The sequence below is a fragment of the Doryrhamphus excisus genome, linkage group LG5 (genome assembly GCF_037039965.1).
Source record: "Doryrhamphus excisus strain RoL-2023G ecotype Guam linkage group LG5, RoL_Dexc_Guam_v1.1, whole genome shotgun sequence".
Classification (NCBI taxonomy): domain Eukaryota; kingdom Metazoa; phylum Chordata; class Actinopteri; order Syngnathiformes; family Syngnathidae; genus Doryrhamphus; species Doryrhamphus excisus.
Genome location: NC_136361.1, coordinates 12,039,615 through 12,183,793, shown reverse-complemented (window position 1 = coordinate 12,183,793; position 144,179 = coordinate 12,039,615). Strand labels below are relative to the sequence as shown.

Sequence of the window (144,179 nt, the reverse complement as noted above, 5' to 3'; positions counted from 1 at the left end):
ATTTATAAATGGTGGTTTATAGCTCGGATTAACACAACAGATGGACTGAAGTTTGGAACAGCTGCAGGAAGTGAGAAGTGAAGTGTTCCGTTGAAGCTGGAACATGTCCAAATTGTCTTCTCAAGAGGAACAATCAAGATTCAATCTCATCCAACCTTTTATCTTTTCTATGAATTGTCTTCCTCACAAGGTCCTGCTGCCCTCGTCCTCACAATAACAAACTATTTTATCGATGATCAAAGCGACCTCTGTCCCACTGAGGCTTGTGGGCTAACCAGGTTACTGGACCTGTAATTTGTAAGTAATACAGTAGATGCTGTCCTGTCCTGCATGGGGGGGGGGGGGGGGGGTCATCACTGGAGGACAGGACGGTACATTTAAGGAGGCCTCCACTTCAATCCTGGTAAACTGGGGGTGCGCTTTTCACATCTCTGAGAGGAAGGTTCAAAACATTCAATTGATTTGACTGCAGTGTACAGCTTCTGGATGTTGATGTCATTGGTCATATTAGTATTTCTGCTGATAATGATGTGCTCCACACAGCAACGCACTGATTGTGCAGCTTTTTAAATTGAGGTATTGCCAGCATTATTTAATTGGATTCTTGTTTGTGAATTAAGACTAACCTGTCTTACTTGTGGATATAGGATCATGTTATTTTATTGCACATGTTTTTTTTTAAACGAATTGTTGAGACAAAATGTTTACAATATTTACGGTACTTTTTCTTTAGCTTAAATTGCATATTGCAGTATTTGTCTTATTTTGCATAATCAGTTTTTATTTGAGAAATGCATCACAGTAAAAGATGCATCACACAACATTCGTTTGACAGAAGAGCTGCTGTCTATGTTGGAATCTGTTGATAGTGCTGGATACGGTTGGATAATAATTTTAAAATTCTGTATAAATTCTTCCAATGATAAGAAAATCACTACACCAGTATAAACAAGCCGAGTTGATGACAGCGCTGTGGTGGACTGTATTGATGTGAATGAAATGCTGTCATCATGAGGAGAAGGAACGTTCATGTGGGGAAGTATTTACTCGGCGGACTGCACTAAATCATTCTAAACACAAGGCCGCCTACCACCAATCTAAGCAGGTTGAAATGCTAATAAACACTAGTGAAGTTTGGCATGAGTAGAAGGTCGCGGTGTTACCTTCACTTAGCATGCTAGGGTAGTTGTTGGTCGAGCACTTGGGCTGGATGAGTTTCACCATGTTGTGTTTTTTTGTAATGCCTGATGACGACGTGCAGGTTCTGAATGAAAAAAAGACGGCAAGCATCTTGTTGTACGGAACAAAATGTATCCATCCATTCATTTTCTATGCGGATATGCTGGAGCCTATCCCAGCTGTCTAGCGAAAGACGGGGTATTATCATACGTCACATCCTGATACATACCAAAAATATTATGACATATGCTGAGGTGCATATTGTCCAACTCTAGTGCTGGACAATAATCAGTATATTGGATATTCTAAGAAGGCCAATATCTACTAGCATCTCTACCTGCTATGACTTGCTGTGATGTATTAACACAGTTATAGTTGCAGTTTTATTTGGCCCTACTGGTAATCTCTGAGCATTTACATTCCAGGTGTACGTGATAAAGTGGTGTGTTGTATCGATCGCCACTGCATCTTGGCGATCAGAAACCGATGTTGCTGTCCTCTTGATTCCTCGGTTCTGCCAACACAAACATGTCTCCCGTCCCATATGCGGTTCGGTTATAGCAACATTTCTCTGCGGGGGCTTGTAATTCAATAACACCCTCCCTCCCCCATAAAAGCAATTGTACCGCTATTATCTTCTTAGGGCCCCATTTGTGGGGGGAGGCACTTAGAGCGAGATAGTCACCAGGACTAATCTCATATTTGGATTTCTTAGTCATCAGATTCACCGGCCATGCTCCAATGTCACAGCCGGCTGCTTCCGCTCGCTCCAGAGCCGCACGATGATGCCGACGCTGAGGTCGCGGCAACCTCCTGACTTGGTGGCTGTTTGTGCATCTCAGCGTAGGCGAGTGTCGGCGTGTGAGGTCATTTAGCACATTGGCGGCCATGCTTTGGGGGTTTGTGGAGATGTTTGATGGTGGAAGTAAATATGGATGATTGGTGGACTGTTTGGAGGAAGGCAATGGCTAATCAATATCAATGTCAACCACTTAAAAGCTTTGATGCGATTAAGCCAATCTGCCTGGATGTGACTCCATGTTAGAAATGTAAACAGTCCTCAAAACATGATGACTCAGCATAAAATGTGTTCTTGTTCCACATACAGCAACGTGTTATTGACCTTATGTTGGAAAGCCAAGCATTTCCATACTGTAACATAATAATACATGCATTTATAGATTAACTTTTATGAGAAAACAGAAGATTTGGAGGGCAAAAAAGATGTTAGTTGGGCAATCATTTTTGTATGCAATGTTGCCCAGTTTATCATGGGGGAGAGGTTCCTGAAAAGCAGGAAAGTGGAAAAGCATGGAGGAGTGTAGTGTGCAGAAGTTAGCGAGAGCAGTGCCTACCGGAGTTAGTGTGAGTGAAACATTGTGGCAAACCGGACTGGATCAGGACTGGAGCTACACCAGTGAACAACAACCCGTGAAATTACCAGGGGTGCCCAAACTTGTCACACCACTGTAGCCCTAGAAAACAAGATTCTGTGTGCCTTGAAAGATCTGTTAAAATTGTGCAATATGACTAGTACTGAAAGGACAGTTTAAGTACATAAATACTTTTCATGAGAAGATCAGGTGTATCATTGTATGGTAGCCAACAGAGGGTGAGGTGGGTGTGAAATATTGCTGCGCACACTCCTTGCCTCCAATAGTAAGCAGCAGACACACACACATTCCACATGTAAAAAGTCTGGGGCATTCAGGCCGATGCAGGATGGAGAAATCTTCTCCGTGTTCCAGCCAGTATTGATCGTCAAACATGGGATTATACAGTCTGGCTCTATAGGCTGAGCGGCCTTTCATTCCCCGGCTGAATAGATAGACTGACTTTGGCTCTATACGTATCTGGATCAATGCAAATCTGCTTCTAGCCCAGCCGTTCAATTGTAAGTGAATTTCATTTACCATAAGTAAAACTTTTTGCTGGCTAATGTGATTACAGAGGGAGCTCCTCACCGACCCACAGAACCTCCCTTTTACTTCTTTCCTGCTTTCCTCTCCTCTCGCCTCCATGCTCCCTCTTCTCCTGCACTGTGGAGGAAGTCACGGAAATAAGCACAAACATGAGATTCTGCTAATGCAGTGGCAGTGATTTTAGTTGAACTTTATTCTTCTATTTAACTATTTTACACTCACTGTATTTTTTAAGGGCGGCACGGCGGTCTAGTGGTTAGCGCTCAGACCTCACAGCTAGGAGACCAGGGTTCAATTCCACCCACGGCCATCTCTGTGTGGAGTTTGCATGTTCTCCCCGTGCATGCGTGGGTTTTCTCCGGGTACTCCGGTTTCCTCCCACATTCCAAAAACATGCTAGGTTAATTGGCGACTCCAAATTGTCCATAGGTATGAATGTGAGTGTGAATGGTTGTTTGTCTATATGTGCCCTGTGATTGGCTGGCAACCAGTCCAGGGTGTACCCCGCCTCTCGCCCGAAGACAGCTGGGATAGGCTCCAGCACCCCCCGCGACCCTCGTGAGGAAAAGCGGTAGAAAATGAATGAATGAATAAATGTATTTTTTGATTCATCTTGTCCCACAAATCCATAAAAGTCCTCATTTTCTGTATCGGAAGAGCTGGGCATTTTCACCAACAAACATGCGGGGTCCCCTCTCATCATTGTTGGAGTCAGTCTCGTTGCCAGGAGGCTGTTCAGCAATGATGCCGGCTTTCGCTAAAGCTCGGACAACAGTTGAAGCAGATACCTAACCCACGCATCCACAATCCATTCACAAGTGGTGAAAGTTGACTGTGTATAGTTAAAGACATAGCATTGTGTTGTCAGCAGTATCAACAATTAAGCTTATTCTCTTCGCATTGTGTTTTTCTGCTCTATTTTTAATTTTCAATTGTTTCATTGTAAATGTTTACAATGTGTCTACATCTTCAGCAATTAATGTCAATGTTTATGTTTTTCATCTTGAATTGTTGTCAACACCTTGTAGGTTTTACGCCAACAAGTAAGGTCGGCGTCATTCTCGAAGTAAACCTCCAAACAAAATCTATTGTGGCAGTCAAAAACAAAAGTTCGTTTTTGTGTTCACGTCTCCAAAAGCGATTTTTCAAGAAGCAGATGGGGACAGTAACGTGACAAGACATGTCGTCTGATTGGACGAGAGGCATCCTGAGAAATAGACTGACATGCGCACGAATGGATGCTGCGTTCAAATCTAATCTTACCACAAAGCTCCGCTGGCAGCTGTAGTTGCAAACAATAGGGCGGCTAATATTAGAACAAGAAGCTAACTCGATTTATGCCTTTTTTTTCCCCTTACAGTGATGCGTTGGCGTGTGCACGCAGAGAGGCCAGCTGCCTCTTGATGCACGGCGAGCGTCTTTGTGGGCGATGGAGGGCAGGAAGCAGAGGTCAGCGCCTGTCAATCAAACATTTGTTTGCGGTCTTTGATACGTCAGCTGATTGTTGACTTTGGTGCTGTTGTTGAAAGGGTATCCTTTCACGTGTCTGTATGGTCTCCAGACAGTCTGGACTTGCATCGAAACCATCCTGAAAGTTCAACTTTCGGATTTCTTTCATGTAATTTGACTTTTGCCTTTTCAGTGTGGTGCTAACCGCTGCTTTGCAGGAAAGGAACCATACATATTCCAGAACCGAACTTACAGTTCAAATTTGAACGTTTCATAATGCTCCGCCTCTATGCCAGTCCTCCATCGTTCAGCGTCCATCCCTTGCCTCTTTGTCACGCTGAAAAGTCATCTAACAAGCTGCTGACAGGCGACTGAATCAGGACAGAAGCAAAGAAAAATGGTGGAGATGGATTATAAGCATGCCGGCCATCATTAGCCTCAACCTAATCAAATCATTTTACTCATTGGGAAGTTCTCAGGGGCGGCCGGGATGACGAACGCTGTCGTGAAGGTTTCATTCTCTGCTGATGCTGCTGCCAAACAAGATCACTTAGCAGCTTTTAATTTGTTCTGTGTGCAAACGTGCGGACACAAGCCTCGAAACTGGGGAAAAACAGACGTAAAATGCATTACTTATCTTGTGCAATCACACATTTTTATACCGGTAAAGCAGTTTTTTGCTGGTGTGACTACATAATATGGCTTCTACCAGCACCCCCAGAGGTCGATGAAGTCCTGTCTGTTCATTTCAGAAAAAAAAGTGCAGTGGGTCCTGGGGGCCATTTATAGCAATTATGGAAATATAGAAAATAATGATAGATACAACAATGTATACAAAATGGAATGAAACAGCACAATGTAAAGAGAAAAGGCTGAAATATCACCATTTTGAGACCAGTTGAAACCTTGCAAGAATTTAAAATGCCAAAAGAAGAAATGGGAGTGAGATTTATTGTATTAAAGTGAAATACTTTGTTCATCAGCTGATTTGATCTCTTGATAGCAAGCACAACTGTTGGGATTGTTGAGCAGCATACGCAACGCCCCTCGCAGGGTGCTATTGCTGAGGTTGGACACAGAACTACAGTCATTTTAAACTCCTGAGGGTTATTATAGAAGAACGCCAGGTGGTATAGATCCAAAAAACAATCCTCAGCCCAAATTGTTACTATGTTGTTGTTACCGGCGCCGAGTGCAGTCCAATAACCTTCAGACGGCATCTGCGAGAGGCTTTTAAGAAAAAAAAAGTCTTCCAGTCCTCGGTTCCTTCAAAGTCACAAAACTGCCCAAGACAGGGGTCTCAAACACGCGGCCCGCGAGCCAAATGTGGCCCACAGGACACTAGTTTGAGGCCCCCGCCTTGATATGAAAGTTTAATGTTAGTGTGGCCCGTGCAAGTTTGATATGGATGCTGTATGGTATCATGTACCCAGAAAAAATTATTACGTTTGATTAATGTTCATGTTAAAGGTTAAATAACTGTTAATAGTTATCCTCCCTATCCGTAGCTCTCTAGTTTATACAATTATACAACAATAGTTTTAACAATTAAATAAATTGTTAAAAAATCATGCATTGTGATTTCTGGATTTTTCTTTTTAGTTTATCTCTCTCACAGTGGACATGCACCTACGATGAAAATTTCAGACCCCTCCATGATTTCTAAGTGGGAGAAATAGCAAAATAGCAGGGTGTTCAAATACTTATTTTCTTCACTGTATATGTGGTTTCTTAATTTTTAATTATTTGCCCTTTTATTATTATTATTATATTTATTTATTATTACTGATTGATTGATTTTCTTTATTCTTGATTTGTTTATTTATTTTTCATCTTATTTTGTGTAGAAAAATACAAAGTAAGATATTTGAGAACAGTGGAATGTTGAGCTTTTCTTGTAGAAAATTGGAACCAAAGCGAAGTTTAAAAAAAAAAATTGTTGCTTTTTTGTTTTTGTTTTTTGGGAAAACCTGATGCGGCCCAGTCTCACCCAGACCCGAGCTCCAGTGGCCCCCAAGTAAATTGAATTTGAGACCCCTGGCCTAAGAGCACCAAACAGGGAACACTGGAAGGTGGAAGAAAGATGTAAAAATGTAACGTTGACGGTCCTGATGGCTTCCAACGTTACTGGCATTACGAGCAGATCCACACGGGGCGCCATCAGGGGGTGCTCTTTCCTTTAATGGAACAATGGAGCTTCAGGTTGTGCAGGGGCATCAAATGGCAGGTGGATATGTGGAGATGTTGCAGGACGCATCCCTCATGACTGAAGACCCTTGTTTGTGTGGTAATGGATGATCATTGACCGCCTAAACATACAACTACAATGTTGTGACAATTTCAAGCTGCCAACACCCCGTCAACATGTTTTCATCATTTCCAAACGGAAAATGATTTAGTTTTTAGAGCGCGTACGTATGCATGGTGTGTATTTGCTCAGGCCAGGCTGCTCACTGACAGATGCTTTTGCTCTCTGACAGATTTAAATCTCTCTGGAACTTTGGGTTCTTCTTTCTTTAGCAACGCAGTCAGCCACCCGCTGCACATGTGCCGTGTGTGTGTTTATTTTCTCACAGTAACTTGTGTTTTCATCACGTTAAATGTGCTTACCATGCAGTGTGAAAACAAAGCTTGACATTGACAGCCTTTACAGTGCCCGCAAGATCACCGTGAGGTTAAGCAGACAAATAGAACTTAGCGTTTGTGTCAAAATGTTCTTAAAAGAGAGCGAGGATGCCCAATTGCGATGAATCACTGACAGCACTTTGGAGCAATTTTAGCCCAATCATCTTTACAGAATTGACTGCACGAGGGACGAATGGTTAGCGTGCAGACCACACAGCTAGGAGACCCGGGTTCCCGCTCGGGCATCTCAGTGTGGAGTTTGCATGTTCTCCTCATGCATGCGGGTTTTCTCCGGGTACTCCGGTTTCCGCCCACATTCCAAAAACATGCTAGGTTAATTGGTGACTCCAAATTGTCCATAGGTATGAATGTGAATATGAATAGTTGTTTGTCTATATGTGCCCTGTGATTGGCTGGCGACCAGTCCAGGGTGTACCCAGCCTAGGATAGGCTCCAGCATACCCGCGACCCTCGTGCGGATAAGTGGTACAAAAAAAATGGATGGATCTTTGCAGAATTGTTGTAATTCAGCCACATTGGAGGGTTTTGTAGCAAGAACTGCCTTTTTAAGGTCATGCCACAGCATCTCAATAGGATTCAGGTCAGGACTTTGACTAGGCCACTCCAAGGTCTTCATTTTGTCTTCACCCATTCAGAAGTGGACTTGCTGGTGTGTTTTAGATCATTGTCCTGCTGCAGAATCCAAGTTGGTTTCAGTTTGAGGTCACCAACAGATGGCTGGATACTGTGCTTCAAGATTTTCTGATCTACAGCGGAATTCACGGTTTCATTTATCACAGCAAGTCTTCCAGGTCCTGAAGCAACAAAACAGTCCCAGACCATCACACTACCACCACCATATTTTATTGTTCTTTTTCTGGTAGATGTAATGGGAGACACACCATCCAATAAGTTCCACTTTTGTCTTGTCAGACCACAGAGTATTTTCCCATAGGTCTTGGGCTTCATCAAGATGTTTTCTGGCAAAATTAGCCTTAATGTTCTTTTTATTCTGCAGTGGTTTTGGTCTTGGAACTCTACCATGTAGGCCATTTTTGGGGGGTAGGGGAATCACTTTCAAAAGGTTTTGTTTCAGTAGTAGAAACAGAAAAAGCTTATAAATAAGATGGATGTGGTTGGTCATTAAGTCACTGTTAAGGTTAATGAAGCCTTGGTGTTGCAGTACTAATTTCTTAAATGGACAGTTCTTTATTTACTGTTAATAGATAATATATTTAATAGATAATAGATTCGACCATCTTAAAGTTATACAACCATTTTCCATTTTAGGTCAAATCATGGCAGGTTTTTATTGACTATGTTGTTTTGCCACTTACAAATACAGTACAAGTCGAACGTTTGGAGACTATTCTATGTCTAAAATTTGGATTTGAACACATATACACATATCTTTCTATATTGTGTTTTTAAAAAGTTTAAAAAATAATGCTTTGCCCGTTTTATATTCACATGTATTGGATTTAATTTGTTAGCATTATTTGTCAATTTGCTGCTCATTTAATAAGGCTCTATGTATATGTCTAAATATTTTATTTGATTTATTGTCATCGTCATTTTGTTGCCAGAAATAACTTTGTAAAGAATTCCGGACATCTCTCTCCTGCCAGGCACATTTCTATAATGATATATTCATTATAAGAAGGCGTCTCTTCCAGGAAGTTTGTCTATGCCTGTAGTCCAGTCAAGGCTCAACATGGCCGCCTTCCTGGACACCCATCTTCCCCCACCCCACCGCACACCGGGGCTCAGCTGCTCGTCAGGGCCGCTCATAGTATCGGCAGCCGAGAGTGGATAAAGATGTTTACTGACAGGCTAATGAACGGACGGGCCCTGCTGAGTTAACCTTGATGAATGGGTGGCCCAGGTGTTTTCAATAAGCACAATAAGCACGGCCCGCCGCAGCCTCGCTGATACCGCTCTAATGCATTATTGGCCCATTAGGGCCCGGCCCGCAGAGACCACTTATGCGCCGGCCTATCAATAACGCCCGCGTCCCGGCCCGCGTTCGGGCCCAGGGAATTAGTCATCCTGATATTCTATTTAATCAGAAGGCATAAAGAATCTCATTAGATTTTAACAGGGTTACAGTAACCCAGCAGCAGAGAGGCTTTCATTTCCATAAGAGCATCCATTGCTTAGTGATGTCACACATGCCAAATACAATGATAACAATATCAGTGTGTGCGTTCAAAAAAAAGCAAAAGGAAGTCCAGTATTCCTGCAGACTGTTTTAACTCTTCCTGATCTAGAAGAATGAGGATAAAAACAGCATGTACTGATATGAAAAGAAAATAAGTAGATTGTATATGGCCTTTAATTTTTAAGATAACATATCACCCAATATACCTGCTTAACAGATACAAATAAATCTGAAATCTAATATGAATACAAAAAGCTAAATAAAATATTTACACACATACAGTACAAAGAATGCACAAAAATGAGACGCACCCTCGAGGCCACAGCACTCTTTGTATCTCCCAACCGGTATATTGCCTGATGGGCCAGCTGGCTCTGGACCACAGCATCACCTTAGATTGAATATCCTTAGGATGAGTTCATGTTTCAGTTTTTTCCAAAACCAATAGGGTTATTGCTTGATACAGATAGAAATCTTTGTTGTTGTTGTTGACATGCAGACCCCTAAAAAGTCTAAAAAGTGCTGCTGAAAGGCGTCTCTCTGCACTTGTACGCTACACACACACACACACACACACACACCATGGCCGTATTGGCATGCAGCTATCAACGCCTTGGTGTGTGCGGCCGAGGGCCCCTGCAATAATAAACTGCTAATTGAAGGAGTGCAGTGAGCAGGGAGGTGTTAGCGGGGCGTCCGGCCGCTGAAAGATCAGCACACCTCTCCAGCTGACCCGGGTGCCGTAAGAGGCCGTTACAGCTCGCTCCTGTGTGTAAACACACACGTAGCCAAGTGTGTCACATGACTCACGACTTGTTCCACATAGTGTCTTAAATTCAGTCAAGGCTGTGTCAACATGTCCAAACAGGCAATAATGCATAATAGCCTGGAACTAAAGTTGGCCCTCGTTGCTACATCCTGCTAGCAGAATCAACAACAATCATTCAATGCAATGGCTCACATTTGTATCTATCCCTCAAGGTTCGAGCCGTTGTCTGCTGTCCATCCCCTACACACTACATGAACCACTACGCTACCAACTCAGGTATGTAACATTTTCTCCCTGGAAATCATGTAAATAGACTAAATTGTTGCCATCAAGTGTACAGGCAATGTTGTAATGTTGTAAAACGAAGTGAAGCAGTGTTAATAGTATAAAATGTTACATATGGAGCGCCGTGGCCATCTTGTTTACAGAAGAAGATGCACGCGACTTCATCACATACACAAGAAAGGAGAGGCGACAGCGCATCGGGATACTGTGGGAGACAAATATAAATCTGAGCGATTTTTGAGGTCTGATTTTTTTATTATGCAAATGTATTACTCTTTTGAATGCATATTGTTTTGAGAAGCCAAACTCTTTACCTAAATGACACAGCAACTAAGCGGAACTACATTCCTTGTCACGGATATCTGACCAGAACTGGACTCGTGGGACCAAGTGGGGGGGGGGGGATAAGTCACTCCTGATGTATTACACTTGTGGAATGTCATACAACTTCATGTCAAAGAATCCAAACTATCCCATAAAGCACATTTTAACATTCTTAACTCATTTACTACCAAAGATGAATTTATAAGTTTTTGTTGACCTGACCGCTCACTCCCAAAGACATATTTATACATCTTTTATGTTGTTTTTGGCGCAAGCGACACAAAATGGTGATGATGTAACTCTACAATAGAAGAGATCATGATCATGTTTAATTTAATTTAAAGTGCATTTTGTAAGAAGCGTCCAGAAAGTCAAAAGGCATCTGGAAGGACACATTGAAGGGAAATTTTAACACACACACACGCGCAAACACATACACACACACAGTCCAGTTGTGTTGTTTATTTTGTGGCATCATTGTTTTGGCTAAATATATATGACTAAATTTGTGTCAAAGTGAAAAGTGAAAGTGAATGCATGAAATCTATCTTTTCACAAAGACTTTTTTTGCCCCTTTTTTTGGACTGATATTTTGCTGAAATTTACCTGTGTTCTACTGATGATTACTAAAGAAGGGAAAAAGGTAGAAACAAACTTTTTTGTCTGATGAAAGATGAGAGTCTGATCTGTGTTTTGGTATATACCATGTCTATATAGCCCAGGAACACAATATTCTGTTTGCCTTGGAAAATCAGTCAAAATCATCAGAAATGGCCGCTACAGGGACAGCTTTTGAAAAATAGCTGGGATTGAATAAGTTAAGTACCACACAAGTGTAAAAAGAAGTGAAGCGTTAGCATAGACGAGTGTGTTAACTTTGTGTATGTCACATTTAAACATGGACATACAAGTGTAAAAGAAGTAACGTGTGTTTCAGGGATTAAGGTGACGCCTCGTGAGTTCTTTGTTTGCTCTTGTCATAACTGGTGTAGCCACCAGGGGGTCATAGTTGGAACAACTTGTTGGATTTCATGGGAGGATAACATTACCTCCTCTCTCCCTACAAGGGCCTCCGTCTGCCCCCCCCCCCCCTTCCTACCACGGATGAACTGAGGGCCCTTGCCAGCCGAAAACAGCCCCTTATGCGGCATGCAGGAAGCCATGCAGAATGCTCATAATCTTTTAATACGTGCGCAGGCAGGAAAGATTAAACCGTCAGGGTGTTGACAAGTGACACAGGAACCCACGTACAGCCCCCAAGCCCCCCAGAAGCCTCCCGCCATTATCCGAGCCTTGGGCTGCTCAGTGACTGTTCACCTTCATTAAAGCAATTGGCTTTCCAGATTGTTCCCCAATACTCCATCATTTACGTCTGGGTAGTAAGAGGCTTAGGCCCAAGTGTCTGTGGTAATGGGGGTGTGGGGGGGTCAGAGAAATAAACACAGAGCGGCAGTCGATGAGATTAGCGCGAGAGAAAGTGGTTTGAGATGAAAGAAAAGTCATGTTTGTAAAAGTTGTCCTCATTTGTGTGCAGAAATGGACATTAGACACGCCTACCTAGGCCTTTCCATACACTACATGACTGCTAAACAACATTACCCTTTACCTCAGATAGTCATGTGACCAAAGCCTCATTTTCACTCACGTATTTGTTTGCGTAAGCTAACTCTTCTGGTACCGAATGGCTGCATACAAAAAGGGAGAAAAAAGCTCAACTGAGGCCCTAAGCAGATGACATTTGGAACTTTAGTTTGTACGTAAAACATACACACGGTACGGTATACACACAGTAAAACAAACTGCTTGGGATTGGACCCTCTGCATTAAAAGGCAGCAGCTGTACCATTACACCACCACTGACTGACAGGAGAGCTGGTGAATTGTGTCATTTTATTCTCTTATTCTGCTGTCAATCATTATGGCAATGAGTCCAGTGTCAGATTACACACATTTTTTTCCCTCTGGCCTCCCCGTGGATCATGGGATCCTACGCGCAGTGCGTATATTTTTACTTTAGTTTTAGTTTTTTACTTGAAATTTCTCACACTTCCTCCTGTAACTTGAGGGTGGCCGAATCACCACTAAAGTGGTGAAATTGCCAATGAAGTACTTGGCAATTTGATTATAACTTTGACTTCCACAACATAATAATATTTCTTCATATTAAATTTGTGACCACTTCTCTCAATTGCATCATGGAAATGGCCCAAATATCTAAATACCTGTGTATTTTACAGGAATTGTAGTTGTTTGATGTTTTATTTTACATGGCTGATGTTCCCCATCAGTTTAACAGTCCACATCGCTTGCCTCATGAGTCCATTAGCTACAAAGTCCCAGCTGGGTGCCACCCTGCGGGGGTGGGGTGGGGCTGGGTGGGGGTTCTCTGTGGCATTGTGTGAGCTCTGAAAGGGAGGTCACCGATTTTGGCTTATTATATTACAAGAACCTTCCTCAGCTGGCTGTTTAGCTCTGCATTTAATGGGCGCATGTCAGCTAGATGCTTCGCCTCCCGCTGTGCACACATACCACCCTCAAATTGCCATAACACAAATCGTTGGTGAAGACATTTTGTAATAGAAAATATAACTTATGATGTACCGTTTTACTACAAACCTGAAGACACGTGGTGGGACTACAGCTGTCCTATTTAACTTTGAGCATGACCTGATGAAGTTTGATGTGAAACATCTTCTAAAACTGTAAAACATTAGTAGCTGCCATCGATTTCATGCCCTGAGAATTAGACGTCAGAACACAAAAAGGACCAACTCAAACCATCACTCTGGGCACAGAATAGGTTTAGTTTGGTTAATTCTGTGTAATGTAAAAAACATGTCAGCTGCTAGCTCGTCAGCCTGATTGGAGATTAGACGGGCGCTTTGGACGCTCAGTTCTGTTTGAAAGTTGAGCACCATCACCTGGCTTTCACTTCTGGCTTTTTTAATTTTGTGTTTGAGTGTCTGAAAGTGGCTTTGCAAATATTTACGTAGTCATTTTCTGTATATACACTTTTACATTTCCATACTCCCGTGTATGCTGTTTAATTTAATTGCACCATGGAGGGGGAAAAACTTAAATTCCTATGTTCTGTATGTTCTTGATATATGGCAAACAGACTACACGCCTGTTTCACACTGACCACACTGTGGCGCAAACACAGGACCTTTGAAATGAGAGATGAGAGCACTGACCGTTGGCCCAAAAGTCCGGACCGTCAACCCGATGTTCAGCGCAGTTCGTAAGGCCGAGAGAGCGTACGCTTGGGCAGCTGCACCGACTGGCATCTGTCACGCCCATACCTTTCAGAACCAAAAGACACATTTTTACAATCATTCATTCATTTTTGAATTCAAGAAACAATACAAGCAGTTGATGTTTGCTAAATACAAGGATGAAGAGTCTTGAACCAGTCATGATGTGCTACATATATCACTATATTGACACTTACTATGGTACACATAATGTCATTGTATGGTCATACAATGTATGGTCATACAATGTACTGAAGTACGAGGTGCATTATAAAAAAAAAACAACAAAAAAAAACCTTAAACTGTATTATGGAAAGCAGGAAGTGAACAAATGTAACAGTTACTGATTGTAAAAGTACCAGATGGAGGGGTAGGATTTAATAAGCTTTGCTTCTTCCTACTCCTTTTGGACATGTGGAACTGTGAACTGATTATGTGATGCATTCAACTGTAATCTGATGCATGAAATAAAACCAACACCATTACCATTTTCTACGCGCTTATCCTCACGCGGTTCGCATGGGGGTGCTGGAGCCTATCCCAGCTGTCTTCCGGCGAGAGGCAGGGTACACCAGCCAATCACAGAGCACATATAGACAAACAACCATTCACACTCACATTCATACCTATGGACAATTTGGAGTCACCAATTAACCTAGCATGTTTTTGGAATGTGGGAGGAAACCGGAGTACCCGGAGAAAACCCACGCATGCACGGGGAGAACATGCAAACTCCACACAGAGATGGCAGAGGTTGGAATTGAACTCGGTTCTCTTAGCTGTGAGGCCTGCGTGCTAACCACTCTTTTGCCGTGCAGCCTTTTTCACGATCAGTCAGGTGAAAACACTGTGAGCCAGTCTTGAATGCTGCCAACGGTTGCTGCCGGTTTATTCATTCATTCATGCACAGCGGCGTCATATGACTGCATGCTCTGCACATTGGCCTAATCATGGGGAAGAGATGATCATAGGCCAGGAAATCGCAACACAAGGCCAAAGGAAACAATCTTTCTGCACCGTCTTAAGCCAATTACGCTCTCAACTCTGCCACTTGGCCCCCGCTTTCTGCAGCTTTTCTTTCTGCATGTGAACAAGACGTTTGGTTGGTAAATGTATTCTGTTTTGCAACGTTTTATGGACTGTCCACAATACGCTCCCAGTGTTTGGAAATACAAATACTTGGATGTGTCACTTGCAGTTTTGTGCATGTTAGAAATATTTTTATTATCATATCAGTCTGAATAATGTTTGATAGAATAATATTTATCCACCCTCGGCCATCTCTGTGTGGAGTTTGCATGTTCTCCCCGTGCATGCATGGGTTTCCGGTACTCCGGTTTCCTCCCACATTCCAAAAACATGCTAGGTTAATTGGTGACTCCAAATTGTCCACAGGTATGAATGTGAGTGTGAATGGTTGTTTGTCTATATGTGCCCTGTGATTGGCTGGCCACCAGTCCAGGGTGTACCCCGCCTCTTGCCCGAAGACAGCTGGGATAGGCTCCAGCACCCCCGCGACCCTCGTGAGGAAAAAGCGGTAGAAAATGAATGAATGAATGAATGAATAGAATAATATTTAATTCATCTTAACAGATTCAAACACAGCTTGTTCAAAGGCTGATCATTTTGTTTGTATATTTGCTTGTTCTACGACAAGGTCACAACATGCACGGAAAAAAATTGGTACATCATCGACTTTGCTTGTCTAGCCTGGATTGCCATAAATTCTTCAAAACGTTTGTAAAAAAAAAAACCCAAAAGAAACCCTGTTTGATTATAAACACTTTCATTGAGCAACACGAGACAGACGCAGCTTTAGTGTAATGAGACCAGACAACTGTTCTGATTCCTATCAGAGTGAGATGTCCCCTCCCCGTGTAGCTGTTATTTTATTTATCGTTTTATCTCCCCATCAGAGCGGCAGGTGAGGGCGGCCAACAAGCTTTGTCCCAGCAAAAGCAGGGATTCAAATGCTGGAGGTCAAGGTACGTCAGTAATCCCAGCAGCTGTGTTGGCAGGATTAAGACGTTCAGGGCATTTGCATGGCGCTGACCCAGGAATTAAACAACTAAAGGTGTTACAAATGGTAGACTGAAAGACTTTTTTTGGATGATTATTTTTATTAATAGTAGTCGCGTGAAATGTAAAATTAACGTAATGTTCAAATCAAGGGCTCCACCGGCCAATACAGATAAGAACGTCACACGATCCCAATCCCAACCTAGGATGTGATAGCCACTATAGCCTCCCCTTTGGTCTGACTGATGTGGTGTTGGGGGGGCGAGGGTGGGGTCCCTGGAGAGTGCTAATTGAATTGGTTTCCAGAGAATACTGATGAGCCTTAATGTCGAGATAAGTGATACTTAAGCAAGGAGTGATCATTGACAGCATGTGTTGCTGCTCCCTAATAAACATGTCACTGCCACACAGGGGGCCGGTTGGCCTGGAAATTAATTCCTCCCCCCTCGTTCTACCCCATACATGCACACCGTGGGGATGTTATGCTACACTTGTCTGCTTTAAAATACCTAACAAAGACAAATACAGTACTTGTCATTGGGAGTCACACTCATGGATCATTACATGACAATAGTCCAATGAATTGAGATGAAATTTTCACCAATTTTAAAATGTGTTGCTGAGGTCCCATAATTGTATATTGGTAGCGTATTCTACAAAAGCTGGAATTTAGACTATATTATGTCTAGGGCTGTCAATAGATTAAAATATTTAATTGCGATTAATCACATTTTGTCCATAGTTAACTCAGAATTAACATACTCACAGATAGAAATACGTTTTTATGTACGTATAATAAGTAGAGGAAATCTCTTTGTGGTAATTGATTCCATGTGCAACTACAACGATAATTACATAAAATTTTGGGCCATTATTTAAAACAATTAGAAAGCATATTTTTGTATGACTATTTTTATTATTAGCATATTAGCTCTTCAACTCGCCCACAAATGTTCAGCAAATACAAAATATGAGTGGGTGAGACCTCTCACACTGACACAAACATGTTTTTTTTTAATTACAGTGCCAGCTCGGGCTGCATGGTGCTTGAGTGGTTAGCACATAGGCCACACAGCTAGGAGACCTGGGTTCGATTCCAAAACCATGCTAGGTTAATTGGTGACTCCAAATTGTCCATAGGTATGAATGTGAATGTGAATGGTTGTTTGTCTATATGTGCCCTGTGATTGGCTGGCAACCAGTCCTCTCGCCCGAAAACAGCTGGGATAGGCTCCAGCACACCCGGAGAACATGCAAACTCCAGAGATGCCTGAGGGGGGAATTGAAACCCCGCAACCCTTGTGAGGATAAGCGGTAGAAAATGAAGTGTCAGCTCAAAATAAGATTTGTTTATTTATGATACTGGTTTGCAATTCTAAATGTTTGTAAGAAAGCTTATTTAGGAACATTCAAGAACGATTATTAAAGATTTGCCTCAATGCACCAAATACCTAAAACACAGGGTAATCGTCATTAAACATTTCATGTATATTGCAAACTCAATTTCATTTCATTTCTCTTTTAGAACACATAAAAATGCATAGAAATGAATTATATTACAATAAATATTATTTTATTACAATACTATAAGTATTAATTAGAAATCCCAGTTTTTGAATGTTTAATGCAAGCTGCAATTCCTCTTTGACGACTAAGCCTGCTGTTCTTTCGTGAAGGGTATGCATCAGGCATTGGGCAGGCTCCTCCAGCTAAGACCAAATCGGAGTTGGTATCCAAGGTCCCAAATGGCAGTCATGTCAACAACCAAAGAACTTGCCAGTGCCAAGCAGTGTTTGCTTTAAAAACACACTTTTCAATAAGTTGTCCATCATTATCATCACAAGCCCCGCCCGCCACTGACAGCCTCGACGACAACTCCACCTCACTTGTTGTGTTTTGGCCGGGTCGGGTCGGACTCGGGAGTCAATGAGGAGTAGCAGAGGGCTCTATGGCCTAAATCTTTGGGCCATGTTGAGCGATGTGTCATGCAGAGATGCAATGTCAGCATTTGGCCAAATAGTTAAGACTGCTTGTTAGCAAGCCTTGAGTTTCCATTCCATTTTTGCTTTGTCCAGATGTCTGCCACCGATGTCTGCCGCCACGCACATAAAACCACATCATCCACCTAGAATCTTTATTCTGTGTCTGGACCCAAAGTCCTGTTGTAAATTGATCAGTCTCCTCATTTAAAGACAATTAAGTTTGTCACAGCCTGATAAGGAGCACATGACAGTTGTAAGTGCTATGTACTTACAAATACTTTACAAACTTTACACACATTGAATATGAAATCAATAATTCAGCCTCAGCAGAGCACAATGGATTTAGTGAATGTTAGTGAGGATGGATTTTTGTGGTCCTTTGTTGGCATCTGCTGGAACTTGATGGTACTACGTGGTAAAGTCTCTCTGGTCACTTTCCACATTCCTTGACGAAGTTGACTTTGTTGGGAAGTCCTGAAGAGGTGATTGAGCCGGCGGTACATGGACTTACTTATTCACCCCATCCTGTCTCATCTTCCTTTTTTCCTTTGGTGGCATCACCGTCTGTCTATGGAAAACACCACATTCGCCAAAATGTAAACTATAGCCCATTAAGGTAAAGCCAACATGGGGTGTAGACCCCCGTCTAAGACCTACACACCAGTATCTGTCGTTTCCAAGTGGATTTTGTCTTATTCTTTGTAGGTCGGTCTTTCTGGAGTTTGCCTTTTGATGATGAAGTAGCTTTCCCTGGGTGACTTGTTTCTCCTCTTTGAGGCGCCAGAAGTGGACCCTGTTTTCCAGAGAAATCAAGACGTACCAAAGTTAGTATTACACAGAATAATGAAGAATTTAACTTCATTATGTACTTAAATGGGGCTGCACACGAGTGGTTAGCGCGGAGACCTGATTGACCCGAGTTCAATCCCACCCTCTGCCATCTCTGTGTGGAGTTTGCATGTTCTCCCCGTGCATTCATGTTCTCCGGGTACTCCGGTTTCCTCCCACATTCCAAAAACATGCTAGGTTAATTGGCGACTCCAAATTGTCCATAGGTATGAATGTGAGTGTGAATGGTTGTTTGTCTATACTATGTGCCCTGTGATTGGCTGGCGACCAGTCCAGGGTGTACCCCGCCTCTCGACCAAAGTCAGCTAAGATTGGCTCCAGCACCCCCCGCGAACCTCGTGAGGATAAGTGGTTGAAAATGAATGAATGTACTCAAATGTTACTCCAGACTTACGGCTTTGCGTTGGGACACCATCAGAGCTCATTTTCCCTTTCTTGAGATTTGGTAGGCCATGATCAGGACTTCTGTAAAGAGTGGAATAATCATAATAAAAGAAAAATAATGCTTTGTGTATGACACATTTAAATCAGCATGTGTAACTCATAGACACTGGGACCTCCAGCTTCAGAAGTGGACCAGGTCCTTTTCCTCATCTGTGATGTAGTAGGCTTCCTTCTTCTTGGTCTCTGGACATCATGTAGGGTTCATTTTTCTTTTCTTTTTCGTTGGCGATTCTCTATCAGGATCAAATATTGTAGGTTTTAGTACTTGTGTGGTCATTCAAAATAGTTTACAGTCTAAAGGTAATTTACAGGTAGTACTGACTGGGAATTGAATACGGGTCTAAAAATGGGCCTTCGCCATTTCCTTTTGTGGTGACGTGGGCCTACCGGACAAAGCAGTGATTAGTGATGATGACTCTCAACGTTTCCATAAAATGTCCTTACCTTTAAGTGTCTTGGCTTTTTCCATGGCTCTTTTGTTGTTGCTACAACTGAAATGACATTCAAGTGAGATACAAATTTGGATAAAGACTACAAAGTCTTACTTTCTGCTCCTTTGCGCCGAAGACTCAGCTGTGTCCGCGTTGGTTGTCGTTTTAGAGTCCTCGACCTTAACTGAAGCGTTAAGAGAGGAGAAAACATTTTGTTCAAGACCTCCGCTGGTTTCAAATCCAACACCAAAACTGGAGAAACTAGTAAATATGACCACAAAGGTACCCATCTCATCAAACATGATTTCAGATTAGGTTAGAATGGATCAACGATTCACAAACATTTCCTCTGGTAAGTTCTTGCATGATCCTTACCATTTAGTGTCCGGTCACCACTGGGCATCATCTTCCCTGCTTTTCTGTCTTCTAAGTCTCTCTTAGGGTTTCTGCAACAAACAAGTAGGAATATAGCTTACAGATTAAAACCTATATGTACGTTTACAAACCTTGACTGGTTGTTGTTTGGCCGTGCTGATTCGGCTTTGGACATCCCGTCAGTCATCTCTGAGGAGACATCTTGGAAAGCAAAATAACTTTGTCAGTGGGCATTGATGCTTCCAGTGTACCGCTAAGTTTCAAATGTACCTCTTTGTCTCTGGACAGGATCTTTGTTCTTTTGCCGTTTTCTGCAAACCAGAGAGTCATTGAAAAATATCCAACAACAAACCAGCGTGTGTTAGTTTGTTAGCTGTTTCAGGCATACCGTGGTACGGGCCACATGTTTTTATGGGGCGGAGACTTGTGAAGGCTGATAGAAGCGAGCTGATGCGAGATAGCCATATGTGCATCTGAGGAAAGATCCTGGAGATTGAGGCCCCCCTTGATGCGTGACGAGATCCTCAAGATGTCAGGATGCTCTCGTTGGTGTTGCCAAGCGGGGTTTGTGCTGGTTGTCGCCTCCTGCTCTGAGGCTAATGACGAGCTTGGCTGAATTTCAGAGCTGATGCTTTGATTCTGACAGACTTCCATCATCTCGCAGCTCAGTTTCACACTGGAAGAGAAGATATTGGGAATTCAGCCACATTACCTGAAATGACTTACGGCTTCATTTACTGTCAACCTACTAGAAACTGTTGCCGTGACTGACTGCGATGTCAGCCATGGTGACAAAGGGGTGCTGGAGAATCTGACTTGGGATTAGTCGCTGGCTGGCATCGGGCCTCAGGAGCTTTTTCAACAAATCCACAAAGCTCTCCTGGTCTCTGACTTCTGCTGTGGTATCCTCATTTGACAGATGAACAACCTGTCGAACCTGGACCAAAACAAATCCCAACTTTTATTATTAAGACTGAAGCATACTTTTTTTTCTTCCTGAAAAAAATACCTCAGCCATTGTCTTGTTGTTTCAGACTCAAAATATCTGGCTTCTTTCTAAAATATGTTGAACTATTTCTCCAGGAATATAACAGGGAAGTTCATAGACAGAAAACAACAGCATCGTTGCATCGCTGGAATTCATAGCATGTACCCCAGGGGGACACTCTGCCTCCATCTCAGCATGAACTTGCATAATAGCACTCAATTGGTATTTCAGCTTGGCAATAACATTTCTCAGCATTCATGTGTGGAATTCTGAGGGAACTGACATTTCTGGTTCTTTCTATTGTTCTCCGCAGTCATGGTGGTAAAATGGATGAAAGCTTGATACCTCACAAAGGTCATCCACAGAGTTGATAAAACTGTCAGTGCAGGCGACGTATCCATATTCGTTTGGAGTCTGGGGAGAAATTTGGGAATAAAAAATATTCCATCAAGGGCTATTCTACTGAGGTGCGCTGGTCATAATATGGAATGTTTCAAAACAGGATGCTCCTATTTTTGAGGCATTCACCCAAGTAGGTTTCCAATGGCTTGTAGTGGATGAGAAGTTTATTCCCTTCAACTGCAGTTACTGATAATTACTTTCAACATTTTCCTTACCTTTAGTCTCCAATGAAAGGAATGAAACCCCCTCTCTTTCTTGTAAAAGTAAATGGTGTTCAGTCCGATGTTTAGAAGTCCTTGCGGCAGTTGACCAAGGATGTGCTCTATTTTTCTCAGCTGTAGAAACAAGGTTAAACAAACTTTGAATCAGTTGTGTTTCAAGGTGCAGACATAGGAGTTGTAGTAGAAAGTGATTTTAGGACTTGCCATGTCATATTCACAGGTGCTATAGAAAAGCGGTGACCCCAAAAACAGCTCTGCAATAATGCAACCTAGAGACCACACATCAATGGCCTCTGCGTAGGGCAACCCGAGGATGATCTCTGGGGCCCTAATAATAAAGAGTAAGAAATCCCAAAGTATGCAGTAAATATCACAGATTTTAACTCTCCTATTAGCTATTTCTGTCCGTAATGACCAACCGGGCCAAACTATGCTTTGTAAGGTCTTTTTATTGCTGACCTATAGCGACGGTTCTGAAAGTGTCTTCCCTGGTTTGTCTCTGAGACATGCTGAGCCAAGCCAAAGTCGATGATTTTAACTTTGTATGGCTGGTTGACGTGGTCTACCATCATGATGTTGTTGGGCTTCAGGTCTGCGTGGATAAGTCCAATACTGTTCAGAAAATGCAGGCCGATGGCCAGCTGAAGACATGAGTACATATAAATGGGGTTTACCTATTTATATGTTTTATTTTTTCAACAAACACATATAGTAGGTGACTATGGTAGGTTCGTAATGAGATCATTGATGCTACACAATCATTTCTGATGAATACGTTCTTCTACCATAATATAACCAATCACCAAACTAAAAACAATTGCAGTATTTCTAACTTTGACATTATTGGTCCAAATGTACCTGATGCAGGATAGGACGGATCTCCTTGACAAGGAGGCATTTAGTGGGTCTGGTATTCATGAAATCCCAAAGATTTATGTCCATCATCTCAAATTCCAGACACATGTAGACTCTGTCCACAAAGATGCTTTTGCACTGGATCAAGTTGACCTTGTCCGTGTTGAACGCCATCAACGTTCGCAACGTGCTGACCTGGTCCCACGTGTTGACATTTGAACATGTTCAAAGAACAGTCATCAATTTGCTTCTGTTACCTCTTTCTCAAACTTGTCCGGGGCGTCGATGTGCTTGAATATCTTCACGGCTACTTCCTCTCGGGTGGCCGTCTTCAAACACTTGACAACGTCTCCAAAGGTGCCCTCTCCCAAGAAGTCCAGAATCTGATAGTCTGACTTTGGAGAGTGGAGGACGTCCAAGTATCTGTAGGCCTCAAACGGTGAGCAGGACTGAGTGATGGTCTTGTCTTCAGAGGACGTAAGGTTTTTTGCTGGTACCCTGTAGTCTGGGTTCTGGGGGACAGTAAACATGTAGTTGTACTTGATGGTTTGGTGATGCGTTGAGGCCATAATGTAATTTTGTCCTCCATCATGATGTTATTTGCTACCAACCTGTTCTGAAGCCATTGTCTTGTCATGGTAGACACAAATGAATAAAACATCCGCAAGTTTTCTGCAGGTGAAAAAATGTAAAAGGTAGTTCCTTTACTTTAAAGGAAAGAGAAAAGGGTGATTGATACTTAACTTGAACTTTTAGTTTTTATTAATTTTTTTTACATTATCTAAATTTCCTTAATTGTGAAATGAAATTCAACAGGTCAGGTCCTGGAAGGTTTCTGATGTTGTCATACAGCTCTAATATGAGGTGACATCTCTGTATGGTAAATATCTATATTTTGACATCACATTGTGATGACATCACACTTATCAGTGACAGCGTGACCTCGTGAGTACTCTGCATGAGATATCTGGTGCACTCATCATGGTAGCACCATGGTCAGGGGAGGCAGTGCATGAGCTGCAAGGTGCTTGTTGCTGCTGTCTTTCCATTGGGAGGAAAAAAAATGTGGCTTTTTTTTTTTTTTTACCAGCTAAAGCTAGATTTAGCTGTCAAAAACATATTTTTATATCCTGCTGAATGAAGGATACTGTAAGGAAGGATTTTACTGCCATGATGGATAATTATATATCCAATCTCAACAGGAGGAAATTAGATTTTTACAACAAAGTATTTGGATTTGAAAACATAGTTTTTAATGATAGTGAATTATTCTCTTTTAAACTTTGAAAAGGAGTCAGTGCACCTCACCATGAGCCTATGTTGTAGTAGAAGTAGTGGTAGACAGGCCAACCAACGCCATCTTTGTATAGCATCTTAAGGCCCCAACTAAAAAGTCACTTGGGCTAAACAGAAGTGCTAATAGGTAAGCATAAGGCACCAGGACATAAGAGTGTCTCAAGGTATATCTAGTTTATACATATTTAAATTGTTATTTATATAATATTTCCTTTCTTAAAATCTTTTTCATTAAAAAAAACTTGAAAATGTTATTTTGTAATATGACACAAATGAAGTACCAATTGAGAAAAAGTAGCCTTTAGATGGTGTTACACCACCGTTGGCCACAAGAGGCCAGTGTTGTATCGAGAGATTCCTCAGTTGCAGTTTTGCCAGAAGAGACTTTTACCATTTATTAAAAAGCATTTTTAAGACTCATACATTTTTAGTTTAAAAGATGCTGTCGCCAGCAAGCTGTTGCAGGGAATTCGAGAAGAATGTCATTTTTCATAGAATTGAGTGGGTCATTCATAATTAACATCCATATATGGGTGTGATGGACTACCCCAATCTGCTTCAATTACCGATCAATCAATCAATGAAGTGAAGAGAGTGGTTCACAGCGTTTGTGGTTTTGTTTGAAGCCAAAGCTCCTCTTAATGATCTTTTGCTCCCCGGGGGCTCTGAGCTCATGCTTTATGGATTAGAGCGGCTTTAAATGAACTTCATAACAACACTGCACGCTTTATTATCTCGGGAATATTGACCTGAGAAGGCCGTACTGTGGTATTATTTTCAAGTCAATACAAAATGAATGGGAGTATTTCTGTGCACTTGTAAAGATGATGTATGCTGGTGGCTTCATTCGTCCACTTTGCTGCATCTAAATGTCCTTTTACAAGCCACATTTGTGTGTTTACCCTCTGTATGTGCGTGGAACGTGGCCCTCGGGAGTCGTGCTGTAGCGGGTGAAAACGACGACGATGGCAGTTTGCAGCCGACAAATATCTTCACTCTGACAGTCCCATCAGTGTATGATGCAGGCTCTAACCTTTCAACTCTGCAGGTGTACACATGTTACAAAATAAGGTACTGTAATACAAAATGAAGATATGTACTACTGAAAGAAGTAATGCGTCACTTGTCAACGGCATTAATAATTCATTCTATTTTTACTACTCTGTGTGCATAATGCACGCATGCCCAATCCTTTTCCACCGGGGGCCACATATGGAAAAATCAAAGGCTGCTAAAACCAAACTAAGTACAAGTGCTAAGAAGGAAAGGAAAAAAAAACAGAGTGCATGTTATTATAGTTGGTATTAACACTGCAACATTTTCTCATTACTTAGCTGACTTTTACTTTCTTAAAGGGGACCTATTTGGCTCATTTTTCGACCCTTTGTATTGAGTTGTGGACTCCTATAGAGCAGCTACACACAATAACCCACACAGAAAACTTTGTAGATCTTCCAGAATCTGCACCTATTCCAGCTGTAGTCATTCATTCATTCATTCATTTTCTACCGCTTTTTCCTCACGAGGGTCGCGGGGGGTACTGGAGCCTATCCCAGCTGTCTTTGGGTGAGAGGCAGGGTACACCCTGGACTGGTCGCCAGCCAATCACAGGGCACATATAGACAAACAACCATTCACACTCACATTCATACCTATGGACAATTTGGAGTCACCAATTAACCTAGCATGTTTTTGGAATGTGGGAGGAAACCGGAGTACCCAGAGATGCACAGGGAGAACATGCAAACTCAGAGATGGCCGAGGGTGGAATTGAACCCTGGTCTCCTAGCTGTGAGGTCTGCACGCTAACCACTCGACCACCGTGCCGCCCCATTCCAGCTGTATTTCCTTGGGTTTGTGCTTGCCGCCGAAACGGTTTGTTTTAAATTATTCCACCCATGGCCCGCCTCCAGGCACACCCGCACTGCTGTGATTGGTCACAAGGCTAAAGTGCATCCGAACCCCACTTTCCAATATAGTGGTTATTGGAATTGATAATAAATGAATAAAGTATTTGAAGAACTAATTGAAAAGTGTTTAAGAGCTACTAGCAGCTCATGAGACCCCTGAATTACCGTGTATGAACTCAGAGTGATAACGTAGCGGTGGAGCTCAAGAGAAGCCGCCCGTGTGGCAACCTTGCCTGCCTGACAAAGAGCACCTATTGTCAGGTACGCTTTGTCAGGGGCCGTTGGTGTGGCTCCAGCAACAGTTTGGCGGATATTACCAAATACAATAACTTATGTCTGAGCTTGTTTCATAAACACAGTAGCAGAGCTTGGGGGAAGGCAGAGAGTTTAGCTGGCTCACAGCCATGTCCATATAAGGAAGTCCGCTCCTTGTGACATCACAAAGAGGCAGTTTTACCACACTTTCTGAAACAGAGTGTTTTGAGCCATCCCAAACTTCTTTCAGGGCTCACTTTCAAATGTGCAAACCTCATTATCTGAAACTTTGGCATCGTTTAACACGAGAATACAACATTCTAACTACATTTATAGGTCAGAAAAGTGGAAAAAGCAAAATAGGTCCCCTTTAAATATTCAGCTTTGAACTTTAACATTTTGGACTGAATTTTTGATGATGAATGATTAATTTCTGTATTTCTGTATGCGGATCATTGGAGACAAAAAAACATTTGAATGCTGAATGTACCATCAGAATAAAGAAGCACACATGTGGACATTAAATATAAATACTTTTATAATATACAAATTGTACAGATGTGGTGAACAATAAGAACATGGACGCCAGCATAGCAAAGGTAAAGAATACTTTCGCTTCCTCGATTTAGCAAAGTGACGACACTGAAGACGCTCACAGTCTAGGTCAGCGTCAGTAACCAAACAATAGCTCACATGACATCACAGGAGAAAAGATGGCAGCTGATTGGACCGCGTCCTGCCTGTCATCACGTATCACACAAATTACATCATCAGCGACATCTCCATGTTAGCTTCTTGCACACAATAGGCAGCTGGAATTAGAAATATTCATATCAAAAGCTACGTTAGACCCAATGTCCTCCTTTTTAATTGTCTTCACTGCAACCAATCAGCTCTAATCAGACAAAGATGTCCCAGTAGGGGGTGGGGAACATGGGAACGTTTATCCAGGTTATGAGCATCCCAGTGTGTGTACATGTCCGACTGGAATGGTAAAACAAAACATGTCATGTAGCCTTGATGATGTCACTGGAATGTGGAAAACACAAAACAAAAACTGTTTGTATTCGTCCCACGGTTGATTGGATGGTTAAAGGATGAGCCATAGAAATACATCATGGACAACCTCTTGTAAGTTTCAGTCAAAGTCATTTTTACCTTTCCAGTGCATACAAGCTCGCCAACTAAAATGTTGACCAAGATTTGGTGAGTTTTCTGGTATTCCATCCATCCGTCCATCCATTCATCCATCTTTTTCTGTTTATCTGAGGTCGGGTTCCGGGGTCAGCAACCAAAGCAGGGAAGCCCAGATTCCCTTTTCTACGACCCAGAGATGACACTCGACCCTTTTCTGGGCGAGAACAATGGACTCCCACTTGGAGGTTACTAATGTATTGTTTCCTCAATTCAAATATTTAACCACAGCAGCTTTAATAAGACCCCTTGCTGCCATGGCAATAAAATAGTTAGAAATACAGTGGAACCTTGTTAATTTGACAGAGGTAATTTCCCCCCCTAGGAAATAATGTAAATCTAGACGCCCTAAAATAAACAGAAAAAAACTTTATAGAGAATAGCATAGTTTTATATGCAGCAAAATAATGTGAAATATAAATGAGGATTGGATGGAACTTGGTGATGCCGACTTCCCGTACATCCTATTTGTCACTTTGTTGATGAAATTGCTGGCACTCGCAACTTTCTTTGGCCCCATGGTGTGTTATTTAGCAAACGTAGATGGTGAGTCAGCAACGCGTAGGGTGCTTCGTTTGGGCAAACGGACTCAGTTGTTATGTGCAATGTTGTAGGAAAACGAAGGTGAACATTTTTGATGGAAACCCGAGGTTGGGCTAAATGTGGACAAAAGTATTGGGTCACCGACAGGAATTGAAAAACTTCCGTTCTTATGGTGCACTCACACAAGGCCATTCGTACCGGGCCGTACTTTGGTGCGTACTTAGCCGAGCGCCAGCCCATTAGTCTTATTACTTCTATGCTGCTGCTTTACTGCAGTTTTGCATGATTTAGTGGGTTATTTTCAGTCTTATTTGGCGTTATTGTATTTCATGAGCAAGCATGGTGAGAGTTCGACTTTTGGATAATTTTGAGTCTTTGTATTCCATTAATATAATGACAAAAGCCTATGATTTTGAAATGGCCTACAATTTTTAATCCTGCCAAACGGGGAAGTATGCCATGCTGAGGCACACATCAATGCTCTCACACTTGTTAAATGTTTCGGAGTATAGGTACAGTACAATTGGCCTGTGCAAGTACACCCTTAAAGGAAGGCTGTTTTACATGGTTTTTGACTGTCCATTTGGGCGGTCAGATGTTTCTGAGCTGAGAGGGCCAGGATGTCTTGCCAAGATGACAAAACAACATTAAGTGGAATTTAAGTGGAATCGATTAATTTGAATTTTTGGATTTTTGTCCATTCAGTTGAGCAAAGATGATGACTTTGTACCATTTCTGCTCTTTCATTCTTCTTCCAAGCACCTTCCAGCACAGGGGTGTCCAAACATTTGCCACTGAGGGCCAGATACTGAAACATTAAAAGACGCAAGGTCCACAAAATAGGTTTGCTAAGGAGTTATATTCATTTTATGAAAAAAAATGCATCTTGTTGTCCTGTATTATTAATACAGATCAACTTCGGTTTTAAATAATCATTGTGCATTTTCTTCTTCTAATATTATGACTATATTCCCAGAATATTTTGTCTTTATTCTCTATTTTCCCCAACCAAATCATCAAAAAAATTGAACTTTTCTTCTCATATTTTGGCTGTAAAAACATTGTAAAATTTAATTTTATAAAATATATTTCAATATTAATATTTCATATTATATTATATTTATATTTATATTTAATATTTCAACACAATGCTACTAAAATGACCTCATTCTCATAAAATTTCAGCTGGTTTTTTTCATTTCTGTTGTTTTTCTTAGGTTTTCAACTATTTAAACTTTTTCTTGTAAATGTTCTTCTTGTGATTATGACTTTATTCCCATAATATGTTGACTTTATTCTTGCAACATCACATTACAACATAACAAAAACCTTCCTTTATTTTCCATAATATTACAACTTAAAAAAAAATATTTTTTAATATTTCCCCTTTATGCTTCTAAAATGTCATTGTTTTTCCTCTTAGTATTCCATTATTCTGACTTTTTCTCAATGTTCTTATTACTGTAAAATGAGTTTTCACATTTTGATGTTTTCTTCTTTAGATTTCTTATTAAATTGCATTTTTAGAACAAATGTGCTGCAGACCATGAAAAAATGGCCGCAAATGGCCCCCAGGTCACACTTTGGACACCCTTGTCACTCTAAAACAACACAAGAAGGTGAGAAAGTAAACACATGTCACATCTTGAATCACAATACCGAGTGGTTCTCCTTGGGGAGTCGATCCATGAGCAAACATGACCCATGACCTTGCCTGCCATTAAGGGTGACCTCACGCTTGCGGGCTCCGTCATAGAGGACAAGGAGGGAGGATGAAGAGCAGATGTTTTAGGGCGAGGACACGTGGTGACCCCCTGTTTAGAACCAGGAGCCCCAAGGAGGTAGCTTACAGGATCAGTCAGTCGTTGGTCACTCACCATCTTAATACAAACACATCATCTATATATTTTTTTTTAATATAAATTCATTTTTAAAACACTTTAAAAAATGCTTTTACTCCTCACTCGCTGTAGTACTGCAGCAACACGGACAAACATAACACGAGCGTATCACTACTGTGCCTCAATTATACGTTTCTAATAAGCAGACTGACGTTTAACAATAATAATACAAACAGTAAGGCTAAGCTGGTCTTCTCGGCGCTACGCAAAAACATCAGCAGACAATTGTGTGCAACAGGTGCCTCATTTTGGCACCCAAAAGAGTAGAAAATGTTATCTGTTGTTGGCACCAGATTGATGCTATGACATATTTCGGCCAGTAGGGGCGCAAGTGAGTCCATAAGCCAATTCTCAACATTCAGAAAAACAAGCATTTTTTGCTGTCAAATCTGAAGGCAATTTGCTGAGGTACCTGGGGGGTTTAGATGTCAATATCGGCCTCACTTAGCGTCACCCCCCCGCCCCCCTCCGCTCCACCCCTAACCCACACCCTCTAATAAATGCATGATTCCTGACAGACACCCTACTGACAAAATCCATTAGCGAGCTAATGACAGCCATGTTGCCTCCGCCCACCTTTAGTGACCCCCCCCCCAGCCCCGTTTTTTACTAATACAGTGCAGCACAATGCCATGAAAATAAGCTACTGTTGCAAGTGATGTTTGCAAAGGGGTACTTAAGAGAGGTAAAACTGATTTACTTCAATAGAAGCCCATTTATGGTGTTAATTGTGCTGTGTGCTCACAGCCGCTTTCTTTGTTTCCATTTCACTGCACTTCGAAAAAGTGATTTTTTTTTTGTTGGAGTGTGGCTGGTAAATACAGCTCTACAAACTCAACAGAGGTCCAGAATAATGGATCCGGAGAGATTGCCCTTCAATCGCAAACAACGCAACTCCTGCTTTTGCTAACGTTCAGCTTACAGCTAGCATTGGCATGCCGACAAATGATTTTGCTGAGAGTGTGAAGACATCCGTTTTTTTTTGTAAAAGCTACATTGCATTCAGATGATTTTCACATCCTCATGTTTTGGAACATTCTGTATGCAAGGTGAGCGTAGCGTGTCACACATCGGAGCATCGTCTCGCTCTGAAAAACACCTCAGGGAGGCTCGGAGCTCGGCATAAACAAAGATCTCTTCACACTACTTTGGATTGCCTGTCGCGAACAAACACCTCCACCGGCGTTGTTGTCGCCCCCCCCCAACCAAGTTGTCAGTACTGCATGAAGGAACACTTTCACGATGCAGAAGAAAACTAAAGATCAATCTTTTCTGTCTTTAGACAGCCGGTGGAATGTCATTGTCTTTCCTCTTCTGGCTGACCTTTCTCTAAAAACATCAACGCTGCATGTTGAAGTCAGTTTCTGTCAGTCGTAAAGATCTCGCATTCAGCCTGGCCTTGCTAAGCGCTAACAGAATGCTAGCCAGCTTGATCATCAACGCCGAGCCTTGGCGCTTAAATGTAATTCTTTTTGTAAAAGCACTCTTGTGGATCCTGATCCAGTTCCTTCATAATGACTAGAAGATGTAATACATTCACAATGTGGTTATACAGCAGAACCAGGAAAGATGGCAGTTTTAGAGACTGCTGCAGCTTGTGGAGATCCTCAGAGAACCCAATCTGGACTTGAAGAACTGAAGAGGTAGGGGTCTACTCCTGTGGGATCTGATTCATCATTGGGGTTGGAGAGTCCTTCACGCTTGCCTTAGTGGTGACCTCTATGGTTTGTGATTCTTCAGCCTGGCATTTCTCCTGGTCTTCATCTTTTTCGTTGCCTTGGTCTGTTTCTACGCCATTTTCAACCACAGCTTCATCTTCTGCTTCCTTGTCGTCAGCGGTCTTCGGCTCGGTTTGGACGGTTGCAGTGGTTTCTGTCACTTCCAGGACTTCTGTCTCCTTCGATTTCTCTGTGTGGAGTTCAGACTTTACTTTGTCCTTCTCTGTGTCTTTTTCTGCTCCTCTGTCGTCTGTCTCGGCCGTGTCCTCTCTCCTGTGGACAGGCTCTACGTGGACATCACTAGCGTCTTCAATCTGCTCATCCTGATGTTTTGGTTTCTCACTCTCTCTGGTTATACTTCCTGTCTTCTCATTGTCTTCCTTGTCTCTGCGGTCGGGAATCTTGGGACTGTCTATGTTTTTGTCCATACTTTTGATCTTTTTGTTCTTGGCTGTGTCTTTGATGCAGTTCTTGTTGGACTTGCCTCGGGGTTTGAAGATCAGCTTCTGTAACATTGGAAGTTGACATTAGTGTGACAGCATTTGACACACTCACACGCTTGTAGGCGCCGCTCGACATAAAATTGAGCAGATTGAGAAGAGTCTGCCTGGTGTGGACAATCGAGAGGACCTGCTTGTTGCCTGCAGGCCAGCAGTCTGAACAAACATAAGGCTAAACTAATTGAACTCGCTACTGAATCATTGAAAAATGTCAGCGGGGTCCACACCCTGCAGGACATCTTTTGCTATCTGCTCTATCTTTGACCTATTAAACTTAAAATGATGGTAGCCCACATTCAGGTCAACATGGATTCAATTCCATATGTCCAAAAATGTTAGCTTTATGGGTTATCTGTCCAACTCAGGGTCATCTATTTGCCACTTTGCTTCTGTAAACACATTTCGTCCACTGCTGAGGGAAATTTTTTATCTCACACAGAGATGATTGTTTCGTGTGGAAGGGAAAACATCTGTGAAACACAGCCATGGCTAAAGGGCGGTAATGGCCGTGGATATACGATCAGCGGCTGTCGCGGTGACAAGGAAGCGACCTCGCATTAACCAAGAAAACAAGGAGAGGTTGTGTACCTTGGATTCCTTCCGCTTTCGACCCAAGACGGGTCGCTGCAGGAACACAATCTGTTTCGTCGCCAGACTGCCGTCACTACAGGGGACAGAATAAGATATGATCATTCATTAATAAAGCAGCTATAGAATGGATTGTATTTCAAAGTAGGAACAAATGTATCAACATCAGGCATTGGTGGTACCTTGATATTCCTCTTCAACTTTTCAATGTTGCAATGATTTTTACCTTCTGGGTTTTCATTTTTAACACACAACTTAGTCCAGTGATTTTCAACTACTGTGCCGCGGCACACTAGTGTACCTTGAGAAACCGTCAGGTGTGCCGTGAGGAATTATCCAATATCACTTTTTATAATTAACATTTATTAATCATCATTTGCAAATATTATGTCAATAGCCATTATGTCAATAGTATACATGGACCCAAATATTCCAATTGCATTTGGTTTATTTGCTCAAACAGAAAGAATTGAACAGGGATGGAATATTCCTTTAACCAATCCGATTGAGGTATCTTGTACCCGCTCAAACGGAAAGTTGTCAGGGTGCCTTCTTCTTCGTGGTGTTTTTCTTCTTCTGTTGTTTATTGGCGGTTGGCAAGCAGCTTTCGTGTGCATTAGCGCCATCTGTGAAACAGAATCTAAACCCTTCTATACTTTATTCACAAGTGCAGTTTTATTAAAAAAGAAAATATATATCTATATAAAACATGTCCTGAGTTTAATTATAAAATATTAGCAAGATTGAATTTGATCTTTTCCTGTTTAAATTTATCCCGGGTGCGTTCTTTCAGCGCATGCTCAGATATGACGTAACACGCAGATCCAGACGTTCTTCACTTTTAAAAATGGAGGCCAGCAATCGGCACTGGACTAAGCAAAGTTTGTTTTTGATTCAAACTAAATTCCAAGACTGGACAGACGAAAAACTGGCAATACGGAGTTATTCCAACAAGTGAAAGAATAACTCGGGGAAGCCGGTATCACGTGATGTTGATGTTTACGTTGTACTGGGCATGCCCTATTGACTATTCTGTTTGATTTTCATGGCGCATGTCGACAAGAGATTGGAATATTCCTTTCCATGGATACCATTGTTTCCCGAAAGGTCATTCGGAAAGAGAAAAAGTGGTGATGTAAAAACGTGGCTACTGTGGAGTGTCTGTGGTGTAAAGACTGGCAGAGCAATGTAATATTGGTCCGTGTGGCAACACCTACCTTGTTCCTCCGATAGACTTATTGATGCACGTGTGAGGTCGTGGTGACATTTTGGAACATTTTTGGTTAGTGGTGCGCCATAAGATTTTTCCAATGTAAAAAACGTGCCGTGGCTCAAAAAAGGTTGAAAAACACTGACTTAGTCCAATCTTAACCTTCTGGTATTCAATGCAAAGACACCTAAATGCGACTAATCCGACTTGTTTGGAGGAAACCGGCTCACATTTGTGGTCCGACCTCTTAACTGCCATCATCTGTCAGTGTCACTTTCACGCTAAAGCTTGCAGGAGACGCACTTTGTAGATTTGTCTTTGAACGTCTCTTCCGCCGTCCAAACAAAAGCTTCTATCACTTCCACATGCCCGGTGTCATGCTTTTGGTTGGCGCCCCTCTGTGATCCACAGCCTTTTTATTCTTTATTTATTCCGCTCTCATTAACCAGACGTCTGCGTGGTTTTATCATCCGACACAGCCTGATTGTGACAACTTTATTGTTTGTTTCTGCTTTATCGCTTTCATGTTTCGTCCTGCTGCTTTGGGCTAAAACAGATACATGCGTATGTTTCCTCACGGTGATGTCTGACTCCACTTTAAATAACACATGGGCACAAATGTTGAGCGTGTCCCACACAAAGCTTCCACACGGCTCGATGATGACTAGGAGCCTTAAAAGGCTGCTACAAATCTTGCCATTCTCAACATGAAATAGATGTTCCAGTCCTCCAGCAGAAGGCTTACTTATAAACCACCCAAAAGCCTAATAGAACTTCTCTTTTTTCCATTACCTCTTCCTTTCCACCATCTCTCCACGAGCTATTTTCTGGGCTGTCAAGAATGCTGGACGGCTTCCTGGAGAATCAAAGCCGAGCAGTAAGCGTGCACTTCCCAGCGAAAGATTCAGTCCATTACAAGAGAAGATGGGCTTGTTCAGAAAATTACAGGTCTTTGTTCAAGCTACTCTGCTGTGCTATTAGGACTTCAAGCCCCGGGCTGGATCTACTTGCTGTTAAATGTACCTGGAAGGTCATAAAAAAAAACCTGAACAATACAAAGTGCCTTAAAATGAATACATTCTGCACCACATTGGTGCCATTGTTCCCTCTGAGCAACTGGATGTGGTGTCCTTTCGTCTGCCATATTTCTTGTCAGATAAAGTTCAAACTAAATGAAATATTTTGTCCATATTCAAGCAAGAAGTTGATTGATTTTGAAGAAAGTTTTGGGTAAAAAGGGAAATCAGACACAACTCACAATTGAATCCGTGTCACACTTTCAAGAGTTATTGGTCTACAGCAAGAAGTCTCAGGACATTGTATCTATGGCACCTAGACTGGTCAGGTTGTTTGAGAAGACGTAGTCCTGAAAAGAAACGCTTGTTTTTCTGTGTTTTCCCCCATGTTTTTCTTTTCTCTTTTTGTCCTATATAGTCACACTAGCCTAGATAGGACAGCACTGTCCTGTCAGACTAGCACATAGGACATACTAGCACATAGGGCAGACTAGCACATAGGGCAGACTAGCACATAGGACATACTAGCACACAGGGCAGACTAGCACATCGGACATACTAGCACATAGGGCAGACTAGCACATAGGACATACTAGCACATAAGGCAGACTAGCACATAGGACAGACTAGCACATAGGACAGACTAGCACATAGGACAGACTAGCACACAGGGCAGACTAGCACATAGGAGAGACTAGCACATAGGACAGAGCTGTCCTATCTAGTCTAATGTCACAGTGTGCATCACCACAACTTTGAACCGATCTTTCTCACATACTTGTCATTAGCCGGCGTGTCTACGATCCGTGCACACATTAACGTAACAAAGCCTTTCACATCTCGGTGGCGTGTTGTTTTCTTGCTGAACGATGACAAATTAACACCCGCTGTACCTAATGATTCCAAAATGTAATCACCATCTCCGTTAATTGAATGCAGCCAACATGAAACAAAGCCGTGGTTAATGTCGTGTGGAAGACGGCACCGAGTATCCGCCAGAATCCACATCAGACCGCAAACGCTTTGTCCGATGACACAAAGCGCGAGCACGCCGATCTGTTGTCTTTCAATGTGCGAAGAGTGGAGGGGCGCCGGAGCGAGCGTAATGACTATGGCACCGGTGAAATGTATCATCAGCCGTCACGTCTGAACCCAATTTGTTTGGAGGCTGAGGGAGAAATAAGCTTCTTGTTTTACTGTATCTAGGCTAGGCTGATTAATTAGCCCTGTTGTGTTACTGCACTGTGTAAAGGGGTGGGGGTGTGGGTGGGGGGGGTTGGGGGGTGTAAACGAACGAGATAATGAATCATTTGTGAAAGAGCAAAAGAAAACACTCGGTCAGTGTGCTGATGGGAATATCACACCCTTCTCCATCATTGCTTCTTGTTGATGAACTGAAGTGATGCCTGCTGATGGACTTCAAGAAGCGTCCTTAGAGCATGTCTTAAATGTTTTCTTTCCTTCCTGATGTCAAAAAGTATATTTCTGAGGGTCAGGGTGATATTTTTTAGATTATAGTCTTCCAATGATAAGAAAATAACTTATACCGGTATAAATTCATTCATTTTGTTATGTTCTTATCCTTACAAGGGTTGCAGGTGTGCTTAACCATATCCGATAAACGTAAACAAGCCGACTTTGATACATAGGATGAATGAAATGCTATCATCATGAGGAGGAAGAACGTTCGTGTGGGGAAGTATTTTCTTGGCGGACCGTTCTCACTATAAACACTAAACCGCCTCCTACCGAACTAAACAGGCTGAAATGGTGATAAATGTTGGCAAATGTTGGCGGAACCGGAGTGAATGGAAGCTAGCGGGGTTAGCTTAGTTTAGCATGCTGGTGTGGTTGCGTGGGCGACTTAGGCTGGATGAGTATATCTTCAAGACGGGAAGCACGTTTATTCTTGTACCCAACTCGAAATGCAGACATGCCCAACAAACAAAAGCGCTGTTTGCTGTCGGTGCAAACACGAGTGTCATAAAAAATATCTTCCATATGCAGTTGGAATTGCATGAGTGACTACATCTTCCTTCATCACAGGCACAGGTATTACAGTTTGAAGATTTAGTAGCTAAGCGTGCAGAGACATCCCATTAGAAAAGTTAACCAGTCTGTTAACAATAAATAAATGTGCTTTGCAATTGCAATAGTGTATTTTGTTATATGGTTTAAGATTTGTATCGTTTTATGCCGTTATATTGTGATACATCCCAAAAATATTGTGATATATGCAAAGGTCCATATCGCCCAACCCTGATATTTTTATACTGGTGTGATCCGCATGCAAATCATTTCATTTAGTTTCATTTCATGCAGTGGATTAACAAATAAGAGAAAACAAATGCATTAAAATAAGCGGTTCGCCAAAATGCACATGTCGCCTGGTGAGTGTGTTTACCCGTATGACTCCCTATTTACCTTTATTAGAAAATGCAGTGTTTACATAATACAGTCAACCTTCATCTTACGTTTTGTATGATTTGGTTTTCCACCACAATCTTTGATGAAATTTCATCCCAGTTTTTGTACACGCTTGCATTTTTTTTCTACGGCCAAACATTGCGTTTATCATTTTACCACCTTATTGTACATGGTCTTGATTTTTGGTGAAACATTGGGTGTTTCATTTTATGAAATTTTATGATTGGTTTTCAACCACACTTCAACCACACAACATTGACACAACATTTTGTTGAAGTTTTTCTAATTTTGGTTTCATGTGTGTTGTGTGTGTGTGGACAGGGCTTTAAAGGAGCGGTGTGTGAAGAGCTTTTTAATTTGGACATAGAAGCTTTCAAATCTCATGAGAGCTGTCACTGAGCTCCTTCTTTAAAACCAAAAGCGGATGTCGGCCACCACCAATGATGCGTCAGCGAGGGCTTAGAAAAGAAAACGAGAAAACCGTTACGGTTTCTTCGAGGAGCTTTTCCTGTGACAGACGCAGCTGCTCTGCTTTAAAAAATAGAAAAAGAAAACATAAAAACAACTTCCACCACGACTTGGTGTGAAGCAGATTTAGGTCAGCGTCTTCTACAGGAAGTTTGTTTTCACCGCAACCTAGACAAGGTGTGCACACTTGCTATGTTCCATTTTACACAATGTAGGCCAAACTAGCCCAACGCTCACTGGCCACTTCATTATGTACTCAGTGTAAACATTCAGTAGGACAGGCAAACATTCTCATTGTAATGCCAAAGGGATAGAGCTTGTAAATGTGCCTTGACACCTCGTTTTTCACATCGGACTACAGCAAAACAAAGTACCAGAACAGCATCAAACAGACTCCATTTATGTAAATTTGGGTGATTACCTGTTGGTCTTGATGACAGGTGTCGGTAGGACACAGGTGAGTCTCCATCCAAACATTGCCAAGGATTGCAGCAAGGGGATATAATCAGCCTTCACCTGCAAACCCTGCACAGACAAACAAAACAAAGCATTTACTCCAAGTGTTTTACAGTTAGAGCGGTGTTGTCCAAAGTGTGGCCCAGGGGACATTTTTTGCCCGCGGCCTTTTCTTTTATTGGCATGCGACACATACAATAAAACAATAAAAAAAACAACAGCAAAAATTGAAAAATCAGAGGTAATTTTACAAGAATAAAGTCCAAATTGTCAAGTCCTGTATGTGCTGCTTTGCTGCCCCCTATCTCTCCCTCATTGCAGCACACTGAGCCGCTTTTGGGGCCTGCTTCACACACCTGTTGCCAATCACTGATTGATTGGCATTTAAGCTCCTCCCTCCCACACACCTGCCCCAGATTGTACTGCCTTGTACCCACAGCCACCCTGCCACAGCTTATGGCTTTGCTAGTTTCTGATCACTTTCTGCTACCTTGAGTTGTGTTAGCCTTTGTCGTCTGTTTGGCGTGTCTGCCAGCGGAGATACATTTGTCTATCTTCGTTCCTGCCTGGTTGTTGGCAGTGAGCGCTCTGTCTAATGCTACAGCTATCGTTCCTGGCAGGTTTTCGGCAGTGAGTTCAGCAGTGCGTTTTATTCTGTATTTTCTGCAACCTTTTTTGCAGCTCCTTGTGTTACATGTTCATAAACAAAATTTATGAAAATTATTCAAGAAGAAAGTTTAAATATTTTTGGAAAAAATACAGTAGGAGGGTTGTAATTCTACCTTGTGCATTTATTGTTGACTTTGTGCTGAGTTGCCATGCTGTCACGGCTCATTGCACACATGTAAAGGCCCAAAGTCCAGTGAACGGCATCATGCCACGTTTATCACATGGACAACGTCTCCAGGCACGTATTTATAGGTTATCACATGGTTTGTCTGGTATCAGGCCAGACAAACCTTCGGTCTTGGGATGATACTGGCACGCGTCTGATCTTATTATCACATACTATTTAGTCATGAGCTTATTATCACGTACTATTTAATCAAAAGACAATTTTGTTTACAGAAAATTTTCTGTTCTCTGATTGGTTGTTTCACGGGCACGATACCAGAGCAGTGCGCTCTGAGTGGACAGCTACGGGGGCTGATACTGGACATGGTTAAACTCTATATTTCATCAGTATCACTGCCCTGGGCTTTGACACAGTATCATTTCAGCCTTTTCCCGTATCATTCATGGGCGCTTTCTAGGGTACACGGACAATTAATACTGTAGTATGTGATAAGGGCTGTTCCCAACCCACAATCAGAAACCGGTTTCACCTGCTGATGGATGAATCAGTCCACTGAGAGCTTGGACGAGACTCCTTACTTGTCCCTTCATCTTAGCAGGACATTTTCCTAACAGTGTCGGATTTTTCCTTCAGCAAAGCATCTGCCAAATGAAACTGTTCACTTTGAGGCAAATGCGTCTCTTGCTGATGTTTGTGCTTTTTTTGTGTTTGTTTTCATTCTCTTCCAAGTGAGTCATTGCCGCTTTGTGTCAGTGACATCTTTAAATCAAGCGTGGATAAAGATGGCAAGGATATACTTGAGGGAAAAGATCATGTTTATCGTAAACAGGAGAAAAATACTCAGAGGACGTCTCAGACGCTCACAGAATGCAACAAAACACAACCTTGACAAAGATATATATTTTTTAAAAACGTACTTTTACGCTCTCTGATGTAAAAAAAGTAATCCACCCACATGAAGACCTGTAGCTAAAAAGTGCAAAAGGTGGAGCTATTAATCCTAACTGTGAAGTAATTTTAACAAACCAGTAGCATGGAAAAGTAATTTCTGGATTTTTGGAAATTCACAAGACAAACAAAACATGTTGGGGGGGGGGAAGTGTTTTCTTATTTAGGCCCCAAAAATCAAAGTTTCAGTCACAACGCCAAATGTGATCAATATGCAGTAGAAGAAACAAGTCTATCCATTTGTCTTTCCCTCCTTCTCAGGGCATGGAATTGATGACAACTAGACTGCCAGCTTGTCCGAAGATATTTCATGCTCAAAGACTTGATAGGACAGCTCTAGTCTGATGAGACAAAATCCCGCCAAAAATCTGTCCCATTTCAGTTGGGGTGTGCCTCCACCTTAAAAAATAAATACTTCCACCATCCTCTCCGACGAGAGCTGTCCTATCTAGTATTTTTTAGCAGGAACTGATAAAGACCACAAAACGCCTTCAGTCCAGCTGCCATCGAATCAATGCCCCTGATGGTACAATGACCTGGACGGATGAGAATATTCAGACCTCATTCCATCCTTCCAACTAATTTCAACTAAATCATCAAACTGGCCCTAGAGAAGAAGAAATGACCTCATTTTCGACAAAATCACAGCGCCCCGAGACAGTTAGCATTAGCATACAGCCCTCATTTGCCTAACGACCCTCGCGCTGGCTTGATGATGCGATGCGAGCAATGATGAAGGCGTCAAGGCCTAACAAATTATCCCACAGAGCGCCACAGACCCCAACCATATATATTCCCCAATGACTGGACATAAGCGAGCTAGCATTATTGGCAAGGCTTGGCTTGGTGATGATTCTTTGAAAAAGCACATCATTTATCAGTAAAGAAATGTAGAGTTTCACAATAAAATATCTCAATGTTAGCGGCCACTTATGTCAGCATTAACCATCCGGTTGCTACTTCAGACCCGTGTACTACCTCCACCACAATGCTCAGAAAGCACCACTTGTTGTTGGTTTTCAACCATTTTTAGTGATGCTAGCTCTTCTTCACTCACTCTGCTCGCTAAATGGGAAGTTAGGCTTTTTAAGAGAAACTGGAATCAAAAGCTTCTCAGAGTTGGAGGACTATAAGCAAAAGTGTCACACAAAAATGTTGACGCCCCACGTTGACATTTAAATACTATTTAAGCCAGGGGTGTCCTTTACACCCATCGCGATCGAAGGTAATGTGGCTGAATGTATGTATCACCCACGTCCTAAACGTCACTTCGTAGATGTTGCATGACTTTAAGCTCCAGTCATGATTTGCTGTTGCGCCTCCACGGCAACGATTAAGTGGATGCCGTCTCAAGCAACACATAGAAATGCAACTTTCACCTGTATTATTCCTCTTCCAGATAACTCTATTCACTTGTAGAGGTCATTTATGTAGAACAAAGTGCATGGTGTCCCTCATTACTGAGGGAACGAGATCTTTTTCTTTGGCAAGAGCCAATCACAAGCTATCAGTGAAGTCACAACAAGCTTGTCAACCCATCATTACTCAACATAACAGTCTAACTCACGGTGTCATCTTACGAAGAACTAAACTCATCACACAGCGACTTAACACTCAAAAGGTAGCAAGGAAATAAAATACCAAAAAAACTTAAAATAATAAAAACAACTATTTTAATGTTTTCCCATAATGTATTGGTTACAAGCAAAGCATTCATTGTTGCATGCTGGGGTGCTGCAATGATGTCAGCCTCCCTCTGGGCTTCTCTGCTGTCTCTCTGGTTGGCTGACTTCTGGTTGCTCTGCTCTTGCAAGACATATTCTTTTTAATGAAGCATCTTCCCAATTTAATCTTGACAACCCCCCCCCCCCCCCCCCAATGGTTATACTCATTAGATAGTTACATGGCTTGGTTTGGTGTTCCAAGCAAAGTACGGTGGAACACCCCCGTTTTGATTTCCGAAAATGTACGCAAACATTCTGCCTCAGTTTGTTTCCCATTTAGCATACAATATGGCACGTATCTTGATGTGTTATTAACACATAGCGTGAGTCCAACTGTGTTAGCATTCTGTTAGCATGTTTTCAACTAGAAACCACAACTGGAAGTCATTGTGCCCGAGCTGCATCCTCCATCTGATGTATTCAACATTGGCATCTATAGTTATTTTTGGTTGTCACAGGTCTCTACTTTGCTTATCTTACTGATCATGGCTGCAAAATAACACACAATTCAGCCAAACAAAGTAGCAAGTGATAGCAAAGGGAATATAACCCACAGTAAAACATCACACAAGAATGTGTTGCATCATGGTGTCATTTGCATTATTGTTTGTGTGAAAAATGTGGTTAGAGTCGGTTTCGGCATCTACAACGGATTAATGACACTAAGTTTGGCTCTATAGTACTTCCAAGCCATTCCCAATGTAGTCCAGCAAAGCTTGCCGGGCAGGACAATGAACAAACCAAACAAAGCACAAATCAACACGCAGCTCCCTCTTTTCTCATTTGCTTGAGGCAGAGGTGTATCTCCATCTTTCAGAGGTTTATGTTGGCTTTGTTCCCGGAATAAGGCTCGTCTCCGCAGCCTGTCCACAAAATAAATGGAGAAATCATTTTCCCTGGAATGACTTTGTGCTCTTTGTAGTAGTGGAGAGTTAATCACAGTCCCGCCAGTGCAGCCCTGACTTATTATGCAGAACATCAGCGACCAGCAAGCCCCAAAAACAAAGTCATCACGCTGCCTTTTTCCATCAGTGCTGTTGGAGATTGGAATAAAGGAGAGCACGGGAAGAGGAGGGACCAGTTGTCCTGAAATCACCACGGTCAGAGCTACTTCAAATAAAAGTATGGGCCACTTTATCGCAATTGAACCTCTGGAGTGCTGTCTTTTATATGTGAGGAGATTTCACAAAAGCTGAAATTACTTTTTACCAGAATATTTTTGCAGATGTTCAACAAAATAATATGATAACCTTGCAATACAGCTTCCCTTATACCGATCATATATTCATACTCATATATTAATATTAGGGCTGTCAATCGATTAAAATATTTGATTGTGATTAATCACATTTTGTCCATAGTTAATTCACAATTAATCGCAGATAGAAATACATTTTATCTATAATAAATAGGGGGAATTTCTGTGGTAAACGATTCCATGTGCAACTACAACAATAATTACGTCTAATTTTATGAAAAGGGATATATATTTCGGAACTATGGGCCATTATTTAAAACAATACTGTCGGCAAGCATATTTTTGTATTACTATTTTTCTTTATTATTAGCACAGTAGCATAGCATGAGTGAGACCTCTCATACTGTCACAAACATGTTCACAAGCATGTTTTTTTTTTTATTACAGTGTCAGCTCAAAATAAGATTTGTTTATTTATGGTACTGGTTTAAATTCTAAATATTTGTGAGTAGAAAAGCTTATATAGGAACATTCAGAAACGATGATTATTACAAATTTGCCTCAATGCACATTTCCTTCATGAAATGTACAAATGAAAATACCTAAAACATAGGGCAATCATCATAAAACATTTAATCAAAATTGCAAACTCAATGTAATTTATTTCTCTTTTAAAACACATTATAAAATACATACAAATTAATAATTACATTACAGTAAATATTATTGTATTACATCATGTAATTTCTATTAATTAGAAACATTTTTTGATTGTTTAATGAGAGCTGCGATTTGTTTTACTTTTTTGACGGCCATTGAACGCACCATCAACCGTTGTCCGATGCACAGAGGGATGTATGAAAGTATTTGGATGTATTTTGTCCCTTTTTCTTTCACCTCATATTTGCTCCCAAATGCTCATACTATGTGGGAATGCATAAAGGTAAGATTGGATGACATTTAGTGTTAATGTGCAAGGTTGGGTAACGCTGTTTTAAATGGAGAATCACTGGAAATGTTTCGGCAGCAAACCATACTTCTGGTTTTTAGTATGTCCAGCTTTAAGACCTGATCCAATCAGAATGAGGGCAGACTGCTTTGAAAAAAAACTAGCAAAACAAGTCCTGGTCGGAACACTAGTGTTATGATGAACCTTCATCATATGCTTTACCTCTCAGCTCTTATGAGGCTTCCTACACTTTGCTGCAATTCATCTTTTCAGAACCAGGCTTTGAAAATGAACTCCATTGATTTTTGAACATTATGAGACTCTCTGGCTAGCTGGAGGTCAGAGCCGTTGCTTCTTTTATCGACCTCTCCTTCTCTCAACGACGCTGCAAAAGAGCCTCTAGCTGTCTGTCTAACCTCCGCCACAGAAGACGGAGATACCACACACCGGACACATGTGAGACATGCAAAGCTGGACACCGCCAGTCTGTCCTCAGAAGGGTAGGGTGCGCTGATGAATGTTTGGAATTAGCAGCCATCAGCTGAGTCCACATGTGCCCTGGTATTGTAAAACACATTTTCCCCACTGCAGGGTTAAAAGCATGTTTACAAGCAGTCAAGTTTATGCCAAAGCAGCAGCGGGATCTTCTAAAAAAGAATGTGAACTAGAGTGTTTGACTAACTAAGCAGATGTACCTTTAAACAAAAGCCAGTGAAAGTCCAAACAACGTAAAGTTGAAGACTTAACGACTTGCTCAGCTTCTGCAATCAAAGCGAGGACGTCTGTCCTAAATGTGTTTTGCTATGACATTTGAAGTATTTTTACTTGCCGAACACGTCCGCTTTTGTCGTTTATTTCCTCTGCCTGACATTTCTATGTTTTTCGATTTTTTTTGTTGTTGCTTCCACTTGTGGCTTGTGTTTTTTTTGTATTATTTAGCTGAAAGACTTTTAAATATTTGTTGGTTTGACATTTGTTATTTGTCTGGCATATGACAAAATCTATTTGTTGGACCCCCATTTACCCTTTTTCCATTTATTTGTTTCTTATCATTAAATTAGACTTTATTTCTTTTTCAAACAACTTTTATTGCGTTTTGCTTTGTGCATCCTCTTCACACAACAAATGTTATTTATTACATTTCACTCATTCTGAACGTGTGTGATAGTCATCGTCCGCACAGCTGAACTTCACGTTTAAACGCAGCGGTGAACATTCCTGATGACCTGAATGCTTCTTTCCGGATAGCGTCACAGCACCCATTCATCTTAGACACATTTATACATGCTGTATAAACATTCACTCTAGTTTTATATTACAACTTTTCAAAGTCGGCCACAAATGGAAAACTGCAGTGTTGTCAAACTAAGAACTAATGAATGTTTCTTTTTCAACTTTAATATTCTGATAAACTTTGGGAAAATTAGGTTGGGGAAAATGTTATAATATGGGAATAATGTCAAAATATTACAAGAGCTGAAAAAGTTAAAGTTTAAAATAAGAGCGGGCTGCACGACATCTGAGTGGTAAGCACAGCGCCATCTCTGTGTGGAGTTTGCATGTTCTCCCCGTGCATACGTGGGTTTTCTCCGGGTACTCCAGTTTCCTCCCACATTCCAAAAACATGTCTATATCTATTAGTTTATTTAGCCATGTTTATGCTTGCAAAAAACACTAAACTCATCACACAGTAACTTAACACTCCAAAAGTGTACCTAAAATATACAAAGAAGTACCAATATGAGTTTTGAAGTTTCCCATTCTTCATTGTGTCTGAGCAAAGCAGTTCATTGGAAGACATGCGGCATAGAAAGTGGTTAGTGCGCAGGTCACACAGCTAGGAGACCCGAGTTCAATTCCACCCTCGGCCATCTCTGTGTGGGGTTTGCATGTTCTCCCCGTGCATGCGTGGGTTTTCTCCGGGTACTTCGGTTTCCTCCCACATTCCAAAAACATGCTAGATTAATTGGTGACTCCAAATTGTCCATAGGTAATAATGTGAGTGTGAATGGTTGTTTGTCTATATGTGCCCTGTGATTGGCTAGCCACCAGTCCAGGGTGTGCCCCGCTCTCGCCCAAAGACAGCTGGGATAGGCTCCAGCACCCCCCGCGACCGTTGTGAGGATAAGCGGTAGAAAATGAATGAATGAATGAAATAAGAGCATAAATGTGGGAAAAAGAAAAGACTAAAGCTCATACTAATAATGGGCTTTTCCACCTATTTCTACATTTACAAAATATCCTCGCAAAACACACTCACCTGCCTCCATTTGGGCCATCACCCACCAATATACACAACACAAACACAAATTTACGACCATGGATCGTAACACCCTGGCACTTCACCACCCCCCCCCCCAGTAGGGCCTGCCCCACCATTTGGGAAGCACTAAGTAAGAAAGTGACTGGACACCTTTTGTGACATATTATTTAACACAAATATCATAACAAAATGCCTTTGGGGATATATTTACCAGCTTAGATTTCATGAAAAGCTTCTAAAATATGCTTTTAAACAGTGACAGTGTCTCATACACACACACACACACACACACGGAGAGGGCACTTCCAACCAGGTATGGGTCGTACCACTGTATGAAAATGTAAGTTTCCTAACCACTGAAATAGTCTATCATGCCGTGTCACACCAGCGAACCGTACTATCACAATACATGCACCAGAGTTCCTTTCAACCAAACAGGACATGTGGGATCAGGGGCTTTTAAAATGATATTAGATCCCAGTGGGTGGGGCACTGTAGTATCTTTTAATAAAAAACTTCATAAATCCAACCAGTCCAGGGTGTACTCCGCCTCTCACCCGAAGACAGCTGGGATAGGCTCCAGCACCCCCACGACCCTCGTGAGGATAAGCGGTAGAAAATTAATGAATTAATTAATTACTTCATAAATCCATCTTTTCCTCCTGCTAAAAAGAGGCAACTCATTAATGCATGTAAAGGGACACACCTATTCCACATGCAAAGCCCGCTATTAAATCACCTCCAAAAAGCACAAAGGTTTTATGGTTTAAATACATGCTGTGCAGGTACATTAATTATATCATGTAATACAGCTGGGATAGGCTCCAGCATACCCTAGCTTCCCCTTAGGATAAACGGTATAGAAAATGGATGGATAATTTTACCCTTCTTTTCTGAGTTACCTTGTGTATGGATTGTGCTCTACAAATAAACTCAACTTGCCTTTTTGGAGTCTTTTTTTCCAAAGGCTTTTTAGGCAGAATAGTGCATTCTTAGCTGCCTCTTTTTAGCTCTTTTTATATCTTTAGGATGCACACAAAAGAGAGTGCTCTAAACTTGCATTCCGCTTTTTATAAAAGTCACGCACAGAGGAAATGCTCGGTACACTTAGGGAATAAAACCACTGAAAATGTTAAAGTAAAAGAATATTATGTGCTGGTAAAAGCTGACCTTGGAATGTAAACAAACGTCACAGTTCACCCTCACTAGCAAAATGGCCAGCTGATTGGACCGAGCCCTACATTAGCTTGTTAAGTCGGTCAGTGCAAAATCCGACCATCATACGGCCAAGAAAATGTCCTTTCACACTTGGAAAAGTCTAAATTCAATTACCCAGATAGCATCTGTACACATACACATGCACACTTACATATATACTTCAGCACAACCAAGACAAGCAACACACCTTTAAACGACATTGGACACAAATCCATTTTAACAGCAAACCTTTGCTGGGGACAGATGTAATCTGGAACAGATAAGCACTTGTTTACAGCTGACGACACACACACACACACACACACACACACAAGGTGTCCTCCATGTCGATAAAATGTACTGTAGCATTTTAACAGCAATTAACAAATGCCACCTTAAAACCAATAAAAAGGCAGCAAAAGCTGCAAGCGGCAGGATGATGGCAAAAAAGTGCAAGTGGATGATTTCTAACCCCATAAACCTGAAAAATATGACAGAGGAAAAACTCCACACAGGTCTTGATAACTACTCACATCAATGATGGTCCACTGCTCCACCACGATGGCGTCATATGTGGTGTTGACCTCGCTGTCACTCGCCTCCTGGAACACGAAGACGCTCTCCACTGACTTGGGGAGCACATCTGCACACAGGAAGACAACATATTTTACCAACCCCACACATTCACAGTTTTTGATCTTTTTTTTTCCTGCAAAAATAGACCGTCATCTACTGTAAGTCAGTACTGACTTATAAATACATCATATTAATGCATAAAATGCAAAAAACTTGCAGCAACGTGACCACAAGTTCATATATTATGATCAGTGGAATTATAACGGGCGAGCAGTGTGGATTATGTCGACGTGGCTTAGCCTGCTAGCCTCTATGGCCTCCTATATATAAGTATATTTTAGATTAGAGCCCTCTAGCCCATTTAAGACATACAGTAATTAAGACTCATGCTTGTGTGTGTTTATGGATTTTTGTGCCTGTTGTGATATCATTCAAAATTGAAATCCCGTCTAGTGCTTCTGTGGTTCACCCAACATTACAGTAAAATTACTGACCCTAGCGACCAGTGTAGAATAGTACATAACAAAACGTATTTGAATGCGTCGCCTGTCTGCCCTTTATTGGTATTTTAGTTCATTTCTTGAAAAGGCTTCATTTAGGTATAATACATAAATTTGGCCTAAATATGCATTTTTTTTTACTAATAATAGGAGATATTTAGCCATGAAACAGCTTGATTTCTTTATGTGAAGCCCAAAAATAAGTAGTAGTAGTGAGGGATTACTGTCTTCTTTGTCTTTGGGCTTTTCCCTTCAGGGGTCGCCACAGCAAATCAATCTCCTCCATCTGCATCTGTCTCTCTCACACCAACTACCCTCATGTCCTCCTGCACTACATCCATAGCTACTCTAAATGCAGCATTCTTCTACCAATATATTCACTATCTCTCCTTTGGACATGTCCAAACCATCTCAGTCTGGCCTCTCTGACTTTATCTCCAAGGCCTCTAACATGTAATGTTCCTCTGATGTACTCCTTCCTGATCCTATCCATCCTGGTCACTCCCAATGAGAACCTCAGCATCCTCAACTCTGTTACCGCCAGTTCTGCTTCCTGTCTTTTCCTCAGTGGCACTGTCTCTAGACCAAACAACATGGCTGGTCTCACCACAGTTTTTAGCTGAAACTCCTCTATCACACATCACCCCTGACACTTTTCCACCCGTTCCATCCTGCCTGCACACGCTTCTTCACCTCCTTTTCACAATCTCTCCATTGTTCCGAACTGTTGACCCCAAGTACTTAAAATTCTCCACCTTCAACTGCAGACTATAAAATTGTACAACAACATGAGTATCGCGACACTGCCAGGAAGTGAAGCACATGTGGAGTCTTTGCAGCTGGAACAGCTTCCACTCTCCTGGGATGACTTTTGGGAGTGTGTCACTAAAGTCGGACCTGTCTTCCATTCCTCCAAGCAAGCCTTTATAGAGCTTGCTTTTGTGCATTGGGAACAGAAAAGTCTCAAAACAAAGTTGGAAGCATACAAATGTCCAAAACGTACTTTAAAAATGACGGTCATCAAGATCAGATTCATTAAGAGCTTTAAGAGTCTTTTTACTACACAAAAGGATGAGGTATTCCTTTACTGGGATTTTAGAGAAGACGTGTCTGGTGTCAAAACAATCAAGCTCCCAGCTTCAGGAGACGATGGATGAACGCTGGCGATGCTTCAATACGGTTAAACTACAGAGTGTAGCGATACTTGAACCCGTCTGTGAGTCTCATCCGCACAAAGACACTTTTATTCTCCACATCGCTTATGGTTGTGTGACTGGCGTCCTGTACAGAAAACCACTGCTGGCCTCATGACCTCACACACACACACACACACACACACACACAGTTTTCCAGGCTGAGTGCTTTCTCATTAATGCCATGCCATTTACACACTAATACAGTTTGCCGGAGCCCAGACGCAACACAAGACACTCCACATTTCATTACTAGACCACAATAATAGTGTTGGGAGGGGCGAGGCCTGTGTCTGCAGCAACAGGAAGGAGCATAGACGGATGGCAGAAGGCGGGGGGACTGATAGATGTACCTCCCTCCCCCTCCTCACCCCAAAACCCAATTAAGGCCCAATGCACTCTCAGTTTGAAAACATCTCAGACATCTGCTGGTTCGCTCCAATGCGGACATTGTTGGTGCTAACTCCGCCCCCTCCTCCTTCAAACCTTCTAGACTGAGGGACTGTATGGTAGCGACAGTGTGCGCAGTACACAGCAGGACATCACCGTTTAAGGCGACAGTCAGCTTGTCCTTCTCGTTCGCTTACATCTTTAAGAGACACGGCTAAATCCATGCATGTCTTAACTGGATGAAAGCTGATGTTCAGGTTCAGCATTTTCAAGCATAAAAATGCTGAATGAACAAAGTAAAATATACGACATTAAGAAAACGCATTCTACTTTGGCCACTAGGTGTCAGTAATTGCTCGGTGAGACAAGCACCAGCCAAAAAAACAGGCTTTTATGATTTAAATGATCTTGGGCCTATATGTGCCCTGTGATTGGCTGGCTACCAGTCCAGGGTATACCCCGCCTCTGGCCCGAAGACAGCTGGAATAGGCTCCAGCACCCCCGCGACCCTCGTGAGGAAAAGCGGTAGAAAATGAATGAATGAATGATCTCGGGCCAAATATGAACACACTAATCATAATACTAACACGGGCTCCTGTAGCAGCCATAACACATGACTAGAGATGGGCTTTGAATTTCTACCACCCTGGTTTGATTCCTCTTTTCCATTTCGGTTCCAAACGATTCTCGATTCCTTTGTGTTTAAGAGGGAGGGTCCTAAAAGTTGCATAGTTTAAATGAGGGTGTTAACCAGAGTTGTTTCTGCACCATCCTCTATTTGTACCAAACTTCCACATTGGATAACCGGTTATATTGGCATAAGACAGACGTTCTTTATTGTTTGACTTCCGTGATTTGGGGTTGCTTAGTGCAAGTGTCTTCAATTAAAATTGAGAAAGGCTCATTAATTCAATTTTTCACAGCAAAGGTCTGAACCTCATTTTCTACCGCTTATCCTCACAAGGCTATCCCAGCTGTCTTCCCAGCTGTCTTCCCAGCCAATCACAGGGCACATATAGACAAACAACCATTCACACTCACATTCATACCTATGGACAATTTGGAGTCGCCAATTAACATAGCATGTTTTTGGAATGTGGGAGGAAACCGGAGTACCCGGAGAAAACCCACGCATGCACAGGGATGCAAACTCCACACAGAGATGGCCAAGGGTGGAACTTGGGTCTCGTAGCTGTGTGGCCTGCATGCTAACCACTCGGCCGCGAACCCTACACATCTCCCTGTTGTTTCAATACAACACAATTAAGTTGACACCTACATGGTTATGGTTAAAATGAAAACGGGACCAAATTTCACATAAATAATAAAAAGTGTCACAGTACAAATAATGAAATGAACACAAAGGGTTAAAACAACACTATTTCTCTGAAATACTAATAATAAATGTTTCTTTAAATAAAAAGCTGCAACAGTCCATCCATCTGTTAAAGCTTCAGATGATCTTGTTTTTGTTGTAGCTGACATTAGGATTTGGTTGATTTTTGTCAAACAATTGTTCTTTTTGTTTATCTTTGAGTAAGGTCTCTGCAGCATAGCGCAGAGAAGGAATTGAAGGAATTTTTATTTTGCTACAATATCCGTACAATCCTTAGTGAACACTCACTGCACGCTGCTATGCTATGCTGTACTGTTATGCTATGTTATTTCCTGTGTGCTCACATCAGACTTTGGTGAATATTTCCACTTGTACGATTTGTGTTTTGTCATGCGGTGGCACGTCACATTTCGGAATTACGCTCGCCATCTGGGTATGTATCAGGATCAAGGTCCACCATTTTGTGATGGCTGTCTTATAGAAAGTCTGCAGTAACGTCTCAAAGATGAGGTTATTTCTACACCATGAATGCCTGAACATGAATCACGTTGGTCGTTTCCCCTCCTTTGCAGGATATCATTGTGTTGCAATTGAAACTTGATGCCCAGTCCTATCTACGACAAGCTAAAAATCAACTATGAACCCCCGACGTCCAACGAGCATCGTGCAACGAGCATGAGCATGAGCATGGGTCTTCTTCATGTCTTATACTGTATGTCTTATTTTCTCTAATTATGTCTACTATATTTGGTAAGAGTCTAAATGTGACTCTAGGGGTGTTGTTTCATGTCTAAGGGCTCTATGACATAACTACATAAATATTCAATTTCCTTGTGGAAATTCACTTATCACGGTCGCGCCTGGATCCATCTAACCGCAATGAATGAGGGTTTACTGTACTTTCAATGTATATAGTGAGATCCTACTTAAAATATGAAATATGCATGCATTTTGCTTTCATTAGGCTTTCCTGCACATGTAGTTTGGAGTGAGCATGTGAACCCAAAACAGGTTACAGCTGTTGATTTCTCAACGACCTGACAGCTTATCTATATTTCAGACAGGCCGACAAGACGACCGGCACCTGTGATGGTGTGTGATAGGCGCTCTGGTTTGGCAGTCAGTGTTGCCGGGCAGACTGTGTCTGGCACTTGCAATCTCTTTCATGCCATTTTGGACATTTGCAGTTTTTCTACTCCTCACCGCCTACAGTAGCAGTTAGTAGTCGCCTTCCTAGATTATCATGTAAGTATACATTAAGTTGTTTAGTTTAAGTTGTTTTTACAGTAAGTTGTAACTGTAACTCCACTGCTTCAGTCGTTCCCATGTTCTGCCTGGGCTCGAACCAGGATCTGCAGAATGAAGAGACAGGAGCGCCAGCCATCGAGTCAAAAGCCTGAGCTGTCAACTCAATGTCCAGCGTGACTATTAAGGAGTCTGGGAGTGATGTTTACCAACACACTTTTGTACCGTTACATGAATTATGCCTAAATTAACTCCTAAGTCCATTCAGCTTTTTATGATGGTCATTCATTCACTTCCATGGTAATGACTTTCCTTTTCTTTGGCGCACTTTTTGCTTGGAAGATGAACTCATAGGTGATGTTTTCGAGTCTTGACTTTACGGACCTACTCCGGTTTCCTCCCACATTCCAAAAACATGCTAGGTTAATTGGTGACTCCAAATTGTCCATGGGTATGAATGTGAGTGTGAATGGTTGTTTGTCTATATGTGCCCTGTGATTGGCTGGCGACCAGTCCAGGGTGCACCCCGCCTCTCAACAACAGCTGGGATAGGCTCCAGCACCCCCTGTGAGGAAAAAGCAGTAGAAAATGAATGAATGAATGAATGACTTTACAGACCAAAATTCAATTTTTTATTCATTTATGGCTAAATGAATTAAAATACAACTATAAGGCATGATGTGATGATATGTAGTCTGTAGATACCAGTAATTTTTACTATAATATAACAAAACACAAGACGCATCACATAAATCAACTACTACTACTACTACTACTACTACTACTACTACGTGTGATGAACAACAATTAAGCGCTACACATAAGACACAACTTAAAGCTGTTGTTTCAAATGCCCACAAGGCATGCTGGGTAGTCCAGCTGCAGCAACAATATGAACTATGAGCAATTAAACATTGGATATGGAGAGTATGTTAACTCCTCCTTCTTTACTTCTCTGATGACCTCATCATATTTTGCAATCAAGCAAAAATGCCACAAACACCGAAAAATATACTACAAGCTATATGCTACTCAGCATGCCTTGCGGCAAGAATATGAGGGTGTTTTTTTGGGAGCCATGGGTATTGTGCCCACATGGTTGGTAGTGATGTTACTTTGTGTTCCATGTGTTGTTGATCACTTTTTTGTACAAGCTACAGATTTCATTTGACCCTTCTGGTGACTCAAGTGTGCCATAATAGCACCGCAAGTCATGTTGCCGGCTACAGTTTCAATGTTAAAGGTTTAAAAAAAGGAATTTTGTGGGCCTTCTGTGGCCCATGAGCCGCAGTTTGCCCACCTCTGCTCGAACATTACATCATCCACTTCATTAGGTACACTTCCACACACTCATCCAAGAGACCAACATTCTGCCTTTGCAAAATAATAATAGTAATTTATTTACAATGTTTATTGTGGTTTGCAGAGGTAGCATATTTTGAGGCTGCGGTGTAGCAGAATACGCTAACACGATTATCGATGCTTCTTTCCTACACTAGACAATGTAAAACAAAGAAAACAAGCAGCGTCAGTAACGTTTGTGGATCACGGCTAATGCTGAGCAAATCCTTTGTTAGTCCTGCACAGTCTGATGTGTAACAAAAGGATTATCTCACTGCATAAATGTCAGCTTTTTAATTGATTTTATAATCAGCCTCCACGGTGGACGATCGGGCCAGCTGATGTGCATTCTTCCTGCGTTTGTGAGACGTCAAAAAGCTGGGGGAAAAACATAACCGGTTGCTGACTGTGCAGAGAGAAACACATCCACGCACAAGTCGCCATGACTTCAGTCCTGTTGAGTCTCACGTAGGCTGCATCAATTTGTCTGCTGTTGTCTTTGGCCAAATTTAGAAGTTGTGGAGCGGCGACTGTGGTGCGTATGAATAGCCGAGCGTGTCACAAGAAAGGCTGTAAATCCTCATTGCGGATCTGGAGAGAGCTTAAGCTGTTCAAGTGACAAAGGCAAACTCCCGCTTTCCACTTGTGCTGTTGCTTCCTAACTCTGGGGAGGCAGTGGAAACAACGTGTGTGTGTGTATGTGTGTGTGTGTGTGTGTGTGCAAAAATATGAATGTATGAATGAACACGCAGCTTAAGCTCAGGGAATTCGATACCTTTCTAATACCTGTAGCCACAGCAACACACACACACACACACACACATGCTCGTGTGTATGCAAACATGGACCCTAATGTGCTCTGATGCCACGTCACCATGACAACACATGTTTACAAGGACGGGAACATGGAGTGCTCCTCTGGAACAACCTGCATTTGACGCAACATGGAGAGCATTTTGTATAAAGGTGCTGTACGCCAAATCTTCAGGTGATCTTTAACTAAAATCCCATCATGTTGTCATAGTCTGTCATCTAATGTGGAGATATAAAAATGTTATTTATTTTTTTCATTTCCATGAAGTTATGACAGAGGTTTTGACAAAAATGATAAACAATAAAGTTCAAAGTATATATTCAAGCAAAATGTACATACAGTATATTTTTACATATATCTTCTTAAAAGGGACCTATTGTGCTCAAATTTTGGCCCTTTGTATTGAGTTGTGGACTCCTATAGAGCGGCTACACACAATAACCAGCACAGAAAGCTTTCTAGATTTTCCACAATCTGCACCTATTCCAGCTGTATTTCGGTCTGTTTTAATTTATTCCACCCACGGCCCGCCCCCGGGAATGTCTACTCTGCTCCGATTGGTCCCACTCAGCATGTACCCGAGCACACCCATAAAAGGAAGTCACAGGCTGGATGGAGCTGGTGAAACCGAGCATTCATATGCCTTCTTTCAGGGCTCACTTCCAACTATGCAAACCACATTGGTGTGGGCTGTAACCCACACCAAACTAACCCCCCCCCACTTAGCTCCCCTCGAACCAAAACATATGCGTACAAATCTTATTTATGTCATAAATGTCTTATTTTGTCTCAATATGTCTACTTTATTGGGTAAAATGACTGTAAAGGTGACTATAGGGGTGCTATTTTATATCTAGAGGACTCTAATAATGTTAAAACAACACATGTAGAAGGTCATTAAAGGTTTTCTATGCTCTAACTACGAAAATATTTTATTTATTAATAAGGAATCCTAATTCACAGAAATTCACTTGTCATGGCTGGTCAGGATTAGATTTTGGGAGTTTTTCTGCAAAATGATACAGCTCACAGCCACTTGTATTTGTCAAAGATGCCCAAAAAAATGTTAATCTGACTGAGATTTGCAGAGGCATTACCCGTGCCAACCAATTACCAGAGTTCCCAGTCAGGCCGCTTTGCACGACAGGAAACTGTAGCGCTGTATGTTTGCAGATTTGGAGACAGTCAGCGCTTGCGCCTTCATTTCATTTCTGACTCATTTCTTCCATCTTTAGGGAGATCACATCTACAAATGTGTGTTGCTACAAAAAAGCCCCCAAACTGCTGATTTATCACGGACAACCACAAGAAATGTTGCAGTTGGATGATAAAGAAGAGCTTTTTTAGTCTCAAGTTAGGACAAATGTAAGACATGAATTGACACGGAGACAACGGGGATGCAGCCTCGAGCAGAGCTGCTGTTTGAAACCATTAGCTGCTAGCAACACATCGACAAAAGTTGAGATGTTTGTTGTGTAAAAGTTTCAACTATTTATTCCCGGACAACGTGAAGTATTCTACTAATACATTTCATTGTGAGGCGCATGTGTTAGCTTCATTATTTCAGTTACAGGCTTTTGCTTTGACAAATTAGTCATTAATGATGTTGTTTACTTTCAAAGAAACCTACTAATCCGCCTCCCGACACACCCTTGGGTGGGAAGAACCCAAACAGGAAATAGCTTGGATGCCAAAACAACTCTCATAAACTCGGAGGAATCTCCAAGCCAGACAACACACACACACACATATTACCGTTAAGGCCCCCCAGGTGGAAGTGTCCATCGACCAGCGAGGCTCCGTTATTAAAGTGCTGGGTCATGTGGTCCAGCCAGTTGGCCTCCACCTCTTTCATGCCTTCGTCGCAACTCTGGACCCTCAGAGGGACCTTGACCGTGTAGTATTTGGCGGGACCTTCCCGGACAGCAGGATGGTTGTACAACGCCAGTAGCTCCGCCCCTGTGGAGACACCACACCAAACCTATATGAAGCATTTCATGTGGTTTCATGTGGCCAGTTAGCATCTGGAGTCATGCTCCAACTTTTGGGACTGTTGGTATTTGCAAACATAGCAAAAAAAGCTGACTACAAACCAAATATGAAATAATCAAAATATAGTAAAGTCTCGTTATATCGATATCGGTTATAATGAATTACTACTTATTACGATACTATTTTCATTTCCCGGCAAATTTCTAGTCTTTTATGATATAATTAGTTCCGTTAGTACGATACCCGGTTATTATGATAATTCGGTTACTACGATGCCCTTTTCATCTCCCGCCAGCCAATTTGGTCTGCTTATATCGATACAAAAGCAGCTTAAATCAATCTTTGCTTAAGGATTTCAATACCAAAAAAGAACACGGCAAACGGCTGCTTCCAGTCAACTTTATTTTTCACACTTCCACCACCAGAGCACAGCACACACACCGATTATGCTCTGTTCTACATTGTTCTATACTATAGAACAATGTTGAGTGCATTATTGCCCACTTTTAATGCAGTTCGGTGCAGGATCGGATATATGGATAGTCCGGTTATATTGGTATTTTTTCCGACTCCCGAGAATATTGATATAACGAGACTTTACTGTATGCATCATGTTACTGGACTTAATAGAAAGGGACTAAACTACTTTTTAACAATGTAGGTGCTTTCAAAACATGCATAAAAATGACTAAATACATTGCTTTACTTTTTAATGAAGAAATCCTGCATGGAAGTATGAAGTGAAGTAGGACCTTAAAATGCTGTATAGTAGTCTTAGATAATGGTGGACATGTGAATTAACAGTTGCGACCAGGCATAAGGACTGTTAGACAGGTTAGATGTTTTTCTAAGTGAGTGACATGAAAATGAACAAATGGAGGCTCATTTGTTTTCTGATTAGCGAGACTCAGGACGTCCTCCCGTCTAACGGTAACAATGATGAGTGTGCTTTCATGTGTTTTGCTTTGCCAAAAGCTGCAGAAATCCAAAAGTTCGAATCCCATCTCAGGGCTCTGTGCATTGCATCTATTAGCATCCGCTGTACCCTGTGTGACTGGATGGCGTGATAAGTGCTGAAATGCAAAATCCGCCCCGTGGCTTACTTTTACTACAACAAAACGTGCGGCGAATCAAAATGGTTTTACAAGCTGCTAACGCTGCAAGTCCTCAAATATTACCGCTATTGTTTCCCGGTAAGTTAAAAGGGGAGCGTTTATGCTGTAAGCAAGTTAATGTGCAGTCGAACGGTGAATAATGCATTAAAGACTCTCCCATCAATGTTTACATCAAGAGGAAGTATACATAACGCAGCCAGCTTCTTTTCTTTGTTTTTTTGTCACACTGGGAAACATTTCCTCCGCTTGCACTTGGAAAGACACAAAAGCTCTCCGTGAAGTCGTCTGCTGAGTGCGCGTGAACTCCAGTCAAGCAGATGGAGGAGCAGAATGTGTGACATCGCCACCGACTGGCCTGCCCACATACACACACACACACACACACACACACAGTGAGGTAGCGGTGGCACCTCCGTCACTCCGGTTGTGGTGTCATCGCAGCAAAGAATGAATCATTCATTAGCACTTCCTGTCAGGCTGCTCTGACGGACACAAAGGCCGGACGCCAAATACCCCCAAATGTTGACATTTTGTGGAGTCACAGTGGAATATTCACGAGGCACCAGCACCAGCACAACATAGGAAATGAAAGTTTCCAAACGATCACCCGTCCAAACACATCCATCTTCACAGCGAAGGACCGTTGGGCCCCTGGTGTCATGTTCATCATGATACCAAACAGTAATATCATCCAATCATTGCTGGATTTCACCGATGCTTGCACTGACGTCAACATTTCAACATTCTGTATTGTCATACAAGTGGAAGAGTCTTCTTCTTCTTTCTCTTTGGGCTTTTCCCTTCAGGGGTCGCCACAGCAAATCAATCTCCTCCATCTGCATCTGTCTCTCTCACACCAGCTCCCCTCATGTCCTCCTTCATTACATCCATAGCTGCTCTAAACGCAGCATCCTTCTACCAATACATTCACTGTCTCTCCTCTGGACATGTCCCAACCATCTCAGTCTGACTTTATCTCCAAGGCCTCGAACATGTAATGTGCCTTCCTGATCCTATCCATCCTGGTCACTCCCAATGAGAACCTCAGTCTCCATTGTTCTGAATTGTTGACCCCAAGTACTTGAAATTCCCCACCTTTTGTATCTTTTCTCCCTGTAACCAAGTGTAAGAGTCTATGGACTTTGAATCCGAGTCCACAGTTCTGGCCTGGAAAAGGGTGGAGTGACAGGTTGTGGATGCAATCCTGGAGGAGTTGGGGTGTTGTTCATGAGCGAGGGAAGGATGGAACACGAGATTAACAGGTGGATTGAGAGAGCTGAGCCAGAAGGTCTCAATTACCAGTCCATATACGTATCTTCCTCGCCTCACCTATGGTCATGAGCTTTGGGTAGGGACTGAAAAGACAAGATTGCGGGTACAAGTCTGGAGTCTCCCTTAAGAGATAGCGTGAGGAGTTCTGTCATCTAAGAGAAACTCGAAGAGCGATAGGTGGCTCAGGCTGCCTCCCGGAGGCCTACGTGGGTCTGTGTTTAGGGCACATCCGACCACCTAGGAACACCTCTGCGGGGAGGAACCGGATGAAACAGTTGGGGAAAGAGAAGCCTGCGCTTCTTGTCTCAGGTTGTTGACACCGCGACCTCAGATATGTGGAAGATGGATGGCTGCATAGCAATAACAATTTTTTAGTTAAATTATGTTAAAGTTGATTTGATTTATTGGCACCCTCTGTAGGCCACAGCGCCCTTAGCAATTGAATATACTATTTCCCAATGGGCCAACCTCTGTTTCAGGGTACCACCCAAGTGATTTCCAACAATTCTGTACTGTTTTTCAGAGCATAAAAGGAAGAAAATGAAGGTGACAGATTGTGATCTTTAGTGTGTTTAGCGTCTTTAGAGTGGGGATGATATTGAAAATCTAGAAGAACCTTCAAATCCCGGCCTAACGCAAGCAAAAATGATATCAGATTATGCTCAACCTCCTTCGAGTGTCTGTGAGTGCAAACTGCAGATGAACAGATACTTTACTATGAGATAGTACACAAGGTTGGCCATTTTTTTTTATCTGCTGGTAAGCGACATGAGAAAATAACATCAATCTTTTACCAAGGCCTCCCGGTTCAGAGATAATAAAGACAAATAAGTTGTCTTTGTCCAGCTGGGATGTGGCGAGTAGGTGACCTTCCTCGGTGGAATAGTATCACCAATAGTGTTTTGTCGCTTTAAGACCAAGAAACGAGATGAGTTTTGTTTTTGTTTCTGCATATGAGGCGTCAACACCTGGCAATCTGTTGTTGTTGTTGGAGCGTCGTTAGCATGTTGCTACGAAGGCTTATCAGATAGGAGGGCAAGTGTCCAGATTGTGGGGCCGACTGTGACCACATTACATCATGTTGACGTGTGTTTGACTAATCTACGATCCATCAGAGCTGAGCTAACGGAGCTGCAAAGACGTTGATGTTGCATGTTTGTTGGCGGGGAGCCTCAGTCCGCCTGAGTATTTTATCTTGTCTGATTTGTCATGAGATGGCAGCCTGGATTAGAGTCTCTTTTTATCTTATCCAGAATATCTGTCATCATTCCAGCATGGACTGGATTGTAGACCTTGCAGGGTTTGGACCTTGAACCTGATAAGGACTGAAGGTTTCAAGGTATTACCTTGAGAGTGACATTTGTCTTATCCCTTTGTCTCATCTGAGAACAAGCATAAAAGTACCAGCCCAGACAAGAACTTCTGTGCCAAATCAATCCTAAGGTGACAAGCTTCAAGCCCAGTCACTGTCCTCCTCTCTCGGCTGCGAGTGTGAGTGCCAAAGCTGGCCGGGTGTCCACCTCGAGATGCGCGGATTAACGCCGACAAGCCAGCAGAACCTCGGGCATTAGCGGGGGAAGGAACATGGAAGCTTGGCACGGCCTCCCTCACACGCCGTCTGGCTGCTACGCCCGCGCTGCTGGCAGCCTCAGCGAAACGGACCAGGATGGAGGCTGGAGGAGGTGCGGGATAACGGACCCAGGAATGATCTTAAAATGCACAGTGGGGAGCCCCAGATGGATGAGTGTACATGCAAATCACACATACATTTATTATGTAGCGTAGATATTAATAGAGTCGTAGCACACAGTATAGAGCGTTGCTTGCCGACGCTCCCACTGGGGGGTACATCTTGAGCATGGAGCACTCACACGTTATCAGGAATAGACGCGAGTAAGGAGGTGGGTGTCTCCATCTGTTAATCCAAAAGCCTCCAACAAAGCCAGGACTTAAAATGTCTCCACCAGTGTCATCTGCCGTCCCTCTTGGGAGGGGACAGTCACGGAGATGCGGTCACGCACGCCTCTTTTTCTGGATAGATGGGGAACCGAGCCACGTAACGGCGTGAAGCCTGCCACAACCCTGTGAAACCATTGCGAAGAATTTCACAGCCTGCGTCGGCTAATTAGGATTTCTTTTGGGTTTTTTTTTTTTTTAAAGCACCGCGGCAACGAGAAAAATGATTTAGTGAAAGCCGTGCAAGAGGATTACATCCCAAGGCAGTGTGTTGTTGTGTAACATTGAGGCAACAGCAGGAAACAACACCTCCGCAGTCGCCAAGTTTTTTTTTAAAACATTTACTTCAACAGCCAAAAGTCTGCTGAAGAGAACTTTATCTGGAAAAGAGAGCTAGTCCACAAAGGAGGACATGTAGGTTGTAGGTTGTAGTTCACCACAGCGCTACATAGCTCAGTGGAAAGATGCCAAACTATTTAGCTACTCAATAACTTTTTTTTTTTTACCCAAACCTTGGTCTAAAAATCCCCATCATAATAAAAAAGTAGTCTTCCAGCAAATGACTTGAGCAGCTGTGTCCTTTCCCGGGTCGAAATCGAAGTGACCTTTCATTATCTTAATTATGGCTCATTTGCTCTTTGTGTGACATCGTCATCAGGATGTTTGGATTTGTTAGGCGGAAAGACGCCCGGTGTCACCCGCAGTCTGAAAAGTTGACCTTTAATGACCCACACTGGGCCAATTAGTGTATATTTCACTGTTGGTTGAAAGCAGCGGATTATTCACACAGCACAAATGCTTCCACTTTGTTTTAGGCAGCCTGACATTCGTGCATTTGTGCAGGACAGGCCTTTTAATAGATGTTGGGAGACAAGCATTCTCACAAATGTGTTTACTGCTCTTCTCAAAAGATTCAGTGAATAAAAGAAGCAAATATGAAAAGATGTTTTCATATTTATCTTTTGGAGAAAAAAATATGATATGTTGACACGCGCTCAGCTCCTATATCTTCTGATCTAGTATTGCTAATTTGGCCAAGTTGCGTATATATATCTATGGTGAACCACCACAGGAACACATTTCATTCACTCTAAATCAGTAATAATGTATATGTTACATTATCACATGTGGAGTTTGCATGTTCTCCCCGTACCCGGGTTTTCTCCGGGTACTCCGGTTTCCTCCCACATTCCAAAAACATGCTAGGTTAATTGGAGACTCCAAATTGTCCATAGGTATGAATGTGAGTGTGAATGGTTGTTTGTCTATATGTGCCTGGTGATTGGCTGGCGACCAGTCCACGGTGTACCCCGCCTCTCGCCCAAAGACAGCTGGGATAGGCTCCAGCACCCCCCGCGACTCTCGTGAGGAAAAGCGGTAGAAAATGAATGAATGAACAAACATTATCACATGTTTATAAATACGTAGGTAAAATTAATTGGTAAATCCACAGCACACACAGGGTATCCACAGGTTCTTACAAATTTGAATTTGAGGCCTTAAAATGTCTAAAAGTCTCGTCTTCAATATACTGTAAAATAATTAAATACTTAAATACCTCATTTATTGCAGTTATTTGGTTCCAGACCCGACCGTGATCATTAATTTCTGCGTAGCAGGATTGCTTATTTATATTACAGTATAGAAAACCGACCTCCTAAAAACGTTTGACGTTTAAAACCATGAAATATATAGTAGACATAATAAGAGAAAATAAGTCATTGAAGACATAAGTAAGACGTGTTTGTGTGTGTTCAATGGTTGACAGGAATCGACGTCTGGGGCTCAGAGTTGTGTTTCAGCGTGGCATATGTGAGATCATTCAAACCTGTAATAAAAGCCTGTTGTTCCGGCAATTAAGTCTACTGCTTGTGTAGTAACATTACTGCCACCTAGTGGCCGGTGTAGAATACTACACATCATCACAATGTAGCTGGTTGGACCGCATTGAAATCTTCGTGAAAAACAGGGCTCTACTTTAGTAGTGAGAATTTGAACCATCTTTTTGACAGCTTTGCATGACCTGCGGGTGTGATTATATGATGGTAACCATGGCAACCACTCACCACTGGATTTCTGCAGGTATTTCGGCCCCTGCTTCCTCTCTGGTCCGTTGTCCTTATTGTTATTGTGACACGGAGATTCGTCCTCCGTCAGCTCCTCCGATATCAGAGACAAAGCGGCCGAGACTTCATCCTGGCTCCCCGAGTGGTTCCCGGTATTTCCACCCATATCCTTTACCGCTACTTTGTCTTCAGACCTCTCTTGGCCTGAGGAATCTTCCGGAGTGCCCAGGTCTGCGTGGAGGGCGGGGCTGGAGGGGTTGGAGGGACTGCTGCTGCCCAGGGAGCGGAGCACCGAGCTGGGGCTGGAGTGCAACGACAAAGAGGGAGTGTCTGGCTCTCTGATCCTGGTGCAGGGCGCTCCGTACGGTTCCTGGATGAACCCCACGAACATGACTCCCTGGTCGGCCGCATCCTGGATCTGCTGTTATGAAAACAACAAACAAAAAGTTGAGACATTTGAGGAGTGGAATGCCACCCCACAGCAGTGTGTGACCAACAAAGCACATGCATAGTATTTTTACAATGAACTAAGACTTCAGGCTTCCAATCCAACCAAGACCCCAGTCAATACCAAGAATGGAAAACGGCACTAAATATGCACATTTGACATGGATGCAGCGCACATGCTCAGTTGTGCTGCTCATCCCTTCGAGCCATGAGTTGCATCCGCAATGTAGCCTTTTTAACATCGTAGCCTAACGCTTGGTGTCAATAACATGTTGCATGTTTCATTTCATTTCTTTGTGTTCCCGCTTCATTTATTTGATGAAGAGAACCACACACACACACACATTTATATCTGAGCCAACTGGCATTTTATGTCGATATTGTGATGGTAGCACATAGACAGATTGAGCTATTCACTGACAAAGAATGTTAATGATGCCATTCTCAGCATCCATACACAGGCCCCTGCCTCCCCCCTAAAAGGGGACCCCCTCCTCCTTCCCATCTCCATCTCGAGCGTCCGTGATGGAAGAGAATAAAAATCAAATTGCAGGTTATTCACTATGAAATTAAATTGGAAAACAGTCAAATGGTTTCCCAGCCTTATTGCCTGGTGCACGGCGCTTCCACGCCACGCTGCTCCTTCCAATGCGTCCAAATGGAATCACCCAGATAAAAGGTTGTTTTTCATTTAAAGCTAATGCAGGCAGGCGGTGGATGGGGAGGGGGGGGAAGAGATGAATGGATGGGAGAGATCGCTCCGTCACATTTGGATGATTGAATTCATTTTCAATAACGCTATCATCATTAGCATCATTTCATTAAAGGCCTTGTTTGGACAAGCGGAAAACACACATAATAATAATAAAAATGTTTACTCACACCCACAACATCAGATACAACACGATACTGTATCTGCCCCCCCCCCCCAAAAAAAAGTAAAAAAACACCCTTTACAAAGATAATATGGTAATGTTTGCTTGTGATTGACAGTGTCAGAGAACAATATGTTTAGTATTGTCCTTTATCGTACTGAAGGTTGTTTCTATATTGTGGTTACCTTATTTAACAAAATGAGAGGGTCGAGTACACCCTTAACTACAAGTACAACCACAACTATTACCACATCGTTGTATCATACAGTACATGTTCGACAGCTTTAGTATTTAATCTGTGTTTTGGACGGTATTTAGAAAGTATACAAAACTGTGGTGAGACCAGCCATGTTGTTTGGTCTAGAGACCACTGAAGAAAAGACAGGAAGCAGAAGTGGAGGTAGCAGAGATGAGGATGCTGAGGTTCTCATTGGGACCAGGATGGATAGGATCAGCAAGGAGTACATCAGGAGTACTGAGATGGTTGGGAATATATTGGTAGAAGGATGCTGCGTTTAGAGCTGCCAGGTAGGAGGCGTAGAGGAAGACCAAAGAGGAGGTTTATGGATGTAGTGAAGGAGGACATATGCAGAAAACAGGGTTGGATGGAGGAGATCAATTTTGCTGTGGCGACCCCTGAAGGGAAAAGCCCAAAGAAGAAGAAGATTTATTGTGTGTCCTTTAAAAGGTCGCTGATCAACATAGCATATTATTATGCCAAAAATATTATGCCAAAATAGTGGCCGTTTACTCAATTGCAGACCGTGTAGCAGAATGTCTTTTAGCGGCCATACTCCCGTACTCAGAAATGTCAGTATTTCCCCCTTCTTTCTCCTGTTGAAATTGTTTCACGGAAATTTCCAGAATTTAAATTTTCATCAGAATTCTTTCGTATCCACATTTAAACTCAGCAATCTGTGATGACAGTGGTAAGTATTTTTTTTGGCCAAATTAAGCACAAAATGACGTGAAGTTGATACCAACAATAGGCTTTGTTACCTATATCATCATATAGTTGGGATGCAGAAATATAGGAAATCTATTCATTCATTCATTCATTTTCTACCGCTTTTCCCACGAGGGTCGCGGGGGGTGTTGGAGCCTATCCCAGCTGTCTTTGGGCAAGAGGCGGGGTACACCCTGGACTGGTCGCCAGCCAATCACAGGGCACATATAGACAAACAACCATTCACACTCACATTCATACCTTTGGACAATTTGGAGTCACCAATTAACCTAGCATGTTTTTGGAATGTGGGAGGAAACCGGAGTACCCGGAGAAAACCCACGCATGCACGGGGAGAACATGCAAACTCCACACAGAGATGGCCGAGGGTGGAATTGAACCCTGGTCTCCTAGCTGTGAGGTCTGCGCGCTAACCACTTGACCGCCGTGCCACCGATTGAAATATATACCCATCCATTTTCTATGCCGCTTATATACTCCCTTGGGTTGCAGGGTTATGCTGGGGCCTATCACAGCTGACTTTGGGTGAGAGGTGGGGTACACCCTGGACTGGTCTTAGCATATCTGCATGTGTTGCTTTACAAAATATGTAAGCGACCCCGAAATCCTTACTTTTTTCAATATGTGGCCCCAATATGTGACTGTTTTCGGTGCTGCTGCTTTGGTTAGCGATGATTTGCTTTAACGTGAATGTCATACGTTGTGTCTTTTATAGTCGGGCCCACTATTTGAGGACATTTTCGAGTGCACCTGCTGATGCCACGATTGCAGACTGCAATGATTGCTCACAAAGTCATGGTGATATATTCATGATATTTGTGTGTGGATGCGCCATGAACAGATGCACACAACACGCTGCCTCAGGTGGGATCATTTCCCCGTGGCATAAACATTGTGCGGTTGAAAGGTGCGAGAAGGTGATGCAGACGTTGCCGCCGCAGGTCAAGCAGCCTTTGAGGTCGAAGCACTTTGCATCGCTTGGTTTCCCCTTCATTAGCTCCCACGACTCACCATGAAAACTTGATGGAATCATTCCGGAAGCATCCTGCCGGCAGCATATCAACAATTTCAATTCTGACTTGAAACTGCATTTCCTATTTCCTTCCCCGGGAAAGTTATTAAGGTGGTGGCAGGAGGAGGCATCTGAAGGTCAAGATGGAAGCTGGCGGCAGCGACGGATAATGATGGAAAGCAAAAGTAATGATAGAGAAGGAAAGACTGTCCATCCCTGTCCACCGTGCTTGTAATAGAAGTCCAGCACGGCAGCCGCCTCTTTCTCAGCTCAGCAGATTAAAATGATAAGCAGCAGTAATGAGGTTCAACAGGACCACCGTGGCATGACTAATAGAAGGGAGAGGCATTCGGGTTGCTAAGTACACAGATTACACAAAGACGAGATGGTGGTTCATGTGCTCATGTCAGGCACTGTCATTTCTTCATTCCCATGGAGGGATTTCTTCTGGTCTTTTTTGGAGGCTGGATTCAGAACATGATTGACACCCATGTGTTTGCCAGAAAGATTGACAGGAGGAGGGGCCTCACTGTCAGAAGATTGAGGGTTTGCATATTCTCCCCCTGCGTTTATAGGTTTTCTCCAAGTACTCTAACTTCCAGAAGCACTCCCAGTGATGTCAGCGCCCAGCATGCCTTGCGGTACTTGTTTTGTACTTGTTATTGTTATTGATGGTTTGTATAATAGTGGCGGCATCAAGAGGTGGTTTAAGTCCCCACCGAAGGCCCAGGTACCAAATGTGCCAACTGCCACTGATAGATGGATGTTGACATGATATTCACACGACTACCCTTCTACTAGTCTTATAGTCTAGTCTAGTCTTTAAACAACAACCATAATGACATCAATTAATGCTATTCTCAATACTATCACAGTATCAAAGCAGTACAGTATCAAGCGCAACCCCTCTTACCTTCTTGACGTAGCCTTGGATGAGCTCGGGGGTGGGCACCTGCTCTGCGGTCAGGCACTTCTCCAGCTGTAGCTTGTATGGGGGTTGCATGGGCTGCCTCCTGTCCGCCCTGCAGGCAACACAGCAGGAGAAAAAGGATGGTCAGCCATGCTTGCATTCATTTGTAACATGAATATAAACAAACCATCAAACAGGTTTACATGCATACTTTACATTTTAATCCCTTGTTTATCGCAGTTAATTTGTTCCAGACCTGACCTTCCAGACCTTTCCGCAAAGTATTCCTGATTTATGAATGGAAAATTTTTGGACTTGGAGCATACAAAACCTGTTTGCTACCTTCTGGATATGTTTTTTTGACATGATGAGAGCTCTCCAAACATGAAATAACACCCCTAGAGTCACCCTTACGCTCTTAAAAATCATCAGGGGTGCCCAAATTTTTTCATACCACTGTAAATATGCATTTTAGGTCCATTATTTTTACCCCTCTCCTGTATGCATTGGAGCTCATCCTTGAGGCCATGCACACATCCTGAGTGCACGCAGCTGTCAGTGGTGTGATGGCTGCCCTGTTGGAGGCCACAACACCTACAAGCAAACAACTTCTCCATCCTCGCACATGAAAGGCATGGTACCGAAAGCAGGAAATTTGATGCAAATCTCCCCCAACAACAACACCCCCGCCCCCAACACACACACCCTTGGAGGCCACATGAGTGTGTTTAGGCATGCAGGCAGGTTCTATTTATAAGACCATGTTTCCCATTCTTCTCCTGTTGGCCCTGAGGAGGAGGAGAAGAGGAGCGTCGCTGCTTCCATCTCCCCGCTGCTCATCCTGTTGACACACGCCCTTTTCCTCACTGCATGTGTATGTGTGCACATCTGCCCTGCGTGAGTCCTGGCTTTAACATGGACACCTGGCGTGCATGTTATGAGAGCTTCTCATGGTCTGTTATTGCATGGAAGATGCTGACACTCACTGACTTTTAACACCTCCCCAACATAGGAGCACCATTGGATCCAAAGCACCTTCAGCATCTTTGGTTGGACTGCAAGTCTCTCAACCTCCATTCTTCATCTTAGCAGGACATCTTTTTGGACAATTATATGCTTCCAACTTTGTGTGAACAATTTGGGAAGTGGCGGCACGGCGGACGAGTGGTTAGTGCGCAGACCTCACAGCTAGGAGACCAGGGTTCAATTCCACCCTCGGGCATCTCTGTGTGGAGTTTGCCTAGCATTTCCTCCCACATTCCAAAAAATTAGCCACTCCAAATTGTCCATAGGTATGAATGTGAGTGTGAATGGTTGTTTGTCGATGTGATTGGCTGGCGACCAGTCCAGGGTGTACCCCGCCTCTCGCCTGAAGACAGCTGGGATAGGCTCCAACAGCCCCGCCACCCTCATGAGGAAAAGCGGTAGAAAATGAATGAATGAATGAATTTGGGAAGTCAGAGGCAACATCATGAAGGCTGTTTTTCCTTCAAAAACTTCAAAAACTTCAAACGCCTTTTCTCTCAAAAGTGAAGCAGTACACAGTAGGTTTTTTTCATGTTTGATCCCTTAGGAACACAAATTCCTGTAAGAACATCATTAAAAAGTCACATTGGCATATTAGGGGCACCTCTTATCCGTTGCACTGTGGCCTAAGACAGTCGAGGCCTTTTCAGACACACTAAAATCTTGAAGAATGTCTTCCTAGAAGACATTTTCTTCAGTTCTTGTAGCTGCTTGAAAGTGTTGGGCTTTACTATTAAACAAGCTTGGTTGGGGTCTGATAAGCATTGTGTCTTGGTTGCCATGGTGACAGTTCTACCTGTGAAAATGCACCAAAGGAGTGTATTTATTTGTCGTATTTAACTGTCCATCAGCAAAGTCCACTCCATTTGTTTAGTTGCACCTTTTTTTCCACACAGCCAGAAGTTGCCTTACAATATCAGGAATTTTATCGTGGCCACCTTTCAATGAATGAAAAGCTTTTTCAGAAAAAAACATCTACGTTGAAAACGATCCCTGGCAGAGAATGGTGGCATGAAGTGAGCTAACGCGCCGTGTGACGGGTATGCCAGCATCCACACAATAAAAGTGGTCCTCTCATGCAACATGCGCAACCGGTGAGGCTATAAAAAGATTCCCAGTCGAAAAGTCGACTCCCTCCGGGCTCCTTTTTTCTTCGCACGAAGAGCGTCGCTGGAGCGCTCAGCCGCCGCGTGGCCTCCATCTATCGCCATGACAACACAACCAGGGGAGCACATGGAAACATTTCTTCTCATTTTCACCTGTTTGTCATTCCGTGTGAGCCCGTCACCTCTATTGCTTTTTAGTGCGGACCTCGTCATTATCTCTCTCCTGCAGCCCCGCCCACATCCTTCCTTCCTTCCTTCCTTCCTCGCAACGTGTAGTAATAATGAATACATCCCATCAGCCACTGCCTGCCCAAATGTAACTCTGCTACATCACAACCAAATGGAACATCGGGAGATTTCATAGTTGACATTCAATGTTTTCTGATGGGACAATTCATTCTTGGGGGGTGGGTGGGATTGGTTTTCATGTCATCTAGAGGTACAGCGGTGTACTACAATCATATTTCTTTTATGCCAGTGATTTTCAACCGCTGTGCCGTGGCACACTAGTGTACCTTGAGAAACCGTCAGGTGTGCCGTGAGGAATTATCCAATATCACTTTTTGTAATTAACATTTATTAATCATCATTTGCAAATATTATGTCAATAGCCATTATGTCAATAGTATACATGGACCCAAATATTCCAATTGCATTTGGTTTATTTGCTCAAACGGAAAGAATTGAACAGGGATGGAATATTCCTTTAACCAATCCGATTGAGGTATCTTGTACCCGCTCAAACGGAAAGTTGTCAGACTGCGATCTTCTTCGTGGTGTTTTTCTTCTTCTGTTGTTTATTGGCGGTTGGCAAGCAGCTTTCGTATGCATTAGCGCCATCTGTGGAACAGAATCTAAACCCTTCTATACTTTATTCACAAGTGCAGTTTTATTAAAAAAGAAAATATATATCTATATAAAACATGTCCTGAGTTTAATTATAAAATATTAGCAAGATTGAATTTGATCTTTTCCTGTTTAAATTGATCCCGGGTGCGTTCTTTCAGCGCATGCTCAGATATGACGTAACACGCAGATCCAGACGTTCTTCACTTTTAAAAATGGAGGCCAGCAATCGGCACTGGACTAAGCAAAGTTTGTTTTTGATTCAAACTAAATTTCAAGACTGGACAGACGAAAAACTGGCAATACGGAGTTATTCCAACAAGTGAAAGAAAAACTCGGGGAAGCCGGTATCACGTGATGTTGATGTTTACGTTTTACTGGGCATGCCCCATTGACTATTCTGGTTGATTTTCACGGTGCATGTAGACAAGAGATTGGAATATTCCTTTCTATGGATACCATTGTTTCCCGAAAGGTCATTCGGAAAGAGAAAAAGTGGTGATGTAAAAAACGTGGCTACTCTGGAGTGTCTGTGTTGTCGACTGGCAGAGCAATGTAATATTGGTCCGTGTGGCAACACCTACCTTGTTCCTCCGATAGACTTATTGATGCACGTGTGAGGTCGTGGTGACATTTTGGAACATTTTTGGTTAGTGGTGTGCCACAAGATTTTTACAATGTAAAAAACGTGCCGTGGCTCAAAAAAGGTTGAAAAACACTGTTTTATGCAATGTAGTCTTTAGTCCTCATGAAAATGGTCCCAATGAACTGACTTGTTTAGAAAACCAGCAAGTTTGCAAGTTTGTGAAAATTATTGATCGGACAGTCTGCATCCAATTAGGGATGCTGCCATCAGGGTTTTATGCTGCCAATTTTCATAGCATTTTGATATTCCATCCATGAGTGAAATCAGCTGATGCAGATCGCATGGATTAGTTATACATTTGAATGTATTTATGTCGAGTGCTATTGGCCAGGGGTGCTGCATAACGGGGAAAGGTCAGGATAATTCCAAGGTCCCCTGACTGCCATAGGACGAAAAAATGGGTAAAATCAATAATTAATAAAGGGGGAGGGGGCGATAATTTTTTTCATGGGGCCCAGAATTCGTGACTGCACCCGTTCTACTGGCTATATGACATGAAAAAAGGAACCATGACATGAAGTTGTATGATATCCACATTAGCAGTGTAGGGCATCAATAATGATTTTTGCGGATGGGACGGGGGGCGTCACTGCTGATGCACTGAACTGCTGATGGAGTTCTAGCAGGACTTCTAGTAGGACGCAGCACGGTTCCATGTGAGAGAGCAGTCAGCACACCCAGTGTCTTCAACCATCTCGTCCGATGAATTTTGTTGTTTCTTGAGTTATTTGCTAAACAATCTGACTGTCGTGCACTTACGGGCGAATGTTGTCTAGCGTATTGGCTGCTATGGTGAGCCTTGAAAATTTACCATACGCTGTCAAGTGTTTTTTAAATCATTAAATTAAAGTTTTTAACATGCTACCCCAGTGAGATCATTTTCGTGGCATGTGTTGGCAGGTAAGTTCCACAGGGCAGACATGTTTGTTTGGTTTGTGTGAAGGAAAGTGGGAGGAGGACGCTGCCCAAGTTCAAGGATCGCTCGGGGCTGCAATAGCACTAACTACAAGTGACTGGTTTTTGTGATCGGCACTTTAGGGGACACCCGGGGCCCCTGTGTGTGTGCAACAAACATCATTGCCCAATTTATGTCTCGTTTTTCTTAAATCGAGTGCCCAACAAAGCCGCCACATGTTGGCGACTATGTGAGGAACGGAGAGTGGTTGTTTTCGAGCTGGGGCACTATGATCAATGCCCAATGCCCTGGGAATACAGTGACCTTGGTGAATGAGAATATTTATAGGCATGTTATCTTATATGCAAAACAACAAACGGCGACTTCTTGACAAACAACTTAGCTTCCTGTCACTCACACACACAGAAATGGGCATGATGCTGCTTAAGACCCACCCCTAGCTGGATGTGTCCACCCTGTGTGTGCATAAAAAAAACATGCTTTGCTACACATTTTAAACTGCAGCCCAGAGCTCTGCTAACTATGTGTCCGTAAGCTACAGCGATAAGTGAGGTCATTTTGTTTTCCTTCAGCGGATAGGCTAACCTAACATGGTGGCTAAGCTAACAAAGCTATCTTAGTGTTGCTAAGGTTTGTTTCCAAGATTCAATATAATGTTGTCATGAGGACTTTAACAAGGATAAAACACGTGGGGTTCTTACAGTCAGGTTGGAGAGATTTATCATTTCAAAAACAAATGGAGCCAAAGGACTTCTCCACATGTGCATCAGAGCTTTTCTTCTATTCACTCACACGCTCACACACACACACACACACCAGTGACCACAGAGAAAAGTGCTTGATTGTGAATATGGTGCTTTAATCTTACTCTCTGGCTTGAATTTGTCTTTTTTTGGACTGATTCTGTGTTGAATCTTTAACGGGTTCTCTTATCAACTCGCCACGAGGACCAAGCAGCTTCCCTGTTATTCCGTCCTTATGTTACCAGATTCCCAAAAGCGGTCATCATTTTTATCCTCAGCGAAACCTGTCTCCGATACATTATTTGTTGTTTTTCCACAACTTCAGTCTATTCTCTGTTTCCCGAGGTTCCAGATCATCGTCGATACTTCCCAACCGGGACACCCAGGGTTCAATTTATGTCAGTTCTCGGTGTGTGCCTGTAAACAACGACGACACATACCCATCGCTTAGCTGCACCAGGATGGCACGGTAGAGTTGGTGTTGCGGGCTGTTGGACTCCGGGCCACAGGGATGGATGAAGGGATGGATGGCCGCCAGAACGAAGCCCTGCTGGTAAAGTTCCGCTAACTGTCCGGGGAGCTCTCGCACTGAGGACAGGCGCAATGTGGAAGTCCCTCCTGAAACACACAAATGAGGAGTTCTTCCCTTAAACAAAGAACTTTGCGGTTCCAAATCACATGTACCTGGAACGCCATGATATCAACTCAATGTTACATTACCAATTCTAGTTAGCACAACCGTATTAATTGCTATTGGCATTAAAGACTGCGAACAACCAGTGCAAATTTTCCTCAATCCAAGAGAGACGAAAAAGTAAACAGACCGTGTAAATGTCATGGCTGACATTCTCAAATAAGAATCCGCAGCTGCAGCAGCAGTTAACTATAATTAAAATTGTCCTACAAGAAATAAATAAATCAAGATCTGACAATTTGCATTTCAGATTTTCCACAAAGTCATTTACAATTCACTCCAGGTTCTAAATTAGCCCCACGCTTCCCACCGCAGCCCCTCAATCTGAGACTTAATAGGAGAAGATCAAAATCCAATCAGCGCTGATTGCTGACACTGCACACCATCGGCAGCCTGACCATCCAAGAGCAGAGCACGCCGCCTAACGAGCTGCAATCAGCAAGGGTCGTTAAATAACAGGAAGTTAGCCACCTAAAGAGACCAGGGAGTAGAACTTGCGGCCGTTAGCGAATGACGCTAACATCAATCAAGATTTACGCTAATGAGCACATTAAAAGGACAACTATTACATGTAAAAAAGAAGAGTAACAAGACAAAGAGTTAGCAAGCTAGCATAGCTCTTGGCCGCTTGGATGTTGGACGGCTGCCGTCGCAGCGGCGCGCCACGCTCGGTTTGCTGGAGGCCAAACAGCTGTGGCACATGGGAGAACGCCAAGATGGGGACACGAGCATGGAAGGGGGGGGCTGCTTGTCTGCTGGGGCTGTCAGCGGAGGCGGGAAACACCGCTTTGGCTCATTAGAGTGAAAGTAGGAAGGTCGGGGGGAGGTCAGACTGCCAAATAAATACTTAAAACACTTTAGTTCTCGACTGTCTTAGGCCACAGTGCAAGGATAAGAGGTGCCCCTAATATGCCAAAGTGACTTTTTAATGATGTTCTTACAGGAATTTGTGTTCCTAAGGGATCAAACGTGAAAAACCTACTGGGTACTGCTTCACTTTTGAGAGGAGAAGGGCACAAACGCTTGTTTTTGAAGGAAAAGCCACCTTCATGATTTTGCGTCTGATTCGCCTTGCTAAACAAGCCCGCCCATTGTTTGTGTATTAAAAAAAAAGGGAGGCTTCACCACACATCTTAAAATAAAGCTTCACAGCTGTTTCCCCTCAGTCAGCAACACTGAGCGCTATACGTTTCAACATTGTTTTTCTCCAGCAAATATAATACAATATAACATTTTCTCCAACATAATACATTCATTCATTTTCTACCGCTTTTTCCTCACAAGGGTCACGGGGGTGCTGGAGCCTATCCCAGCTGTCTTTGGGCGAGAGGCGGGGTCCAAAATAATACATAATAATCTAAACACAATACCCATACACTCGTCCATTTTCTACCGCTTATCCTCACCAGGGTTGCGGATGTGCTGGAGCCTATCCCAGCTGTCTTTGGGCAAGAGGTAGGGTCCAACATAATACATAATAATCTAAACATAATACCCATACACCCATCCATTTTCTACCGTTTATCCTCACCAGGGTTGCGGGCGTGCTGGAGCCTATCCCAGCTGTCTTTGGCGGGAGGCGGGGTCCAACATAATACATAATACATAATAATCTAAACATAATACCCATACACTCGTTCATTTTCTACCGCTTATCCTCACCAGGGTTGCGGACATGCTGGAGACTATCCCAGCTGTCTTTGGGCGAGAGGTGGGGTCCAACATAATACATAATAATCTAAACATAATACCCATACACCCATCCATTTTCTACCGCTTATCCTCACCAGGGTTGCGGACATGCTGGAGACTATCCCAGCTGTCTTCGGACGAGATGCGGGGTGCATCCTGGACTGGTGGCCAGCCAATCACAGGGCACATATAGACAAACAACCATTCACACTCACATTCATACCTATGGACAATTTGGAGTCGCCAATTAACCTAGCATGTTTTTGGAATGTGGGAGGAAACCGGAGTACCCGGAGAAAACCCACGCATGCACGCATACAAATTCCACACAGAGATGCTCGAGGGGGGAATCGAACCCAAGATCTCCTAGCTGTGTGGACTGTGCGCTAACCGCTTGTCCACCGTGCAGCGCTAACATAATATGATAGTTCTATTATAACATTTCTATTATAACTTTTAACATAATATTGGATCCCACTGTGGGAATATAGTATGTCATTTAAAGAAATATGCCATACATCTCAAGGATGTTTCAGGGTAAATCTGCATCCTCTTGACTGAAACGCTAAAAATTTGTTTGTCTCTTCCCCTGGCCACGCCTACTTTACTACAATTGGTCAGGACTCCTACCGTTAATTCGTGTGATGCTGACATCGGTTACAAAGCATCTAATAACGTGCCGCCAGAGGAAAGGCTGACATTTAATCCTGAACTTGAGAGAGCGGGTTAGGTGTGAAGAGGGAAGTGTCATGAAACTTTGAACCGGGGCTCCTTCCTGCGATGCCGCCACGTCTCCATCAGTCAGTCAGCACGTTTAAAAATAGATGAGTAAATATGAAATTAATAAGCTGAAAGATTCAGCACACACAGACGCCTCTGGGAGAGACGCTTCCACCACATTTGCATGGAGGAGAAAATAGGCTGGCATATATTATCCACTCCGCTGCCACCATGGATGTTTGATCCCGCCTGGTGTGGGTTATTAGAGCCGCGCCTACAGGACACAATCCTTTATTTTATTGTCAATAAAAATATTTGAGTCAAGCGAAATGTAAGTAATGTATGGTGTGCAACACTTGCATAGACAAACATGCAGGCAATTTTCTCTTAAAATTGTCTGCTGCCATTTTTGATTTGACTTCAGCAATTCTGAATCCTGGTCTGTCAACTTCATGTTAGCCTGAGGATACACCCCCTCCCCCAACATACATACATACCCCCCCCCCCCAGCCTTGCTGTGTTTAATGGTACTGTCTGACTCTGCAGGCTAACGTAATTTCACAGAAAACCAATTTGTTTCTTGTCAGGCAGCAGCTTCTATTTTGGTTGTGCGACTGTTTTTTTTTCTTGTAAATGACACAAAGTGAAGAATGTGACTTCCTGTTTCACATGTCAGCTTTGGAGGTTTTGGACAGACTCCCATTTGCAGCGTTGTTTGTCAACGTTACACACATATGCTCGCATTTCATTTGAACATGTTCACTGTCAGCTGCGCTCTCTCGTGTTGGCAAATGGCTACGCAACAACAACGTCTGTGTTGACTCTTTTTCAGCGGGTAGTGAATCTGGGCTGCTGTACAAGTGGCTCTCGAGTTACGTTTCACCTTATGACATTTCGTGTTCAAAGGTTTCATGTTACAGCAGTTTTGCGTTATGCTGTTACAATGTTTCATGTTACTGTTGTGGGGCATCGTTGATATGCGTTTCAACTTTTCATGTTACACACTTTTGTAATAGCGTTGCATGTGACAACTTGTCGTTTTATGGCAGGGCTCGACAATAACGATGTACCGATGGCCCGGGGCAAGTTAAAACAAAATTGGGGCAAGTAAATCCAATCAGTGATATTCCCGTCGGGCAAGTGCACTTTGCCATGCCATACTGCTAAGAGTTTTTTTTAAAGCGGTTCTTGTTGGGTGTTGGTAAAACACGGACTGCGTAATTCCGGTGGTAATTTGCAAACCAATCCTTGCAAATCTTGAAATGGACCAATTAGAATCGTTTATTTAGACCACGGTCCGAAGTCCACAGTCCGCGTTTTACCCAGACCCATTCTTGTTTGCGATTAACCAATTAGCAATGGTTTGACTAGGAAAACATCTATCATGGCGTCCCTGCCAACATGGTCTAATTCTTCAACAACATGTGAAGGAAAACAGCAAAAAGTGATGAACCAGTGCCTCCTAAACAAGTATTTTATTAGCGGCAGCAAATCAAATGATGGCACAGGTGAGTGAATCACATTGCTGTGACAATTTGAAGTGGTCACAATGAAACACCACCGATTAGATCCAATACCAAGATACAAAATCTAGCGCTTCCATTTCTCTGTGTATTTTTCTCACCTTTGCTTCACAAATTATTGTTTGACAAATTGAGCATTTTTTCCTGGATTAAAAACACTTTACTAGTACACAAATGTGTCTATTCAATAATGTTTCATTGTGGTGCACAACTTATAAATATCACTGCTTACTACGACTACCATGTGTAAGGTAGTATGGCATGCCATGTTAACATACGTTTCAGACATTCCTCCAAATACAATGCATCAGTACTATTATCTGATGAATTATCAGCATATATTGATATATGATATCATTATGGCAGTCTTTTCATTTTATAAGTTCGGGCAAGTAGTTCTCACCCTAAGGATTCCCCATGGGCAAGTCATTTTTGTTTTTAATGTAGAGCCCTGTATGGTGCTTTGTGTTACACCGTTTCGCTTTACAGCCTTTTTGTGTTACGCCATTTCATGATGCACATTTTCGTGTTACAGCGTTTTGTGATGCAAATCTTTGTGTTACAGCCTTTTGTGCTGGCAACCGGTCCGGGGTGTACCCCCGCCTCTCACCCGAAGACAGCTGGGATAGACTCCAGCAAACCCCCCGCAACCCTCGTTGAATGAATGAATAAATGTTTTTGTTACAGTATTTCATGTTACGGCATTTCCATCCATCCATTTTCTATGCTGTTTATCCTCAATATGCATGTGTAATACTGTAAAACTATAAAAAGGTGTGTAACGCAACTGTTAGTTGGCAAAGAACTACTGTATTAATAATATGACAAGATGCAGGCTAACTAGAAAATGTAATCAATCTAAGTGACATTTGCATTGGAATTTTCGACATTAACTGGAAAATACGGTAATGATGTAGGCTAAACGAGCTTCCACTGTTTTCATATGCCCTAATTTCATCCATTCGCCATCCATAATAACTTTTGCAAAACCCATGCAAACTCCACACAGAGATTCCAAGCGGAGATTTGAACGACTTTCTTCAATGTTTAATGTCCGACTTACACTTTAAAGCTCCACTTACCAAGTCTACTTTGTATCGTACTATCCCTTGAGAAGAATATATAATAAAATGTTTACATAAACGTGAGTCATGTAAAGTAGCGACATAGCGGTTGTCCTTGGATATAACGTCCACACATCCTGACAACGCTAATGAGGAGGAGAAGGCAGGATAAATAAACTCTGCATGGATGACGAAATGAGGCCTGTGTGTGCCCGTGGACGAGATTATTAGTCTCCCAGAGTGATTAGCGCCCACTCAAGAAGTGGCCTGCGGCGTTGTTGCCACAGCTAATTGAAAGCCTTCCTTATTTACTCTTCTTCTCTGCCAGAAAGGTTGCATTTCCCGCTTACAATTCACCAGCGCCTCGACGAGCACGCGCTGTAGCACTCCTCCCTCCACCGGGACCTCTTTGCGCACCAAAGGCAAGAAAACAAAATGACGGATCACAGATGGATTAATCCGCCGGGGGGTGGAGGAAAATGAGGAGGGAGGAGTGAGGTTGGGGGTGTATATGTTTCACTCATTTTCCAAGCCGGCCTATTTTTTTTTTGCGTTAATTCCTTCATGCCTTTTAACTTGGAAAGCTGCAAGCATTGTAGCGTACTGGAACACTCTGTGATTGAGAAATTTGGAGGAGTATTTTTAGACCCTGTGCTCACTTAAAACCCCCACCGCTCCTTGGAGATGATTCTTCTTCTGTCACTGCTTTCACTGCGCTTCACCGTGCAGGACTCATCCTCCAGTGGCTGTCTCCAAAAGGCATCTACTTTTTACTACGGTTCTCAAATGACACTTTTTAAATGAATTAATCATGATTAATCACTATTAGCAATTATGTCAGAAATTTTTACTGTATTTAACCAATAGAAAGATACTGTAAATGACAGGACAGGATGATATATTTTGCATGTATGAACAGCAATGTCAATCAGTCTAAAAATGCATCCCGTCACTAGTCTCTGTAATGGTAGCGGAACATTTGAATCACAGTTTAAACCATGATATTATGACCAATGAGGGCTTGCGTTCAAAGACATCACGTAATTTAAGGTATTTGTATTTATTTTCAGTGTATTTTCCAGCATGATGCTCCACTGTGCTACCGTCTGCCGTCATAACAGACAGATGTGCAGGCGCCGGTGCACATGCGTTAACTATACAAAACAAATAAAGTAACGTAATTAATGAAATAAATGAGACCTACTTTTTACATATACACTTTAACTTTGCCACAAGCACAAACATAGCATAGCTACGTGAGACAAAGTGCTAAACACTTCTATTTAAATCATGCTGAGTTAGCATATTCACTGAAGGAAACCTAAATGATTGAACTGTAGCTGACTGACTGATAGTTGGCAGAGCTCTGGGCTGCATTTTAAGATGTGTAGCGAAGCTGTACTCAATTGGTGGGCGTAGTCAGCTTACATTAATTGGGTAGTATTATAATAGTCAGGATTACACTACAGTATATTAAAAATATTTGGATATAAAATAGGGCTGCACGGCGGGTGAGTGGTTGGCACGCAGGCCTCACAGCTAAGAGACCTGAGTTCAATTCCACCGTCGGCCATCTCTGTGTGGACTTCGCATGTTCCACCCCGTGGATCATGCGTGGGTTTTCTCTGGGTACTCCGGTTTCCTCCCACATTCCAAAATCATGCTAGATTGAAGTATGAATGTGAGTGTGAATGGTTGTTTGTCTATATGTGCCCTGTGATTGGCTGGCGACCAGTCCAGGGTGTACCCCGCCTTTCGCCCGAAGACAGCTGGGATAGGCTCCAGCACCCCCGTGACCCTCATGAGGAAAAGCGGTAGAAAATGAATGAATGAAATAGGGCTGCACGGCGGCGAGTGGTTAGCACGCAGGCCTCACAGCTAGGAGACCTGAGTTCAATTCCACCCTTGGCCATCTCTGTGTGAAGGTTGCATGTTCCACCCTGTGGACCATGCGTGGGTTTTCTCCGGGTACTCCGGTTTCCTGCCACATTCCAAAAACATGCTAGATTGAAGCATGAATGTGAGTGTGAATGGTTGTTTGTCTATATGTGCCCTGTGATTGGCTGGCGACCAGTCCAGGGTGTACCCCGCCTCTCGCCCGAAGACAGCTGGGATAGGCTCCAGCACCCCCGCAACCGTGCTGACGATAAGTGGTAGAAAATGAATGAATGAATATAAAATATACTAATGGGAATCCCAAGTGGGAGCCAAATGGTATATGCAAATCTCCAATCTATAGGTTTTATAATAAATAGAATCATTGAATTTTAGAAATAAGCCTGATAAATATAAGACTGATTTTGTTTTCCATGGAGTGGCAGGCTCATCTAGCTCGAGGCGGTTCAACGGCGGAATCATGTCCGTGAGGAAGGATCTTTTTCTTCCATGATGCCATGAAAAGCTCATCAGCAGAGCAAACAATTGAGCGATAGGATAGCTTTGTCTCACATTTGGTGCTTGTAAACAGGCTCTAGGGACGTTACTGTTAAAAAGACATTTGCACAGACTTCTTCAGGGTGTTGTTGGTGTAAATGTTTGCGTTGCGTTTATTTGACACCGTCAGCAGTGTGAGTCACAGCGATGCTCGCTCGCCAAATAAACGCAGCGGCAGATGTTTCTTATTTATCGCGCTCCTCACATGAACTGTGCTACACTCTACGTGTATATTCATGCTGCTGATGTCCTCGCTTTAAACTCAACGTGTCCGCTGGCCGCCTACACATCCGCCGCCTGCCTGCCTTGTGACGCACCGCATTAAATACATATTTGTTTCATGTTCTGAAATCGACTTTATTTAGGACATTTCTGCCATCTTTGAATGTTTGCTTCCAACACAATTCAAAAAGTGTAGCATAGCATCAAGAGTGGTCTTCATCCAGCAGCTTTATCGAGCTCTGCATGTGCTTTAACAGGATGCGACTCGACTTTTGTCGTGTCGTGTTTAAGTCATGCGTTTCATGCTTGCTGCACTGCTGTTTACAATTAACTCATCAGCACTATTAATTATTAACTAATCAACCTGACTTTTGTTTTTATGTTCCTTTCCGCTTTCTCATGCACTCTAAATCATTAAAAAATTACTTTATACGTTTTCACATTTCTACATAGTAAATGTACAGTGGATCCCCACAAGTTCTTTGGTGTTTTGCATTGTCATGGTTCCACAATTGGTATTATTTGTTGGTTCAACTCGGGCTCCAAAAGCTTGCAGGGCTGAGTGGACCAACTGTTCGCATAATGAGGTGGGCCGGCTAACTTAAAAAAAAAGTCACCATTATCTGTATGTGTTCACTCATCTAAATGATCGCAAAATCGAAACTTGCGACTCCGATTCTCTCCGTTTGTGGATCATCTTACATTATTATTCAATTATTATTATTATTTAGTGGTGAATAGCTGTACTTGGCGGCACAACGGTCGAGTGGTTAGCGCACAGACCTCACAGCTAGGAGACCAGGGTTCAATTCCACCCTTGGCCATCTCTGTGTGGAGTTTGCATGTTCTCCCCGTGCATGCGTGGGTTTTCTCCGGGTACTCCGGTTTCCTCCCACATTCCAAAAACATGCTAGGTTAATTGGTGACTCCAAATTGTCCATAGGTATGAATGTGAGTGTGAATGGTTGTTTGTCTATATGTGCCCTGTGATTGGCTGGCGACCAGTCCAGGGTGTACCCCGCCTCTCGCCCGAAGACAGCTGGGATAGGCTCCAGCACCCCCCGCGACACTCGTGAGGATAAGCAGTAGAAAATGAATGAATGAATGAAAAGCTGTACATTTCATATTGAAATTGTGTTTTATAGTACATGTGTAAGCCATATTTAAAAGAGACGGGGAGAAGCTAATGACATAATCCCAACAATAATTGTTGTTGCATATCCGAAATCAGTCCACAGGAGGAGGATTTGGAGGGGGTGGAACGAGTCCTATGTGAAAAATGGTCTGAATAACTTGTGGTACTATTATTCCCAGTAGTTGTCGTCATCTCCAGACTGCAAACTAGTTCAGACCGAGGCAAGTGTGTTGCTTGCTGATTTTTGTGACGTGAGTACATTAACATAAATACTTTGCGATATGAGGCGTATTTGACATGGATTCACATAAAGTAAGTATTCTCTTTCCACGGCTGGTGCACATGCATGATTAACGCCGTGCTCCATAAACCTGTGTGGCCTCATAAAGTCTTTGTGTGCAGTAATTGGCCTTTTGGAGCTAAAAGCACCAACCTACTTTCCTCCCTGTGAAGTCGTCATATTGTTATTCAGCGTCCAATTAAGGCGGCCTCAGACCTCGGAGGGGCCGTCCTCTCCTGCGAGGACCCCCGCGGGTGTCCCGTTTTCAGTCATTAGCCCGCAAACGCGGCCTCGACTCGTCCATCCTCGTCCCCGCCACCTCCCGTAAGATACCCTCACCGTCCCTGAGGTGTCTCTGCAGGCGTCGCCTCCTCCTCGCCGTGGGAGATCTGCAGCAGCAACTCAGACCTCCTTCTTGTCTTTGACACCCCCCGCTTCTTCTTTGTCCTCGCCACACTGAGCATCAGCAATCTCTTCTGCTCTTTCCCTGCCTGACCTGCTTTGTTAACTCCGTTAACGTTATGCCTTTACATAAGTTGTGCTTTGCGGTCATTGCGATGTTATTCTAAGTCAGTTATTTGTAATTAACATTTATAGCACCAGTCAGAAGGGGGGAATAGAAACAAACCTGTTCTACACTGCATTGTTTAGATTCCCTTGAAGCAGCTCAGGGTGCCTATAGTGCTATGAGGAAATAGTATAGTTATAACATAACTGCAGGAACATTATTTATCCATCATCCTACGTCTCCGTGGGGTGCTTTTATCCTTTCACTGTTTCTTGAAAAAGACTCTGCCACTTCCTCGCTCTTAGTCTTATTCCAACTCTCAAAGGTTTGAATATTAGCAGTCATGTCCCAGCGGGAAGTTTGCTGGAGCCCTCGGGCCAAAGAGTTGTGCCTTAATTACCCAACTAATGAATCTCACACACATAAAGAAAAAGCCTCCAACTTGCGGCACTTTGCACTGGCGACACCGCTCCTAATCTCTGCAGTTGCTCTCTGCCTGCTGTAACGACACTCATATTCATTCAGGCACTCCATGGCTCGTTCGGAACGATTAGCTGTGACAAGTTGCTGTTGAATCTGAACCCACGTCTTTGGCCACACTGACAGGACATTAGGAAGGTCCTGACTTGGGCTCTGGAAACGTTGGAGCGACAGCTTGACCTTGAAATAATCCAAAAGAAGAATAGACACTCTAATGGAAAATGGAAACTTGAGTGGAATTGTTCTCACAAGATTGTAGACAACTTCTTTTAAGCAAAACTGGCCTACATTTGTCAAAATTGAAGGAGAACATAATATTTTTGGTGCATGTTGAAATCTCAAATGCAGTGGAACCTAGGTTAATTAACTGAACTAACTAACTGATTCTAACTGAAACATAAACATACTCTAGTCAATCCATTTTTCCCATCAGAACTCATTTAAATACAGTTAATTTGTTCCAAAAGCCTAAATGTTAACACAAAACATGTTTGTAGTTTTGCAAGCAGAAAACAATACTTAATGCATATACATTGTGAATTAAAAAGGATAAATGAACATTTAAAGGGGACCTATTATGCTTTTTCCACTTTCTGACCTAGAAATGTATTTAGAATGTTGTATTCTCATGTTAAATGATGCCAAAGTTTCAGATAATGAGGTTTGCACACTTGGAAGTGATCTCTGAAAGAAGGTTGGGATGGCTTAAAATGCTCGGTTTCAGAGGGCGTTGCAAAACTGTTCTATTGTGATGTCACAGAGGAGCGTGCTTCCTTATGGACATGCTTCTGTGTTTATGTTGCTAGCAATGGCTCGTAAAAAATGTTATTTGGATGTAAGGGAAACAACCACAGTGGAGTGGGCGTGGGCGTAGAGGCGGGCCGTGGATGGAATACACCAAAACTGGAACCACGAAAATCCAAAGAAATACTGCTGAATAGGTGCAGATTCTAGAAGAACTAGAAAGCTTTCTGTGCTGGTTATTGTGTGTAGCTGCTCAAAGGGGTCCAGAACTCAATACAAATGGCTGAAAAATTAGCATAATTGGTCCTTTTTAAGGTTACCTTCAAGATGTGATAGTTCCCAAAGTACAGTGTCTCGCCTCAAGTCGCTGCTTTTGTTTTGATCACGCTGCAAAATAACCTAAAGTGCCAGCATTTTGATTAAGAAGGTGAGAAACACTGCTAAATTCAAGAAATAGCAAAACAGGAAAGTGCTGCCCGTGTTGATGTGTGTCACATTTTTTCTTTGGCAACACATCACCATGTCTTCAAGGAAGGTAAATTATCCCATTCCTTTATCATTTATATGCATTTATAATTGTTTTCTGCATGTACAACTGTAATTGTAAAACTATAAAAATATGTGTGATGCAACTGTGTTAGTGAGCAAAGAACTACTTTATTAATAATATGATAAGACGTAGGCTAACCAGAAAATGTACTCAATCAAGGCGACATTTGCGCTGGAATTTTCGGCATTAACCGAAAAATAACATAGGCTAAAACAAGTTTCCACTGTTTTCATATGCCCTAGTTTCATCCATTTGTCATCCATAATTAGTTTTTGCATGGTTTTCTGCATGTAAAACTAATAATTACTATAATGAAACTGAAACAAAGACCTCATACGTAATTGGTTTAATTAAAATGAGGGTAAAACAATTGAGAACAAAATCCCCAAAAGCAAAGATGAGTCGTGAGATAAATGCAAATGTGAATTAATAAATGTGTAACCAGGAGCCTCCTTCAACATTTTGGGATGTCCTTGAACAAGGTGCTTAGCTTAGCGACATCCTGGCACCACAATGGACTGCAGCTAAATAAGAACAGAGGTTGTGTGCGTAAACAAGACATCTAAATGCTAATGCAGGTGCTTTCTCTCTGTGCGAGCATCAAGACTGTCTGCTTCGAGTCAGTCCATCTGTCCTAGGGAATGGAGACATCCAACTAAAGTGAGATCATTTTCTGCCAGCTAAAGACTCAAGACGCAATGTTTTGAAGGTACACTTGTAAGTGACAAGGCAGCGGGAGTCTTGATGGGGGAAAAGTATCTATAATTTGTTCAGTAAAAAGCTTTTTAAATAGAAGTATGGGTCCACCCCTTCCCTTCCCTTCCCTATTTCACCGGCTTCCTTTTTGTCAGGGACTAAAGTGGACCTCCATCAGGCTGACAGGAAGTGAGTGAGTGCATTTTGTCCGTCTCCAGCGCTGACAACCCTCAGTTGCCAGGAGACGCCACTGCCGCTGGAGAAACCGGCAAGGGTTAAACGAGGGGAGTCTTTTGATGCGAGCTGCATCGTGCAAACCACACTCAACTTCCTGTAGCGAGCTTTAAGCCAGACGCCCTGACATTAGTCCCCTGTCAAATGGCACATTTTCTGCCAGCTTAAGACGTGCGCTCGCCGACATTAGCATTGCAAAAGAGTGCGCAAATTAGAATTTGAAAACATGACGATTAGGCTCTGGATGTGTCGAGGTGGCGCCGCGGGTCCTCCATTAGATGCACTTGATTGGTGCGTAATTACCACGGAAATCGTCAGGCTGAGACCAGGGCAAACAAACACTGTCGCTTTTTTCTTCCTGGTTCTTTTGGACCGGGTCGCTATGGGAGAAGTAGTCAATGATCACACAATTTCAAAGGCTTTTAAATTCTATTGAAAAGTAAGAGCCATATATTTGGCATACAGCGCTGGACTCGAGCTGCCCCTCTCTAGAAAGTGGAAGTGAAGTTCATGGAGAAGTGAAAGTTAAGCTTGTGTGATTGACAACAACGTATCCATTGCGTGTCTGCCTCTTCTCACCAGATTTTGCCATCAGTCTTATGTAAGTGTTGTGCAATGACTGAGCTAAATGCATGCGTGTGTGCCAGGCACAGGTTGTTGCACGCAATATGGACAAAAAGTGTAAGAAAAACGGGCATTTTTGAGAACTTTTTTATCAAAAACCAAGGTTTGACTATTGTCAGTCTGATACAATAAGGCCAATAATCAGAATCAGAATCGGTTTATTGCCAGGTATGATCAAACACATACTAGGAATTTGTTTTGGAATTTGTTTGAAATACAAAATATACAGAATAAACAGTATAAATATATGTACACAGTCTGTTTTTTGTTTGTTATTCCGGAAGTGCAGTCTGATTGTTTTTCCAAGAGTCCAACCTGAGCGTTGTAATGTAATGTAATGTAATGTAACGCATATAGTGAGTGTCAAAGTGGCAGGATGAGGCAGAGGTTGGGGTATGAAGAGTGTCAGGGGGGGTTCCGGGCCTTGTTGATGAAGTACATAAAATGAACCCCTTTATGACTGTGTCAATCAAAACTGATGCAGCTTTCAATCCTAAAGGACTCTCCTACAAACTGAGGTCTATGGAGGTTGTGAGAAAGTAAGACATTAAGTGTTGGAGGCTTGGGACCAACCATTCGATTTATTGTGACAAAGTGAACTGTTTTGACCGGTAGTGAGCGTAGAAGACACACTTGTCTGAGTCTGAAATGCTCCCTCAGCTTTGACGTAAAACAAATGTGACATGTCATCTGTCGGATGCTCCTTCCAGGAAGTCGAGACAGACCACCAAACTGGGGGAGGCCCGCTGAAGGTCTGCTGAATGTGTTTTCGTGTAGAGAATTATTGCCAACATCAGGGAATGGTTTAGATGTTGCAATCTTATATCGGATCTCGACTATTTGCACAGGTACATATCAGAACGCAGTCTTGATACGGTCTTCAAAGTACTGCAAATGGACCAACGTTCCTGATGGAAGTCATTGTGTGTCCAATCTAAGAGTAATGGACCACATGGGACATATTACATATATGACTCCATGGTAACCGCTTTTATAAGACTAACAACACACTCCCATTTCAGTAAGCATTGGGTGCCCATTATATCTTGTCAATGGATAGTACTATAGGAAGTAAACAGGTTGTAGTCTGTGTGCAGCTTGTGTAGCGGGATAGAACAGTGGTAGCGCTGTTGCTACGGTGCCGTAAATCCGACTACCAACATGAAATTGACAGCAATGACAAATATCCAACATCCAACGTGAAACAAACTTCGCCAATAATAATCCAATAATTATGGGCTTGGTGTCTTTCAGGGTCCCCCCAGAAAGTGTTCCTCTCCATTGGGATGACCTTGAAGTACTCCAGATCGTGTTTGAGAAAATGATCTGTGGCCTTTTGGAAGGGGGGGTTGTTTTCCCCATTCCGTATGGCCTCCCGCAGGTCTTGTATGTGTGTTAGTAGGGGGTCTTTTGTTTCTCGGAAGATCAGGTAGATACAATTGTGGCTAATAGGGTGGAACTTGTTGGTAGTATGGCTGATCACAAATTGTGTTTTAATAAAGTATTTTGGGATCTGTGACTTTGTTGTATTTTGTGGATTATGTTCCGTTCTTAAGGCAGCTCGGACCCATAAATCATTCAAATTCTTGTTTTTTCTAAAGGCCGTGATTGGTCGAAAACTTTTCCAGATGTTTTGGTTTGGAGTGAGGTAAATATGGAAGTTATTTTTTAGTTTTGTTTGTAGTCGTTTGTTTTTAAGGGAATAATCTGTTACAATTGGGATAATTTGGGAATGCATGGATAGGCTATGGATTTAGAAGTTTTTGAATATTTCTCTTCGGAAAGATCTGCTGTATCCTCTTGTTTTCAGAGAGCCGAACAGGATTTTGGTGGCAGTGATAAAGTCCTCAGCCCGGGTGCAGATTCTGTGGAACCTTAACAACTGGGACTTGACAATTCCTTCAATGGTGTGTTGTGGGTCGTGACTTATTTTGTGTAATAAAGAGTGTGTGTCTGTGACCTTGAAGTCAACCTTAATGTCCAATTTGCCGTCTTGTTTAAATAAAGGTCCTTTGAACACCGTGGTATCCAAAAAATCAATTGTCTCGTAATTGGTTTCACAATTTAATTTGACTGAGGGATCATGTGAATTTTAAATATTTAGGAATTGAGTGAATTCATCCCGAGTGCCCGTCTAGATTCCCCAGATGTCATCCAAATATCTGAGATATTATAGGGGCTTTATGGAGCACTAGAGAAAGACCTCCTTTTCCATGAAAAGGCCATGAAGATATTGGCGTATGCCGGGGAAAACCTCTTGCCCATGGCCGTCCCTTTAATTTCTTAAATAGTACTTTGAGTTAAATTCAAAATCATTTCTGGTGAGGTTAATTTCCAATAATTGTAGAATTTGTTTCTGTTAAATATGCATTTAACAGCTTCCAGGCCCCTCTTGGTGTCAACATCCATGTACTTAAATTTTTTGGACCAATTCAACGAAGTGGTAAGTATCTTTCACATAAGCCGAATGTTTGTTGGAAAGTAGGTTAAGATAGAAATCAATAAACATAGAACATAGCCGTACGATGTCTACGTTCCACTCCCACAATCCCATACAATTGGTCTACCCGGGGGGATGTGGTGTGGAGGATTCCAAGTTTTGGGTTTTTTGTGGATTTTTGGTAACAGGCTAGGCTCCCCTTCTCCAATAATTAATTTGGCTTGATTTTTAGTGATGGATTTTTGATTGATGAGTTCCTTAATGATTTTTCGAACTCGAGGTATCATTTGGGTATACATGGGTTGTGTGAGTTTTTTATAATAAGTTAATTGTCTATGTCCTTCCCAGATGTACTGTTCCCTGCTAAGAACTACTATGGATGATCCCTTGTCTGCCGGTTTGATGACTATGGAACTGTCCCTATTCAGTTCCTTTAGTGCGGCTTTTTCCCTTTTGGTTAGGTTGTCCTTTTCCTCAGGTTCCTGCCCGGCCTGGGCCGTTAGTTCTTTCCTAATCAGGGTGTGTAGAGCGGGGGAGATTGTGCTGAAGGGGGGAACCCAAATCGAGGGGGGATGGAATTTCGTATACACTTTTTTCCTCCTCTCTTCCAAAAAATTTGATGAGTCTTAGGCGTCTATGGTATTAGCACAGGGTTTGGTAAACTTCCTGGCTAAAGCTCTAAGCTAAAGAATGTATTGTATCTCGTAATATTTTTACTTTATTGTTGTCAAGTTACAGCTGCTTATTCCACTTCAGTTGTTTTTTGTTTTTTTAATTTTCCAACTATTTCAATTGTCCATTTTTTTCTCATAATATTCTCATAATATTTAGACTTTTTTCTTCTAATTTTGACTTTTTGACTTTATTCATTGCTGTTGTTTGCCATAATAATGTGACTTTAAAAAAAGTCACATTTTGGCAAGTCGCATTTTGTCTTTAATGATTCAATTTCAATCTACTAACAGACTCTATAGATTATATTGTTATTGTTAGATTACAACTTTTTCTTGTTTTTAACTTACTGGTGATTTTTTTACTGGTAATAGGAGCATAAAGGTGACTATAGGGGTGTTATTTCATGTCTAGAGGGCTCTAACAATGTTAAAACCTGTATTTATAAGGTGGTAAAAAGGTTTTCTATGCCCTAACTATGAAAATATTCATTTTAAGTACTTTGTGTAAATTCTGGAACCAGTTAACCATGATAAACGAGGGATTATTCTGCTTTTTTCTTCATCCAAAGTGTGTGGGTCTCTGTGAACCGTTCACCTTAGCCAACGGCCTAAAAATAACCACATGGTGTGAAATGGTTCCAGGCTTGCAAATTGCTCCTGACGGTGGAACGGAGCAAAGCCTCCAGTGACCCGTTTGTTGTCCTTGGAAGTCAGCACATTGAGACAGAAGTCAGTACTGAACACTCACCAGGATGTTCTGGTCGTGCTTTAAAGATGCTTTGCCGGTAAAACGCTGACCTCACAGATGAACTCTTTACTCCTTTGAGTGGCCTCACATTGGTATAGGGTATAGGTATAGGGTATAGGTATATGGGGGGAGGTGCCCTAACATTTTCCCCTGGGGGCTGCATATATAAAAATTGAAGAGTGTGGGGGTCGCTTTCATATTCTTCACGTTTTCATTTATTAAACCTACTCAACGCTGTCAGTGTTACGTGAGGCTGCAGCAGTGGAAACGTGAGCATATGCTAATAGGAACACATTGCTAATCCATCACCCGGCTACACAGGAAGTCATTAAGTCCAATTATAGACAGCTCCTGTATCCCACGCTCCCTGCAGATGGGGACCCTGCTGAGCAACAGGTGGTCTTTCCCCCTCCTCACGCTGCGGCTGCAACGCCACAATGGCGGCCACAAATCAAAATAAGAGATGTACACGTTGTCATGATGCAAATCTACCTACCTGGATGCTGTTGTGAGTGATGGCGTCCAGATGTTTTATTGTTGTGTTTTATTGTGTTTTTCTGACTTAGATGGCATTTGGCATGCAGACAGAATGAAAGTCATTTCTGACCCGCTTTGCTTATTGACGTAGCTATTAGAGTCTGAACATGAGTTCATTTGCAAACTATGCCTGACTTTGTTTTGCATAGTGATTACTTTTGGATCAATACATGTTGCTGCTAATTTCTGTGTTTAGGTTACGTTTTATGGGCATGTTGGATCATAAGCAATTGTTCCCTCAAGTGCTTTTGGGGTGTTTTGGTTGCCATACATTCATAAAATGTTACTTTTTAGAGTTTCTAACACTATAGAGGGGTTTTCCAAAGTGCTAATATTTGTTATTGTCCTGCGGCATATTGTAAAACTAAGATAAATTCATTATTAATTATTAATAAATAAATTACTAATTCATTATTATTATAAATAAATTATTGACCCTACAAAGTTGCAGAATATTGTTCCAAAAATGTTATAGATATTTATTTATATAATAATATTATATTATTATTATTTGATTATTTATAATTATTGTTATTACATTTTATTTATATTATTTATATACATTATTATTATATTATATTAGCTTGTTCTATTTATTTTTTCTGATCCGAAAATAAGCCCCTTTTGTGAGAATAAATATCTCATTCACCCTAAATTAGCAATAATTTACAAATGCTTTTGCTGATAGTCATAATGTGGTGAGATGTCGCAATTAGTTCGGCGGTCCTCGACTGCACCGCAGTCGTGTGCTGCAGAGTCAAAGTGAAACTTGTAAGCTTAATAAATCCAACTGTTCATGCATCATATTACGTGATCATTCATTAGTGTATCTATACACTGGTGATATAGGGGTGTTATTTCATGTCTAGAGGGCTCTAACAATGTAAAACTCATATTTATAAAAGGTGATATAAAGGTTTTCCAAGCCCCAACAACGAAAATATGTACTTTGTGTATATTCACATATCACAGTGGGTCTGGAACCTTTTATTAACACTGTTAGTCCCACAAAAAACGTCTAATGACTACATTAGATGTTACCTATGCTGTACAGAACACTAAAATGCTAAAGCTAGTTACCATTGAGAGACGTCTTGAAGTAATTTCTTTTCTTGAGAAACTTCAGACTGTCCTTTCTCTACTTCCAGGTCCAACATTTTAAAAAGATACATCGTCGTGTATTATCAACTCCTATAAAGTTGGGTTTGCAGTCGGCGTGCCTGGAGGCAGGCTGCGAGTGGAATGCATTAAAATGGAATTAAATAAAAATTAAAACTGCAAGCAGTGATGAGCGGGCTCGAGCACCCCGACGCGCTCGGGGGTACGCGCGGGTCGGGGGTACGCGCGGGTCGGGGTCGCGCGCGCGACCGGACGGGCGCGCGGACGCGCCGTACGAAAAACCGCGGCGAGCGGATAAGCGGTAAGGGAGTCACGGCACTTGCAATTTTCCGCAAGGAGGGGGCGACAGCGGCGGCGAGGCGGGTGCGCGGTCACGTCCCGTCCGACACCGCGAACCGCCATAAAAAAATTCACGACGATCGGACCACGCGGTAGGTCCTTGCGGCGGATATACGTTTCCGCCTGTGGGTGGCGCTATAGAGTGGTTGGCCCACACGGTAACGGACCGGAGGGTACCCCGAACCAACAGAAAAAATTAGGGGCCGATCCGACCGTGCGTAAGGAAGTTACGGCAGATATACATTTCCACCAGTTGGTGGCGCTATAGCGTATGTACACACACAGTCATAGACCAGAGGGTACCCCAGACCACCAGAAAAAATTTGGGCCTGATCCGACCATGTGGAAGGAAGTTACGGCTATATACATTTCCACCAGTTGGTGGCGCTATACAGTCGATGTACACACACAGTCATAGACCAGAGGGTACCCCAGACCACCAGAAAAAATTTGGGCCTGATCTGACCATGTGGAAGGAAGTTACGGCTATATACATTTCCACCAGTTGGTGGCGCTATACAGTCGATGTACACACACAGTCATAGACCAGAGGGTACCCCAGACCACCAGAAAAAATTTGGGCCTGATCCGACCATGTGGAAGGAAGTTACGGCTATATACATTTCCACCAGTTGGTGGCGCTATACAGTCTATGTACACACACAGTCATAGACCAGAGGGTACCCCAAACCACCAGAAAAAATTTGGGCTTGATCCGACCATGTGGATGGAAGTTACGGCTATATACATTTCCACCAGTTGGTGGCGCTATACAGTGTATGTACACACACAGTCATAGACCAGAGGGTACCCCAGACCACCAGAAAAAATTTGGGCCTGATCCGACCATGTGGAAGGAAGTTACGGCTATATACATTTCCACCAGTTGGTGGCGCTATACAGTCTATGTACACACACAGTCATAGACCAGAGGGTACCCCAAACCACCAGAAAAAATTTGGGCTTGATCCGACCATGTGGAAGGAAGTTACGGCTATATACATTTCCACCAGTTGGTGGCGCTATAGAGTCTATGTACACACAGTATAACAGACCAGAGATTGACCCAACACACCAAAAAAAATTTCAAGACAATCTGACCATGAATCAGGAAGTTACGGCAGATATACATTTCCACCAGTTGGTGGCGCTGTGTTTAGAACATGGCTTCTGGAGCATTAGGTGCGTCCTGTCATGATAGACGTCTCCACCGAAAATCATAGTGATACGTGTAACGGGTGGCGAGGGATAATGAATTGAAACTTCTAGGTGGCGCTAGTGTGTCAATTTAGATTGGTGTCACATGGGAGCACCACCAGGGCGCTCAGGCCTGGATTAAGGCCTCACGTTTAAGATTTCAGCAGCCTGTGACCTTCTGCAGGCAAATGATGACCTTTTGATGGTCAATGGCGAAGGCTGACCATTCGCCGTGGCCACGCCCCCCACATGTGCTTTACACACATCATAGTCCATCAACTGACATCATCAGTCTGTCAGTCAAACTGTGTATTGACTTTGATGTACATTGCTTCAAGGCAAGGCCAGACACCAGGCAGGGCCAGATATGAAATGGTCAAAGTTTGGTGGCGTGCCACGCCCACATCCTATGGAGCGGCCCAAAATCCTTCGCAATTTAACGTGGGCCATCCGTCTAGTGTCCGTTGATGCAACAACGGACTCATTCGGTCAAACCCCCTAGGAGGAGTTCGTCAAGATACGACCCATACATCCGCCCCCAAATGGCCGCCGCCACCTAAAATGGCCGACTTCCTGTTGGTTTTAGAACATGGGTTATTGAGACTTTTTTGTGCGTCCTGTCACGAGTGATGTCTCCTCCGAAAATCATGCCGATACGTGCAACGGGAGGCGAGGGATAATTATTTTAAAACTTCTAGGTGGCGCTAGTGAGTCAATTTGGCTTGGTTTCATATGGGGGCCACACCAGGCCGCTCAGGCCTGGATTCTGACCCCCCCTATGAGTTTTCAAGCCCATGCAACCTTTTGCGGGCGAATGATGACCTTTTCTATGTAAATGGCGAGGCCTGAGCATTCGCCGCCAGGCCACGCCCACCACGTGCGCTTTTCCTGCATCATGGTCCATCAACAGGCTTCACCAGGCTGTCAGGCAGTGACCTTGTGACCCCGATGTTCATCTGATGAATCTCCTGGCAGAAAAGGCCTCATGTAGATGACACGCCTTTAGCCTGTCGCCAAAAGGTGGCGCTGCGACGAAATCAGGAAGTGACCTACGGGGACCTTCGGGGCGGGGCCATGATCACATGTACCAAGTATGATGAAGATCTGACCACGTGGAGCCAAGTTATTCACGTCTACAGTTACGCTCAGCGTGCAAGGCCCGGACATATGAAAATGGGCAAAATTTGGGGGCGTGCCACGCCCACATCGTATGGAATATCCCAAAATCCTTCGCAATTTAACGTGGGCCATCCGTCTAGTGTCCGTTGATGCAACAACGGACTCATTTGGTCAAACCCCCTAGGAGGAGTTCGTCGAGATACGACCCCAACTTCTGGCACGAAAAAGGCCGCCGCCATCCAAAATGGCCGACTTCCTGTTCGTTTTCCAATATGGGTTCTTGAGACTTTTTGGTCCGTCCTGTCACGATAGACGTCTCCACCAAGTTTCGTGACGATAGGTGAAACTGGTGGCGGGGGCCAATTTTTTCAAAAATTAAAGGTGGCGCTAGAGAGTCAATTTTGGAACATTGTTTTCGGGACCCCCACCAGATCGAAATTTTCGCCAGACCTGACGCGCTTGCAAAATTTGGTGAGTTTTCGGGCATGTTAAGGCCCTCAAAATGGCCGTCCTTTCGTCAGAATAAAAAACGGAACGATTACAATAGGGCTTTCGCACTGGTCAGTGCTCGAGCCCTAATAAAACGGAATAAGATGGAATCCAAAGAAATACAGTTGAATAGGTGCAAATTCTGGAAGAACTAGAAAGCTTTCTGTGCTGGTTGGAGTCCACAACTCGATACAAAGGGCTGAAAGTGAGCATAATAGGTCCCCTTTAAGTCAGTGGAGTTGAAAGTGTTGTGCTGCATGCGGTGCAGAGGAGTGGCAGCATGTGGAAACATTACGCCATGCGGCGCAAACCTGGACCCAATCAGGCCACCGGTGGCTGCCTTCGTGGAGAACCTGCCCGCACCACAGCTGTTACAAGGTGAAATCTGATTGTTTCTCCCTTGTCTCACTTCCACGTCTGCAAATTCATCACACCGACAAATGGCTCCCTCCCATGCGGGGAGCCGGCGCAATCAAACTGCAGAGCGAATGCAAATCAACCTCAATCACCAGCCTATTTTCCGGCGTCACCCGTCCTCGCATGGCGGCGGGGAAAATTGTTAGTCCACACCTGGGAGAGGAGAATCACATTGAAGGCGGGCGGAGACGCCGTTAGGGGCAGCGGCAGACGGTCTGGAGAGTCCCAGTGAATCCATTGCACTTTGAAATGTTCCACCACAAACACAACCAAATCAAATGGAAAGGCCATTTTGATGCTGCGTGGCCTGGTAGTGCTGGAAGAGGATAGGTTTTATACACTTTCACAGCTAAAGATAGCGCTTTAGCACGTTGCACGCTGCGCCAATTAACAAGTCTCCAGACAAGGATTATGAGGATTATAACACTATTTTGAATGTGGAGCGTTTGGTAGTACCACCATGGTACACACTAAGTGACGGACAGGAAGCGTTTATGGCGTATCGTTACACACGCTACCTACATTTCCTGGTAAAAACTGTGACCATTTCCTGTGACCTGTATATATGTAAGTCTGTTTTTTCTCTCAATTTCACTACATTAATCATCTCCTGTCATGAGTTTTTTTTTTTTTTTGGCAAGAATGGAACGTTCCACTTGTATTGTCTCCAAGAGGCCTTCCCCAGATTGTACACACACCGCACGCTAAAAGGAGATTAAACTGCGGTGATCAACGTCACAAACACTTAGCGGTTCTATTCATCTACGCGTGGCGCTGTGGGCCGTTTTAAAACTATTCAACGTAATGCGCTGTAATTCCTTTTATGCCACCACTCCTTAAATGCTTTGTTTGCCAGTGACATTTCCACATTTATGTTTTTCATTTGAAGTCAAAGCATTAGTGCTAGTCCTTTATTTGTGTCAAAACTCCATAAGAGTGATTATAGGGTTGTGTATTTTTTTCAAATAACATTTGAAAAATGTTTGATATGATTGTAATTTCATTGCAGTTTTTCTTTGTTGTTAATAGTAAAAAAGATTGATTGAGTTTCTCCATTGTAATTTTCCTTTTTATTTTTTTTTAGAAAGATGTCCATAAATAAAATGTATTGTAATTCAATTGTATATCAATAATATCAATAATATTCAATTGAATTATAGATCACCTTAGATAAATGTGTACAGTAATCCCTTGTTTATTGTGGTCAATTGGTTCCAGACCATGATAAGTGAATTTGTGTCAAATGAGTAGGATTGCCTATTTATAAATTTATTGTTTTTGTAGTTAGAGCAGAGAAAACCTGTTTGCCACTTTCTAGATACGTTTTTTTAACATCGTTAGAGCCCTATAGTCACCTTAAAATATCACAGAGTAGTGTCACCTTTAGATATCAAAGGTCCTTCCTTCCTTCCTGCAGCTGCCAGATAAAAAAAACATAAACTGCTACAAAAATCCTAATCCTGCAAACTGTGCAATAACCATGCAATAAATCTGTGGTTTGATTAACATGTATTGCACATGCAGTTGCACTTCATTTTGTTGATTTTCCCTGCTAGGGATTATTGTGCCTGTTGTGAGATCATTCAACCCTGCAATAAAAGCCTGTTGTTCAAGCAATCAAGTCTGGTGCTTGTGTGTCTCACCTAAAATTACGATAACATTACTGACACCTAGTGACCAGTGTAGAACACTACATATTGTCTTTGAATGCATCTCTTAAAAATATAAGGCATTTAGGCCTTATATTTTGTATTTGACATCATTTAGTAATTTTTATGCTTGAAAATGCGCCATTTAGGCAGATAAAGGGTAAAATAAAATCAGCACGATTTACTACTAAATTTTGGGAAAAATAGTGATGCCACACACACACACACACACACACATACATACATATACATATATATAGAAAACAAGTTTAATTTAAGAGATGATATCTTACAACTTCCATGGTTTTCATGGTTTTGCTCATATTCTTACATGAATAACTATAACATTGTACTTACTCTGATGGGTTATTTTTGTTGTCATTGTTATAAACAAGTGTACATTTAGTTGTACCAGGCATTAAAATGAACAAAAAACTGAAACAAAGTGGTCTAATCATTTCTGTTTTGTGTTATGTTCTGTGTGTTGGGGTGGTTTGGACTTTGTGTGGTCGGTGGTCTCATTCATTGTGTTTCTTTTCTCTTTATGCCAAGACCACCTGTGAGTAGGGGCGTGGCAAGGTGAAACACCTGTGTCAGATTACCAATTAGGCCTACTTTAGCCAGCCATTACAGCAGGAAGATGTGTAGTTGTTTTCAGCACACGCTAGTGCGTCAATGCTTCGTTCCTACTGTTTGGATTCGTGTTACTCCCTTGGAAAGTAGGGTCTCTATTCAGATCCGGTGTCTTTTTTTGGCCTACTGCCCATTTTTTCTGCTAGAATTATGCTTTGCCTTTTTGCTTCACTCTTGTTCTTCCTACACCTTATGTTTGAAAACTATCTTTGTTGGACTTTTTGTTGGATTTTTGGTAGAACCTTTCCTGTACTGGTTGCCAGCCAATCACATGGCACATCATTCATGCTCACATTCATACCTATGGACAATTTAGAGTGGCCAATTAACCTAGCATGTTTTTGGAATGTGGGAGGAAACCATACTAAAGCCCATTCACATACTGTACGAGGAGTACATGTCCAACCCAGGTCTCAAATAAAATAATTTGTATTTATTAGTATTATTATAGGCTGGACGGTGGAAAAAGTGGTTAGCGCGCAGGCCACACAGCTAGGAGACCGGAGTTCAATTCCACCCTCGGCCATCTCTGTGTGGAGTTTGCATGTTCTCCCCGTGCATGCGTGGGTTTTCTCCGGGTACTCCGGTTTCCTCCCACATTCCAAAAACATTAATTGGTGACTCCAAATTGTCCATAGGTATGAGTGTGAATGGTTGTTTGTCTATATGGGTCCTGTGATTGGTTGGCGACCAGTCCAGGGTGTCTCTCTCAGGAAGACAGCTGGGATAGGCTCCAGCACCCCTGCCCCTGTCGTGAGGATAGGCGGTAGAAAATAAATGAATGAAGAGTATTATTATCAAGCATCATCCATCCAACTCACAACGGCACGTCCATTACTGAGAAGTGAAAGTTATTTTGAATGAAATAATTGATTTTTTTACATATTGACTTAAGATGGAAACATTGCAGACTTTCTCAGGGATTTGTTGCAAATCCGCTCGGCAGCAGCAGCACAATTTAAGACACAAGAAAGCCTTATTGATCAGCAGTTATTAGCGACACCTTCTCATGAGTCTGCTTCCCAAACAAAGATAGCAACAAAGTGTAACCCAGGTCATTTTACACGTTCTGAGTGGGAAAAAAAAACAAACAAAAAAACACAACAGACCATGGAACCGCCCTCTCGGGAGGAAGTGAGGTCAAGGCTGAGGTCACTTCCTGAGCATTCCGCTGCCTTGCCCTATCCCCATCCCACGCACGCTTGGGACAATAGCCACTAACCCCTCAGCCTCGCCGCCGCTCTCTCTCTCAGCGTATGAATATGTTTGTTCCTGTGGGTTGTTAAAAGTAGATTGATTGCATGGCAACACGATCGATAGAACCTTATTGGATCCCACCGAGAGGACGATCGGTGAAGCTTTGCAGGGCGGCAAAGAAGCAGGGCGGCAAAGAAGCAGGGCGGCAAAGAAGCAGCGCGGCGAGAAGAAGGCATGCTGGGGGGAAAAAAGTGGCAAGGGTATGAAGATGTCATCCATGTGTGCACACACATATTGTACACAGGGGTGGGGGGGCAACGTTTCTTCTTCAATGGTTGCTTACTGAAAAATGAAAGGATACGAAGACCACAAAACAGATGCTGATATTTTTTTAAATAAAGGAACCCACCACTGTTATATTGGATTTTGTATACAATAAATAAAGAATATTTTGTATTAGTAATTAAGTACTGTATGTTCTTATTTACATTCATTCATTTTCTACCGCTTTTTCCTCACAAGGGTCGCGGGGGGTGCTGGAGCCTATCCCAGGCAGCGCTTTGGACACCTCTGGTTCTGGTTCTTCCACCATCCTTTAAGATGTTCTCTTCACTTAAAAAAACAGTACTAGCCTCAAGAGATGCTGTTGGGTGGCGATCAAGTTGAGTCATGACTCGACACATGTCTCGCACACAGAGTGTCGTTGTGTGATCTCTGACAGGAAAACACTGCCACACCGTGTCACTGCTCGCATGCAGGAAGTGGTGCAGTGTGCAGCTACAAAGCGACACTTCCTGTGGCTACAAAAGCTTTTGTTTAAGGATATGGAAGTAGTGAGCGGACACTGAAGAAGTAGCTGACATTGTCAAGAACTTGGGCCCCCCCCCCAAGCCCCATCTTTGCAACAACTTATAGTTTAGGTAATTCATTAAAATATGGAGTAATAATTCATTAATTCATTTTCTTCCGCTTTTTTCCTCACAAGGGTCGCGGGGGTGCTGGAGCCTATCCCAGCTGTCTTTGGGCGAGAGGCGGGATACACCCTGGACTGGTGGCCAGCCAATCACAGGGCACATATAGACAAACAACCATTCACACTCACATTCATACCTATGGACAATTTGGAGTGGCCAATTAACCTAGCATGTTTTTGGAATGTGGGAGGAAACCGGAGTACCCGGAGAAAACCCACGCATGCACGGGGAGAACATGCCAACTCCACACAGAGATGGCCGAGGGTGGAATTGAACCCTGGTCTCCTAGCTGTGAGGTCTGCGCGCTAACCACTAGACCAGGGGTCGGCAACCTTTATTATGAAAAGAGCCATTTTACCCAATGCCCACTGAAGAAAAATAGCCTGGAGCCGCAAAACATATAGTATGTTTAAAACAACATTGGAGGGAATTTGGGGGTATCAAAGTAGTTCAGATAAGAAAAGACGAGTTGGAGTACTCTTGCTAGTTTTGGAGATAAACTTACATAAATGTATGTGTAAACTACTGTAAACGTAAAAACAAGTTCCCATGCCGCTGTTTTTAAATTATCTCGAATTTATTTTTTAGATTTGTAGGTAAGTATTACTTGTTTTTCTTCATGTACTGAACTGGATAGCAGTCACATGCGGCTCTGGAGCCGCAGGTTGCTGACCCCTGCACTAGACCGAGTAATAATATTAATATTGTATAGTTTATAAAAGTGAGTGTGGTGTGAATGGTTGTTTGTCTATATGTGCCCTGTGATTGGCTGGCCACCAGTCCAGGGTGTATCCCGCCTCTTGCCCAAAGACAGCTGGGATAGGCTCCAACACCCCCGTGACCCTCGTGAGCATAAGCGGAAGAAAATGGATGGATGGAGTCAACCGCTATCTTCCTAAAGATCGCTAGTGTATTTTATATGATCTGCTGTTGTTTTGGTGAAAACAACTGAAAATACAGCAGAGGTAACGGGCCACATGATCTTAGTAATATTGTCAAAGAAGCAGTTTGAAATGACAGTTGATAGTATTATAAAATATATTCCGCTTTGCCAACCCATGCCGCAACGATGGGGACGGGCGCCTTTATGTTGGAATCCATCATTTCCAAAGGACAATTTTCTTTTCTTACAAGACTTTTATGTGCATCTTTGCTCCAGGCGGCAGCAGCAGAAAGACGGAAAAGAAAAAAAACAACAACAGATGACCGTGAATTCTCGAGTCAATGTCACGCTCGCCTTCAATAAGCGCGATTCAATTCCGGCTGAGGAGCCGGCGAGCCGCGGGGATAAATCTCAGCTCTCCCGCCATCCCAGGACTAATCTCCTTCCGGAAAGACACTGGCTTTCCTGCTGACCTCTCCTGCAGCACTGCCTTATAACTGAGGTACAGAGAGTGGAGGGATGGCGGGGGGGCTGAAGTGGTTGGTGGTTAGTGGTTGTCACTCACCAATCATCGTGCCGACTGCTTGTATATAATTGGAGATGTGGGGTTCTTTTTAAAATCACCTTGAGATATGTGTGATGGAGATTATCCTGGTTTTATGGGGACATGTTACATAATGTCTACATCATACATACAAACAGACAGAATACTTTATTCATCCCCTTGGGATTCCCTCAGGGAAATTGGCAGGGTGCTCCTCTTTTTCAGCCTGCAAGCTACTTTAGTAACCAACTCCCATTAATTTTCTACCGCTTATCCTCACAAGGGTCACGGGGGTGCTGGAGCCTATCCCAGCTGTCTTTGGGCGAGAGGCGGGGTACACCCTGGACTGGTGGCCAGCCAATCACAGGGCACATATAGACAAACAACCATTCACACTCACATTCATACCTATGGACAATTTGGACTCACCAAGAAAATTATTAGATAAAGATTATTATTAGTATTTCAAAGTTTACAGGTAAAGTATTTAACATGGCAATAAACATAATTCCTCAATAATTGTGCGGATAACCCGAATAACGGTAGGTCAAAATAGCTACGTAACGTTCATTGTATTACATCCAGTTAGTATTTGCCACCGTATCACCGATATACAAGAAATGAAACGATAATGCGACAAGACAATGCGGCCAAAGTCAAGCCAACATTAAAAAGCTTTCAGCAGTGGGCACATTTACCATTTCATCATGAAATAATAGTTTAAGAAGCAGGCATGTAGAAAACAGCATTTCTTTCGTGGCGTTCATGACACAAAGCAACGCTACCAAAACAACAAGGAAGGTGTCGTCAGGAATTGTAAAAAATGTGCCTTTGCTAGCAAGCAAACAGAGGAGCAGCACTTGAGGGAGGGAAGAGCCCTTATTTGCTTACAGACACGCCCATATAAGGAAATCCGCCCCTCTGTGACATCACAAAGGGGCAGGTTTGCCTGCACCTTTTGAAACCAAGCTTTTTGAGCCATCCCAAACTTCTTTCAGGGCTCACTTCCAAATGCACAAACCTCGTTATCTGAAACTTTGGCATCGTTTAACACGAGAACACAACATTCTAACTACATTTATAGGTCAGAAAAGTGGAAAAAGCATATTAGGTCCCCTTTAAACTCATCCCTGACCCTGAGGTGGCACTCCACGATTTTCCGGGACACTGTGTACCATTGGGACCGACAGTGACAAAGCTCATGTTGGGGACTATTGGGGCATAGTGGGGACTTGTTGAGGACACACTGTGTGATTGGGAACACATTGCGTGTTTCAAGTATGTGAAACATGTCCCTGGGGACTCGTCTTTTAGGGGGCCCCCGCTGGGGAGGCCTGAGAGACTGGGTGCCCCAAGTGCTACTACATGTACTGGGCAGAAACGGCAACAATCTCCTTGAGGGGCCCTGCATGGCTCTATCTGCCTTTGGCGCTGTCTGCATCATTCAGCACAAGCCGCAAGGTTTGTTTGTTTATCGGCCACTGAGTTTCCCCACTTGAGACACGATGAAGAGGAGCCACAGAAATTGTGACAAAAAAAAAATATGGCATGGGGCCCATCAACTTCTTGCCCCGCCACTGAGTACATTGTCATATTTTGAAGACAACAAATTGAGAGATACAATTGGTGCAAGAACAATGTTCCCAAACCCCTGCAGGGTCTCCATGCCAACACGAGACATGAGCATGAGGCTTCATGAAGTGAAAGTATGAAGCGGACATCCATGGGTGGAGAAGACGAGGAGGTTACTCGCAGCTCTCGTCCAATTTATGCTCGCTTTCATCAGAGTCTCGGCACTGAAAGCTTTTTTTCGTACATTTGGAGGCAGTTTACGAGCCTGTCGAGGAAACTGTCTATGATGTCACACCACACTAATAAAACACTGCAAACAACATCATTGTGCAAAACGACTAAGTATGAAGACGTAGTATCAAACAGCCTAAATTGTGACTTTTGTGACGGAGAACTTTTTTCTCTGAAGAGCATTGGTAATTCTTCACAAGTCCTTTTTGTTTAACAGCTATTGAATCAAAACAGCCCCGACTAGGGATGGAACTTCCGGGAGCATCCATCACAGTTGTTCATCAATTATTCATCGCTTGTTGTTTCTATGTTCATTTTAGGCAGACATTGCAAAATAAAGTGTGAAATCTGAAACGATACATCAACTTACGAGAAAGCACTCGGGCTGAACAGTGCTGATGTTGAAAACCTGGAAACTAATGAAATAAATGTCTAGTGGCTGGTTAGTCAGTGGATAAAAACAAAAAGGTAACATTCATTCATTAATTTTCTACCGCTTATCCCCACGAGGGTCGTGGAGGGTGCTGGAGCCTATCCCAGCTGTCTTCGGGCGAGAGGCGGGGTACACCCTGGACTGGTGGCCAGCCAATCACAGGGCACATATACTAGACAAACAACCATTCACACTCACTCACATTCATGTTTTTTTCAAAAGGTGAGTAGTTATACTTTATTTTAGTTTAATTTAGTTTTTTTATACAGTGGTTCACTTTGCTTTGCAAAGTGTTGTTTTTGTCTTGAATATTTTTGAGAAAAGGGCAGTTGAAATGTCACCAGATCTACCGACATTCAACATTTGTATTTACTTTTAAAAAAAGCTTAGACAAACTAGATGGCCGAGGGTGGAATTGAACACAGGTCTCCTCGCTGTGAGGTCTGCGCGCTAACCACTCGTCCGCAGCCCCGGCATTACTAATATTAGTCCTAATATGTGGGCACAGTGTGGGCTGCACGGTGGTGCTGGAGCCTATCCCAGCTGTCTTCGGGAGAGAGACACCCTGGACTGGTGGCCAGCCAATCACAGGGCACATATAGACAAACAACCATTCACACTCACATTCATACCTATGGACAATTTGGAGTCGCCAATTAACCTAGCATGTTTTTGGAATGTGGGAGGAAACCCACACATGCACGGGGAGAACATGCATACTCCACACAGAGATGCTCGAGGGTGCAATCGAACTCGGGTCTGCTTTCTGTGAGGCCTGCACGCCACTCATCCGCCGTGCAGCCAAAAAGGTAACAAGTTAGCCAATTTTAAAGAGGAAATGAGATAGTATTGCAATATGGGCACACAGGACACAACGATTGGACATACTATGATCTTGGGGGAACTTCCAATCTACCAATCTGTGTTTTTGGTAGAAAGCAGATGCCCGCTAAATGCATTTAATAACTATGTCAGGCATATTATACGGTTTAGTCTGGGGGGGTCACTAACTGGTGGACTGCGGTTGGAGTCCACATCCAGATCCAGCCATCCAATACAGATTAAAACGTGATGAGAATTTTCAGAAAAATCAATTTCACAATAATAAAAAAAATCATCACACAATGAAAACAACGTGCGTGTTTGTTTTCCTCGTTTCTCTCCACAAAACAGGCAGGAAGAGAGTTCACTCTGTGCATTGGTTTAGCACTGAGACACTTCAAACTGAGAGAGAGACTTCTTGTTAGTCATACAGCCGTCTTTGTGGGGGGAGCATAGCATACATACACAGAGTACAGCATTGTGAAGCAATGCAAGGTAACGTAGTAGAAATGAGGAGGGAAAAAGATAATTGCAAAGATAAATGTCACAGCCCCTGCTTGGGTATATTCCCGCTTCGAACCGAATGAGCAAAAATAAAACTACACATCATCCTCACAATCAACTCATTGAGAACTTTGATTGGCAAACAAAAACAAAAACGGAACAGCACAAAAATGTGTGCATTGCTAGATCCCAAATGAATGCCACTCTGTAACACAGTTGAAAAGTCAGCATTTCAAGTAATGCTTCAAACGTTTGGCAGACAGTATGGATTACGCATGACAAAATACATTTCACAAATGCCAATTCGACAATTTGACAGAAGATTATACATCAAATATTAAAGGCAATATTGCATTATTATGATACCTTATTATATATTTTTCTTTTTTATACTACTATAACATGGTTTATTTGGTCTCCAAAAATGTTGGCAATAATATAGTTTAGTGGCAATTTGTGGGAAAGTAAACATTTCAAAAATGTTAATTCATTCATTTTCTACCGCTTTTTCCTCACGAGGGTCGCGGGGGGTGCTGGAGCCTATCCCAGCTGTCTTTGGGCGGGAGGCGGGGTACACCCTGGACTGGTCGCCAGCCAATCACAGGGCACATATAGACAAACAACCATTCACACTCACATTCATACCTATGGACAATTTGGAGTCACCATTAAACCTAGCATGTTTTTGGAATGTGGGAGGAAACCGGAGTACCCGGAGAAAACCCACGCATGCACTGGGAGAACATGCAAACTCCACACAGAGATGGCCGAGGGTGGAATTGAACCCTGGTCTCCTAGCTGTGAGGTCTAAAATAAATAGTTTGTTTGTTACAGATAAAGAGGACAGCGAGACGAGTGAAAATTACAGGGAAGATTGTCAAATTGTAAATGTTGTAAGTCTAATTGTCAATACGTATTTTTGTCCACGCTTTAGGTGTCATGCTGGCAGAACACTGTTTAGTTTGTGTTCAAACGTGCATGTAAAATAACAACAAAGGAACTTTGATGATGCTCCGGTATCTCTTCTTCCATGCTGCCCGTCAAACACAGGAAGCAAAATGCTGACAGACAGAAGACAGAACAATAATGTACGGCGCTTATCTGGTCAGGTATTAATTATTTCGTGCATAAAACGGTGAGGATTTATGTGCACACCTCACAGCCGTGCAAGAGGCCACCTGGGATGATTCTCTGCTTTAATTAAGACCACCAGCAGAAAAGGAAGCTCACAGCACTACATGAACTACAAGGTCATTGTTGTTCCAGGAAGGGAGAAATCTGCTGATGCAGTGAACTCGCTCAGCCACCGGGGCGGCGCCGCCTGGCAGACTGTGATCTCGCAGACATGCGCACCCTGAGGAATGGACGTTATCTCCCTCCAACACACACGCACTGACAGTGATGGACAGAGCGAGGGCAAAGTGTATTAGGAAGCGCACACACCAGGCCCCGCCCACATGTCAGGTCCCATACCAGCCAGGAAGGAGATGATGGCGGTCCTCGACTCTTTCATCCATCCAGCGCTGTCAGCCCGACACGCTAATGGAGACTAATCAACTGCCAGGGCCAACACAATGTGCACTACATCTCCCAGCTTCCCGGACCACCGGCACGCCCCCCCCGCCCCCCAGCTAACCTCCCATCATCTTTTCACATATGAGTAATTGGATGAAATAACTAAATGTATACTTATGGACCACTTTGTGAGGAACAACTGCACAATGAAAACTGCCTTCACAAAGACAATAGTCTATACTGAAATGTAGACCCTTTAAAAGCCCTACTGTTGTGTGTGTATAGCATTAATGCTAATGAGCTGTGTAACAGTGTGCACCTCTAGAAGCACTCTTGTGCACTTTATCCGCTTTTGACATACATATACTCGGGTTTGATTCCCCGCTCGGGCATCTCTGTGGAGTTTGCATGTTCTCCCCGTGCCTGCGTGGGTTTTCTCCGGGTACTCCGGTTTCCTCCCACATTCCAAAAACATGCTAGGTTAATTGGTGACTCCAAATTGTCCATAGGTATGAATGTGAGTGTGAATGGTTGTTTGTCTATATGTGCCCTGTGATTGGCTGGCCACCAATCCTGCCGTATGTGTTCAGGTCAGAGTAAAGTTATAGAACAGTGTGAGGATGCTCCACTGTGTGTATGACGTTTGACCCGAGGTGTGCTTGCTCTAGCGCACGTGCGTTAATTACCCATACAAATTTTAATGTCATTAATTAACTAAATGAGTTACCGCAGTTAACGTGCTGTTTTTGACAGCCCTACAAAATATCAAAGTGGCCCTTACATCCTTTCATTTTTCAGAAAGTGGCCCTCGGTGGCAAACGTTTGGACGCCCTTCTGTAGACACACATATTACTTTTTCATTATAGGGGGACCTTGAAACAACATTCTGCCAAGTTAACTGATCACCAGTCTGAGGTCACCTGCCCTGACCAATCGCAGCGACTAGCTTCAGCGAAACGTGTGACCTTGAAAACTGACTGCATGTGTTTCTACCCAGCAGGCCACTTGCCGCTCATCATACATAATTAATGGATGTTTGGAAAGTTGTGTATTATTTACTCAGAAAGAAAGACAGACAGCTGTTCATGAATTGGGAGCGTGTGCTAATTTAGCAAATGTTGATGTTAAACTGCAACATGTCATGCGCTTCTCCCGTAACTGAAGTCGGAATGTCTCTCTGTGGTAAAATATTGCTTTTAGATTGTGTGTGTGTGTGTGTGTGTGTGTGTGTGTGAGAGATGCACCATATGCACAGCTTTACATCACGAAGAGGCCAATGAGTTGACAGTTTAACAACCACAGCTAAACAGGTTCAGAGGGCAGTATTGTTCTCTCAGCAACATGCATGTTGTTATTTAAAATCTTATCTTACCGTCTTTGCCAATCAGGAAGTCCAGGTAGCGGTATGTGTAGGCCACGCCTACTTTGGTCTCTACCTGTGGTCTCTTCAGGGTGGAGTAGATCTTCCCTGGACTCTTCTCCTCCGACGTGGGCTTCATTTTGCGCAATCCGCAGCCCATGACGCCACCTTCTGCCAGGCTCTGCTTCCACCGATCCTGGTGAGAAATTGGACAACTTCATTGACTGTCCAACACTGGCTTTTCATCACTCACAAATCAGCACCAAACACTTTTTACCATGTTGGTTCTTTGTGTCATTGTCAAGCGCAAAGCATTTCTGCAAACCAAACTTGATCGTGAGTTGACTTTCACCTGAAGGAAATATCTTTGATCAAACTTCACCGGCAATACGATCAAAAATGAAATCCCAACAAACCTCATTGAGTCATACCTCTAATTAAAGCCCTTAATGAACTCTTTCTTCATCTGTAATTACTTTGTCACTGTCCCCTTCAGTGATGACAAAAAGATCTGGAAAATCAAATTTTACCTGAAAACATTGCAAATCAACACAAAACCTCTGATTTTATTCGCATATGTTTGCCCCCATTACAAAATTACAATTTTGGGGGGAAAAATCCAACATGTTAATATTTTTTTTAAACTATCCAGGTCTGGGGTGGAGCCCACACCCTTTGCCTTAAAAGGTAGCAGCTGTACCATTACACTACAGGTGGCTGTTGTGATTTTCTCATGAGGCTTGAGGATGGTGGAAGGGAAACCAGGACCATTGGAGCAAATGATGAGGTGATTGAGATTAGCCAGCTTTGCCGCTTGAGCTCAAACACAACAACACATACTGCTTCCATCTAAATGCACCATCTTCAAAAGAATCTTTGAACATTTGTATTTTGTAGGGAACCTACCTCTACCATGGCTGCGGTAAAGTGTACTGAATATACAACAAGCACACCTGTTTTGTAACAGAACCGTTCCCCTTTGATGGTGGCAAGCATTGTAAAACATATTTACCGCAAGCACGCTCATTAATTTTAATATCTGGTTCAAAGACGCAGAGGCAAACATATGAATAAAGAAAGTACATTAAAATTATATTAACATTGTGTATTTTTGTAGGTCAAAATGACTTTTAAAAACAACAAGTATCACTCTGGTTGTTTAAATTATGATCAAGCACAAATGGCATTATCTTTCAGGCTAAAATGCAATTTTGTGCATAATCGTCTGGTTTCAAACAAGTGTAAGTATAAAGGACAAAGCATTAAAAAATGTACACGCATAGAAAAATCAAACATTCACACACAAAAAACAAGAAAGAAGCTGATTAGGCCTCTGTAAATAAATTAATAAAGGTGGTGTAAAGAGAAGAGATTTGTCATAACTTCTCTTCCTTGTTCCCATAGAGACTCAATGAAACGCACACTAGCATGGACGAGAAGCATCAATGTGGAAGCTGCAATATTCCAAACTTCAGGTCAGCCTAATGCTTCATATCAGGATGATTCATATGCAGTCACATTATTGATGAATAAATACATGAATGGCTGGATGGATGGTTGAGTGGTTGAGCTAATGGATTCATAGATAGATGAATGGATAGAATAATTTTTGCATGGATATACCGATGGATGATATATATCAGATGGATGGATGGTTGGATGAATAAATTAATGGCTTGATGGATGAGCTACTACATTGGATGAACTGATAAACAGATAGATACATGGATAGATTATTGTATTAATGAATGGTTAGAGCAGGCCACACAGCTAAGGCACGTGCATGCGTGCGTTTTCTCCGGGTACTCCGGTTTCCTCCCACATTCCAAAAACATGCTAGGTTAATTGGTGACTCCAAATTGTCCATAGGTATGAATGTGAGTGTGAATGGTTGTTTGTCTATATGTGCCCTGTGATTGGCAGTCCAGGGTGTACCCCGCCTCTTGCTCGAAGACAGCTGGGATAGGCTCCAGCATGCCTGTGACCCTCGTGAGGATAAGTGGTATAGGGAATGAATAGATGAATGAATGAATGAAATAGTTAGATTCATGAATAGATGGCTGGATTATTGCATGGATGAATGATGGCTCCTGTCCAGAGTAGAACAAGGTCCAGCCCCTCTCGATGAGTTTGGTTCCAGAACCCGAACTGTGCAACTGATGGATGTACTGACTGATTATTGCATGGATGAATAGATGAATGGCTGGATGATTATTTCATGGATGGATTATTGGATGGCTGGGCTGATGGATGTACAGATTGATGAAGGAATGAAGGGATGGACGATAAACTAATGGGACGGTAATGGATGGAAGAATAGATGAACAGATGGATGAATGGATTATTACATGGATGGATGGTTGAATGTATGAATGGATAGTGGGATTATTACATGGATTCATGATGGCTGGTTGAAGCCATGGACGGGTGATGGATGTACTGATGGATTGTTGCGTGAATGAATGGATAGATTAGTGAATAATTGATGAACGGATGGATGGTTAGTAGGATTGATGGATTATTGAATAGACGGTTGATGGATAGATGGGATTATTTTCTGAATAATATAAACATGAATGTGTCAATGAATGGATGGATGAAAGATTACCGCATGGATGAATTACTAGATGGATGAATGACAGCTGTACAGATGGATGATTAATGGATGTCGGTCACTCGTCCTTCACCGTTCACCTGCCCCAAATCCCTGCATGCTTCTGCGCTCTATTTAGGGAATATGGGGGGGTCTTATCGGGACACAATGAGCCTGCCGCTGCTTCAGGGATGACAGGACAGGAAGTCTATCAGAGGCGTGGGGGTGGGGAGGTCTGGGCAGTAGGAAGTGTGTGTATGTGTGTGTGGAGGGGGGGGGTTGAACGGGACACAAAAGAGGAAATGAGCAGACGGCGGCTTCATTAATGAGGTGAATGGCAAGAATGGAAAAGGTGAGAATCAATCAAGGGCGAAAGAAGAAATATTGGGCTGGCCAGCAGAGAAGGAGGAGGTGCTGGGGGCTTGGGGGGGGGGGGGGGGGGGTTCCAACATGGCAAGGTGCCTGGAGAGCGTGAAATAAAGAGACCGCTGGAGAGTGACCAGGCGATCAGCAAACAAAGACTTGGAAACAAGACGTGAAACCCTCTGTCGGCCTTCATGAACACGTCATATCTGTAAACAGGAAGCGTTGTGGCTAACGAAACTTGCCAACGCTACACTGCACTTGTGATTCGTTTCTCAACGAGCCTCTCTGCGACACCACCTTTCTCCCACATACAATGCTGTCTTTTCATCTCTTCTATAAGATTAAGATCATTTAGCTACTAACAAATAAACAAGGAACAGCTACCTTGGTTTCAGGTGGGCCCATGACCATCATTACATGGTATGCTAACAAGGTGGGATAAACTCTCCATCAGACCAGATAGGACAGCTCTAGTCTGAGATACCACCCAAACAACCATCCGTGGCAGGCAGAGGCCCCACTCCATTGTATCCAAACAGTCATGAATTGACACTACAAAAGAGCAAAACCATTCCTCTCTGGGCATGCCTCCTCCTTTACAGGACAAATACACTGGATCTTAGATATTACACCATATTCTCAGACTAGAGCTGTCCTATCTTGTCTGGTGTTTGTCCCACCTAGTCGTTGCGCATGAACTGATGAAACATTTTCTAAGACAACCTGAACAGTCCAGTTGCAATCGATTCAGTGCCCTGACAATAGAATGAGATGATGGATGAATAAGAACATTCACAGGCACCCTGACTGTTATTTCTCTGACAAATACACCACATGGTGGCACTGCTATTCAACTTCCAACTTTGACCCCCAGAGGTGAGACTGAATTGAAACTTCTCCTATAGCTCAGTGCACTCTACAAAACACCAACTGTAACTTTAAGATGTTGAGCCAAATCACCATGAACTTTGATTCAAACTTTTAGGGACTGACAAACGTGTCAAATTTGGCCAGGATTGTTTGGAAAAACATGAACAGCATCAAGCAAAACATCTTTGGAGGGACAGGGCCGGGAGTTAGCGACTAAATGTCAGGAAGGCATTGTAAACTAATGAAAAATATGGATTAAAGTAGCAACATGGTCACCAACCACTCATGTCATGTCATCTTGAAAAAGAACATGTGGTTGAAAACAACCAAAGGAACATAAACCAAGTTGACCAGACCAGAGAGAAAGTGATGAGAATGTCTTGTCTTTCACAGCCACAAAAGACTGGATTGAGTGTGAGGACACTTTGGGAGGTTTGGGAGAACAGTAAGTCAAAAACAGGAAGAGGAACATTGGTTTCCCTTCTGTTGAATTAGCGACCATCCCCCTGACTTTTTCTGTTTCTTTAAGACTGTTTTTGTCCTGTTTGGAGGGCTGCTCTCAGTAAGAACATATTTTTGTTTCAAGTTAAAATGACATAAGTTGATTTAATTGCCTTAATATTGACACCACCAATACTGAGGTATCAAACCTTGATGACACATTTGTGTCATCAAGGTGTGTTCAAAGAGCTGTTAAGCATATGGGTCCTCAGGGAGTGAGTCATGTTGGTTTGGTGAGTTGACGTGAAAAGGATGCTACAGAGTGTCGTGTCTGCAAAAGAAGAATGGAAGCTAAGGACTGATGAGGGAGGCAGGGCAGAGTAAATAATAACGTCTGATATTTGAAGACGATTCAAGGATCGGCATGGCGGCCAAGGTGAACCCTCCCTACAGTTTCAAGGCCCAGTCACTCGCATAGGCAGAGATGAAGGAAGCGATTACCATGGGAACAAGGCCCTCGCAGACTCAGAAGAATAATAGGCAGCAATCTTTCCCAGCCTCTCCCGCTTTCATTGTCACTTTCTCTTCTTCTGCTCTTCATATGGTCTCTCTTCAGGATCGCCGCCTTCCATCTCCTCCCCCCCGACTGCCAGTCTCTCCTCTCGCATGTGTTTGATTGGTGATGCATAATCCATCCACGCTGGGATTTGTTCCGCCGTGGCTAAAACATGATCTCCCTCGTATGATTGCCCTCCAGCTGGACAGACTCAAAGTTCCGTTTGGAGATGAGGACTCCTGGCTAGGTTAGTGTGTGCTCCTTAACATTTTCTGATGTTGTCTTATTCTCTACAGTTGCTCCAAGTGTGGCGGATGCCAGCTGGTTCAGCTGTACAAATGTAAACCGCAATCCCCGACACCTGAACAGCAAGTTTACAGTCCGGGCTTCTAGCTTGGCAGCGAGAGCTCTCGACTCTCATGAAGCGTACATTGGTTTGAGCCTCACTCCAAAGCTCACAACCTGACTCTTTAAAAGTCATGCTGGACATCAGGTTGACATTCCAAGCGTCAAGCTCGACAGATAGCGCACTTGACTCTCATTCGGCAGAAGTTCCTTCCAATCACTCCAAACCTCACACCATGATACCTTAAAAGTCACACTGGTTGTCATGTTGACAGTCTGAGCTTTTAGCTCGATGGTTAGCGCTGTCGATTCTTATTCAGATGACCAAGGTTTAAGTCTCACTGCAAACCTCACTCCCTGACACCTCAAGAGTCATGCTAGGCATCAAATTGATAGTCCAAGTTTTTAGCTCAATGGCTAGTGCTCTCGTCAGTGGACCTCGGTCCTTGTCCTGGTCCCTTTTCCTTAATCTTGTCCTAACCACCGATTACAACACAAGTCAATGCTTTTTGTGTGATTATGAGAAGTGAAGCTGGTGGAGTCCCACTGCAATGCAGTGCAACAAACAGTAGGAAAAGCATGTACGCCAACTTTATTTCTATCGTGTATATCTTACATGTGAATTGAAAAGTCTGTATTTTAATGAGTGCCTTATAATGTGTGAGCAGAGACTCGTGTGTCTTTTAATGTATGATGTCTGATCATGGACCATAGTATCATTTCAGTGAACGGAGTCTGATTAATGTGCACCTGTCAGAGTTGGGTGGCTTAAAAGAAAATAAAACAATTAAGCCCACATGTATTCATACCATTGCAATATTAGAGCTGCAGCTGCATGTCTGTGAGATCAGAAAGGTTTTTCTTTCCTTCAGTCTCGTCTTCATTAATATGCACAAATTCTCAATTAGCCTCAGTACTTCATATTAACACAAGGACATCCTGGCTTGTGTACTTTCCTGGATACACAATCACACAATAATTGAACTTGCTCAGGCTATGAATAATTTCGGGCTTAAGTGCGTCTACTTGTTTGGGAATGTACATTCTTGCAAGTCCGCCTAACACATTCTAAAACAAAATAATCATACATTAATAATAATGGTGGAAAATATGAGCTTACGTATTTCATCAAACACCGGGTTGCTAAACAACAAATATATTTTTAATCCTGTCAAAAATAATCAAATGTGAGGTCTCGCAGATGAGCATTTTGAGCAGGGATATAATAATAATAATATTAATAATAATAAATAAGCCGCTTGGCAGAGGCTGTATCAAGGATGACACTGCTGTCAGGAAAAGTGCAGAACTCATCTAGCGACACGTCGCTCAGCAAGAGAAGTCTGACGGGGGAAAAATAAACGCTGCTACTTGACATGTGATCATCACCGACGCTCCTTTCCAAAATGTAGCAGTTTGTTTTCATCCACAGTAAATGAACACTCAGTGGCTACTAAAATGAAACATACGTTCCGAGACAAGGAGAATGGGTGATAATAAACGCTTTCTTCCGTTTTTCGTTTTTTTTCTGTGCATATTTTTATTCGGATGCTTGTGTTTTAAGCTGTAACGGTTGGGCTGTCGGTGGCAGGGGCATTTTCTGATGAGTTGAAGCCAGACCAAGACAGAAGAAGTCTAGATTGCATCTTCAGTGCTTCTCCAGTAGTGTAGCCGGCCCCCTTGGGGGGACGCCGTGAACTGTCAGGGGGGATGTAAGAGGCTGGGAGTACTTTCAGTGTTACTGCAGACCTGCCAATGTACAAATTTATCATACTCAACATGCAGTTTGACTCTTGTATTCGCTTGTATGCTTCACAGTTCTCCATTTTGTTGCATTTCCCTGGTTTTAGTTTGAAGCTCAGTCTGTACAGTGCAGATAAATAAATAGATATTATCAGTTTCTCAATAGTATTTCAAATCAGGGGGGCGTGAAAACATGAAAACACCCCTAGGGGTGGCATGACAGAAAATAAATGAAAACTACTGCTGTAAGGCAAGAGTGTGTCTTTTCAGCGAGGGCCACATACCGAAAAATGAAAGGATGCAAAAGCCACTTTGATATTTTGTAAAACAACACATGGAGATATGCTAACAAGTTATATATATATACACATATATATATATATATATATATATTTCAAGAAAAAGCTGCATTTCAGCTTTGTGATATAGGTGAAAAAGTCTATTAGTATGAACTCTGCGCTCTTTTTTCTGATACTGGATTTTATTTTTACTTTCCACATTACAACTTTATTCATGAATAACCTTTGTATATATTCTTCTTATATATGACTTTCAATCTTTTCTTTGTTAAAGTACAATTTGTATCTCTTAATAATTTGATTGTATTCTTGTAAAATTGCTGGTTTGATCATTTCAGTGTTTTTTTTCCAAATATTTAAATGTTTTTCATCAATAATCTTCATAAATTTGCTTCTTGTGATAACATGACTTTGTTCCCATATTTATTCTCATATTATTATAACTTTTTGCCAAACAAATTTTTCAAATATAACAACTTTATTTTGTTTTGCTTGTTTCTCGAAATGTATGGTGTCATAATATATAACTAATACTTCAAAACAAAAAAAACATCTTTTCATTAAAGTGGACCTATTATGCTCATTTTTCATCCTTTTGTATTGAGTTGTGGACTCCTATAGAGCAGCTAAACACAATAATCAGCACAGAAAGCTTTCTAGTTTTTCCAGAATTTGCAACTATTCAGCTGTATTTCTTTGGATTTCGTGCATCCCACGAAAAAGGTCTGTTTTAATTTATTCCACCAACGGCTCGCCTCCAAGCATGCCCACTCCGCTGTGGTTGGTCACACTTCTGTGTACACAGAAGGACTTCCGGTTTGTGCTGCCAACTTTATGAGTTGATAGACTGCATAGGAGTTAATAATAAACTTCAATTTATCTGTTTAAAATGTCTGCTTTTAACATACACCAATATGTGTTGGATCTGGAAGTAGAGAGTTTCTCAAGAAAAGAGGTTACTTTCAATGGGAAGTAGCTTTAGCATTTTAGCTTTAGTTTTTCTACAGCATAGGTAACGTGTAATGTGTTTTGCGGAACTACCAGTGTGTAAAAAATTCGGGTAGAGCCACTAATTGTGGTTATCAGCAACCCCGCTCCCTGTATGCACACTCTATAATGCTACACAGACAAGCACTTTTGCTCCATGACTTACACAAAATAAACACAGTTAGGACACTGATAAACTGTTACTTATTGCTTGCTGTTCTGACTCTTCCACACGACCAAGTAACGTTGTCAGGCTTTATCAAGTTTGTCGGCTAGTCCAGCTCCATAGCGGCCCATGTTCACGAAACAGTCCAGTGTGAAATGCCGTTGACAGATTAAAATACATTTCTTTTGCTGGGAGGGAATCAGGAACTCCACCAACTTGTGCCTGATGATGGCTTCTTTAGGGATTGTAAACAAATGTGGCTTTCCCTTACAAGCCATTGGTAGCAACATAAACAGAGAAGGAGAGCTTGGGGAAGGACAAGGGAAGCAGAGCTTGGGGGAAGGCCGAGGGCTTATATGGCTTACAGCCACGCCCATATAGGAAGTCTGCGCCTCTGTGACATCACAGAAGGCAGTTTGATATTAATAATAATAATAATAGTAGGTAAACCTACAATGTTGCGCCCGCAAGTGTCCCAACATTGACAGGGACATGTTATCAGATGTAAAATTAGTCCTGACATCAACCTCTCAATCACCTTTCATAAGAACTAGAGCCAGTAGATCCTTTCTGTCCAAACAAATGCACAAGTCCCCACAGACAATATGTCTTCTTTCAGAAGAGTTAACTGCAGGTAAATCCCCATTGCTTAGAAATGGATTTAAAGTTTTTTCCATAGAAATATTCATTCTCGTCATCTATTTGTGTCTTAAGTAATTTCAGAACAAGCAGAGCCAGCACATGCATAGCTGCACTGCGAGCTGACTAGTTGATTTTTTTCATGCCCATGAGGCTCTCTGGCGCCAATAACTAAGAACGTTACTCAATGTCCATTTTTGCCAGCTTTGACATTTTACCTATATGCCCATCATGACATAATGACACTTGGGTGCTGTTTTACTGGTGTTGTCTGCTTTAATTGCACCATGTTAGCTATGTGTGCACCCTATGTGTGCTGTGAAACATGATTAAGGTAATTGGCTGCTGTCAACCTCACTACGCTACTTGCTATGTAAAGACTGCAAATAGGAGGATCTCTAATTAAAAGGTGTTATTTTTAAATTCGGCATAAATAAACAACATGGTGTATGTAAGACAGAAGTGGAAATATTAGCAACAGTGAACTTTATCCACTTGTTACATACACCAGTGTTTCCCATACATGCATTTACTTGTAGTTGCCTGCCACAACCTGTTTGCCCTTGCTCATAAACACTGTGTATGTTGTACATTAAATATAGCTGGCCCACCAAATGTTATTTTTTTAAAGCGACGAGAGATGAGAGGACCACAGAGCTGACCAATGTCTAGAACGTGTAATGACCACATTCCACTACCAATGTTGTGTCAAGTTTGTCCTCACTTAGTAAATGCGGCACCCTCACATCCAACACCAACGGTGCCTATGACAAAGTGTGTCCAACAATGAGTGCTCCTCCTTGGGCAGGTGAGGTTGGAGGCAGCGCCCACACGTACGGCTTCTCCTGAGCTCCACGGCACCACCGGTGCCTAGTTACCATTCTTTGAGTTTAAACACATTAAGTCAGGGGTCTCCAGCCAGTAGCTCCTAAATACTTTATAAATAATTCAATGAGCTCTCCAAAGACTTTATTAACTACTATACCTACCAATTTAGAAAGTGTTGTTCACAGTAGTCAGGAAGTTGTTTGGGAGTGTGACCAATCACAGTGAAGTGGGCGTGCCCCCAAGGTGGGCAGTAGGTGGAATTAAAAAAAGACAATTTTGGTGGGAAACACAAATCCATGAATACAATAGGTGCAGATTCTGTAAGATCCAGAAAGTTTTCAGTGCGTGTTATTGTGTGTAACTGCTCTGTAGGAGTCTACAACTCAGGGCAAATGGTAAAAAAAATTAGCATAACAGGTTCTCTTTAAGATTAAAAAAATCGCAATTGTGAGTGAATTAACTTGTAATATTATATAGACAAATTCAGCCATAATTTTAATAGAATAGAAATGAAATATTAAAGTAAAATATTTTTTTACATTAGGAGAAAAATAAAATGATTTAGTTGTTAGTTACGTTTTTGAAGTGATAAAATTTTGGGAATGAAGTCAAAATATGCGAACAAGAGAGTAAAACTGTATTAGAATAAAAAATAAAAAAAATGGTGAGGAAAGATCAAAGAGTGAATTGGAAGCTCTTTCATCTATATCACAACTTGGAGATGCATTTTTTGCCAACTTCTTGGCATGTCTAGATGTGTTGCTTGGTGGAAAAAGTTTGGACACACCTGAGGAAAGCGCTCTTCTCAACAAGTAACGGGTGCTGTTGATGGTGGACGGACCAAACAAACGAGGTCGATTTTTCTGACGTTTGGTTCTCACAAAGACTCTGGGGACATATTTTACTGTTAGAACATCTTAAAAAGTCATGTCTGCATCATAGGCACCTCTAAAGAGAACTCCTGGTCTGTGGGGTGTGCCAGACGTGTCAGGAAGTCTTTCGACATCTGGACCTCAGAGGGGAAAAAACAACGGTGCATTTTTGTGCTTGTCATAACCATTAGTGCGGCAATTACTTCACCTTTGACCCCGTAACGGTTTCCTGTGGCTCAATGACAGCGTAGCACCGTGACGCACCCCCGCCCACCACACACAAACACACACACACACACAATCACTTCCACATTTTTACCATGTGTGTATTGATGTTTACATGCTTTCATACATTTGTGACACACATCCATGTATACAGCTATGTAAATGTATGTTTGTGTGTGTATGTGTGAGACAGAGAGAGAGACAGAGAGAGAGAGAGAGAGAGAAGCCAACACTGTAAAGTTAACAACAAAGCTCCACAAGCTGGAACTAATTATGTGCACTTTGAGCACTCTCACTCTCTCTCGTGCACGCGCGCACACACACTATCATGCCCCCTACTTCCTTCTCACTAAAGACATAGCCCCCCCCCCCCCCCCGCCCCCTTCTCCTCATCTTATTTTTCTGACATCCCTCAGCTTGTTTTTCCACCTTTAACCTCCATCACGCACACTGTCTCGTGCATGTAAACACGCAACGCATGCATGAGCACAAGTACGCGCGCACACACACACATACGTTTGATCCTGTCGGGGCTGGGTGACGTGAACGTTGCACGTCTTGAATCGCAGTGATTGGATCCAGGTTCGACATTTTTGGCATTCCACCGCGAGACACCACTCGGTACCGTCCCGTCGAGTCACGTGACGCGCGCGGTGAGGAGAAAAAAAACAACTTGTCAACTTTGCAAAACCTTGGCGCGTAAAAGTAGTGCGTTTACGTTTACGGAAGGGAATGTCCAAAAGCGCGTGCACGAACTTACCTGGATCAAAGTTGTGTGCGCTCAAGCGGAGGTAGCGTCACGCGGCGTGAAGCATCAGCGATGATGGAAGGACGTGAAGAAGGTTCGAAGGGCTCTCTCTCTTTCTCTTTCTCTCTCTCTCTCTCTCTCGCTCTCTCACTCACGCTGTCTGCCGTGATCGGAATCCTCCAGAACCAGGATGGGCCGGTCCAGCTCGGTGGTCATGCTCACACTTGGGGTGAGTGCGAGAGTGCGTGCGCGGATGTTCTGCTGGCTGCTCAAGGCAAGAACATCCTGTCACATTATTTACCTCCTTCCTTCCTCCTTTGCTTCATCCCTTCCCTTGTGACGTCCTATCTGGCTGCCTGTCAAGACGCGCGTTCACGTGGTGGTCTGGAGCAAAAGTGATGAGACTTGTGACCCGTCAGAGTCCACGTCTGCTCTGGTTCCAGCCGACTGGATGAGGAATCCATCTGAGCAGACGTGAGGGGAGGGGAGGGGAGGGGAAGAGGAGGAGAGGGAAATACTAGCCATGGAGGGAGGGGGCTGCATGTTTTGGGATGGACTAAAGAAAGACCTTTCATATGATAGATAGTGTATTCATATAATTCAATAAAGACACTAAGCTGCACACATTGAAAGCACTGCTAACGCTACAGGATACGAGAAAATGCAAAAGAAAAATGGTGCAAATGGCCAAAACACACACAAAACCGCAAATCACCTGCATGAGACAAATGCTGCAAGTTAACTGAACAAAATGGAAGCTAGCTAGGCTACCAGGAGCCAAGCTATGAGGAAAATTAGCCAGGCTACCATTATGTTAGATGTGGAAGTTAGCCAGGTTACCAGGGAGTTAGCCAGGATACCATTGGTAAGTCGGCCAGGCTATCATGAGGAAGTTACCAGGAAGTTGACCAGGCTATCAGTACATTCGCCATGATATACAGAAAGCCAGGAAATTAGCCATACTACCAGTAAGTTAGCCAGGCTACCAGGACTTTAGCCAAGTTACCTCAAAGTTAGCCAGGGAGCTACCAGGGAGTTAACCAGGACACCATGAAGTTAGCTAAGATATCAGGAGGTTAGAAAGCCTACCAGAAAGTTAGCCATACGACTAAGACGTTAGCTAGACCTAAGCGGGCTGTCCAGGTGCCCCATCTTTTGATGTTTCTGTATGTGGACTCGCTTCTTGAAAGTTTTAAAGGTTTTAAAACTGCCCTTTTTGGGAATTTTGCCCATCATTCATTCCTTATGTGAAACATGAACTCATATTTCTTTCCTTTTTCAGTGCGTTTTAATGTCAGAAAACTAGTTAGTTTGAGCTAGCTAACAATGCACATCATTGGGACGGAACCTATTTTAACGCTTAAGCCCTAAAAAAACATTCCATTAGTGTAGCAGCTAACACAAAAAACTATATTTATCTGGCGGAGTAACACAACTCCTTGCTAGTCGCTAGTCTCAACATCACTCACAGACGGAACAGACGGAAGAGTGGTTCCCTAGCTCTCAATTTCACTATCAACATTTTTTTACCTGAGGACTGGAGGACATGTCTTGTGCTGGAAGACACAGCCATCCCAATCGTAAGTGTTGTCGTTGTATCTATGTTGCTGCTGTTAGTGACGGAATGCAATGTGAAATCAATGCGCCTTGGAAAGAAGTTTTAGTCATGTTTTAAATCATCAAAATACGGCAAGATACTGTAAGTATTAGATGTTATCATCAATGCATGATCACAGCATGTATATATATCAAATGATAAAACAAGGTTTTTTTAGGGCTTCGTAGTCGAACAAGGCACCTCCCAATGATGTGCATTGTTAGTGAGGTCATACTAACTCGTTTTCTCTCGTTAGAATACACAGAAAAGGGAAATAAATACATGTTGATGTTTCACATAAGGATTGTGGATGATGGGCAACATTTTTAAAAAAGTGCAGTTGTCCTTTAATGCCACCAGTGTGTCTTTTTTTGGTGATGGCTGTTGTCCAATATGCCAATATGAGTCATGCTTTCTGACGTTGACCCTTCTCAGTGCCAGTTTTGGTCCAGCAGGGAGTGACTGACTTCATCAGCAGTACATGACTGCAGGTCACACACTTAATGATGTAGCTCTTAATGTGACCTTCACTTCCTCCCTACGAGTGTGTATGTGTGTCTCCTTCACACTTAGCATTCTTCCAAACTCACTGCTGTATTTTATTACTATACATTGTTGTTATCGTCCAAACTACTGACAAGTGATGATGCAAATCACGTTGGCATAGTACTTCATGATCATTTTGTTCTCGACCTCGACTATAATCTTTAGAGAGGTGAGAGTGCCCCCTAGTGTCTAATGTGGGGAAATATGCCTTAATGTGAAAGCATTTAGTGTTTTCTTTACTTAATACCAACTTCATACAGTATATATAAAAGTCTTATATAGACGTCAGTCATTTAACAGGCGGAAGCAGTTCCAAACTGTCATTTTTGTAGCAGATTTCTAAAAACACCACAGTAAGTTTTTAAGAACTAACTGCCAAAAAATGGTAGCCAATGGTAGCCTCTGCATGACGGATCTTCTATACTGCCAATGTATACTCCTTTAAAACAGCATAACATTCCTGTCATATACAGGATCTTAAACAACCACTTTTGTAGTACAGTATGGCCTTAAAAGTGGTCCTGTCACATTGTGTCAAATGGAGAATCTGTATAGACAGTCTTTTTGGCTGACTTTCCTGTACAGGTAGGCATAATCCAAAAATGAATGCTCCACTGTGGGTGGATTTTGTGTAATAATGTGAGTTATTATAAATGTCAACGATAAATTCAATCTAACGTAATCAAATATACTACTGCTGTGTTCAAGAAACATTTAGCTATTTGATTCTTTGAATGTAAAACGTGCGGAAATCGCTAAAGGTTTTGTGAGACTGTTGTTTCATGTTCTTTTTCTCCCTTCCTGTGAGCAAAAGAGAACACATTTTTTTCCAAGAAAACATGTTTAAAGCTTTTTTCCTTTTGCATCATTTCCAGAACGCCTCGCTTCATGCATTAAGCTGTCAGCTTGCATGCTGCTGATGGCCTCTCCCTGCTATTACTCAAACTGTCACGGCTGCTATTTAAATGCTGGCCTCATGGATCACTGTGTTGTTTTTTTCTCAACAAAAGCAAACCTGGAATGGTTAAAAAAAAAAAAATCTAAACCTTGTGTTTTTGAAAGGAAGGAGGCAGCTTAATCTCACATTACGTTTAAATGTTAAACTGGAGCTCAGAGTAGATGAGCTAACATTTCTCAAGAGTAAAGAAGAAAAATGGCACCTGCTCATATACAATGGCTGACTACCTGTAAGTCTGACAGCATAGGTTTTTGATGTTTTTTATACGTTCTGTAATGAGAAATACCAGATTTGGCAACAATTGGACACTGGAGGTGTGTGCAAAATTTCATGAGATGTTTAGCATTGCTACGTTTTGCGCTACAACGTTTTGCATGACAACGTTTTGCTGTCTGATGTTTCATGCTATGTTGTTTTGCAGGACTATTTCACGTTGCCGAGGGTGGAATCGAACCACTAACCACTCGGCTGCCGTGCAGCCCCAGCCCAAATCAATGAACTGTTTTTTTTTCCATTTCTGGTGGGGTTTTTTTTTTATTCATTTTACAACTATTTCTCAGGTTGTGACTTTGAGTCCATAATATTTCTCTTTATTTTTTCAAATACTTTTATATTTTATATACTTTTATATTTTATACTTTTTCCACACCTTTACAGCTTTATTTATTTTGTTTATTTCTCATAATAATATGACTTTTAAAAAGTATTTATGTAATATTTAAACTTTATGGGACTAAATTACATTATTTTTCCTCATTATATTATGATGTTCACGTGAAATTATGACTTTTTATTGTTACATCTTTTTTTTCTCGCAATTGACGTTAGCGTGTCAATTTAATGCAGATTTTTCAGTTTTTGCTGTTGCTTGTTTTAGTTTTCTTCTTAAACTAAGTTTTTAGAATGTGCCATGGGCCAATAAAAAAAAATAGATGCCGGCCACCAATGAATACCACATTACTACAGCATCATGAGGAGACATTTCATTCATTATTATCAGTTATATTTAATACAGAGGGAAGATCTGAGGATGGCCTCCTTATAAAGCTGGACCCCCATGTTCTTCTTGTCCTGACAGCTGTGAAGATAAACTTTGTAGGAAGAAATACTGTATATGTATCAATATCATATAATAACACCTCATACTGTAGCATATCATGTATGTAGCCAATCGATGTCCGTACATCAACCACTACATCAACTGCGACACCCTGATAGACATGCACGGCTGCACCGACAATCTGGTGCAGGCCAGCTGTCCTGCTTCATGCAAATGTCGCAGTGAGATCATTCCAGTGGCCTGACGGTGCAGTCTCCCAGGTTTGCAAACCACAGCAGCCCCACCAGTTCTATTCTGCCATTCCATAATGCCTGAATATTCACTTTGTCATACTAAAACGCAGTGTAAAGTAACCACAACATCAGTCTTTCGCTCTTTTGTGGCAAAACTTCTTCCAAAAAAGGGATCAGGGTCAAAAAAGGTGTGTGTTAGGACAAGAAGAGAAACACACAAGACTCCAGGGTCACCATAGGACCTAAAAAATAGGAATATGCATAACAATATTGACATGATGCCATAACCACATGCCATCGCCACTAACACTTGTTGACCAGCAGATGACGGTGTTGTACAACCAACTATGTCATTGGCAATGCTTGTAGTGGATGTGAGGCAGTGGCCTATGAATAAATGCATTAACTCATGCTGAATAACATCACTGCCTTTGTGCCTCTTATGCAAGCAAGCTGCCGTGTCAGCCAGCTAAATGAAATCTGCATGCATTGATGTATGTCACACTGTCACTGAGTCAATGTGCACAAGCATAGAGCGCTATTGAGCGGCCAAGGATTCCGGATATTCAACGTGACCTGGTCATGTGACCATTAGTGGAACATTACAGCTGACCTCCACCATTACACAGTAGTATAATGTGTGTTCTGGTGCTCAGATCTTGTCAAGAGACAAAACTATCGAAAGTAAACTCAAATACACTTGAGAGTAGTCAGTGTACAGCTTGTATCACAGTATAGCTTTACTTTCAACACAGATCCATGATTGTGTAAATATCTGGCAACACGAGAGAATGTGTGAACATGTCTAAATAGTGTCCTCGGTGTGAATATGACCACCAATGTTATCCAGCACTACTGGAGTCACTCCTTCACCTTCATCTCAGCAAGACACTTCTTCACACATCTTGGAGGTGTGTTTGGACTTCTTAGCATGTTGAAAAACTGAGCTCTGCTTCACAATGTCAGAGTACATGATGGAATTCATCTTAGCTGAAAATGAACCACAGCTCCCCACGATCAGGCAGCACTCATGCACCTATCCACCACAACACTGAAAAGGCTAAATTATTTAGCCTCTTACCTTCTCAAACACAAATTATTTTTCCACAGCTGTATTAACTTCATGACAGATTTACAAGTTAATGTAAATACGTCTCTCAATGGTAAGTAGCTTTAGCATTTTAGCATTTCCTATGTTAATGTCTTTTTCGGGACTACCAGTGTGTGACAAACTGACTTGTTCACAAGAATGTTGGTCACGTTGGACATCAGCAAGTTTATCAGCTAGTCCAGCTGCATACTGGCCCATGTTCACAAAACAGTCTAATGTGAAATGCCGTTGACGGATTGAAATGCATTTCTTTGCTGGTAAGGAATCAGGAACTCCAACCACTTGTGCCTGATGGGGGCATCTTCAGGAATCGTAAACAAATGTGGCTTTCCCTTCTGAGGCATTGCTAGCAACGTAAACAGCAAAGCAGAGCTTGGGAGAGGGCAGAGAGTTTATCTGGCTTACATACACACTCATATAAGGAGATCAGTCCCTCTGTGACATCACAAAGGGGCAGTTTTACCACACCTTCGGAAACCGAGTGTTTGAAGCAATCCCAAACTTCTTTCAGGGCTCACTTCAAAATGTGCAAACATCATTATCTGAAACTTGGGCATTGTTTAAGACAAGAATACAACATTCTAACTACATTTATAGGTGGTTAATAATGGTTTGCCAAGAAATGCAAGCACACAAAAGCAAACTCAAAAACATCTACCTTGTCAGGCTGTGATAATTGTCACCTGTTATTACTTGACAAACATAAACATTCAGTGCAAACTTGAAAGTAGTGTTTCCACTCAGACAGGTCTGGTATATTGGTTTTGGTGCAAACGGGAGCGCGCCTCGCCTGTCAGTTAAAATAATAATTACCTTTGATTGGCAGCACATCCTGTTTTGGCCAGCGCGCGTTCACGACAGCTGCAACACCAACTTTGTTGCTGGAGGAGACTTCTCCTCGCTTGTGGACGACATTCAACAACAAACTGCTGCTCGCCGTGTGCTGGACGGCGAGGTGTGTCTCCGGTGGTCCGTTTGGGCCGCCTTTAGTGAGAAAAGTTGAGCTGAAAAGGGGTAAGTAAAGTTAGCTAAATAGATAACTAGCTAGCTGGCGCTAAGTAGCCTTGCGCGTGCTGCAAGTTGGACACCTCCCACGGACAGAAGACCCGTGGAGACGACATGCAGATAAGATGGTGACTTTATTTGTCTTGCAACACAATAATGTGATATTACCATCAATATACGTTAGAGTGATATTACCAGCTGGTTACAAGTTAGCATGCCTCTCGCCTTCTTCTTGCTCATGATTAGCTAGCTACCAGCTCGGTCCGGTGTCATAATGAGTACCGACAACAGTGGTTCCGCTGTCTCCCCGCAGAGCACAATATACCGAGTACACGCCTCCGTCGCTAGCCGAGCGACACCTCTGTGCACCGGCAGATCGAGCAGCATTCCGCCCCAATGATCCCAGACAGGAAGCTGGACTAGAGGCGAACCAGCAGCTCTTTACCGTGTGTGTGTGTGCGCTGGCTGCGCCCATGGCGGAGTTCGGGGAGGACGGGACCAGCCTGGATCACGCCGGGGACACGGCCGCGGTCGGCGTGCAGTCGTCGGGGAAGACGCTCGGCGAAGGCTCGGTGTCAAACGGTGACTGTGGCATATGTGACAACAACATGGTGGCGGGTTCCGGAGGACCCCAAGGCGGGGTGGAAGCCTCCATCGACCCGGACAATAAAACAGACATCCCTCGCAGGAGCAGCCTCATCAAGGTGGGTGAAAGATGGAAGTTATTGTGAAGGCGGTGTAGCTCCATGAAACCCTCAGCCTCTAATTGAATAAATGCCACGGATGACTTTTCTACTCATTACTCCCTTGGCACATTTACACAAAACACTGTCAGTGCCATTGATTATGAGTTTGACATGATCAGCACACAATGTACTTTGGGTCATTTGCAAACACTTTATATCAGCCTTGCCTAACAGGCACCAAAGATGATGATACCAGTCAGCCTTGCATCCAAACACCCGCATGTGCAAATCCCCTCCAGACATTTTCCCGAGCTGCTGTGTAATTTCAGTCCTGCAACTGTTTGCACACCTCAGTGTAAATACAATACATTTAAATATGACCGCAGTACTCACTTGGCCTTAATGACATGAAATCCAACCCTGCTTGTTTCTGACCCTGGTTCAGTTGTAAGCAGCAGGGATTTCAAGTATAAAGTTTGGGTGTTGAGGATTTGCATGACTTTGTTGCTGTGAGTAATTTGGGGGAGGCCTTTTATTTGAACATTGTACATTTATTTGTACATTGTTATACAATTATAGTAATATATTGTGTGTACATATAAATATATATACACTATAAACATGACTACACACAATATTGTGGTGTGACCACTTGCTAGTTGTCCATCCATCCATTTTCTATAGCGCTTATCCTCACTCGAGTCGTGGGCGTGCTGGAGCCTATCCCAGCTGTATTCAGGTGAGAGGCGGGGTACACCCTGTACTGGGCTTGCTAGTTGTATGAAAGGATAATCATCAGGAAGGAAGATGACCTCACAACCTAATGCTTGTTTCCAACAGTGACTGTTGATGATGTGTCTCAGTGGGTTCTACTGTTTTGGTTAGCACTCTGTAATGTGTGTGTAGTGCGTAACAATGTCATAATGGCTATTTTCATTACCCCATTGTTTCTGACATCTCTTTGAGGTAGGCGTTTTACTTTGGGTTTATTTTTTAATGGTAAGGGCTTTTGGCATGACCATTTAGTGTATCTTTGCTGGCCTTCATGTGAATGTGAATGGAGCAAGTATGGTCTGATGAGAGCTTATGTGTTGGAAGCACAGTTCTAGCCATCGTCGAACTAATGAAAATGGACAGTGACAACACTGTTGAATCTTCTTGTGCATGGAGTTTTACAGTATTATATTGACACTCATGTCCTGCAAATTATCTCTTGCTACTCAAGATGTCGTCTCCCCAACCAGGGCAGTGAAGTGAAGTTTATCTCAGTGGTATTTTTAATTCCCCCGAGCTTCATGCGCTATTGCCAGCAACAAGCTGAGCCATTAAATGAATCAGAGAGCCGCTTCAGGGTCCTTTTTCAGCGATGATTTTGATACAACCACTTAGATAAACAGAAATTGACTCTTTGCTGTTCTCGTCTGGTTTCATTCTGATCCAGAAGTTTCCACACTGTGCCTCATTGCGCATTCAAACAGCTTTCCTCCAAAGCCCCAATGCTCAGTGGCCTAAAAAAAACAAAAAGTCCCGTATCACACGACACAATTAAGGCCCTCATGACTAGGCACCCGGACATAATTGATATGCACAATGAGTCAGTTTGAAATCATTGGGTTTTTGTGGCATTTGCTTTGCAACACCAGGGCACAGATGGATAAACATCACATGAGTCACAGCCACGATAATTACTTCCACGATAACTGAAATCTGATGTTTAGATGATATGAAGAGAACATTATATTGTGTCCGGTTTATCCTGGCAAACAGTGGACACAAGGCACAAATAAAAAGCAAGAGCCAAACTGGCAAAGTAAAAACAAATATCCAACTTCCAACTTTTATGATACTACAGTATTGAAGCGAATATTCTTTGACCCTTTGTGAGCTACTCAAAATCACCTGGAGAGCTTGGAGCCCCCTGTGATAGTCTGTATAGATAGTATATATGATGTGTGTTTTTGTTCAACGTTTTGAGAAAAATACATAATTAGTATAATGACAACAAGAGAGTAAACCCCATGAACGTGACCAAAAAAGCTCAGAACGAACTGCATTGCTCGTTTGTTTTAAAACCAAAATGTCACTGTGGTAAAAACTCACAGTTGGATTCTGAAGACCAGAAGCAAGGCGCATAACGTAAGCTAGCTAGTTGCTGTCAATGCGAAATGACTGCGAGAGCTTGGTAAAGCGTGCAAACAAAGATGCAAGACGAATTGAACACAGTTAGGTTGGATAAGGGAGTGCTAAAACATGTTGGCATTGATTGGCGTAATCTGTGGCAAGCTCAACAAGAGACACGTCATTTTGTTGGCAACTTTGTCATTTTGTGACACAACAGACAGAGATCACCGCCACACACCAATCGTTTTTTGTTATCGGCTGTGAATAGGTATTTATCGATCATATGTTGTTGTTTTTTTCGGAAATGGGCTGATATCGATCAGAGCATCCCGAATTGCAACATTTGCAATTGTCAACGCCAAACTAAACACACTCACTCACAGATGTACTTGGGGCCAAAATTGTCTAACTTGTACATCAATGATATCTCCAAAGTAACGAAAGACTTAAAGCTGGTATTATTTGTGGATGATACCACTGCTTTTTGTTCCGGAGGGAGTACAGACGAAATCATTAGAAAGGTCAGAGAATAAATGGTCACACTAAAAAGATGGTTTGATGATAATGGATTGTCCTTGAACCTAAGTAAAACTAAAATCATGCTGTTTGGTAACAGCAGAAAGGACACATACCAGCAAATACAAATAGACGGTGTGGACATTGAAAGGGTGAAGGAAAATAAATTTCTGGGGATCATAATAGATCAAAATATGAGCTGGAAGCCTCATATTACAAATATACAACGTAAGGTGGCCAGAAATATTTCAGTATTGAACAAGCAAAACTTGTTCTCAATCAGAAATCACTCCACACTCTTTATTGCTCTGGTTCTACCATATCTTACTTATTGCGTGGAAATATGCAGGGCTCTACATTAAAAACCAAAATGACTTGCCCATAGGGAATCCCTAAGGTGAGAACTACTTGCCCGAACTTGCCCCATGTAAAATGAAAAGACTGCCATAATGATGTCATGTAATTTTTTGTGGCATCACATGAGAATCTCAAATAAATAAAATAATAAAATAAATAATACCTTACACATCGTAGTCCTGGTAAGCAGTGATATTTATAAGTTGTGCACCACAATGAAACATTATTGAATAGGCACATTTGTGTACTAGTAAAGGGTTTTTAATCCAGAAAAAAATGCTCAATGGTCAAACAATAATTTGTGAAGCAAAGGTGAGAAAAATACACAGAGAAATGGAAGCGCTAGATTTTGTAGCTTGTGCAAAATGAGCACTTGGTATTGGATCTAATCGGTGGTGTTTCATTGTGACCACTTCAAATTGTCACAGCAATGTGATTCACTCACCTGTGCCATCATTTGATTTGCTGGCGCTAATAAAATACTTGTTTAGGAGGCACTGGTTCATCACTTTTTGCTGTTTCCTTCAGAATTAGACGATGTTGGCAGCGACGCCATGATAGATGTTTTCGTAGTCAAACGATCGCTGATTGGTTGATCGCGAACAACGGGTGTGGGTAAAACGCGGACTGTGGATTACAGACCGCGGTCTAAATAAATGATTCTGATTGGTCCATTTCAAGATTTGCAAGGATTGGTTTGCTAATTACCACCGGAATTACGCAGTCCGTGTTTTACCAACACCCAACAAGAACCGCTTTAAAAAAAAAAACTCTTGGCAGTATGGCATGCCAAAGTGCACTTGCCCGACGGGAATATCACTGATTAGATTTACTTGCCCGAATTTTGTTTTAACTTGCCCCGGTTCATCGGTACATCGTTATTGTCGAGCCCTGATATGGGGGTAATAACTATAAAAGCAATCTTCACTCGCTCAATGTACTGCAAAGAAGGTCAGTAAGGATAATTCATAATGCCGCCTACAGAGAACATACTAACTCCTTATTTCTAAAATTTCTCCTTATTTCTTAAACTTGCTGATATAGTTAATTTCCAAACAGCTAAAATAATGCATAAGGCTAAAAACAACCAATTACCGAAAAATGTCATCCAAAACTTCTCTACAAGAGAGGAGAAATATGATCTCAGGGAAGACTTAAATTTGAAACATTTATATGCTAGGACTACGTTATGCTAGCCATAGCATTTCAGTTTGTGGAATCAAACTATGGAATGGATTGAGTAAGGAACTCAAACAATGCACAACGATGAGCCAATTCAAAAAACAATACAAGCAGTTGATGTTTGCTAAATACAAGGAGGAAGAGTCTTGAACCAGTCATGATGTGCTATACATATCACTATATTGACACTTACTATGGTACCCATTATGTCATTGTATGGTCATATCACCTCGTACTTCGGTACAAGGTGCATTATTAGAAAAAAAAAAACCTTAAACTGTATTATGGAAAGCAGGAAGTGAACAAATGTAACAGTTATTGATTGTAAAAGTACCAGATGGAGGGGCAGGATTTAATAAGCTTTCCTTCTTCCTACTCCTTTTGGACATGTGGAACTGTGAACTGATTATGTGATGCACTCAATTGTAATCTGATGCATGTTCAAATGAAATAAAACCTTCCTGTTTACTTCCTGTTTTCAAAGTAGCTGGGCTTGAATTAATTCTGAATTACTTGTATCTTCTATTCACTATGTTGTGGTTAAATATTAAAATCCATTTTGCCTACAGCTGTTGAAAAAGTTGGAACTAGTATACCTTTGTGAAACTCCACTCAGTCAACAAATTGATAGATTGAATATTTATGGGACTTGTGTTAAGTGATTGATAATGTTCATCTGGATACAGATGTGGTGATGACAACACAAACCACATAGTGTAACACTTAAACCACAGTAGTAACAGTTGTGTGTGTCTTCTATAAAAAGTTTCAGTTGAACACAACATAACAAAACAATGTTTGCTGGCGGCATGTTTGTTTGGGATGTAAACATTGAACTGGTCTGTCTACCTGCAAGCAATGAATGGTTGCAAATGAGCAGGTGTTTGATTGTGAAGGGTGCTTTTTACACTCTGCTTGCTGGAATTGAAATACATAAATGAGGATGACAACCAGCTGTTAGATGAAAGAAATACTGACTGTATTTGCTGTGTTTTCTGTTTCAGCCGAACATCGAAATTCCACACCAAGGTTATGCTTGAATGGTTGACCAGATGTATAAAGTACAGTGAGTCGGTGAGAAAAGGGTTAGTTGTCACAATAGTGTGAATTGCCCATCATCAAAATACGTATATTTCAGTAACCATTCGTATACTAAATTGAAGCTTGATTTGAAATGTGTAACAAAGAAGCAATCAAACACACTCTGACACATTTTGAAAACCAAGCCCATCACAGGGATGACTGTCACATACTATGGTATGACGAAATCGCGGAATTGGCCAATAAAAAATGAATTTACTGTTAAATGTGGATTCTTGAGGAACTTGCATAATGTCAATGAAATGCTGTCAATGGTGAGGAGAAGGATATTAGTGTGACGGAATCTCATTGCAAACACTAAACCGCCTCCTCCTGAACTTAACATGTTAAACACCAGCAAAAGTTTCTGGAACCTCCTCTTACGGAGTGTCAGTTGTCACAGTATTGTGATTTACTGCTTTAATGTAAGGAGCTTTTTACAATACCAATGACTGGACATTGTCTGAGTGGAAAAAAGACGAGAAGGACGTTTAATCTTGCACCCAGCTCGTCTTAGATATTCTCAACATACACAGAACAACCTCCCGGTCTTGTTGTTAAAAAAATTCTTACATACGTTGTAATTGCATCAGTGGCTGCATCTTCCTTAATCACAAGCACAGGCATTACAGTTTGTTGAAGATTTTCTAGCAATGTGTCATTGCAGAGGTTGACATTCCATTAGAAAAGTTAGCCAGATTACAACAATTTCTCAATTACTGGACAAAATTGTATATCAAACCATGCAACGTTGTTAGATGTAATTTTTTCATAGTTGAAATAGGTGTGTCCCAATGACATGCATTTAGCTGGCTCATATTAACTTGTTCTCATGTAATAATGCACAGAAAAGGGTAAGAGATATGTGTTCATGTTTCACATAAGGATGGGCAAAATTCAAAAACAGTGCAGTTCTCCTTCAAGGAATATCAATCCTGTGAATACCTTTGTTTTGCTTTTTCATGTAAAGCGTTTTGGTCGGATTTTAGCAACGGGAAGATAAATTGAATGAAACTGATTTGATGAAGTCCTAGTGGTTAGCATGCAGGCCACACAGCTAGGAGAGCCTAGTTCCATTCCACCCTCGGCCATCTCTCTCATGTTCTCCCCGCGCATGCGTGGGTTTTCTCCGGCTACTCCGGCTTCCTCCCACATTCCAAAAACATGCTAGCTTAATTGGCGACTCCAAATTGCCCATGGGTATGAATGTGATTGTGAATGGTTGTTTGTCTATATGTGCCCTGTGATTGGCTGGCTACCAGTCCAGGGTGTACCCCGCCTCTCACCCAAAGACAGCTGGGATAGGCTCCAGCACCCCAATGACCCTCGTGAGAATAAGCGGCAGAAAATGAGTGAATTGATGAATTGTGTTTGGATGGTGTGCATACCTTGGCAATTTTAGCTAGTTTGCAATAAAACAAAATCATGTTAGCTATGGGAAGCATCTAGGCAGTGTGTTGTTTTTTTACATGCCATCCCATACCATTAGAAAATGTCAATATAGTGTTTGAACGTGTTTAATTTAGTCAGAAGACAATCCTCAAAAGGCTTACAGTGAACCATCACCAGCTTTCATTTTGTTCCCTTGCTTAGTTTTAAATTCCCAAATGCTGTTGATCGGTATTTGTAAGAATGTCAAACAGTTGCCTCTTGTCCGTTGGCTAATCTCACGTGACCATCATGTCTGCAAGCGAGACACGGGTAGGTGTTTTGTATATTGAGCCACAAGTTGTTTTTCCACTTGATAGAGCACCATTGTGACTTCCTGTGTGTGGGCGTGCTCACACCAGGTGCCGGAGCCATTGCCACTGGCATGCAGAAGATATTGTACCAAGCATCGCTTACTCTGTGTGTCCCTATAAGTGGGACTCACTAACTGTATGCATTGCTTCTTCTTGCGTCAGTCCTAGTATTGCTGAATTACACAAGTGTTGCTCGCCTCACCCACTTGTTTCCTGGATTGCTCAAAAGCCCTGCAGCCTAAAGAAGAACATTACTGTTTGGGAGAACTAGAGGGGCTTTATACTACGTTCAGTATAACCTAAGGAAATGGAGGTTAATCTTCAGAAGCCAGCCAACGCAACAGGAAGCAGACTCAAACCATCGGTACGAGGCCACTATGACCCCATGTTAACATAATCACATTCTTTCCCAGCTCTTAAGGATTATGTGCAGTCATGCATTTAACTTTTAAATATACTCAACAGCAGACAGATGTGAGTGATTGTTTAGCGCAATACATTTTTTTTGTACATGCATCACTTTCCCAGTAAGTGTGCCTGTTTGTGGATGTCATTCACAATATACAGACACTTAGTGTTTGTATTCATTGCTAGCATACTTTCCGCCAATAATATATATTTTTTTCTTGCTAGTGAGTTTTTCTAAGTACATCACAATGTGTGCAATGATTCAAATGGTGATAGAAAATTATAAAACTTTCATATCGCTGAGATGATTGCTTCAGCGGTATTTACTTAAGAGTTTGCATTAAACAGTGAAGACTTTCATCAAGGCACAAGTCAGGAAGTAACAACAGAAGAGCATATGTCATCTAGTCATTTTATTCCTTTATTTTGGATGCTCCCATTAGGGCGTCACATGACAGCGAAGAAAGATTTGACTTGTCCTGAACTCTACAGTGATTGGAAAGTTAAAAGCATAAAATTTTAACCTTGTGCTGAACCTGCTGCTGCTGCTGCTGCAAAAAAAGAAGGGTTCACTGAAAAATGTCAGCACTGCTAGTGAATTTGAGTCGATATGCGTGGGCAACTTTTCTCCTGAGGGGGATTCTCCGTAATGTACAGTGACAGGTACTTGTAGTCGACCAAGAAAGTTGGAAGCACAAAACATGCTCACAGTTCAAAAGGCAGAGATGCCAGTAATGGATGCAACTTGTTTATTAACGTTTTTGGGAGCAAATGCTACCAGCTTCCATCTATTTTGAAGTACCACCAGTCTGAATGTGTTTGTTGGAAGTTGGATCTTCCTGTGCATATATTTACGACCGCATTTGAATGTCCATAGGATGCCTCAAGACAGCGGAAGGAGAGAAAGAAGACTGTGTCTTTCAGCAGCATGCCTACCGAGAAGAAGATTAGCAGCGCCAGTGACTGCATCACTGCTATGGTGGACGGCTCTGAGCTGAAGAAGGTGCGGTCCAACTCTCGCATTTACCACCGCTACTTCCTGCTTGATGCTGACATGCAGTCCTTACGATGGGAGCCCTCAAAGAAAGAGTCAGAAAAGGCCAAGATTGATGTGAAATCCATCAAGGAGGTTCGGACGGGGAAGAATACAGACACTTTCAGAACTAATGGAACCTATGATCAGATATCTGAGGACTGTGCTTTCTCGATCATCTTTGGTGAGAACTATGAATCCTTGGACTTGGTGGCCAACACTGCAGATGTAGCTAACACCTGGATTACAGGGCTGCGGTACCTGATCTCCTATGGAAAACATACTTTAAACATGATAGAGAGCAGTCAGAATAACATGCGCTCATCCTGGCTTGGTGAACTTTTTAATGAAGCGGACAGTGACAGCAGTCAACACATAACAATATGTGCTGCTGTGCAGCTCGTCAAAAAGTTGAACCCGGGACTTAAAAATGTGAAAATTGAACTGAAGTTCAAGGAACTTCACAAAGTGAAGGACAAAGTTGGTTCGAAAGTGACGAGAGACGAGTTTATTGAGGTCTTTCATGATCTTTGCACAAGGCCAGAAATTTATTTTCTCTTTGTTCAGTTCTCCAGCAACAAAGAGTTTCTGGATACAAAGGACTTGATGATTTTTCTGGAGGCTGAGCAAGGTATGGCGCAAGTAAGTGAGGACACCAGTTTAGAGGTCATCCAGAAGTATGAACCATCCAAAGAGGGTCGGCTCAAAGGTTGGCTCTCTCTTGATGGCTTCACCAATTATCTTCTATCTTCAGAGTGCCATATATTTGAACCAGAACACAAAACTGTATGCCAAGACATGAACCAGCCGTTGTCCCACTATTACATCAATGCTTCCCACAACACGTACCTTATAGAAGACCAGTTCAGAGGTCCATCTGATGTGACGGGCTATATCCGTGCACTCAAGATGGGTTGTCGTAGTGTTGAACTGGATGTGTGGGATGGACCTGACAATGAACCTGTCATTTACACTGGTCACACCATGACCTCACAGATTGTTTTCCGCAGTGTCATTGACATCATCAACAAATATGCCTTTGTTGCATCCGAGTTCCCACTGATACTGTGTTTAGAAAACCATTGCTCATTGGTGCAGCAGAAGGTCATGTTTCAGCACCTAAAGAAGATCCTTGGAGATAAGCTCAACCTAGATCCTCCTAAGCCTGAAGACTGCTACCTCCCCTCTCCCTCAGAACTGAAGGGAAAGATCCTGCTGAAGGGTAAGAAACTCGGCACCAATTGCACTGCTTCTGAGGGGGAGGTGACGGACGAGGATGAGGGGGCAGAGATGTCTCAGAGAATGAGCATCGATTCTACAGAGCAACAATCCATCGCACCCAAGAAGTTCCAGTTGTCAAAGGACCTTTCTGATCTTGTCACATTGTGCAAGTCTGTGGAGTTTAAGGACTTCCCAACGTCATTCCAGTGCCAGAAACATTGGGAGCTCTGCTCTTTCAATGAAGTCTATGCCAGTCGTTGTGCGAGTGACTTTCCAGGGGACTTTGTGAATTATAACAAGAAGTTTCTAGCACGTGTTTACCCCAGTCCCATGCGGATTGACTCTAGCAACATGAACCCACAGGACTTCTGGAAGTGTGGTTGCCAAATTGTGGCAATGAACTACCAGACTCCTGGCCTGATGATGGATTTAAACATTGGCTGGTTCCGTCAGAATGGGAATTGTGGTTATGTCCTGCGTCCAGCCATCATGCGAGAGCAGGTTTCCTATTTCAGTGCCAACACAAAAGACTCAGTGCCTGGTGTTTCTCCACAACTCTTACACATCAAAATCATCAGTGGACAGAACTTTCCCAAACCCAAAGGCTCCGGTGCCAAAGGAGATGTAGTGGATCCTTACGTGTACGTGGAAATACACGGTATTCCCGCTGACTGTGCTGAGCAAAGGACTAAAACGGTCAACCAGAATGGAGACAACCCTCTGTTTGATGAGAGCTTTGAGTTTCAGATCAACCTACCTGAGCTCGCCATGGTGCGCTTTGTGGTGCTGGACGATGACTACATTGGCGATGAGTTCATTGGTCAGTACACCATCCCTTTCGAGTGTCTGCAGCCGGGCTTCCGCCACGTTCCGCTCCAATCGCTCACAGGCGAGGTCCTGCCTCATACCTTGTTGTTTGTTCACGTGGCCATAACCAATCGACGAGGTGGCGGCAAACCTCACAAGAGGGGTCTGTCTGTGAGGAAGGGGAAAAGGAGCAGGGAGTATGCCAGCATGAGAGTGCTGCTGATTAAGGCTCTGGATGATGTCTTCAAAACGGCCTTGCTGCCGCTAAGAGAAGCTACAGACCTCAGAGAAAACATGCAGGTAAGACTCTCACATACCTATCTGCACAGCTTCTTGGTGTTTCACTTCAGTTTGTGTAGCTTCATACAAAGCATTTCTATCATTTTACTTGTCAGTCCATCCATTTTCTGACTTATAGCCAGCCAGTCGAGAGCACATACAGACAACCAACCACAATCACATTCACTCTAACATTAACAACTATGGACAGTTAAAGCAGAGGTGTGGACTTGAGTCACAAAATCAAAGACTTACAATTCGACTTGAACTTGAACAACAGTGACTCGTAAATCAACTCAGACTTTAGTCTGGTGGCTTGAAAATCCTTGAGATTTTCCTTGATTGTATGTTGTTGAGCTGGGTGATTTTAGCGATCTTTCAACATACGTACGTCTGTTTTGTTTCTTGCATTAGCACGTTGCCAAAGTCTTCTTCTTTGGGTTCACACAGTCATGCAAGAGAGACTATTGGCAGTAAACATTAGTTTATCATATCTTATTGTCGGCTGAATATGAAGATATACAGTATATTGTATCGTGTCGTGACGTGTATCTCTAGAGCCCTATTATGTTGAGTATGTGTCCAAATTCACTCATGATTATGTAATTTCCAGCAAGGAAACATATTTTTCCACAGAATCTGACTCATTGAATGCGTCATCCAATCAGGTTTAGGAACAAACATTGGATTACATTTCTACACTGACTATATGCTATATCAGCACTGATTTTCTCCCACCGTTGTTTTTGTGTCTACAATTACAGAGATGCCCTAACAGACATTTGAACCCTCACCAGCCACCTGATTGTTGAGTTTGATTTATTTCAAACATGCATACAATGTTACATTGAAAATATCACATATTCACTGTTCAACATATATAAAAAGGATCAGGTAGAAGCAGAGCTTATTACATCCTCTCTCCATATCACAGGAGTCACTAATTCAGTTATTAGTGTCCGTATAGACCAATCACAAACATCACAAAAAGATGGGGACATCAGGCCCCTGTAAGGCCAACATGCTAACCGCTAGGCCACCGTGCTGCTCTGATGATATTTATATTTGTTCAGTTCCTAGTATGAGTTGAAATGCCAAGGCCCAAATTGCAAGTTCTCACTCTTCCACAGTGTCAACTTGGTTTAAGGTTTAAGTTGTGGCAGGGTTTCCTTGGCACAGAAGTAATTTCATCATGGTTTCTTCCCCTTTGCAGAATGCCATAGTTTCCTTTAAAGAGCTGTGTGGCCTTTCAGCCGTGGCCAACCTCAAGCAGTGCATCTTGGCCCTTGCCCCTCGACTGAGCGGTCCAGATAGCAGCCCCCTCCTGCTGTTCAACCTTGCCGACCACTATCCCATCATGGAAGCCCAAGCCCTGCTGCCAGAGCTTCTCAAGAAAGTCGTCACCACCTATGACATGGTGAGTAGCAGCCAGCCAGGGAAGGACACAAATGTCACCCAAGGTCGTATTGTAAGCATTGCACAGACAGCAATTACTTTGAGGGGGAAGCCAGCGGTGCGTCCCAGCATGCATCCATTCATCAGCACAGAAAACCAACTAGTGGGTGCTCCGGTCCGATCGATAGCTTGACTTTGCTGCTCATAATGGGGACAGCAGACACGGTCAGCTAATGGCGCTGGAGCTCGGTTAAGTAATAAAAATCAATGGTCGCGCGTTACGCAACATGCCACTGAGGCTTTCCCGTCTCCCTTTTTACACCTCTGATTCTCTTCCAGAGATTCTTGGCACATTGCGAGCAAGCGGATGTTCTGTCAGATGCAACGCAACCAGTCAGCTACTTTGAATAATTTAGCAGCTAATCAAATGCACAATGCATGCCTCGGCTGTTAAGTGTGTTAAGTGCGTATGCATTGAGGAAACGTTACACAACTTTAGAGCATCTGAAATGGTGGTTGTGGTCACCACACAATTAAGGTGACCCCTCTGCTCATGACTGGAGTGCAGGTCTTGGTAATCGGTCCTGATGGAAAGAATGTGAGGAAAATTGAGTTTGGTGGGGGAGGGAGAACAGAGGCAGGTATTTGTGGACTTGACTCAAATAAATAAAATGTAAAGGTCTGAGTCAGCGTTCAATTGTGAGCTACTAGTCAATCTTTGGGACTTTGCTGGTTGATCAAAAGAATCTAAAAAAAAAAACTTATTACTACATCAGTGCCCTCCCCCTCTGGAGAGTGATCAATAGGCATGCATTTTGACCATGGAACACGCCTGTCCGCCTTCCACCCTCCAGGGACTCAACACGCAAGCTCCAGTCAGGAACCTACTCCTCAAAACCTAGCTGAAGGTTCCACGCACACTGGCTCTCCTCGCCCCGCAACAAGCGTTCAGCGACAAGCGAAAGAGAGAGCGAAAATGACAGAGCGCAGCGATGTGCCTGAGCACACAACAGTTGTTATTGCACATTAATATGACTCAAAATCTCATTTTGCCACTTGAAAATTCAGTCACAAATATAACTCCATGGACAAATACCTCCAAAAAAGTTTGTAGGGATCACCATTGTAACGCATTGAGCAGTCTCTCTCGCCTCAACCATCATGGCTCACTGACTACACTGACAAGCCGAGTTGTAGTTTGCTTTTAGAGCCAACGCCACAATCCCAACCCTGACAAAGCTCCACAAAATTAAGGGTGGCCAAAAAATTCAGCTCGGGGGCCATCAGCAGCCCGTGGCTCATATGTCAGTGCATCACTGCAGAAACAAAATAACATTTAACACGTTCGGCTTCTCTTGAGCCGCACCAGCGGTGCTACGTTACCGCTCTGAGTTCCTACACGGTGAGGGGTCTCCAGCCAGTAGATCGCGAGCTGCCAGTAGCTCCTAAACACTTTTCAATTAGCTCTCAAAAGACTGTATTCATTTCTGTTAGAAAGTGGGGTTTGTTCATAGTTAGGAAGCTCTTTGGGCATGTGACCAATCACAGCGGAGTAGGTGCAATCAGAGGTGGGCCATGAGTGTAATAAATCAAAACAGACCGTTTTGGCAGGAAGCACAAATTCAAGAAAAGCTGGAATAGGTGCAGATTCTGGAAGATTTAAAAGCTTTTCTGTGCGGGTTATTGTGTGTGGCTGCTCTATAGGAGTCCACAACTCAATACAAAGGGTAGAAAAATGAGCATGATAGGTCCCCTTTAAACAAAAGTAGGCTGTTGCATAAATTTGGGCACCATTGTTGTTCTAAATAAATAATTTTCACCACTTTAGAACTTGGCACAAAGTCCAATATGAGGAATGTATGCGATGTCTGCCATGCTCCTATTGCGTTCCTCATGAAAGGAAAAGCAACCTCATCACATTGCTAATATATGGGCCCCCGTTGCAACTGTGGAAAAAGCAGTTTTAAAAACCTACTGAAAACAATGGACTCGCAATGTCCAGCGATGTTTTGAAGTCTCAATTATTGAGCACAAGCTCTACCATAAGTGTACTAGGAAGTTAGACAGACAGCTGCTAACCTGATGCAGGTGGCACGTTGGTATTCCTTGCTTGTGTCTTACTCCTGTTAAGTTTAAAATTACCTCTTAATCCAGGCACACCTTCATATTTTGTTGTGTGTCTCTATACACACAAAAACTCTTCCTGCACAGGTTCACGACTCAAAAAAAGTTGGTGAGCATTGGTCAAGTGCTACGTCTGAGAAGACAATACTGATGTAGAATCGAGGCCTCAAAGATACTAAGCAGAGTCAAAGACATGTAAATGACGTAAATAGAAAACATCATTAGAAATACTCTCAGAGCCACCACTGGGAGTGACCGGATTTTTTCTGCTTCTGCAAAAATAGAATCTGGGTCTCCATTCTTGTCCATTTGTGTGTTGGGAAGGGAAAAGGTAGAGATGCTGACCCATGCCTTTTTGATGCCTCGTTGTAGTTTCCTGCACACAGCAGTGGGGTGGGATTATGCAAATGAGATTTACTTCTGTCTTTATGGAAAGAGGACAAGATCCACAGGGAGAAAGAAAGCCCTGCACTGTGTACTGTACTAACATGCTTAACAAGTTACGTAAAGGAACATCACATGGTTACATTTGCACAATTCAACATTTCTGAAATCCTTTTCAGACATTTAGAATTTCCGACATGTTGAAGGAAGAAGCAGAGATTATTTTTTAATCCTACCCCTTCTCCATGTCTACTTTAGTCCTTCATTCGTCACAGTTAATTGGTTGGAGACTTGACCACGACCACGAATTTCCGCAAAGTAGGATTGTGTGCTGGAGCCTATCCCAGCTGACTTCGCTTGAGAGGCGGTGTACACACTGGACTGGTCCCCAGCCAATCACAGGGCACATATAGACAATAATTCATTCACGCTCACATGCATACCTATGGACAATTTGGAGTCACCAATTAACCTAGCATGCATGTTTTTTTTTGGGATGTGTGGGAGGAAACCGGAGTACCCGGGGAAAACCACATACGCAAACTCCACTCCATTTTAAAATTGTTATTATAAAAATGTGTGAAACTAGAGGAGCGATTACAATATGGTCGACTGCACTACGTGCATGCTTGTCCAAATTGATAGTTTTGCTGGCTACAATATATTGTCATGTGCATGCGTGTCTCTTTTCCTCATCTCTAGCCTCCAAACAGGCAGGAAGAGGATTCGCTTTGTGCATTGGTTTCAGCACCTTGGCGCATTTTTTCCATAAAACAGTCTCTTTGTCTTGGGTGCAGGTTGGGCCAAACACAAACACAGTACAGAGGAGTATAGCCTCTTGAACGTACTAGGATTTAAATCAGTAAATTACAATATATTGTAGTTAGAATTAGAATAGTTAGAATGTTGTGTTATTATGTTAGATTATGCTGTGCTGTGATCTCACTCTTTAAATGAAATGGCAAGCGTGACATCTGAAGTGAACATCTTTGGCATGTTTCCATTTTTTCCTGCCCTAACTGCCCCTCTGATCTCATGAGGATGCTTGATGCGCTTTTGTAGTGGGTATCTCTCCCTCACGCTGTCAGTACACTGAAGCGTGCGTTTACCTGTATACTTATGTATGGTGACCCTCGTTATGACATTATCTCTTTGAAATGTCACAATGCAGCCATCATAGCTGTCTGCAAGCCTGCACACTCCATTTCGGCTCAGCTTAGCACCAGTGGAGCTAAACTTAGCATCTTCCACAGATGTCAGCGTCATGATGTTCTTCTGTGACTCACACTGATAGTTTTGACGTTTGCTCCTCTTGTTCTAAAATTACCTGAAGAGCATTTTCTTTTCAAAAAAATTCAGGCCTAACCGAGCTGCATGCCTTGGCGTTGACGGTAAAAAGGAAGACTGGTAGCTTTTAATAGAAGCCTCTTGTGTATCCTTCCCTCTAATTTAGGCTTTCCACAGCAACCTCGCCCACAGACCTTCCTGTAATAACAGCTGGTGTCTGTGAGACCTCCCTGCACGGAAACCACAGCGAGACGACTTGGCTCGCGACGCTAATGCGAACATTGTGTTTGTCTCGTCTCAGGTGATCCAGACCAGCAAGACTTTACTGGAGAACTCTGAGGGGCTCTACGAGAGGATCCTGCAAACCCAGAAAGCAGGTAAGAGATGGCCAGATGACAGAGGCGAGCAAACACTCGCAAAGTGCTCGCATTCATTTCATGCTTGGTTTATCGCAGCGGCACCATGTTTATGAACAAACACATAGGAGAGCAGGTAGAGCTGATTACATGTATTAGCATAAATACAATTAGCCATGAGTTCATTCCAGTTGCTCTCTGTAGAGTTTTCACCTCCGCCATGGTCTCTGTTTTAATTAAAGGTTCTGGTGTGAGTAGGCGGAGTCAATGATCGACTCTGAAAGATGCTATCCTATTTAAAGTTTATCTGTCATTAACTGTCATTAATGTGCTTTGATTCAGGCAAAGTTAGAACTTCAGTGTGGGTTTGAGTCTACTGACTTTCTTCTTTCTCAGTGGTCAACCTTTTAAAACTGTTCAGGATATTTAAAGCTAGAGAAGATACTATTTGGATCTCCTCATCCGCTTCTGCTTAACAACTTTTCAAGCTGCGAGGCTCTCCAGGATGTGATGTAACTGTTATTCTTACACACAACGTGCGACCCTACTTGACAAATGCTTCTTTGGCAGTCATCACTTTTGCTAGCAGACAGTAATCCACCCTGGAGTGAGAGTATAAACAAATAGCCAATTTTTGGCTCAATAAAGCCAAACAATATTCTTGGATTATAAAAATGTGGCAAACTCATCAAGGTCAAGGTTACAAAATAAATGTTTGTGTATGCAGTGTGCAGCGTCGTGTCAGAAGTGGGCCAATACAAACTCAATTCCTACTTTACATCAACAGTGTGGTTCTGCAGCAGTGGCTGTTTAAGTTGGGAATAATCCATCACAACAGCTTAGACGCTCTCTCCTTGGGAAAATAAAAGCCTCAGCAGCATTAGACGCTCCCATAAAAAAACAAAAAAATAACATTAAAATGAAAGCCTGAGCAGTGTCGGAGGTGCAGACGTCCTCAACGTCAGCCAAGTTCCAATTTGCTTTGAGCGCCGTTGTTGTTGCTCCTCTGCTCGGTTATTTAATAAAAGAAAAGGCCTTGCGTAAGCTGTGACAATAGAGGGGAAAGCACACACGCGCGCACACACACAGAAAAGAAAAAGGGGCCTGTGGGGTGTTGTTAAACCAAAAGGACAACACAGCTAAATCCCAAATATTAAGAGTTGGTTGTGATAATCTCAGTGAACGTGAACAACCTCGGCATATGAAAGCCAAAACTACAAAACACTGGAAGCAACACAACCATCTCTGCCGTCTCTAGACAGTTTAGATATCTAACAGTGTGTGATGTCTAATTATCTCTCTCTCACACAAACTAAATCTACCTGCTTAATATTAAAACATCTCAAGATTGCTCTCTAAATTGTATTTTGCAGCTTGGAACGGCATTTTGATCTCCCTTGTGGATGGTATGTTTTCATTGTAAATGTCAATGTTCAGCGTGTTCAGATGATTTGATGCCGTCTCGTTTCAAGCAAAGTAATTATGCATATACAGTACTTTAGAGTAGTCAGTGTACAGTGTGTTGCAGTTGAAAATCAATCAATACAGCCATTATTTTGTCATTATCTGGCAACACAAGTGAGTCCACTGTGAACAGTCCAAATTGTGTCCTTGGTATATAGTGTGAACACCATTGT

The 144,179-nt window shown here is 42.6% G+C and overlaps 2 protein-coding genes across 4 annotated transcripts in view; one reads left to right on the top strand and one right to left on the bottom strand.

Moving 5' to 3' along the window:
• Window positions 1-30,198: 30,198 nt before the first annotated feature.
• Window positions 30,199-119,516, bottom strand: rftn1b (raftlin, lipid raft linker 1b). 2 transcript variants are annotated; one of them, XM_058053101.2, is made up of 10 exons: window positions 119,067-119,516; window positions 107,389-107,572; window positions 72,822-72,999; window positions 67,102-67,210; window positions 62,888-63,305; window positions 56,242-56,445; window positions 47,625-47,734; window positions 37,982-38,085; window positions 32,440-32,515; window positions 30,199-31,857 (listed from the first exon to the last, which is right to left on the bottom strand). In XM_058053101.2, the coding sequence occupies exons 2-10, from the start codon at window positions 107,534-107,536 to the stop codon at window positions 31,285-31,287; spliced, it is 1,920 nt and encodes a 639-aa protein (XP_057909084.2). In that variant the 5' UTR covers window positions 107,537-107,572; window positions 119,067-119,516; the 3' UTR covers window positions 30,199-31,284. The 2 variants fall into 2 exon arrangements, with proteins under 2 accessions (XP_057909084.2, XP_057909083.2); XM_058053100.2 differs by having other exon boundaries at window positions 62,888-63,308; window positions 119,067-119,515.
• Window positions 119,517-125,389: 5,873 nt separating this feature from the next.
• Window positions 125,390-144,179, top strand: part of plcl2 (phospholipase C like 2) — a 23,941-nt gene continuing 5,151 nt past the window's right edge. Inside the window, exons 1-5 of one of the 2 annotated variants that reach the window (XM_078790711.1) lie at window positions 125,390-125,573; window positions 125,878-126,268; window positions 134,534-137,017; window positions 138,210-138,413; window positions 142,488-142,563. In XM_078790711.1, the coding sequence (XP_078646837.1) occupies window positions 126,038-126,268; window positions 134,534-137,017; window positions 138,210-138,413; window positions 142,488-142,563 (2,995 nt within the window). In that variant the 5' untranslated portion in view covers window positions 125,390-125,573; window positions 125,878-126,037. Of the gene's footprint in view, window positions 125,693-125,877; window positions 126,269-134,533; window positions 137,018-138,209; window positions 138,414-142,487; window positions 142,564-144,179 lie in introns of both variants that reach the window. The other variant, XM_058053458.2, reaches the window with a different exon arrangement.

What these genes read in the sequence shown, in the direction of transcription:
- rftn1b (XM_058053100.2), bottom strand. Translation starts at nt 107,536, where the DNA reads ATGGGCTGCGGATTGCGCAAAATGAAGCCCACGTCGGAGGAGAAGAGT. An exon ending in CTGGTGCAGCTAAGCGATGG is followed by an intron (nt 67,211 to 72,821) that starts GTATGTGTCGTC and finishes TGTTGCCTGCAG; the next exon opens with GGCGGACAGGAGGCAGCCCA. An exon ending in TCCAAGGCTACGTCAAGAAG is followed by an intron (nt 63,309 to 67,101) that starts GTAAGAGGGGTT and finishes TTTTCATAACAG; the next exon opens with CAGATCCAGGATGCGGCCGA.